This window comes from Amblyomma mixtum, chromosome 5 (assembly GCF_055824585.1).
Source record: "Amblyomma mixtum isolate Tamu chromosome 5, ASM5582458v1, whole genome shotgun sequence".
NCBI classification, from domain to species: domain Eukaryota; kingdom Metazoa; phylum Arthropoda; class Arachnida; order Ixodida; family Ixodidae; genus Amblyomma; species Amblyomma mixtum.
Window position 1 is genome coordinate 127,606,010 of NC_143016.1, and position 144,179 is coordinate 127,750,188.

The 144,179-nt window shown below is 47.9% G+C and overlaps 3 protein-coding genes and 1 non-coding gene across 5 annotated transcripts; all 4 read right to left on the bottom strand.

The window, feature by feature from the left end:
- Nucleotides 1-4,307: 4,307 nt before the first annotated feature.
- On the bottom strand, nucleotides 4,308-69,269 carry LOC149343663 (carbohydrate sulfotransferase 1-like). The gene is made up of 4 exons (XM_089545986.1): nucleotides 69,209-69,269; nucleotides 12,182-12,333; nucleotides 11,423-11,961; nucleotides 4,308-4,891 (listed from the first exon to the last, which is right to left on the bottom strand). The coding sequence occupies exons 2-4, from the start codon at nucleotides 12,324-12,326 to the stop codon at nucleotides 4,325-4,327; spliced, it is 1,251 nt and encodes a 416-aa protein (XP_089402112.1). The 5' UTR covers nucleotides 12,327-12,333; nucleotides 69,209-69,269; the 3' UTR covers nucleotides 4,308-4,324.
- On the bottom strand, nucleotides 8,407-8,477 carry TRNAS-GCU (transfer RNA serine (anticodon GCU)). The gene has a single exon. It is a non-coding gene; the product is annotated as a tRNA-Ser (tRNA).
- Nucleotides 25,664-39,846, bottom strand: LOC149343665 (carbohydrate sulfotransferase 5-like). Its single transcript, XM_089545987.1, has 3 exons — nucleotides 39,699-39,846; nucleotides 32,738-33,279; nucleotides 25,664-29,328 (listed from the first exon to the last, which is right to left on the bottom strand). Exons 1-3 carry the CDS (start codon nucleotides 39,790-39,792, stop codon nucleotides 28,753-28,755), a joined length of 1,212 nt encoding a protein of 403 aa, XP_089402113.1. The 5' UTR covers nucleotides 39,793-39,846; the 3' UTR covers nucleotides 25,664-28,752.
- A 21,875-nt stretch (nucleotides 69,270-91,144) lies between the features above and the next one.
- LOC149343666 (carbohydrate sulfotransferase 5-like) lies at nucleotides 91,145-108,541 on the bottom strand. Of its 2 annotated transcripts, XM_089545989.1 has the most exons (5): nucleotides 108,386-108,541; nucleotides 104,143-104,264; nucleotides 99,528-99,628; nucleotides 98,394-98,917; nucleotides 91,145-92,655 (listed from the first exon to the last, which is right to left on the bottom strand). In XM_089545989.1, exons 3-5 carry the CDS (start codon nucleotides 99,619-99,621, stop codon nucleotides 92,179-92,181), a joined length of 1,095 nt encoding a protein of 364 aa, XP_089402115.1. In that variant the 5' UTR covers nucleotides 99,622-99,628; nucleotides 104,143-104,264; nucleotides 108,386-108,541; the 3' UTR covers nucleotides 91,145-92,178. The 2 variants fall into 2 exon arrangements, with proteins under 2 accessions (XP_089402115.1, XP_089402116.1); XM_089545990.1 differs by lacking the exon at nucleotides 104,143-104,264.
- Nucleotides 108,542-144,179: the final 35,638 nt, after the last annotated feature.

Sequence of the window (144,179 nt, forward strand, 5' to 3'; positions counted from 1 at the left end):
ACGTCTTTTTGCGGCGCTATTTTGTACTTAACAGAATGAAGTACCAACTTTTCCAGCAGAAAGCTTCACTCGAGCATTAACCATGTGCTCCACTTTCTCTTCTGCGTTTCTTGATGATAACGCGCCGTGCAGAGGTCGTGGGTTCAAATCGCACTTGCAGGATGTGGCTGTTTTTCTCCTAGTTTCTAACCAGTTTTATTTCAGACAAACAATATTGATCAACATATCATTAGTCAACACCACAAATTTAAAAGAGAAACACACCCATTCATCTACACTTCCCTTTGTTTCGGTTGGCTTCTTTCAATCGCATATCATCGGCAGCTTATATTGGCAAATATATTTCCGTAGCTTAGAAGCCTCCGCCTGAGTTCCTGGATGATTCGATGGCCTGATCAGAGACACTAATGTCTCAAAGCTGAAATATAAGTCAACAAAAAACCTCAATGGTGTCTGAGCATGCGATGATCCGGATAGTTACTTTAAATGTGTGCAACAGTGGTTTCTTAATTGTGGTTTTTGATCTGTGACTCTGAGTCCCCTTTCACACTGGAAGAACTATTTTCGTTCCAGATGAATGGCATTAGTGTGTAATGATATTATTGAGCTGCTACGCTAATCAGTTTATTTCATCATGCTTGAATGACATTCCAAGTTAACTGACTTTGGTGAACGCAGTCGTATTCAGTTGGGGACTGAATGCTAAGCCTGCACTCAAGGTCAGTCTGGAAAACAAGCAGCTCACAATAATAATGTGCACTTCATTAGAAAAAGTTTTGTTTTAGAAGCCAGGATACTTTTCGTAGAAGCCAATCTGCGGCCTGTTTTTTTAGCTGTATTAATTTTTGTTTAAAAAACGGTAATGACACAGCAGCGCGGTCCGTGTAGGTGGATTGTGCGGGATCACGGACATCACTTCTCAGTGGTAATTGCAAAATAAAAAAATTACTAGTTACCTACTGTTAGGTAATTAAGTTCAAAATATTTTTATTTTAGGCCATAATATTATTTGGAAGCTCCGTTTTTCAAATTTACGAATCGATAATATTGTCACATAGTTGGGACTGCAGTCCGGCGAACAGGAAGACAGCGAGAATGGTTCCTAAATGATACTCTTTATTTGGGCTGACTTGCGCCCGCAAAGAACTTAATCACTCGGCGGCGGCGTAGCAACAAGCGTGCTCGGCGGTCGTCGAACAGAATGCCCGCTGCTCTCGACCGTGCTCTTTTTAAAGCTGATAGCGAACTTTCTAGATAAAGGTTGGAAAGTTACTAGAACACTCTGGAACAACATAGAGTCCGCTCCGCCTGGATACGATCAATCGAGATAAATCTAGGCGCGTCTTGCATCACAAACAAAGCGATAAAGCAGCGCGCTGGCAGCTTTGAAGAATGAACAAACAAACACTACAAACATTCGCGGCAATATGGTTCAGGTATCGAACGTCGAACTGACCACGCAAAACTGGCAGCTATCGGAACCTACGCGCAAGACGTGACGGAAATAGTGTAGCGCACTTGACGCCTGGATAACGCTTTAAACGTTAAAAAATGAAGTAGCATTCCGTAGCCGTCAGGTCGACGAGTTCATTTCATCTCTGGCCCGTAGGAGACAAATCGCCAACGGCAGGAGGAAAGCGAGGCTACGAGCGCAGAGCCGCAACACGAAAAACTGTTGCTTTTATGAAATAAATGACAACACTGACGCAGTGGTCGGCACCGAATCTCAGTGGCGGCAAACGTACCGAAGCGGCCAACTAGACAAAGCGGTAAGCGAAACTGGCAGCTCCTATTGCCTTATCACACCACCAATAAGAACGGAGTAGGCCCATGTAGTACATCCTTTGTCAGAAGTGGAGAGCCCTGGGGGTTGCGTTCTAAGCCCTGTAGTAGGGCTCCTGTAGCATTCGTGGGATTCCTACTGGTTGCAAAGGGCAGGATTTATTCGTTTACGAATAAAATTCGAATTCCTTTACCACGTTTATTTAAAAAAACTGCTATTAACTCCGAAACTTATCTGCTGCCCCCTTATTTTGTATCCAGAAGGCGCGACCACGACTGGAAAATACGTGAAATAAAATGCCGTACTAACGTGTTCAAACACTCTTTCTTTCCGCAGGCCATAAATGAATCGAATAAGCTGCCTCATAGCATTGTTCAATGCCAGTCCGAAGAAAAGTTCCGAGCACTGTTGTCGGAACTGTGATGTACACCCACGTTCATCTGCTGTTTTCCTGCTTTTCCTCTTCCTGTCCTTTCCCGACCAATTGACTGATGTGAATGCTCTGTTGACCCTCTTTTTCATCCTCTGCCATCCATTCTTTCCTACCCTGTAAAAAAAGTTGGCACATGCTGTACGATTGATTGTTTATGTATGTATTCCCCCCTGCAATTATGCCTTCATGGCGCTGCAGAAATATAAATAAATAAATAAATAAATAAATACTTGAAGGCAAGTTGGAACGCAATGGGTGCATTACGAACAAAACTGTGTGGCTCGAAAGCAGACCTTCTGGCTCTAAACGGTTGACAAAGAGTGCACGCGTCAGCACGAAAACGCAGCGTCAAATCCATTGAACTCTGACATGCCCCCAAGTTTAAAATAACTTATCAAAAATAATCAGACCAGCCATTCGGTTGAAATATTTAGTTTTCACTCTAGAAATGTAGAATGAGGGCCGATAGAGAGACAGCTCGAAGGCGGGCGGAACCATTTCCATCGCATGTCGCACGTGCGTGGGGATCCCGTCGCTCGAGCGCTCAATTCCACACTCGACATACATCTCGAACTACAGTAGCGGTTTGGGACATTTAAAAACTGTGCTCCGCTACGATATCGAATATCTTTCATACTGTAATACTATGTTTTACCCCAGAAAACAAAACAAAAGAGAACGAGTTGATAGGTAATTGTAGGTAATGAATTGTATATTAACTAGCTACGACCGCGGACATAACGTCCGCCGTAATGAAGCTGCACAGACTGCATTTTAGTACTGCTCACAGCTTCCTGAAGAAAAATTTCTATTGATGAAAGGAAAAAAAGCCAATATGTCTCAATTTGGTGTATAGGCGCTTTGTTCGGAATCTCTGGAGAACATGGGCAGCACGTTGCGAGTTCTGCATACGCTGCTTATGCAGAGCGGTTACTTTTTCTCCTAATTGAAAACATACGCAATGAGTTGTCCTTTTAAGCACACGCATTCATCTTTCAAATTCTATTTGTTTATATTTCCCGAATTCGTTTTGTGGCAGACTAACGATAACCAGGTACTGCTCTGTGGGTGTGAAACAGGAATATAGCTTGCCGATTATTGTTGAAATGACTGGAGTGCTTAGCAATATATAATTTGAATTAGTCACTTTTTTGCACGCATTTTTACGTTACCTATCTTACTTTTGGTCGCTAATTGCCATGCCTACTGTCCCCGAGTGTCATTATTTTTTATCATTTAGCATCGAGAGGCGAGAAATGGTATTTGAAGCACATAATACCCTTAGATTTCGAGGCAGTATATCTTGCGGTGCTCTAGGCAAATAATTTGATGGGTACAAGTGTTGTTAAGAAATCTGTATCGTTATTCCAATGCAGACGGCGCTACCATGCACTCGTTTGCAGATGAAAATTGTCATCTTTAGATATTTGTGTTGAAATTGATCGCGCGGCTGTGCGGACTGCATTTGAACGAACTTGAAGACTTGTACGGGAAAATGGTCTGCACTTTCACTGCTCCTCATAGTATATTCTTTATCGTCTAAAGGCGGCAATCGAATTCAATGGTCTCTTGTTTGATGTGCGACAGCGAGGAAGCTGTTCAGCTGAATTCTCCTCGCAGGTGTTTTCAAAGGTTGACTCCATAGCATGAACTTTTAACATTTCACAAGGCGTTTAGCACAGCCGTGGTAGCTATCTGCACTGGCAGGCTGAACATGACATTTACACTGTTATGCCCAAATGTACCGTTTGCGCAGACTTTTTGTCGAGGTGTTCTTGAGAACACAATATTTTAGTACATAAATGTTGTTTGCTTTACATTACACGCGCAATGACTGAAGCTGGCTTCTTTCTCATAGTGTCTTCAAAGCAGGTTGGTTTAGAAAAGCGTCTTCTTTGCAAGACATTGTTGGCATTGCGTTTGCTGTTAGATTCAATGTTTCCCCAAATAACGGTTACACCTGAAAAAGGATTTCGTAGTTTCTCACCACTACAAATGTACACAAAACATTCAAGTACACTAAAAAAAAACTTTTGGCGCGCAGAATACAACTACTGTCGAGCTGAGTATTTCAATGGCTCTTTACAAATAAACGAATTTATTTTCATTTAGCGTTGTGATCCTACGTCACGCTCTCTGCCGGCTTCTTCTGTAATGCGCTGTTCCGCAGACGTGGTATTGTTCGACAAGATTTCATATCCAAGCCGTAGTAAAACGTCGGCACACACCTTCTCTATCATTTCTATCTCGTCTCTTCGCAGTTTGCGTTTCCATCGGCTTGCCACCTGGCTTGTGTTCCTCCACGTTGAATGTGGGTTCCACATGTCCCATTCTTCAGAGGCCGTGTGTGATTTCAGGTACTCTGCAGTAGAAGGCGCAAGCTCCAGGTCGAGCAGACCGAATAGGCGCGACGTCTGCTTTACAGGGTCAGCAGCCAGGTCTTCGAAGCGTAGTTTGTGCACGCGGTATGGCCGCTCCCCACCTGACAGAATTTCAAAGGCGTCCAGATCTGAACGCATTTGGGCGCACAGAGCTTCTGCACTGACGCACTGTAGGTTTTTAATGCACCATCTGACACCTCGGCGGGAGGCGTAAATGGCCCGGGGATCCCGCACAAGATGGATGACTCGAACTGATTGTGCGATGTCCCGATTGCTCTCCAACCATTCCGCCATCTGTTGAATGAAAATGTCTCCGTCATTACCATCACACTCGACGTGAACCTAACTACGTCGACAGTACGTCAAACATGTCTAGTACTGACTTCCAGCACCCCGTGTTGAGCGCAAGTAACAGCCCTCCTGAACCTACATATTTTGCAACCACATTAGTCTCGTCACTGTTGAGTGCTAGATCTTTGTTACCTCATAATAAAATCCGCTACAATACCCGACCATTCGTTTTGTCTTCCTGTAGATTGCCCGGAACGTCTGCTTTCTTTTCTTGATTTCACCAAAGATAAATTTACTCTATGTTTCCTTACTGATTACATATTCTAGTCGTGTTACTTCTCCTTATCGAATTCCTTTTGATTGTGCCATTTGCTGCCAACTGCAAGCCTTTTCGCTAGCTTTCAAGCCCAGCGCAACTGCAAGACACAAGGCATTTTCTTCTTTAGGTACATTTACAAAATGCTATTAGCAGTCAGACATCATCGACCAAATGCACTCCTCTATGGTAACTAATCTACCTATTTACATACGAACTATGATTTCCTTTACAAATTCTAATCATAATTGTCCGTCATAAGCTGTTTTCGGTTTATGGACTGTTCGAAATTGCTCTTGGTATTCAGATATTTACATTTTGTCCAGCTATAGTGCTTCCTACACGTGCTTAAGACCACTATATTGTACTGAAGTTCTTGATTTCCGCTATTTTAAAGAGCAGAGTTATAGGAAATGGGATCTTGCTAAGAGTATTTCCAATAACTGTTATACTTAGCTTCTCCCATCGAGGCGTTATGTCTTAGGAAACCCAGCCAACTGCGTCTGTGTTCCCGTGAATACTTCAAAGACATGGGAAAGGAGGAAAGTGGAGAAAGGAGAGAAGAACAACGACGTGGAGTTACCACGCCGATAGCGAGTGGTCGTGTAGACGCACTGAACCAAAATAAACTAAGCAACCGCTGCTGCACGTGCAATTCGACGGTAGCGAGAAGGCTGCAATATTACTCGAAAATACAGGAAGTGCTAAGCATCTCTGCTTACCGCACATTTTTCAGCGAGAGCCGGTTTACTCCGCTCCGTGCTGCTTGATTTTGTTTTTGTTTTTTTTGCTTACACAGTGCATAACAGCTACAATGAACAAAGGTGAGTTAGGCTGTGCAAATTATCTGCAGCAAATACAAGCGCTTTTTTGCAACTTCATTGCAGTGCGGTGACAATGACTTTCACGATGTGAAGCGCGGCGGCGGGCGAGAGCTCGTTCGTGAGCAATATCTCTGGGACTGCATCTGGCGCTATCTCGAAGCGTAATCATATACTTTTCGTAGTCAGGAATTACGGAGGCTCCCACCGACTCCTTCGCATTTTCTTTATCTCAATCTGAGCGGCGGCTGTGGTGTCAGCCCGTCCTAAACATTCACAGTTCCCTCAAGTCTCGCCTCTATCATCGTCTTCTTCGTAGTTCTTTCCTATCTTGGCCATCTGCTTCTTAATACACTGCAGATTTTTTTTTTCCTTTCTTCGTTTCCCGCGATGTTTTCTTTTTTCTGCATGCTCATTAATTGGTGTCCTGTGATCCAAAGTCATAACGCCCGTTTTCACGCTTAATAAAAGAGTTCGTAGCCACTCTCGGCCAGTCAGTTTCATATCCCCACAACGCGTTCATCCCGAGGCCCACGCTACACCTTTCCTTCGTTCGATCTAACCTTAGGCCGCGCTATGGGACGAGAGTTGCACAAGCTGTGCTGTCGGATTACGCTGAAGATCTGTTCAAATGGGGGGGGGGGGGGGGGGGGGGGGGAAGAAGACGAGGGGAGCACATGACAACGATCAGCAACAAGTTTTGCCGGAGCGAACTATAGGATAATCTAATGCGAGTGAACACGGAGTACTTGGTTTTGTTGGGGCATATCCCTGCAAACACGAAGTGGGTCGGTATAACGTTTCATTATCGCGCGCGGCGTGTGTGTACACCCTAATGGGGAGGGAGCCGCATATGTCCTTCAACCGAGATACTCCCCAACACCGTTTGGGCCGTTTAAGTTTGGCTAATTTCTAAAGAACAGAAGGTTTTCGCACCTGTCTTAAGCAGAGTGGGCACCTGAAGATATCCATGAGAAAAGAAGTCACAGAGATTAAAAAGAATACAAAAAAAACTATGCGTGTAAACAATTCTTTGGCTTCCCGTTACAACCTACATGCCTGCATCAATGCTGCGTCTTCGCCACAAAAGGCCAGTAGCCAGTTTGGCAACACCAAGCACCCTCGAACATTCACACTACAGAAATCGTCCTTCCTGTGAGAACACTGCAGAAGATTATCCCATCCCGCTACTTCTACTTTAATGATGCAACTATGCAACAATACTCACACTGAGTTCATCTGCAAGCCTAATAATGATTTTTCTTCCACTACTCCTGCTTCTCAAACTTCGTCTTCCTTTACTTTACTACTGCTTCTTTTACAGCGGATCCTGTAATAACTTTTTACAAGCCATTTAGTAGAAGCAGTACGAGGGGTACACCGGCAGAAGTGTAATGAGTTACGCCTGACGCTCTAGGCAGTCACCACCGCCACGTACTTCAAAGCGCGACTGAGGTGCTCACTGACCATTAAGCCAGTTAACGCCTTTCCTTTCCTCAAAACCAAAGGCTCTAAGCCCTCCGTTGGTTTTGAGTCAAGGAAGGTCTCATAATTGCCTCAATTTGTAGGTGGTCACCACCGTCACCTCACGGCGCGATCGAAGTGTCTACTGGCCCAGAGCCAGCTATGCGGCTTTTGTTGCGAAAGCAACACTACGCTAGTCACCGAGCCATTTCGCGGAGCTCTCAAAAGGCCAAGCTCCGCATGCGCGAGGAGCGGGTGATGTCAAACAGCGCACAGCTGGCGCGCCGGAGCCGCCGCCCGCTCTCCATCGCCTCGCCGACAGTCTCCCTCTCTCTCTCCCGCTCTGATGCGCAGTAGCGATTGCGCATCGCCATCTGCGTGGTTTGTGTTGTGTATTAAAATTGGCAGTAGCTTAGCTCTGCTATGCCAGGATGTATGTAGCGTGAGGTGAGGGCAAGGCGTCCACATCTCGGTGGACTCCTAAACCAGAGGGAAGGCGCATAACTGCCCTCTTGGAACTGTGGACACCTCAACCATGATTTAAGCTAAGTGGCGATAGTGACAGGTGTGCACTGCGTGCGTTGGCATCGACAACGTTGTGCCAGAAAGGCGGCGCTGAAGCCATAGGCCGTCGGCGTTCGCTGTTTTCGTTGCCGTTGGCGTTGACCACGTTTTACACTCCGATCATTTTAAGGAAAGGAAGTGCGCATAATCGCTCCCTAGGTCACTGGACACCTGAATCGTGCTTGGTTTGGTTTGGTTTGGTTTATTGGGGTTCAACGTCCCAAAGCAACTCAGGCTATGAGGGACGCCGTAGTGGAGGGCTCCGGAAATTTCTACCACCTGGGGTTCTTTAGCGTGCACTGACATCGCACAGTACACGGGCCTCAAGAATTTCGCCTCCATCGAAATTCAGCCGCCGCGGCCGGGATCGAACCCGCGTCTTTCGGGCAGCAGCCGAGCGCCCTAACCACTGAGCCACCGCGGCGGGGGAATCGTGCTTATAGGTACGCGGGGTCATGAGAGAGAGATGTGAGCTGCAGGCATTGACAACGCTGTGCCAGAAAAGCGGCGCTGAGGCCATAAGCCATCGGCGTTCATTGTGTTCATTGGCGTTGGCGTTGTCGACGTTTTATGCTCCGATCATTTCAAGGAAAGGAAGTAAGGGTGTGCGAATATTCGAAATTTTCGAATATAATCCGAATATTAAATTTTTAGTATTCGTATTCGATTCGAAAACCAAGTATTCGTGTTGTTTCGATTATTCGACCCGACGCGAATATTCGTATCTAGCCGAATATTCTATTGCGAGCACCGGAGTTCATTTCGGTCCGCAAGTCCTATCGACAGAGATATAACAACATGGCGGCACCCAGAGCAATGTGTAACGTTGGGCCATGCAGTAGCTGACTGCGTTGGTGAGCTTCTTTGTGGCTATACCTGCGAAGCTGGTATAGTCAGCGCTGTGCACGAAGTACCTTGCAATACGTGGCAGTTCAGTGTCAAGTGAGAGGGCATTTTTTGTGGCTGGAAAAGTCGTTTCAGCTAGAAAGGAACTACTTCTGCCCGACCATATGGAGCAGCCGGTTTTCCTTCACGACAACATTTTATGTTTATCACAGCAACGCGTTTTTGTGCTTACGGCAAGCTAACCTTAATCAATGCTGTGTACTAGCCATCTTCTCTGATATTTCCACTCTTCTAAGAATAATGTTCGAGACTTCGATACTTTTTGTGCAGCCACACACACCTTTTGTGTTCATTTCATCACTGATAGTTGAACTCTGATGTTCTTGGGTGCTCAAATAGTGTTTTGTAGTGGTTAAATGCGTCTGTTCTTGATTATTCGATATTCGATTCGATATTCGGAACCAAGTATTCGTATTCGATTCGTATTCGGAAAACCTGATATTCGCACACCCCTAAAAGGAAGGCGAGTGCGCGCGTCGAGGCACGCCAGCTGCGCGTTGGGACGTCACTTGCTCTTTACGCATGCGCAGTATGGACGTGCAAGAGCACGTTAAACCGCGAGACTGAGGGCAATGTAGCTCACGCAACAATATATGCCTAAGCGCGGACGTTGCTTTCGCAATACTCCAGGTTTAACCACTGCTAAACCACAGCCAATTTTCCTTTCCTCAAACCGAACGGAGGGTTTATACTCTGAATAAGGCAACACTGTAACCTAGACTATGCGTTTCGTGCGAGCGGGCCCTGGAGTCCGTGAAGTGCACCGGGAACGCTCTTGAAACAAATACTGCGAGCGGAAGCAGGCAGAGCATGGACGTGAGCGTGTATACGAAAAAAAGGGCCTGTGAGAGGCTCAACCCAGCAGTTGCCTGTGAAACGTCAAAATGAGACTGGCACTCAGCCCTCTAGGTATATTATGCTAGTCAGCTTTCGCTCATTATTGCACAAAGCCTTAAGCTTAAATATAAAAAGTTTTATGTCACCTGATTCTGCAAGTTCGGGAGAAAATGGTGTTAACTGTTGTAATAATATTTGAAATAGAAACCTGGAACAACTTTATGAAGAACCCCTTCATAGCTTCACTTCAGTAGCACGCTAGCCACCTACCTGACCTCCTCAAATAAAGACATGGAATTAATGACGTACTTTCTGTGTTAGTGCTCTCGGGGCAAAATGATGTTAGTTTGCTGTGCTCTCGAGTAAAGTTCACAAAATTAACGAGTTAGCAATGTACCTAAGCAAGTAGGAAACGTCAGAACATGCGCATTCACACGGCAGGCTTGATTTGCGTCGTACGCCGTCTTTCACGTCGTTATGAGACGTGCTTAAAAGAATAAAAGTGTAAAAAATCCACATAATATTAATGCTAAGGCTCTGGTGCAGCTAGTTCTCTGTTGGTAACCGAAAATGACATGAATGTAAGGCACCAAAGAGAGTTTTGCTAGCTTTTCCTCATTTGATGACACCACTAGCTAAAGGATTATGCACTACCTTTGCGAAAAAAAAGGTGTTGTTCTCAGCATTCGAAATCTCTAGAAGCCGTAACTCTCGACGCCCATTCAAAGCTCAGGACTTCCGGGTAGTCCAGAGAGTCCCACTAAGCGCCCTAGAAGCCCGAGAAGCTTCGGCGAGAGCGGGTATCTGTTCTCGCTTCGGCGAGCGCGGCTTCGGCCGCTTATCTGTTTTTTTGAGCAGCGTCCGCTCCGGCGGACGCAGTTGTTGCTGCGACGCGCGTCTTTTCTTTCCTTATTCTTTTTCCTCTGCTCTTTTAACTCTCCTCTATCTGCACGTGGCAGCGGTGGTGGCTTGGCTCGAGCCAGTAGCAGGCCCGTGCAATTTCCTTTTCATCCTTCTCTCAGTCACAACAACAACAACTACTGCTGTGTATATTTTAAAATGACTGTACAAATTTCACATACCGAAAGGCTTGTAGCCTTTCCAATATTGCTTCGTAATTTTGGTCAGGGCTTAAAAATAGGCAAGTGTCGCATGTGCTCAAAATGTGGCCACCAAAAAGAAAATTATTCAGAAATGTTGCCCTTAATAAATGCGTCTCTTTGTGGTCTTCTGCTATGACGAGTGTAAGGCTGCCAAAAGTTGTATGCAACTTCGCGAGAAACGTCGATCTGTCTATACTGGGCCTAATACATCCGCGCGGACAATGCTATAGATTTGATTAGGGCGCGGCTTTCTGGAATGATAATTAAATGCGATTAAACTTCCGCATGATGACATGAGGAAAATTTTTGACCCACATTTTCCCTCCTAGGCTTTGCTCTACAGAAACCACGCATAGTTCACTTCCATTAACTTTTGTTTCTAATTTTCCACGCTCCACCGACTCCCAAATAAATTTTAGGACGGCCTACATGTTACAAAGCACCATTTTGTTTCTATGCATGACAAGTGCGTCATGGACACATGCATTATCAACTGCACATTGAAAATATGATCACTTCCAACCTGAGCGACATGGAGCCTGGTGAACTTGAAAACTTGCGTTCGCGATCGCAGGCACAAGGAGGCCACGGGACGAGGGCAGAAGCAAGAATTTCCCCCTTGACAAGCGTCGGCCAAAAATCTGTTGCGCTTGTATTCGTGCCGTCTCTCCAACCAAGTCATGTACAGCGGCACTTCCTCCATACGGCACCTGACCAACTGGTCAAGAAGTTGGAAGGCATCGGCTTGTCGACCCATGCGAAGGCGTCCGCTTTCCGAGAACAACTGCAGCGGCTCAAAGTGAAAGAAAGTGGTCGGCCCTGAAGACAGCAGCTCGCCGACGAACGTAGATCCAGACCTGTAGTTCGCTAAGACCAGTACTATTTTTACATCGGCCAATGGGACAATAGGGTTTCTGTCGAGCGCCGACTTGAAGCTTACTGGCAGATTCCCTTCGAGACATGCGTCAATTGGCTCGCTCTCAGACACACTGGGATCGTTGGGCAGTGAACCAACATTACCTTCGTCCTCCACATTGCTCATAGAGGATCTGTTACGAACACCTGCAGAAAGAAAGGGTGGAAACAAAATTACCACTTTTGTAGGCATGCACATCGATTGTGGGTATAATCTCACTGCGAGTAATCTTGACGTATTTTTTCACTACTCTATACCTGTGCAGGCTTAAAGTTGGCATTCAGCTCTAATAAGAAATGCCATTCGTCAAGGATCCCAGGCACGGAGTGTAGAAATGAGTTCGAATACACCGCATTCCCTATTTACCTTGTTGCTTTTGCCTTGAGTATGATCTTATGAGTTGATCTTTCCGGAGTGCTTGCGTGACTGAAAATTCATATTTGAAGACGACGTAGCAGAAGAAGGGGAGTGAAGAGATTGCCAGATAGAGGATGAGTTTTGGTGGTTTCATCAGAGCCCTGTAATAAACATCATAATGAATGTATTTATGACAAGCTTCAGTGTAAAAAAAAAAAAAATTCCACCTTGTTGAAATAAAAAAAACAAAGTCTTCCGGCTCCATTTCGATTTTTTATTTCTTTTTCGCGGCTGGTCGGCACAGGTGGCAGGAGTAGAGAAACCGCCTCTCATGCGGAAGCCAAAGGGCTCCTTTCGGCTAGTTGACCTTTCGTTATATGAGACATCTTCAGTAATGCAAAAATATGTGGTCACAGGGGAGAAAAAACACCCTTTCGAGTGTGTTTTGTCTTCCCGCAGTGTCTAGATATTTGGAATGACTCGAGCACAGAGAAAGCAAACGTAGCAGGGGACGGCAGAAAGCTAGGTGGGCGGATGAGATTAATAAGTTTGCGGGAACACGGTGGCCGCAACTGACAAAGGACAGGGTTAATTGGAGAGACATGGGAGAGGCCTTTGCCCTCAAGTGGGTGTAGTCAGGCTGATGATGATGATGATGAGCACAGAGCGCGCGCTACGATTGAAGATTTATCCGCCATTCTCAATCGGCTGGCTTAAATCCAAAGCTTGCTGTGCGGCCTGACCTGACGTCAGCAGCGGCTGGAGAGAAACTAACCAAGGCGACAGTTTGACCGATGACACAGCTGAAAAGGCTAGTGTCACTAGATTTTATCAGTAGAAGAACTGCAGATTGGGCTAGTTGGTGTAGATTCATAGTGATGGTTCAACAGCGCAAACACACACAGACCAAGAAGGAGAGAAGACACACACAGCGCTGAACTTACAACTGATTTTTTATTAGGAAGAAGCATGTCATTATATACACACACGAAAACAACACATGAAAAAACAGCGCACATGCGCAATGTCAACAATCTCATAGTACTAAAAAAGGTAAAAACCGCTTTAAAAGCACGTGTGTATCCACAGAACCACTATCCACTGTGTAGCATTTTCATTTCCCTTACAGATAATGTTACAGATGGCGCACTCACGCACCCTTTATCTTTCCTTTTAATGTGAAAGGCTTCAGCAATTTCCCTAGTGCGCTGGTCAGAATGACGAAACAACACATCAGTATCACCAAAAAACGGCGTGCATTTGCATGTGAAACAATGCTTTGCTAGGTTTGTTTCCTTGTTCTTTAAAGAATTAGCGTGCTCCATGAGCCGCACATTAATACAGCGGCCAGTCTGGCCGGTGTAGGTTAGGCCGCAGGACAAGGGGATCTGATAAACTACGCCAGTCTTACAGGGAACATATCTTGTCACATGATTGATGTTGCAAGCATCTCTTCTGCGCCCCTCATGCCTTCTTTGAACCGCCGCTCCCACTCTTTCTAGCTTGTTAGGAGCAGAAAACAGAACTTCTACCCCATGCTTGCTCCCCACTTTCTTAATCCGGTGCGACAGCGCGTGGATATACGGCATAACCACTATCTTTCTTCTTCCTTCTTCCGATCCCTTCTGCTGCCCAGACGTGTTTGCAGGCGATTTCAGTGCACGGAGGACTTTGCCTGCACTCGAGACGAGCACTGAATCCGGGAAACCAGCTTCCCTACATCTGCTTGCCTGGGCTAAGAGACTAGACATCATTTTATGACCACAAGATTTCTTCACTGCCATGCCTAAGCATCCCGTAAAAATACCACTTTTTACGATCTTAGAATGAAAGGACTTGTAATTTAAAAGGGGCTTAAAAGATTTTATCAGTTGGCCTTAGGAAGGTGAACCTAAAATCGTTAGACGCAAGAACGTTGTCAACTGGCGCTTGTCTGGCTTTCTCTTCAGTGAACTATCAGGCATTAAATGGAACTTAAAAAAACAGAAATTTTGTTAGTTTGCATTGGCCATACATATTGTGTGCGCGAACGTATGAAGACAAAGGTATAAATACGACACAAACGTAACTACTGTCCCCTAAATCGCGTGTTAAAATAACGAATACGAAGGAGTTGTTTACTGAAGGAATTAATTGGAGTATCATAAGGCTCAGTAAGGTTAGGAAGACTCCATTGGCGCATACTGTTGTTGAATGAAGGGTATATATACTGCTTTTGCAGTTTATCACGCAGTCGGTACTTACACGATTGACATTTCGCGAATAAGAGCGTAACGCCGAAATGTGGCCGATGTTTTTAAGAGAAAGTAACATCATTAATAACATAGAAGCATCGCCTCTATCCTTTGAAGCGTGATGAAGCGATCCTAATGGCGGAGGTGTCGTTACTGCCATGCGCAAATTTTTATGAGGTCTCTGACTGAGGTCCGTGAAATGGCATGCGAAAGTGTGTGGTTTAGGTATTGCTTCTTATAAGCGACCACTTTCGGTTTGGTGGTTTTTATCGTAGCCCAAGTAATTTAAACAATACGAAATTTAACGTGCTTTTTTAGCATTATACAGAACCTTAATGCTGTCTTTGTCTTAGGCTTCGATTTCAACATGCTATTATAAGAACGTTTGTTTGACAATCCCCCTGCAACTCTGCCTGTTCGCTTGAGTTTACTAGCCTGGCAAACACAAATGGTCTCTGCCAATTCGTAGACTTCGCAACAGGACATTACGGAGACACCGCTTCTTCACATCGCCACCTCTCTTCTAACCTTTCATGCATGGTCCGTTATCTATATTGCCACGGGCATCAGCGATTCCGACGGCGTCATTGCAACTCTTTCAGTTTTCTACCGATATCACTTTTCCCCCCTTCAGCATGCTGTGTTTTTCTTTGAGAGAAAGAAATTACTTGCCCTCTGCCCAGAATTCTGGATGGTTATTTTGTTGATTTTTTGTAGGCCAGTCGTTTACTTATCCCTGATGCCCTGTGGAAATTATCCAGAAAGAGGATACTTTCACATACACAACGTCACGTGCTATTCACTATTATTATTATTTATTGTTATTTACACGCATGCTATTTCACACACATACAATTTAAAATATTTTCGAGGTGTCGGCGGTGATCGAAACCGCTGCTCAGGAGAAATATTAAGAAGTTATTTAATATCAGGTCTTTTGTCAATCGCATATGTGGCAGAAAGGAAGTCAGTTAGTTATCGGGCATGTTACAGCAGCCTGATAGGACGTCAAATAGGGCAAAGAATAAAACATGCGAACCTTAGGTTTTACTTCAACCGAAGAAAAAAACTGGAGGGCAATCCAAATGAGATGCGGGAGTTTTCGCGGCAAGGATAAATATTTTTTTGCACAGTTGATAGCACAACAAGGTTTAGTCAGCTGTATTACTAACCGTCTTAGGAAGGCTAACGCTCTTAATAGCAATTATCAATTCGTATTTTCTGCTTTCAATCCTTTAGCCAACCCAAACTGGCCGACCTACAGTGCACAGTCTTTGTGAAAAGTTTAGGGCCCAGGGAATTCACTTCAAAACCACTCATTGCGGGGCTCTCATTCGATCCATGCAAGCCCTGACCATCTGAGGGCTGGGGAAGAGAGTTCCAGTGACCTTCAAGAGATTTAAAACGCTGTTGATGAGTAGCATGTCACACAGCATGGCGCAGAAACAAACACTGTGGGCTCCAAATGTTTGACAAATGCGGTACCTGCATCTTCCGAGTTCCGCAACCTACGATTGAGTGCGTAACTTTCTGTCCCATTTGAAGCAAACTTCTGCCTTTTCTTTCGATTTAATTGACTTTCCAATTTTAAAGGCTTGCGTGATTTGTGCATCCCGGTTCCTTGTAATATTCAAACATTGTGTAGAAAATGCTCATTTCCACTTGTAATGGAACGCGGCGAACGTTGTTACGGTCGATAAACCTGGTCGTCGCCACCTTGTCTCTAATTATAGACCTATTTTACTTACCCGTGTCAGGTGCGAAATATTACAGCGTAATATTTCCTCCCAAAAACTGCTGGCTTATAGGAGAACAATTCCCTTATGCGCGGTGGCTCAGTGGTTATGGTGCTCGGTTGCTGACCCGAAAGACGCGGGTTCGATCCCGACCGTGGCGGTTGAATTTCTTTGGAGGAGAAATTCTAGAGGCTCGTGTACTGTGCGATAACAGTGCACGTTAAAGAACCCCAGGTGGTCAAAATTTCCGGAGCCCTCCACTACGGCGTTTCTCATAGCCTTAGTCGCTTTGGGACGTTAAACCCCACAAACCAAACGGATACTAGAAACGGTTTATAACCGGTTTTTGTAGCGACAGCTACACTAGGCTAGTCAGCTTCGCATTTCGGGCGGTTGTCGCAGGCCAGTATTGCGCACGCGCCGTAATCATGGCACCCATGGAAGCCGGTTGCCATGGTTGTTAGGGACTGAACATGTTATGCTCGGCGCCTAACGTACCGTTCACTATATATATACTGGCGATAGCTGAGCTAAGCCATAGCATTTTTTTCCTTCCGTTACTAGGCGTCTAGAATTCTCTCACGAAAAATTCTTTTCATTGGACACTGGCATGCAAGCCGTCTCTCTTGTTTTAAATTTTAAGACAGATTTCAATATCATGGATCAATCCCCTGTTTTTTTTTCCAGCTTCAAACACTTGACCTGCACTCCTCTCTTCGTGCTGTTTTAGTAATACTTAACCGATTGCTTGCAGAAAGTTGCAGTGAACTGCTATGAATGTATTGTATTTTCTCTAACAGCTGGTGGGCTTCAGCGTCATTTTTTGTCCCTGCTCATTGGGATTGAGATAAATGCGTACGGCATTAAATGTATTTTAATTCCTGTAACAGGTGGTGTGTTTCAAGGTCCAGTTTTGTGTCCACTGCTCATTTTTATTTAGATAAACGGCATAGGCATGCGTATTAGCAACTCAGAGATAAGATTGTAAGATGAAGTTTGCGTACGATGCAGAAAAATACTGGCGGTTTAGCATTTTTCAACGGCGAAATATCGTGTGCAAGCACAGCTTTTTGCAGGTAGACATCACCGCCACGTACCTGAAAGCGCGATTGAAATGTACACTAACGCGGGGTGCCATTTATGCGCGTCTTCAACTTTTTCATCCTCAATGTCAATTAATCCAATGTGAGCCGGACGCCTATGCTCCGGTGCCGGATTTCTGACGCAATGTTGTCAACGCCAAGGCATGTTGCTCCAGTGCCGTGTTTGTGCTGCAGCTTTGTCCCTCCTATTGCATGCCGCGAAGATCTATCTGTCAGTACCGCTATATAGTTCAAGCCACGGATATTAGTTTGATAGTAGTGCTTGTTGATGAAGAAGGCGATGTCCAGTGCCCAGCGTGAGACTGTGTTGTAGTTTAACACGAGGCGAGATCGGCTACGGCAATAGAATAGAGCTCTCGCGCAGTTGTCAGTGAAGCTTATTTTTGCGCCGCCGTGGGTTCTAATTCCACTCTGGGATGTTTATTTTATTGATTCTTATTTATTCATTTCACTCAACACAAATTCACAAACATCGCAATATCTTCCGCTGGGTTTCCCATCCGAATAATGCTTTCGCACTTCTATATCCGCGCACGCGGATGGCGTTCAGCTTCCAGTCGGTATCTGTGCACGTGATTTCTCAGTGCGTGATTTTGCTTGTGTCAATTGAGCTCGCCTGGCTTCGTTGTCATCATCCTGGCTGACTTCTTCTCATCGCCAGTAATTTTAATGCTCCTCGCCAAGAGCGGATATACTCTCTATCTAGTGAACGTGGGCGTGTCATCCTCGACGCCCTCACCTGGACCAAATTTCTCCTGCTTAACAACGTATTAATGCCCCACGATGCAGCGCCACCCACACATGCCACCGTTTTCACTGCACCTGGGCTCGTGGTTGTGCCATCAAACGTTCACCTGGCAATCTCCAACCAGACTGCTGGGGGAATGATAACCATCCCATTGAGCTAGGCCTCGTTCCTCACACACCTTACCGCCTCCTTCGCCAATGCAGGGTGACGAAACGGGCAAAGTTTCCTGCTTTGTTAGCAAAGGACACGCTGGGTAGAGAAATCTCGTCCAAGGCCTAATCTTCGGCTCCTTCAACTTTGGGCTCAGCATCGCCAGGCAGAAGTTTGCGCCAGCCGACACCCGGAATCTATATAGGCTCAGTTGCGCCAGCGTCAGCTGTAGTCTGCAGCTGGACGTGAAGAAAGTCGCCTCTGGCGCTGACGCTGGTAGGTGTTGTGCTCTTGGTTAGGCTCAACCATCCCTACAGCCTCCATCTGGAGACCTTTGCGTGCAATGGAAGGCAGTGCACGCTTCCCTTACCCGCCTTCGAGGGCGTGCCTCGCGTCTGGAAACGTCCCAGTTGTCTCTGCGTTTAACATGATGCAGTTATTATTTCCAGCTATGATACGCAATAGCCAGTGGTCTCCAACCCGTACACAATTCCAGAGAATGCAGGCACTGCCTACAACTCATGTCATTTCTGGTATGGAGCTTCGGTATACTTTGGGTGAACTTCTCGCTGCTATAGCTCAAGAGAAACTGTAGACTGCCCTTGGTCCTAACGGCGTCGCCTACGAGGAGTTTAAAAGCGAAGGGGGAGCTACCCCCGAAGCTATTCTGTGCTCATTAATGGCCTCACTGTCAGCAGACGTCCTTGAGACATGGCTGTAAGCAGCTATAATCGCCATCCCAAAGCCCGGCAAACTTCATGACAACATATCCAATCGCCGCCGAGTTTCTCTCACATCTACTTCGAGGAAATTGTTGGAACGTACGTTAGCTACCCGTTTGCAATGGTGGCTAGACATACATAATTGACGTCAACAAGCACAAGTTGGCTTTCGCAAACACCTTGGTGTAGAGGGTAATGAGATGACCTAGACTTTATAATTCTGATTGGTGCCTGGCCGGCCCGTGTAATTACCGTTCTCCGCATGGATGTTCAAGAAGGATACGCCATACCAGTCTTGGTGCCCACATTGGGGTGCTACACTGGATTCACATACCCGCCGACATCTGCATATTTATTCACACGTTTTTTTTGCGTTTTGTCGATTCGCCATCCGCGCCACACCGTGGGTACCGCAAGGGTCAGCAGTAAACCAACTACTTTTCATGATTAGCATTCTACCCTTGTAGTGGCGCCTGGGTTACGCTGCTGACCTGCGCGCACTCATTTATGCGGAAGTCGATCCCGACCACGAGGTCTAATTTCGATGGACGCAAAATTCTAGAGGCCCGTGTACTGCGCGATGTCAGTGCGAGTTAAAGAACCCCATGTGGTTGAAATTTCCGGAGCCCGTTTTTGTTGTCGTTGTGACATCACGAACCCCTCCCTCCAACCCATTGCCACACTTCACATAACCCCTACTGCCACTTCGGAGGAGGCCGAAGAGGCCGCCATTGCCCTGGCCATCACCCGCACGGAGGCGCGATATATACTGTCAGATTCCAAAACTGCCATACTAAATTTTGCTCGCGGGAGAGTTCACGTCCCTGCATTTCGCATACTGGACTCCCTCGCCGCGCACCCGCCCCGCCATGTGGAGCTGATATGGGTGCCTGCCCACTCCGGGAATCCCGGAAACGAGGCCGCCAACGCTTTAGCCCGAGCTTCTCTCAACCGGGCACCGGCGGCCTCCGACCTGGGGTTCTCGCGGGAGCACATGCACTCATTCAGTGAAATGACGCAGGCCTACAAAGCCGAGCGTCGGCTCTACCCCCCACCTCATCCTTCCCTCGACAATTACCATCAGACACTTTGGAGGCGGCTCCAAACACGCACTTTGCCCTCCCCTTATATACGCTCGCGATATCACCCAGTCCACACGAACCCTTCCTGTACCCTCTGCCACCACCCCAAAGCCACCCTCGACCATATTCTTTTCCTCTGCCCGGCGGATCCACCCCCGCGGGGCCTGGAGCACCTTACCTCATGGGAGGCTTGGGAGACCCTACTGCGCTCCGAGGACCCGGCCAAGCAAGCCATCGCCACCGGCCGGGCTGCCAGTGTCATGAGCCTCCGGGACATGAACGTTTGAGTGCAGTGGGGCCGTGCGGGGGCCCAAGGACCGACGTGTCCAAAACTCCCTTGTTATAAATAAAGTTTTCATCATCATCATCATCATCGACTGAGAGAAGGATAAAAAGGAAAGCGCACGGGCCTGCCAGCTGGCTCGAGCCGAGTCACCACCACTGCCACGTGCAGATAGAGAGGAGTTAAAAGATCAGAGAAAAGAGAAAAACAAAAGAAAATACGCACGTCGCAGCAACAACCGCGTCCACCGAAGCGGACGCTGGCTGCAAAAACAGATAAGCGGCCGGCCGTAGCGGCGCTTCGTCACCACCTCCCTTCCAGAGCCCTTCACTAGGGCGTCTCTTATAGCCTGAGCCGCTTTGGAACGTTGAATACATACAGGAATTTTATTGCAAGATATATATACACAGTACGTAGCGTGTGCCCGCAGAAGCGCAAGCGCATGTGGGCGGGCCACGGCAGTCATAACAGCATGCGGTGAATACAAAACGCTGAAAGTGCACAATTTACAATCCATAAAGAAGAAGAAGAGGAAAGAAGAAGAAAAAAAAGCAATAACACAAAGCCGAAATATTACATATAGTTCAGTCAACAAATTTAGCGATTGATAATTATGTAAAGCAAAGAAAATCTGCAGTTAATAAATGGAACACAAATTTAAAAACAAGATAGAAATTACACAGCAACTCAGTATTTCCTTTCTTTGAAACTTTCAAACCACGCTTGCGGTCCAGATTTCACAGCCGTCAACGAATCACAACCAAACACCTTAGCATGTAGTTTATTAAAATGGTAGGGTATAAAGAACTGTCGTGTCCTTTTACCATAATGTGTGTAAACCCTGGGAACTTTATAACGCGCTATATGCCTAAGTGACTCTGGTTTTTTATCTGGCTGTTTAAACTGTGCTGAAAAGTAATTTCTCAGAACTACCACCTGCAAGTACAAGTCATGCAGAGGAATAACTCCTGCTGTAACCATTCTGGTGTTATGGTCGGACTTCTCGTGAGCAGTGCCATAGAATAAATTAGTGGAGATTCTGCACAGGCAACTATCTACCTTCTTAATCTTACAAGGTGCACAAGAACCATACACTGAAACGCCGTATCTAAGGATAGATTCTCCTAAAGAACTATACACAGTCTGACGCAAGTTTATAGGTGTAGTGTATTTTATACGATAAAGCTGGACAGAAAGAGCACGGAGTCGGTTTTATAAATAGTCAATTTGGGAAGACCAACATATGTTGGAATCAAGATATAGGCCAAGATATTTAACACTGCTCGAGTAGGGTAGTGGCGAACATTCGCAATTGGCACAGTTGCTACCATGCAGTAGAACCGACTGGGTAAGATCAACATTCTTGTGCGGATTTCTGAAACATATTAACACAGTTTTCTTTATGTTTATGTATATTTTATTTCCAGATAGCCAGTCTGCTATTTTATTGATATCGTACTGAAGTAATTTCAGTGCGAGTGGACTAGATTCATGGGATATCACTAAAGCTGTATCATCAGCATACTGAAATAATTTTGCATTTAATGTTAGGTTGGTTGGTTGATGGGGTTTAACGTCCCAAAGCGACTAAGGCTATTTATTTTATTTATGAATACTGTCAACCCTCATTTGAGGGTCATTACAGGGAGGGAAAGTGAAGAGACAAAGAAATGCACATATAACCATGAATGAACAAGCTTCCTTGAGCATACAATACAAGAGAGCGTTGAAACGCAACACAGTTCACACCACTGCAGAACCACCTGCTATAAAAAAAGCAATATTGGACAATCAGTTACGCGCCCATCTACAAGAATCCCATGCCTAGACGGAATCCCCAAGTGCATTCAAGAATGCCGCTACACCTGTAGACTCAGCAACGTGAGCGGGCAGTTTATTCCAGTGCTCAATAGCATCCGGAAAGAATGAGCAGCGAAAGACGTTAGTTCGTGTCAAGTATGGCCGAATTGCTTTGTGGTGGTTAAGGCGGGAGCTTAGTCTACCTGGAGGCTGCAGATATTTTTCTTTATTGATGTTAATTTCTCCGTGAATGATTTGAGAGACGCCGTAGTGGAGGGCTCCGGAAATTTCGACCACCTGGGGTTCTTTAACGTGCACTGACATCGCACAGTACACGGGCCTCTAGAATTTCTCCTCCAAAGAAATTCCAGCCGCCGCGGCCGGGATCGAACCCGCGTCTTTTGGGTCAGCAGCCGAGCACCATAGCCACTGAGCCACCGCGGCGGCATTTAATGTTAGGTTAACCATATCATTTACATAAATATTAAACAAAAAGGGTCTCAAAACAGAACCTTGTGGAACGCCGTACTGAATATCAGAAAAAGCAATAAATGATTCTTTAATTTTCACTACTTGCTTACGCTGCGACAGGTAACTTGCAAAAAATTGTTGATATGGACCACGGAATCCAATACTTTCCAACTTACTTAACAAAACAGAGTGCTCCACGGTATCCAATGCTTTCGATAAATCCAAAAACAATCCAAAAACACATTGATTAACATCCAAGTTACCATTGATAAAATCACAGCAATCTTCGAGAAGCTCAACCGCACCAATATTACGACGGAAACCATACTGTGTAGCACTCAAACAAGAATACTTCTCACAAAAACATGTCATATATTGGTGCACAATTTTTTCCATCAGGATGCTAATGACTGGTAGTATGGCAATTGGTCTGTAATTTGTTTGATCTGTCTTTTTTCCCGACTTGTAGATGGGTCGTGGTAATGAGATCTTCAAACCTGATGGTATTTCTCCTCTCTTGAAACACCCATTAAGTATATGTAAAAGTACATCTTTAAGTTTCGAGTAATTGTTTCGCAAATCACGCAGTCTAATCTTATCGTAGCCTGGTGGTTTGCTGTCTGGTAGCATCCTAATAAAGTTCCACAACTCATCTTGATCAACAGGCGGAAAAGCAGCAGAATTAATTGTTTTCTTGCCATGGTATTGAATGGTAGAAACGACAGTTTGTTTTTTAAGTTCCCTAATGAATGATACAAACGCATCATTAAAAGAATTTGCAATGGTCGAAGGATCTGCTTTCAGAAAAGTACAATGCAACTTCTCATCCAAATTATATTTCTTCTGTCTGCCTAATAATTCATTTAATAGACTCCCAGTTTTCCTCGTATTGCTGCTGCACCTAGAAAACTCAGCAGAAAAATATTGCTTCTTTGCTTGCCTCAGCATAGCAGTAAGCTTATTACGATGTGCCCTATACTGCTCTTTCAAGGCAAGATTCTCGACATCTTGTTTATAGTCATTCCATAGTTTGTCCTTCTCATGAGAAAGTTCAAGTATATCATTCGTTATCCATTTCTTCTCTGGATTTCTTAACTTGATTTTAACCTCCTTCGTGAAACTGGCATATAGCTCATCAAACTTAGCTACTAACGAGTTATAAGCATCAATGTGAGTTTGACTTAGCAGAGACCTCCAAACAAAAGTTTGAACGTGCTCGTCCAAGCACTTGTTATCAATTACTTTTATCGTTCTAACGGTTTGACCAGGCGTTTCCCTTTCTTGCGCCAGAACACATAGCACTGTGAAATAATGATCCGCCACCTTTCTTCGTATTACTGCAGCGTTAGCGACATTATTCGGGAGTCTGACTGCTATATGGTCGATGCACGACTGAGTAAGTCTGGTGCCCATGACCTCTTCCGTGGTAAAAGTAGAAATCATATTTTCTATTCCATATGAAGCTAGTAAATCTAAATAGCACTCAACACCGGGTTTCTTTATCTCAGAAATGTCAATATTAATGTCTTCAGCTATTATTACATTAATTCGATTGTGGTGAGTTAAAAATTCCGCAAGTTCAGAAAAAAATACTTCGAGTATTGAGTTCGGAGGGCGATAAGTTGCTAGCACAATAAATGTCTCGTCTTTGCAACTGCGTGAAAGAGCTACTTCTTCCGCCGCAGTAAAAGCACAAGCTACTCTTTCAATGTGCCAGCATTATTTAACAAGTCCTAATACGCCACCACCCCTACCAGAGTCACGGCAACGAGAGAAAGATTGAAATCCTGGAAGAATAAACGTATCAGACTCATAGTCGTTAACATTTGTTTCAGTCAAAAGTACAATATCTAGGTACCCAAGCAAATCAGACAAGTACATATTTAATAAATTCCAGTGCTTCTTGATGCTCCTTTTGTTGATATGGATAAGATCTAGTGCAGAATTGACTTGGGAGTTAAACTACTTCTGTGTGTATTCCAGTCTGTAAATGAGCCGACGTCCTCACTCATGGTCACTCAAGCTTATCAAAGTCACATACGCTCTCAATTCTTATAGCTCCAGAACCCTCGATCTTCCTCACAAAGATTTTGCCATTTTTCAGCCATACAAACTTTTACGACTTCTTCTTTGCTTCCTGTTTAGTTTGCCAAAACAACTTCTCTGTCTGGGCAGGTAGGTTCTCATTAATGTAAACATCTTCTTTCTAAAGTGCGTAGCGTTTCTTTATCCACTGTTCCTGAGCAGTATGTGAATGGAATTTCACTAGCACAGCTGGTATCTTTCCCTTTTGGGCAGGTAGTCGATGTCCAACCTCTATGTACTGAAGCGTAATCTCTGGAATCTCCATCCTACCTGCCAGTGACTTCAGTACAACGTCAAGGTCCTCATTTTGCTCTAGCTTGAGACCATGAATTTCTATATTGTTGCGCCTTGAGTAGGCTTCCAGGTTATTCAAGGCTGTGCTAAGATAACTCAGTGTGTCCGCCTGCCCCGCAAGAGATCCCGCCAACTCCTCTGATTTCCCCTTTAAGGCAGAAACCTCAGCAGAATACGAAGCCACAGACACCTTCATTTCTTCATATTTAGAGGCGAGCAGTTCCATCGAAGTCTCAATGCCCGTAATTACCTGCCCTTGCTTCTCAATGTGTTCAAGCACTGAATCACTCTTCGAGCTCTGTGTTTGTATAGCTTTGTCTAGCTTGTCAACTCTAGAACTAACCTTGGATAGTTTCTCATCTAGCGAACGGATAGCCTTCATGAGCTCATTCATAGTCGGTTGCTTTTCTTCATCTTCACTGTCTGTATCAGAATTTTCTGTATCCTTCTGATGTGTAGACCTCAACGACATGCATGTCCGGCACACCCAGATTGATCTGTTCAATGTTTTCAAGGATTTCTTTGCAATCCCAGAGCATTTCCCAGAGTGATAAGAGCTCTTGCATTCACTACACTTCAGACCGTTATCATCAGGCACAAGTTTTGAACAAACACCACAAAAACCAGTAGAATTAGGAGACATGATGAGGGGAAAAAAAGAGTACGCCAAAGTACGCTGATCGCAGTCCGACGAGGTGAACAGAATTCAAGCAACTGAGTGGTTGTAAAAACCGCTTACCTAGAATAAAGCATAGGCGTTAGCATCTCGTTCCGCTCCCCGTCGGACTGCGATCTGTCGAAGATCTGTGGCCGTTTAAGTAGCTTCTGTTCGTTGCCGCCCTCCTTGATATCTGTGGCACCACGTGACGATAAGATAGATGACGCCCGCTGTCTTGCTTCAGGTGACGCACACCGGCAGCTTTTGTGCTGGTTTTCCTAGAAGGGTCGCCAGGCAGCTGCGGTAACCATTCCGTCGCCGATGGTCAGCAGGCTAGAATAAAGCATAGGCGTTAGCATCTCGTTCCGCTCCCCGTCGGTCTGCGATCTGTCGAAGATCTGTGGCCGTTTAAGTAGCTTCTGTCAGTTGCCGCCCTCCTTGATATCTGTGGCACCACGTGACGATAAGATAGATGACGCCCGCTGTCTTGCTTCAGGTGACTCACACCGGCAGCTTTTGTGCTGGTTTTCCTTGAAGGGTCGCCAGGCAGCTGCGGTAACCATTCCGTCGTCGATGGTCAGCAGGCTAGAATAAAGCATAGGCGTTAGCATCTCGTTCCGCTCCCTGTCGGAAATCCAATAAACTATGACAAAAATTACCGAAGACACTTGGAAATTTTAAAGTGTGCTTGGCGAAACCGTTGTGGTCAACACATTGTCGCTTCCCCGAACCGCTTGGCGCGTGGCGGCCTTCCCACACGTGCGGTTTTTATTGTTTCGCGACAGCGGTCGCCTTTTTAAGGCGAAAGCCTTTAATGGCTCGTACTGTCGTGACCAAGACGTGTTAGCAAATTTGTCCGCGTTTCAGATTGGTCGAAATGGTCGTGACGTCACTGCGCGCGAATTTTGACGGGTGTCCACCGAAATATGGGAGACAGTTACTGCGCAATTTCCTTTCCTCAAATACAATTTTCGACTGGTGTCCAGTTAGATATGAGAGAAAGTTTCTGCGTAATTTCCTTTCCTCAAATACAATTCTCATTTCTTCATTACGTCCACTCTTTCTCTTTCTTCTTTCACTCCACTTCCTCCCTTCCTGTACGGTGAGGTTCAGGTGTCCACCGAGATGAGAAAGAATTACTGCGCCATTTCCTTTCCTCAAAAAGCGTTGCGTTCAAAGGGCAACGCATCGCGCCGAACGGGTGGTGGCGTTCCGTGGACTCCCTGGCAGCGCTACAACAGGCTGTCGCGTTCCACTTATAAAGGCAAATGAAGATTAAGCGTCATTAATTGGCAGTTAATTAAAGCACCAACAAAATGTGAAGTGAGCAATCGCGTAGCAGAATGCAGCACTGGCCTTTCACCACTTTAGCTGCTAAAGTTCCTCGTAATTTTTTTATTGTAGTGTTTTAGGGCGCAGCTCTTTGGTTCCCGTTTCGCGGCGTCGCCGTAGCCGGTGTCCGTTCGGCGTTCATTGTGTTAATTGGCGTTGGCGTTGACGTTTTACACTCCGATCATTTTAAGGAATGGAAGCGCGCATAACTGGCTCCCTGGGTCAGTGGACGCCTAAATCGCGCTGTTGTGTACCCGCCGCGGTGGCTCAGTGGTAAGGCGCTCGTCTACCGAGCCGGAGTACCCGGGTTCGAACCCGACCGCGGCGGCCGCGTTTCGATGGAGGCGAAACGCAAGAGGCGCCCGTGTGCTGTGCGATGTCAGTGCACGTTAAAGATCCCCAGGTGGTCGAAATTATTCCGGAGACCTCCACTACGGCACCTCTTTCTCTCCTTCTTCTTTCACTCCCACCTTCCTCCCTTCCCTTACGGCGCGGTTCAGGTGTCCGCCGAGATATGTCAGACAGTTACTGCGCCATTTCCTTTCCTCAAAAACCAATTTACCAATTTACCAATATCGCGCTGTTGTGTTGTTGTTGCGGCCGCAAGAGCTGTTACCTAGCAACCGTCGCGGTGGACACCCGAACCGCACCGTACAGAAAGGGAGGAAGAAGAAACACAAAGAGGGGGCATAGTGAAGAAAATTGCGCCGCTGCGTGGAGGAGAGGCCACAGTTCGCACGATTCCAGCGCAAGGACGGACACCGCGAGCATGGGCGGACACCGCGATCATGGACGGACACCGCAAGCGTGCGCCATTAAAGGCTTTCGCCTTAAAACCATTTATGCGGATGACACACTCCGGTCAGTCTATCCATCGCTTTCTATTCAAGCCACAATTTTACAGCTCTGTCTGACAGTGGCAGTCCAACGTTGATCTCTTGTAGATCTCCAACTGTCGCCCGAAAAGAAGACTCTGCTTCCCATCGTCAACGAGCGTGGCCGCCATGCCTTTATCAGAACCTCTATCGGCCCATCTTTCCGCGGAAACAGAATTACAGTTCTCACCTCATATGGAGGAGAAATTCTAGAGGCCCGTGTACTGTGCGATGAGTGCACGTTAAAGAACCCCAGGTGATCGAAATTTCCGGAGCCCTCCAATACGGCGTCCCTCATAGCCTGAGTTGCTTTGGGACGTTAAACCCCATAAACCAAACCAAACCAGTTCTCACCTTACTCCGAGCATTGACATGTATGAACCCGTCTCCATAAGCCCCCTGGCTTCGCGCACCACGCCAGAAGGCGCCCCAGATCTTGCATCTCATCCGTCAGATTTCTGAGATCAGCTGGTGCCAGGCACCGTCAACGTCCTTCTCATTCGTTGAGTGCTCTAGCCAAGACTGACATACCAAGCCCAATTTCTTTCAAAGGTTCATGTGGCTAACATTGGCAGGTCACTTCACTGCACTTCTTGCCGTCCCTAGTCTCGCTCATATGCGCGAATACCGGTCTGATCCAACAGGCCCTCCCATTGCGCCTTCTCTGCCGCTAGTATCCTTCACAGCTGCAGCGCGATTCATCACCTTAGGCGCTCCGATAAACACTCCTATCTGAACAAGGAACCAAATTTCAGTTCTTGTTTCGAATTACAGCCCCAGGGGTTTGAATCTCTCTGTGCGCGTGCACTCAAACACTGTTCTTAAAGCTTGCCTCTCGAACCACTCTTTCTCTGGCTATATGACTTTGCCCCCTTTTGAGAATGTTGTAATCCCGTAAAACCCAATATATCCAAAATAAGTTTAATGAACGATAGGAAATTCACTACTTCACTTGCTTCTCACTATACAATAGCATGTGTTTTCGACCTCGTTACGGAAGTTTTTTCTTAGTTTGTTTTCTTTTCTGCTTTAGAACTCCGGATCTGTTCTGAGGGGGCCGGGTTCTGGAGTTCAGCTTCTGCACCACCATGCACCAGGAACTTGTAACCAAGTGTCCGCATCACGTCACTACACGTTTCTTCAATCACAGCGACTGTGGTTCGCGACAGTTTTTTTTTCCACATACCAGGGACGTCACGAGTGTTTCTCTTTGTTGCATGTGCGTTTTTCATGTCTTGAGGTGTCGCCGTCGTGTGGTTCTTCAGGTATTCTTCCACGGAAGTCGTATAATCTAGATTGAAGCGCGCATACAGACGCTTTGTCTCGTTCACTGGGTCCAAAGCAAGGTCTTCGAAACGGAGTGTGTGTGTTCTATTAGGTGGTAGTAGGCGCGTGAGCTCGCCGAAGTCTTCAAGGTCCGCGCGCATAAGACTGCACAAGGCACTAGCTTTGTCGCACTCAGCATTTTGTTTGCACCATTTCAGACCTCTGCGAGAGTGGTAGACGCCCCGAGGGTCCCGAACGAGGTGGAGCACTCGAACTAAGCGCGCAATCTCCGGATTCCGCTGGAGCCAGGCTACCACCTGCACAGCAATGAACAGGTTCCTCTGTGAAACATATGATACTTAAACATTATTTGGAGGCTAAGGCCGGTGGGTCGGAAAAAGTCCTCCAAGTGATGCATTTCAAAACGTGCTAGCACCTGTTCCAGTCAGGCGTTATCAGTGCGTGCGACGTTCGCCTCTACGACGATTTTGATGTTCACTTTTTCTCCCAGTGTCAAGTTTTTACTATTTTGCCGGATTAGCTCGTGCTGTAACTCATGCGAACCCATAATCGGATTTACGTTGCGGTTGTGCCATGTTTACCCACTTCAGACAAGTCTGGCAACATGGCACTCGTGGAAACTAGTTACGCCGTGCCGCCTGAAGAAGCCTTTAACGAAAACGAATCTTCACGACTATATTTTACAGCAAAGCGAGTTGTGAAAGTGCGAAAAATAAAGCTTCTGGCAGTCGCTTTTCTGTAGTAAGCGTTACTTTCTGCGTACCTTTTAGTGCGCACAGCACCAAATACTAGGGGTGTGCGAATATTCGAAATTTTCGAATATATTTCGAATAGTATATTTTTAGTATTCGTATCCGATTCGAAATCTAAGTATTCGTGTTGTTCCGAATATTCGATCCGACGCGAATATTCGTACCCAGCCGAATATTCTATTCCGAGCACCGGCGTTCATTTCGGCCGGCAAGTCCTATCAAAAGAGACATAACCATATAGCGGCGCTCAGAGCAATGCGTAACGTTGGGCCATGCAGTAGCTGACTACGCTGATGAGCTTCTTTGTGGCTATGCCTGCGAAGCTGGTATAGTCAGAGCTCTGCACGAAATACCTCGCAATACGTGCCAGTTCAGTGCCAAGTGAGAGGGTATTTTTGTGGCTGGAGAAGTCGCTTCAGCTAGAAGGGAACTAGCTACTTCTGCCTGACCGTGTGGAGCAGCGAGTTTTCCTTCACGACAACCTTTTATGTTCATCTCAGCAACGCGCTTTTGTACTTATGCTGTGTACTAGCCATCTTCTCTGATATTTCCACTCTTCTATGAGTATTGTTCGAGACTTTGACACTTTTTGTGCAGCCACACACATCTTTTGTGTTCATTTCATCACTGATAGTTGAACTGTGATGTTCTTGGGTGCTCGAATAATGTTTTGTAGTGGTTAAATGCATCTGTCCTTGATTATTCGATATTCGATTCGATATTCGGAACCAAGTATTCGTATTCGATTCGTATTCGAAAAATTTGATATTCGCACACCCCTACCAAATACATAACGTACTTCTGCTATTTCTTCGATTATTCCAGCATTTTTTTTCGTTGAAGCGTGGCGACTGACATTTTACTGTGGAGACAGCAGCAGCTGCATTCTGAGCGCAGATAACCTCATACATGACGAGCAACTGCGTCAAATACGCAGTCACAGCCATGTCTGTTTCTGATCTCTGGCATTCTGCATTTTTATAATACATCTTTTAATTCCAAAAACTGAAAACTTGGCGCTTGCGTGCTTTTTAGCCCCTTTTACGATACTGCGGCTTAATATGGGGAAGGCCGGTCGCGAGTACTAACGAATGTATTGTCGCATCATGTATCGGGATTGCGAGTCCAAGAAAACAAAGCAAAAAGAAAGGCATGAGGAATCATTTCTAACTTTTGTAGTGGAGGTTTTGACGGCATAACGTCCGATCAGGTATTATTGTGATGAGGAGTACTGGTCACTGGCCAAGGTCAATAAATATTGAAATTTTTGACGTTTCGAGGGCACTACGGTTTCCTTGTTTACTATCTAGATAGTGACAAGGGAACCGTAGTGCTCCCGAAAGATCAAATATTTTCATCTTTTTTGACCTTGGCCAGTGACCAGAACTCGTCATTTCTACCTTCTACACTTGTTGAAACACGACTCTGTAGAAAAATAAATCCATACCGCTATAATATTCTGCTTAGACCTTGGGTGCCAATTTCATCATCCCCGAGCTTTTTTCAGACGCTTAGAATAAGACCAGTTCGGCTCGAGAACATGATACGAATATATTTTGATGTGTTCTGAGTTAGGATCTTTCAAATAAAGAGGAAATCATAAAATGTTCATTACGCAGTGAAGCTTAGAGCTTCCATCCTTGAAATATGTGCTTGCGTCTCCTTAAAAGTGCTTTATCGGCTGTTGAAGTATACGTGAATTCGCTTGCTTGTGTTCAAACTGCCATCGTACAAGGCGCTCGCACAAATTCCTACCTGTTCGGAGGCTCCTCAAGAGGAGGAAATAGATAAGCCTTTCATTATACCCGCTAAATACCAGAAGAAGCTTTAAAATTAGCCGTGAAAAAGCTGTATGCAAGTGAGACTGCATGCCGCGCTGCCGCGCCTGTGATTACTTCGTACAAATTTTCCTTATTAAGGTGTCTCAGTAACTTATACCGATTCTGAAATCGAAACTGCTCCGTTTTTGAATTTCCAGTCTTTGTGAGCGACTAAAGTAGCGGCACCACCCATGTTCGCTCTACGTTGTCGGCTCAAACCTGGTGAAAGCCGGTGCGCGGCGTATCTGAAACAAATTAAAAAGGACCGGAAATGCCCAGATGGGATAAAGTCATTATAGTTTACCGAGCCAGAGTGCTGTTCCTTGGCTACAGAAGAGTGAAGAAGACAAGAAGTTTCCGCCCTCCTTATTAAACACACAAGCACTTCGCCGTTTTTAATCACGTGGACAATGAAACAAGGCCTGTATTGTTAGATGAAAACAAAATGGTCCCCGCATGGGATGAACCTCCCTTTTTGCCCCCTATTTCTTTCCAACTGTCACACCAGTTTACTAAGACAAAGATCATGTTCTTTAGCTCACTATTTTCATTTTCGGTTGCGACCAAGCGACTTTGCGCTAAAAGGAGCTTTTTTACAGCTTTTGCCATCTAACTGCGCATTTATATGGTGCTGTATACGTTGCACTGTAAAATGATGGAGCTTTAATAACCGATAACTATCTATTATGTTTTGTAATTGATAACTTAAAACAGCGCTGAAGGACAAGACCAACGCAGAGGACAGGGTGCAAGCACTATTTCGCAAACGCCTCTGCAGGGAAAGTAATTAACCTTTTCATCCCTAAGTGTTACAGATTAATCAACGTCTTTGGCATTGTGTCACCACTCACCCGTGTGCACACCACGGTGAGTGAGCGTTTGTCGGGATTATGTGTCTTCGGGGATTATATGTGTAATGAATAGCCCCGTTCTTGCGCGATATTCATTTTCATGCTGACAAAAGCTGGTATGTCACAATTATTTGAACAAAAAGGTAATTGCCAATTAGGGCTTCTAGCTCGTGCAACTTGTCCAATCTTCCAGTGCTATGTTATATGTAAATTACCTCTCGAACTGCGCATATATCCCTAATTACCCTTTAGTAATAACTTGACCAGTAACATCATTCTCACCTGACTTATGTGCAGCCTGGTGAACTTGAACACTTGAGCCCTGGCCCGCAAGCAGACTGCCGACATGTGGCTCGGGGACGTGCACGAGGGCCCTTCGTTGCATATCTCGGCGAGGAAACGGTTGAACTTGTAATAAGGGTGACTCTCAAGCCACGCCGTGTACAAAGGAATGCTCTCCATGCGACACCGGAGCAGGTGCTCGATCAGCTCGAAAGCGTGGCGCTCCCTGCCGAAGCGGATGCGGCCGCTCACAGTGAACAACATGAGTGGCTCGAAGTGGAAGTACGTCCGTGGTCCTGAAGATAACAGTTCACCGAGAAAAGTCGAGCCAGCGCGGTAGTAGGTGACGATGAGCACGATTTTGACGTCGGCCAGGGGAACGATAGAGTAGTTCTTGAGGGTAGCTTGGAATGCAGCGGGGAGTTCCCCTTCGATGGTAGAGTCGATGGATGTGGCTTCCAAACCTTTGTTGGCAACGACATTGGTCCCGGTACTGGCCCCAGCGCCACCAGTGCTTCCAGGTCCACTTTGTTCGGCTTCTCCTCAAAATAGTAAGGAGAAAAAAAAAAGTCCGAAAAAATGCGCACTGCTCAAGCATTTGGTTCATACGACAATCAATATTTGCTATCGAGTAGACGGGTCTGCAATGAAGAGCGATTATCGCCTGTCTCCCTAATTCCTGAGACCATTCGGAAGCTATCGCAGCCATAAGCTAACAGCCATAATAATACGCGCTGGGCCATGGTGGTTGTGTAGTTCCTTGTTTTGTCTGCTTCACCATGTGCTATACAAGTAAGAGTTCACTTTTCCAACGAAAAAAAAAACACTTTTAGTGCAGGGTGTCTTAAGTTCCAGGCCTCCCGATTATGAAAAAAAAACGAATATACCACATAGCCTTTTTATATATATTTGGTCTCTATTCATTAGTTATACCAACGTTTTCAAAGCCCCTTTTGAATGTCGCCTTTTCTGGTTCGCTCATTCAGTTGTGCGTCACTATCGGCAACAGCTTTAGTAGAATGTTTGTAAAGAACAACCAAATTAATTTTCCGCTCACGGAAAACTTTTGTCCACCACGTGTAGCAAAAGAGCACCGGAATTATAAAAAAAATTCTACAACTACCATTCCGTAGTACAGTCTTCATTGTAAAATGCAGTGACATCCGAAGTGGCGGGAAGGATCTCAGCCAAGTCGTATTGCATTCCGATTTCCTTGTCATGACAGAAGTCACTTCCCACTTCCTTCCAGATTAGAAATATGAGTTTGCCTATTTGTCGCAGTGGGAGGGGATCCCTGATCACCATCGTGTAGGCAATTAAAAGCTAACTCCAGAGAGCATTCTTCTGTTTGCCTCTGAACGTGCTAGCTGTACGTGCCATGTTTTGCGAAGTGAACAACAATGTAGCCGTCGCAGGAGGTGTAACCGAAGACTCCCGAGTTACCCCGCTTAACGTCCCGAAATTCAATCTCTTCCCGAGTGTATCTTTTAGGCGCGGAGTGGATGATCTAGAGTATACAGCGTTGTGCACGTTTGCGCGAAGACTTTTAAACACTCTCCTGCCCCAAACACTTGCTCACGTGCGGTGTAATTACATACAGCGCTGGGATGTGGCGTTAAAGTTTGTGTCTTATTAAGTTTCAAAACGGTACGTACCTGGTAGAGACGCACATGATGCAAGCCAGTAATAGTCTGCGCCCAGATCGAGGAACCGACAACCGCCAACACAGGGCTTTTGCTGAAGGGCAGTATTGACGCCATCTGTCGTCTGCAGGGGAAAGCGCCTCGGCGCGAAAAGCGCGGACACCAGCGTTACCAGGTACGCAGGTCCTTTGATGGCGCCACCTCTGATGGCGCCACTCTTAGTGCGTAACCCGGTGCTGGCGGCATTCAGTTTGTCGATCTCAGCAGAGGATTATAGCAGTATCATCATCATCGTAATCTTTACTTGGCCTCCACACAGAAAAATGCCTCTCCCATATCTCCTAATTAACCCTATCATTTGCCAACAGCGGCCATCGTATTCCCGCAAACTTCTTAATCTCATCCGCCCACCTACCCTTCTGCCTTCCCCTGCTGCGCTTTCCTTCTCTCGGAATACACCATGTTAGCGTTAAAGCGGTTATATTACCTTCGCGCTACGTACCCTGCCCAAGCCAATTTATTTCATTTGGTTTCGACTAGGGTCTCATTAACACGCATTTGTTCCCTCACTCACTCTCCATCCGTTCGTCTAACGTTACCACTATCATTTTTCTTTCCATAACTGGCTGCGTTGTCCTTAACTTAAGCGGAACCCATTTCTTTAGCCTCCACGTTTCTGCCCCAAGGGTGAGTACCGGTAAGATACAGCTGCGGCACATTTTTTTTTTCTTGAGAAATAATGGTAAACTGCCATTCATGATCTGAGAGAACCTGCCATATGCACTCTTCCCCATTCTTATTCTTCTAGTCATTTCCCTCTCATGGCCCGGATCAGCGACCACTATCTGCACTAAGTAGATGTATTCCCTTATTACTCCAAGCACCTCGCTACCGATTGTGAACTGCTCTTTCCTTGCGAGACTGTTGAGCATTAGTTTGGTGTTCCGCCTGTTAATTTTTTGACCTACCATTCCACTCTGCCTGTCTAATTAATTCATCATGTTTTACAGATCATCTCCTGAGCGACTCAGCAAGGCAATGTCATCGCAGATTGCTTTGACGTTCTCCATTAACTATGATCCCCAATTTTTCCCAATCCAGGCCTCAGAATACCTCCTGTAAACAGCTGCTGACTAGCACTGGCGTTATCATGTCTCGCTGCCTGACACCCTTCCTTATTGGTATTTGATTGAAGACATTAATGAGGACTATGGTAGGTGTGCATTCGTTATAGATATCTTCCAATATTTTCACATTTCTTTTCTACACCCCGATTCCCCAGTGCCACAATGACTACTGAGGTTTCAGCTGAGTCGAATGCTTTATCGTAATCAATAAAGGTAGTACATAGGCGCTGGTTATATTCTGCGCATTTCTCTCTCAGTGTATTGGTAGTGTGAATATGGTCTATTGTCGATTATCCTTTGCGGATGCCTGCCTGACCACTTGGTTCATTAAAGACTAAGGCTGTGCTGGCTCTGTTAGCGATTACCTTAGTAAGGATATTGTAGACAACAAATTGTAAGCTCATTGGTGTGAAATGTTTCAATATCCTTAACATCTCCTTTCTTAGAAATACGCTTAAGCGTTCTTACGGTTGATGTCATAAGGCATTGAGTATACAAGGTGGCTAGTTCTTCTTGCACGATTTCCCGTTCATCTTTCAACAGATCCGCTCTCACGGGATCCTCACCAGCTGTTTTCCCCTTTGCATTGCCCCTAAGGCTTTAATACCTCTTTTTTACTAGCGGGATGTCACATTGCTGTGGGCTACTGCATGCTTCTCTTCGTAACGTTCTGATTACATTGGCTACTCTATAGATTTCTGCACATCTTCCGCTGCTTTAACTATCTTATCCACATTGCCGATGACATTACCACCTTCGTCTTTTAGCGCATACGTATGGTTTTTACCTATGCTTAGTTTCCTCTTCACCGCTTTTAGGCCACCTCCGTTCTGTTTGCAGGCGGGCAGTACAGCGCAATGCTGACGAAAGACGAAGACCAGAAAGATAGATATAAGGATGGATATGAAACATGATCGAGTTTGTTGCTCCTTTTTGCAGCGTTCGGAAAAGCTTTCGCTTAGTTACCATTCGGGGCATTCGAACATAGTGAAATGTGCATTACGGTCTCCTGTTTGGAGTGAGCAACATCTGAGACATATGTGCATGCCATTATCAGTTTCAAAGAGCAGGTCCAGAGGCTGAGATCAGCAAGTTTCCCAGATAATGCTGTAACACAATACTTGCTTGCAACAAAATCCTGAAAAGCTTAAATAATTTGGGAAGTTAGAACCACCGGGTCCTTATAGTAAGAAGAAAAGGAAGTATGCAGTAATACGCTAGATTCATCATTTGTACCACCGGCTGAAGCAAGTAGGCAATAGATACGGGGTGGAAGTATTCTTCTCCGCGCATAATAAGATAGGAAAAATTTGCTCTATTGTTGACAAGAGTGCCTGAGAACAGAAACAAAGAACAATAAAAATTATAATAAAATGTGCCAAGTGAAACATGAGTGGCAGTTTGCACCTTGTGCTCAGGGCGTGGTTTATGACATTTCTTTCACTTGCGGCAAGACTATATAAGGCAAACCTGGAAATGCTTCAATACGCAACTACGTCAGCACAGCACGTTTCAAAAGGGGCTGCTTCTTCTAAATTTGTTTTACATTACAGGGATTGTTGTCTTAACCATTGCCTGTCCTTGAGTAAAAATGCATGCACTCCTCCGTTTCATTAAACTAAAGTTTTCTTAAAGGTGAGTTAGCAAGAGCAATCTGCGAGGCATATTATATTCACAACAAAAGTGACACATGTATGAGCACTCCTTCCGTCCTTATCCATGACTGCGAAATTATGTATCTAGATTTCCATGCGTAATGCCTTCTGTATCATGTCTGGAATGCGCAATCGCTCCTGGTTTTAGATTGAGTGCATATTCTCCACGTCTTTTGAATAAACTTCAGTTGTTGGTAAGCGATCATCTGTACGGTCTTCTTTTCGTCTTTAATCAGTATTGCGCTGTACCACCTACAATTATGTACCAACTAGCTCAAATCTCAGTGTACATCCATTCTTTATTGCATTATAAAATGTCTCCACACTAAACTTCCTTATGTCGGCTACCTTACGCTTCTTTATTAACTTCGATAGCTTTGCCACTTCTATTCTGTCTGTAGGGCTAGACGCTTTCATGTTTTGGCGTTTCTTACTCAGATCTTTCCTTTTCTGAGATAGCTTGACGGCATCATGTTGAACCATCCTACCGCCTACTTCTACTGCGCACTAGGTAATGATAACTGTAAGTTTATTGTTTATTGATTGTTTGAACATTAATATCGTCTTCCTCAGTTAAAGCCGAATATCTGTTCTGCAGCGATATCCTGAACTCCTCTACTTTCCCTCTTACCACTAACTCGTTGATGGGCTTCCGCTTCACTAGATTCTTTCCTTCATTCTTCAAGTATAACCTGATTCGGAACCTTACCATTCCGTGCTCGTTAGAACGTACTTTTCTGACGACCTTCACATCCCGCTCGATGCCAGGGTGAGCGCATAGCATGAAGTCTATTTTAGTCTCACCATGGAAACTCTTCCACGACCACTTCGTGTTCTATCGTGTGCGGAAGAAGGTATTCATGATGCATAAATTATTTGTGTATGCAAACTCTACTAATAACTCCCCCCTGCTATTCCTAGAGCTTACGCTATAGTCGCAAACCACTCAGTCTCAGGCCATGGAAGCCTAGTGCGATTGGGAAATTTAATAAGGTATAAACGTTACCGCAATCCCCATGCTCTGCGCGGAGTTTAACCGCAAAATAGGCAGCGGTTGAGGCACAGAAGTTTTTAAAAATCTTTGTGATAAAGATGCGCTATAATCTATGTCCTCTACTTGCGTACTAGCGATAGTGTGGTCTGTCTGTTAGCTGTCAGGTAAATTCGCAGGATGTTTTTCGGTGTCAGTTGCTGCCTAACATTTGGCAGATATTTTAGTTTCCAGTTTTATGATAAAGCTTGCACGGATTTGGTTCGCTTCTGTTTTTTTGCTGTGAAGATTCATATAACTGTCTTCTGATAAGCAAGTATGTGATTCCGTTACAATAAGTTGTATGCGGCAACGAATAGAAAAAACATTTCGTTCATTTTTAAACATTTCGCATATGTTTGCGAGTGTACTTTTCGATGTTTCGCTCCCGCAAAGCCGGTGCAGTCCTTTGCATTAAGCGCGAGAAACACCTAGATCACACGACCGACACAAATAACGAATGCAAGAAAAACTGACAAATCCAGAGCCTGATATCGAGCGATCTCAAAAGTCCTCTAGTCTGGCAAACTTAAAATCGTACAAAGTGCTTTACACTGCGGTGAAGATCATAGTTTGCTTGCAAGAAGAGAGCAAACAATAGATCAAAGTGCCGAATTGTCGCCGAATAATGACATTTTCGTTAGGGTTCATAATTTGCACAGAGCACTAGAAAGACAGATAGTACATTCAGACTATTATTGAGAACGTTCCTCCTCATGAGCCTCAACATGGCGGCAGCTCCTGAAGCTACTGATTTTCACCACTCATTTTGGCGCCTCGCAAGCTGGAAAGCTTCCACTCTGCAGATCTCTAAGAGAGCGGTATTTATTGACGAGTTATTCTTTCGAAATACATTCATTATACGAGTTCCTCGCTGAAGGGCCCCAGCCAGTGAGCATAACGATGATAGAGAAACTACTCGGGAAGCGGTGGTGGAATGCCAGGTGTGAAATCTTAGAGTTTGAGCCACATGCTTTGTGCATATTGCTCACAGCTGATAGCAGTATGTCCCGAACAAAGATTTTTCCAAAAAATTGCACCCCTAGCGATATATTTCGCGCAGCCCCTTGATGCAAATTGCTGGCCTTTCCAGGCCCAGCTCCCTACAAATTAGGAGTTTTTTGTGTAAATGAAAATTCAGTCTATCACAAATTTATCCTGAAACTCAGTACAATAACTACTAAAGCGCGCTCCAAAGGCTGTATTTTGAAAAATAAAATGTTAACGGAAATGTCTTCATCAGTGGGTGGTTCCATTCTTTCCGAGGAGCTCCGTACTGGTATATGCGGCACATAGCGGTCAAACATAGAAGAAGTGCAGTTTTGTAAGGCTTACGACTTAAAACACGGCAAAAGCAAGACAAAGCACTCAAGGATTTGTTTAGATGGCTCTGCAAAACCTGTTCTTATATGTCGTGTTTTTTGATTTCGTAAAGCATTCTCAAATGGTGCGTTCTCTTATCGACCATTGCACGCCTAAACGTCTGCGACTCAGGTATGCGCTCACCTTTCATAGTCTTGTTGTATAGCACCCGCATACACGTCAGGTAAAGTAAGAGCAGCCACACCACGAAAATAGCACATCGTCTCCGCCTCACCATAGGATGTCTGAAAATCCATACATAAGTATGCTTAATAGCAGATATTGAACTTATTTTGCCTAACATTTTTTTTTCGTGCAAGAATTTTGCCGTATCTAGTTTCTTTATTTGTTTTCAAGTTGCGCGCGCGAAACAACAGGACTGTTGCACTATAAGAATGAAATTTCAATTTCATTCCATCGACTTCTAGTTGAGGCGTGTACTTTTGAAGGTTTTCCCACCGCAAGATTCGCGAAGGTAAGGGCGGAATAGAAGGGATGAAGCTGATTCCTATTTTAAAATGGCCTGGTTTATTTCTTGCCGATAAATTTTCCTATCCTCCTTTGCCATCTGAATACTTGGCAGTTGCCAGCCGGTGAAGTTGGAGCTTATAGCCAACATTAAATGGCGAGACTGAGCAATGCGAAAGAGCCGCGAAAATTTGTTGACAAAGGAAAGCCTGGGTAAAACAACCATAAAATAGGGGTCCGCCGGGCGAACTCTGTCGAAGTGGTCGTAGTATCACAACGTTGGGGCACCCAGCAAGGATCTACAATAAGAGGCGATGTTGTGTACATCGCTGACTACCTGTTTCCACTTTTTGTTATATACTATCTCTCAGAAGGTTTCTTAAGAAGACAAGAGTTTTCCAGACAGCCCAGTCAGAAGACAGTTCATGAATGTATGAAGCTAATAAGCACATGGCTCGAGAATAAAGCAATTGCAATCATTGTTACTTCTTGAGTGAAAACAATGTCCTCGTTACGAACCTCAAACCCGTTATATTTTGGGCTCGCTGTCAGCAACATGATGGATTATGAGAGGACGACGAATTTATTTTTTCAAGCATCACTGTTGCAGAGTTTTATGTCCTGCATTTGCTTCGAGTCATTTTTGTGCAGCAAAGATGCTCCAATCTTGTTGTCCTTATTGATAGTTTTTCCTAAAGGATTCTCCTTTTATTGATGAAATAAATCAAACAACATAAATACAGAAATATTCTCAGCGCAAATATTCTACAAGACTAGGTGAGAGGAGGTACTTGATGCGGATTCTTATTTAGACGCAGAGCTTTAAAATGTCGAACACCACCCATATCGCGTATCGTTTCAACATATTTTCTTGTGTTCTACTTTCTCTTAGCGCTTAAAAAGGCAATACGACGTCTAAGGTTGTTTGAAAACTCCGAAAGACTTGAGCTTTCTCTGAATAGTAGAAGTTGGGAAATAAGGTTCAGCTGCTAGATTCGGGCAGTGCTTTTCATCCGATAGCTCCCAACCTTCCCCATCAACAAGACCATCAAGCAAAATTTTTGAGCACGTAATCTAGCTGATTTCATGCATTCATGGAACAAAACCCCGCTTTAACAACTATTTATATCACATACAGGTGCTGTAATTCAATGATAATTTGTATTCAGCTAGTGGGTAGGTCACTCTTTATTATCTGCATGCCGATTATTTATCTTCCAGGTTACGGTACCTCCTTTTTGAGAGTTAATTTAACCCTCTAAAATAAAATTACCGCTTTTTGTATACTCACGACATTTATTACGGCTAACAAGTATCACACTACTAGAAGTAGTAGCACCGCCTTTGTACAGCTACAGGTTTAGGAAGCTGGCAGGGTATGTAACAATGTTGAGAGATTGGAAATTGTGAAGATATGTAATTTAAAATTATACATTCCAGGTTTACTACATACTAGTTAACTAGTTTACATACTAGTATATCGCATACTAGTTATTAATTATTAGATACAAGCGAAGGCTAAATAACCGTTGGTCGTCAGGAGTAACACACTGGATACCACGAGTAGGCAACCGTGCAAGGGGCGGCAGAAATTTAGGCGGTCTGAGGTGATACAAAAGTGGGTCAGGAAAAGGTGGCAGCAGATGCCAGAGGACAGGGCTCATTGGAGAGGTATGGGAGAGGCGTTTGTCCTGCAGTTGACTTAATCAGATGACGATGATGACTTAAAAATTCAAAAAAGTGTGAAAATTTTAGTGAACGAAAAGACACCACTCGTCCGAGCTACATAACTACGGCAACTCACACCTTCCGGTTTCAGCGCGTGACCTCTGATGATCGCAGAAGAGAGGATAACTACAACTCAAATAGTGAGCCCTAATGGAGCGGTCGGTATCTCCGAATAAGGTCCTCTCTGAGGAGCAAACCACAGGAAGGGGTTACCTAGGGATCCCTCCCTCTTCACAGCAAGCCGCGCAAAGTTCGCCTGTTGGAAACCCTGAAGAGCATAAATAAAGGTTTCAGCACTAAAATCTGCAACTCAAAAGCGTCGCAATACCTCGGATAACTCTGAGCTGATGACAGAACACTCCTTCTGTGTAGTCACTTCAGACAATTACATTCGTAGAAGCCACCGTCTCCTTCTCTTCCTTTTTTCAACCGAAATGCATGTAGGTCTATGCAGGAAATCTATGCAGCTTCGTGAATGCTCGAGGTTTAGCCGAGTAGGTGAGCCGGACGTCAAGGGAAGGCCCACGAGAGATGGGCTGGTATCCTTTCATGAGATTACTAACCATTTCAGACATGAGCGGAGGATTTACCCACCCCCGGACAAGCAATTGGTGAAGGCGCAGGAATGCGTCTGGCGACGATTGGAGACTAGATGTTTCTTCAACCCATACGTGTTGATCAAAATCTACCTGTATATTCAGCCGGAGTGCAAATGGTGTCAGGAATTGGCAACCTATGACCACATATTATGGAGCTGCAGCATAGTACCGCCACCGGCGGACATTATCCGTGATCCTTCCCTCGAGAAGTGGGAGGCCGCGTTGGCCAGCTCGGGGGGGCGCATGAGTGCGCGGAGCGAGTGGACGTGCAGCGCATCGTCTCCGCCAACTTTTGGCTGGAGCACGGAATTTCGGCCGGAACCCCGTCAACACAGCCGCGTCTGTCTTTGCGAAGTCGACAGCTACCTGTGGACACCACTCACACACAGGTGGGGCAACATTTACGCATTTTAGGGCCGATCCTCACTCGCGTTTCGTGACAACGGCGCTAGGCCTAACGCCTACGCCGAGGCTCAGCCGTGAGTGAGTCGCCCACCCGTGTAAAGATGGCTGCCCAAAAAGTACAACGCCGCTACGATCCGGACGCCATGGCCTGGTCCAAGGTTCCTTCAACTCCAACGCCTGAGAGCCCGGATTCTGCGCCCATCGAGAACCCGAGGCTCTTCAAACTAGTCCAACGCCACTCCTGCAAGCGGAACGCGGCCTCCAAGAAAACGGACGCCACATCGGCAAGCCACTCAACACGGCACAACGCTGCTGCGCGCGCTGCAGCGCTTCACGGAGGAGCCCAGTCTAAGACCGGACCCTCTTGGAAACCAAAGCCACTTCCGCGTTTTATCCAGAAGACATCGTCATCGTCCTGAAGCCCCGGGTGACCGTCGCTCTCAGGGATGTATACCAACATGGCGAGCTGGGAGCAGCGTTAGCGGCCTATCTGGACGCCAAGGCCGCAGCATCCCTCAGCCTGCTCCCCACATGGGAGCAAAACCTGATCGTCGCAGGCGCCAGAGAGCCGCACGTCACAGACAAGCTTTTGCAGGATTTTCAACTAACATCACCGAAGGGCCAGCTCTCCATGTACGGCCAGTTGAAACTGACTGGAGACGTGTGCCTCGGCGTCATCACCGTGGCCAAGCACGAGGCCAGTGAGTCCCTCCAAAACAAGATCCAGTGGCGTGCTGGAGCGCTTGCCGATATCCCCAAGCTTGGCAAAACAGACGTCGCGGCGCTCACCTTCGTGGGAAAAGTGGTGCCGCGATATGTGCATCATAACTCCGAGGTGACCCTTGTGCGTGCGTACAAGAAAACCATTCCGGCCTGCGTGCAGTGCGGCGCTGTGGGCCACCGAGCAGACACCTGCCCCTGCCCGGATGAAAAGTGTGGCCTGTGTGGCCAAACGGCGCCGACCGTCGACTGAGTCAAAGCGCCGCATGAATGTACTCTGCCCTGTACAGTCTGTGGGAATCCCACGCTACCAACTCCCGCGACTGCACGGGAAAATTCCGGCAGCTCAAGGTGCATGGCCCCAAGGCTAATGCCCAGAGCTGCCAAAAAACCAGCAACCTGGCAAGCAGCCAAGTCATTCCAAATCAGGTGCCGGTGGCGGAACGCCGCGTGGTGCTCACGGCACCGACCAGAAGACATTGTAACCTTCTTCACCGTCGGTGAAGCCAGCGCCCGGAAGAAGACGCCGCCTCCACCGCCCAGCGGCAGAGACACTGGCCACTTCCCGGCCCTCAAACCAATTGGCGCCGCCGGCGCCCGGGCATCAGCGCCTCAACACGACAAACAGGTGAGCAGCTGGGCTGAGATCGCCTCCTCTTCCTCCCATCCGTCACCCTCACCCTCCCCCGTAACCGACTCCGCACTCGACGCGGAATACGAAAAACGGATAGACGTGCTGCGGGCACAGAATGAGCTTTTGCTCAACAAAGTTCCAAATTTATAGTCAAAATTTGCGTCCGCCGCACCGAGCCCGCAGAAACCGGACGCAATGGAGAGCGACGCGGAGATCTCGCCTGCCCTCGTGACAGCCATCTCTGCGATGGAGGAGCACTTAACGTCTAAATTGCGATATATGATCGAGGCCGCCATGGACCAGATCTTGACAAACGTCAAATCTACCGTCCCCGCGGTGGTCTAAAAACACATTTCGGACAACCCCCGCCTCCTCCGTCGGACAGGACTCATTAGGGACTTATCCCGCCCTTCAAAATTCAACTGTCTGATTACTGATTCGGCCAATGAGGACAGCTGCCCCGCTTCTTCCGTCATCACCCCCTTGATGGCGCAAGTAGATAGACGGCTTTGGGGCAGTCAATCCCTCCTCCTCCTCCCCCCCCCCCCAAGAATTTTAAATCATGGCGAGACACCTTAATCAAAGGAGTTCCGCTATCTCCAATTCGGCCATGTCAACTTCAATAACACAGTGGAACTGTAGAGGCTTTAAGGACCGCACTAAGCGGGCCAATTTCCGCCTCTACCTTGAAACTTTCGAGTCATTACCAGCCGTGGTTGCCCTCCAAAAGCCAGGCTTGGCCGCCACAATTTCAAATTACACGACATTCCAACAGGATCCCGCGTCTTGTCTTCTCGTTCACAAAGACTACACAGCCAACTTAATGGATCTCGACCTCCAACTAGAGTATTCTTATGTAATGGTGACCCTCCTACCAGTCCGCCACAGGGACCCACCGTTGCATATACTCAACGTGTACTGCTCTCCCAAACTTCAGCGATTGACTTTTGCGGACCTCTTTAGCCGCGCGCTAAGAGTAGCGGGCCGCGATCCCCTGCTGATTGTGGGCGACTTTAGCGATCCCAGTCAGCTGTGGGGGTATCGCAAGGAGGAGTCGCGCGTGCTTAAGCTGGCGGAGCTTGCGTCCACGTTGGGCGTTCACCCTCCACACGGACCCTGTCCACACAACCCGGCTAGGAAATTCCGTGACACGGGATACGTGTCCGGACTTAACTTTCACTCGCAACATACTACACGCAGACTGGCTCAACACCGAGGAGACCCTCGGTAGCGACCACTTCATCCTTAACACTACACTAAGCCCACGCCCCCTCAAGCGTCCCAGAACACAAGCCCGTATCCCAGATTTGACGAAATTCAGGCAAAATTTTCACTCACTTGATAACACACCCATTTCCTCGCAAGGCTGCCCAGCATGGTCCCAACAGCTGCTGACACACCTTTTCTCGCATGAAACTCAGATCCAGCTCTCAGACGCGGTCACGAACGTGGATAACCACCTTCTACACCTCTGGGAAGCCCGTCGCAGCCTCATCCGCCATTGGCGACGCCAGAAACATAACAGAAAGTTTAAAGCTCGAATTGCCGAGCTTACCCAAAAAGCGGCAGAGTACGCGGCCCAACTCGCCGACTCCAACTAGGTGGATAGATGCAACACGGCCGCGCGAAAAATGTCCAGCCGCAACACATGGCGTCTCTTTCGAGGCCTACTCGACCGAACCCAAACACGAACCGAATACACAAAAACATTTGCAGCGAGCCATGCACGCTTTCCCTGGCAACACAACTCAACTGGCACAGAAACTTCGGGACCAGTATCTGTGTACAGCCCAAGACCACCGTGGATCTGCATACTCTTATGCAGGCAAGGACAACACGGAGCTGGATCAACCTTTCCAGCTCCATGATCTGCAGCGGCTCTTGCCAAAATGAAACGGGGCACTGCGCCAGGAAGGGATAAGGTCACCGTCAAGCTTTCGACGAACCTGCCCGACTTGGCATACCAGTCCCTCCTCGACTACATCAATGCAATTTGGCACGGGGACACCCCCGGCCAATTGACTGGAAAACGGCTCTGGTCAAAATTATTCCTAAATCAGGCAAACCAATTGACACAGATAACCTTCGCCCCATCTCTCTCACCTCTTGTGTGGGCAAACTAATGGAGACGATGGTGCGGGATAGGTTATCTGCATATCTTGAACACAAACATGTTTTTGCGAGCACCATGTTCGGATTCCGCCCACACAGATCCGCACAGGATGTCCTCCTGCAACTTAATCGAGAAATCCTTGACCCCCTCGAATGTCCCCATAATGACAGGGTAGTACTCGCCTTGGATCTTAAACAGGCATTTGACAATGTAACACACGAGATCATACTCAGTAACCTAAGCCAGACCGACTGTGGCCTCAACACATTCCGATACATAAGCCAATTTTTAATGGATCGTCAATCCTATATCCGAATACAAGGTACAGAGCATGGTCCCTACCTACTCAGCACGCGGGGAACCCCCCAGGGGGCGGTACTTTCCCCGCTTCTCTTCAATCTGGCTATGATGCACCTGCCGGCACAGCTGGAGGGTGTTGCCGGCGTGCAGCACGCCCTGTACACCGATGACATCACCCTGTGGGCCACGCAGGGTAGCACAGGGGACATTGAAACCAGCCTGCAAACAGCGGCGACGATAGTAGACCGCTACGCCCGTCGCTGCGGTCTTGAATGTTGCCCTCAAAAACCGGAATTTGTGCACCTCCGCCCCTCACAGAAGTGCACAACTAAAATCTCTCTTTCTCTTGAGAGTGGTCCCATACGCGAAAGTGACGAGATACGGCTACTAGGACTCTACATCCACAAACACAGACGGCCAGACACTACATTGGCCAAACTCCGTAAGGTGGGGGACCAGGTGGGCCGCATGGTCCGCCGGTTTTCAAACAAAGCCGGGGGTTACGAAGTAAGGATGCCTTGCGGCTGGCAAACGCCTTTGTAACCAGTCGAATTCTCTCTTCGACTCCTTATCTCCACCTACGAAAACAAGAGGAGGATGCGCTTGAGGTCATCCTTCGAAAAATTATTAAGCGTGCCCTGGACCTCCCCATCACTACTTCAAACAACCGGCTTATGGCTCTAGGAGTGTGAATACTTTGCGGGAACTTCGGGAGGCGCACCTTACAAACCAGTACACGCGCTTGTCGCTAACGGAGTCGGGTCGCCGCCTTCTTGCTCGACTCCATATCCAACGCACCCCTCCAATAGAAGACAGGTTTCGCATCCCAGAACTGTGGAGACGTGCCCCCCATGTGCAGCCTCTTCCAGCAAACATGTCATACGAAGACCATAATGGTCGGCGCCTGGCACGAGCGGAAGCGCTAGCCCGACATTATGGCAACAAAACAGGCGTATACTACGCGCACGCCTCCGGTCCTCACCACGGGGGATGGTGCACGGTCGCGGTGGTTTGCAACAGCAACACAGTTAACAGCCTTACGTTCCGAGCCAGCAGTGTAACAAAAGCAGAAGAGGTCGCGATTACTCTCGCGGCCTCGCATTCCGATTCAAAATACATAATCCCGACTCGCGAGGGGCCTGTCGGAACATCGAACAAGGCTGCACTCCCTTCCTAGCCTATCGAGTCTACCAAAATTGCATACGGGATACGGACCCCGCACACCGGTACCTTATATGGGCCCCTGCTCATCAGGGGTTGGCAGGAAACGAGGCAGCAGACGCAGCCGCCCGCGCGCTGTTTCACCGGGCTGTTTTCTCCTCCCCATCCGATCAGGAACCCGATTTTAATCCGATCTATACATTCAAAGATATTACAAAATATTATCAAAACTGGCATCGCCTTTACCCTAGCCCATGTAAAGGCCTGAAGAAGGCGGATGAGCGGCTCCTTCCACGCCTTCTCACCAATACACTGCTCTGCCCGGAAGCGCTAAAACATTTTGACCACTCCTTTAGCGGCAGCTGCCCACACTGTAGTGCAGTGTTTTCTGACACCTGTCACATGGTGTGGGCCTGCCTCTCCAACCCCGCTATTCCCCCCATCCCCAACTCAACCCGGGAGGACTGGGAGGCGACGGCTGCCACGACTTACAGGCCCAACAAGCCTTAGTCGGGCGCGCCGGGGCGGCGGTCACCGCCACTGGGGTCCCATACTAGGGACCTCCACCTAGTGTTTGTAAGGATCGGTTCCTTACGGGCTGATCCAAACATACCTCCTGTTCATTCTTAATAAATGTTTTCACCACCACCATCAGCTCAGACCCGGTCGTCCAGACCAGGGCCGTGGAGTCGGCCACCCAGGTCGCCGTAAGCCTTGGGCTGATGGCCATCTAACACGGAATCGTCCACACGTGCTCTGTGACGAAAACAAAGTTTTTCCATCCATCCATATGCAGTTTCGTCCTTTGAAACAAAATATGAAACAAAAATTGGGAGGACGCTTAAGCTTCGCCTTTAAGCGTGGAACGCGATAGCGTATTGCAGCGCAGCCAGAGAGTCCACGGAACGCCATCGCCCGTTCGGCGCGACGCCCAAAATTTCATTAAAACATATTTTCATCTTGCCCGTTGGACAAATCGCTTCGAGTCTCTAGGAGGCCTGTCAAAGCCCGCACACCGCCCGAAGAGATCACGAACGGGCTGCAGTGACAACGCTCCCTAAAGTGGTCATTGTGCGTCTCCGTTGTGATAGTGATTTTAAAGGAAAGGCGCAGCAACTGTCTCACATACCCGTGAACACCTCAAACACGCCGTGAGGGAAGGAAGGTAGCTTGGAGTGAAAGAGGAACAAAAGCTTCGCCTTTAGGAGTGGTGGTGGTGGTGAAAAACATTTATAGTGCAATAAATTTTTACAGAGAGGTGATTGGGGTAGGCTCTATTGGCCATTTCCCCTAACAATACTAGGTGGAGCCCCTATTCCGGGGCCCCATTGGCAAGCAACGGCGCCCGCGGCCGGTGAACCAAAGCCTTTTGGGTCTTTAGGTCCTGACAGCCGAGCATGGCCGCCTTCCAGTCCTCTCAGGAAGGCAACAAAGCGAGCACTGGACCTCGCGGTGGCTACCTCCAACGCCAAACTGAAGGCGTTGGGAGTGGTAAACTCCTATCAGGAGTTGCGGGAGGCCCACCTCGTGAACCAATATACGCGGCTATCGCAGACGGTTCCTGGGCGCCGCCTGCTAAACCGCTTACACATCCAAACACACATGCATACCAGAGGGGACGGAGAACATCCCGGTGCTGTGGCGCCACATGCTCTGGGTCGCTCCGCTCCCGCGTAACATGGACATGGCTTCACATGAAGGCAGACGACAAGCGCGGAATCGCACGCCTGAGAGGCAATATGGATATAAAGAGGGCGTCTACTACGTGGAAATCACAGGGCCTTCCTCCGCGGGATTCTTCACGGCTGCCGTAGTCCACCGGGGAATGAATGTCGATGGGCTATCTTTTCGGGCCCCAAGTTCAACACGAGCGGAGGAAGTCGCAATAGCTCTCGCTGCCGCCGATCCAAAATCGAAAACGGTTATCACAGACTCTCGCCGGGCCTGTGAACATTATCTTGCAGGCGAAATATCACCTCTTGCCTCGCAAATTCTAAGATGGTGGTGGTGAAAAACATTTATAATGCAATAAATATTTACAGAGAGGTGATTGGGGTAGGGCCTATTGGCCCTTTCCCTAACAATACTAGGTGGAGGCCCTATTCCGGGGCCCCATTGGCAAGCAACGCCGCCCGCGTCCGGTCAACCAAGGCCTTTTGGGTCTTTAGGTCCAGACAGCCGAGCAGGGCCGCCTCCCAGTCCTCTCTGGTGGGGTTGGGGTTGGGGGGGATAGATGGGTTTGACTGACACGCCCAAACCATGTGGAAGGTGTCAGCCACCTCCCCACAAAACTGGCACACGCCATCAAAGGATTTATTGAAATGTTTAAGCACCGCCGGGCACAGTACAGTGTTAGTAAGAATTTTGATGAGGAGGAGCTCGTCAGCGCGATCCAGACCCTTACAAGGGGCCGGGTAGCGCCGGTGCTCCTCCTTGTAGTAATTGGTGATTTATTTGAATGTAATGGCCAGATTGTCTGATTGGGAGAACCCTTCCAAGGACAGGGAGATAGCACGGGGAGAGAGTGCGCGGGCGGCCTGATCGGCCTGTTCGTATCCGTGGAGTCCCCGGTGACCGCGGGCCCAAATCAGGTTGCGTGGAGTTGGATCTTCAGATCGACAGCTATATTCCAGTATGCGCCAGGCAAGCGGGGGAGCCCAGCCCAACTCGTAGTTCCGACAGGCCCCTCGCGAGTCGGTGGTGGTGGTGGTGGTGAAAACATTTATTTCGAATGAACTGGAGGTATGTTTGGATCAGCCCGTAAGGGACCGATCCTTACAAACACTAGGTGGAGGTCCCTAGTATGGGACCCCAGTGGCGGTTGCCGCCGCCCGGGCGCGCCCGACTAAGGCTTGTTGGGCCTGTAAGTCGTGGCAGCCGAGCAGGGTCGCCTCCCAGTCCTCCCGGGTTGGGTTGGGGATGGGGGGAATAGCGGGGTTGGAGGGGCAGGCCCACACCATGTGATAGGTGTCAGAAGACACTGCACTACAGTGTGGGCAGCTGCCGCTAAAGGAGGGGTCAAAATGTTTTAGCGCTGCCGGGCACAGCAAAGTATTGGTGAGAAGGCGGATAAGGAGCCGCTCATCCGCCTTCTTCAGGCCTTTACATGGGCTAGGGTAAAGGCGATGACAATTTTGATAATATGTTGTAATATCTTTGAATGTATAGACCGGATTAAAATCGGGTTCCTGATCGGATGGGGAGGAGAAAACAGCCCGGTGAGAGAGCGCGCGGGCGGCTGCGTCTGCTGCCTCGTTTCCTGCCAACCCCTGATGAGCAGGGGCCCATATGAGGTAACGGTGTGCGGGGTCCGTATCCCGTATGCAATTTTGATATATTCGATAGGCTAGGAAGGGAGTGCAGCCTTGTTCGACGTTCCGACAGGCCCCTCGCGAGTCGGTGATTATGTATTTTGAATTGGAATGTGAGGCCGCGAGTGCAATCGCGACCTCTTCTGCTTGTGTTGCACTGCGAGCTCTAAAAGTTAGGCCGTTAACTGTGTTGCTGTTGTGAACTACCGCGGCCGTGTACCATCCCCCATGGTGAGGGCCGGAGGCGTCCACGTAGTATACACCTGTTTTGTTGCCATAATATCGGGCTAGCGCTTCCGCTCGTGCCAGGCGCCGACCATTATGGTCTTCATGTGACATGTTTGCTGGAAGAGGCCGCACGTGGAGGGCACGTCTCCACAGTTCCGGGATGCGAAACCTGTCTTCCATTGGAGGGGTGTGTTGGATATGGAGTCGAGCAAGAAGGCGGCGACCCGACTCCGTTAGCGACAAGCGCGTGTACTGGTTTGTAAGGTGCGCCTCCCGGAGCTCCCGGAAAGTATTCACCACCCCAAGAGCCATAAGCCGGCTGTTTGAAGTAGTGATAGGGAGGTCAAGGGCACGTTTAACAATTTTGCGAAGGATGACCTCAAGGGCGTCCTCCTCTTGTTTCCGTAGGTGGAGATAAGGAGTCGAATAGAGAATTCGACTAGTTACGAAGGCGTTTGCCAGCCGCAAGGCATCCTTACTTCGTAACCCACCGCGTTTGTTGGAAACCCGGCGGACCATGCGGCCCACCTGGTCCCCCACCTTACGGAGTTTGGCCAATGTAGTGTCTGACCGCCTGTGTTTGTGGATGTAGAGTCCGAGTACCCGTATCTCATCACTTTCGCGTATGGGACCACTCTCAAGAGAGAGAGATATTTTAGTTGTGCACTTCTCTGAGGGGCGGAGGTGCACAAATTCCGATTTTTGAGGGGAACATTGAAGACCGCAGCGGCGGGCGTAGCGGTCTACTATCGTCGCCGCTGTTTGCAGGCTGGTTTCAATGTCTCCTGTGCTGCCCTGCGTGGCCCACAGAGTGATGTCATCAGCGTACAGGGCGTGCTGCACGCCGGCGACACCACTCAGCTGGGCCGGCAGGTGCATCATGGCCAGATTGAAGAGCAGCGGGGAAAGTACCGCGCCTTGAGGGGTTCCCCGCGTGCCGAGTAGGTAAGGACCATGGTCTCTATCTTGAATTCGAATGTAGGATTGACGATCCATTAAAAATTGGCTTATGTATTGGAATGTGTTGAGGCCACAGTCGGTGTGACTTAGGTTAGTGAGTATGATCTCATGTGTTACATTGTCAAATGCCCCTTTAAGATCCAAGGCGAGTACTACCCGGTCATTATGGGGGCATTCGAGGGGGTCAAGGACTTCCCGATTGAGTTGCAGGAGGACATCCTGTGCGGATCTGTGTGGGCGGAATCCGAACATGGTGCTCGCAAAGACTTGTTTGTGTTCAAGATATGTAGATAACCGATCCCGCACCATCGTCTCCATTAGTTTGCCCACGCATGAGGTGAGAGAGATGGGGCGGAGGTTATCTGTGTCAATTGGTTTGCCAGCTTTAGGAATAAATGTGACCAAAGCCGTTTTCCATTCGATTGGCAGGGGGGTGTCCCCGCGCCAAATCGCATTTACGTATTCCAGGAGGGACTGGTATGCCATGTCGGGAAGGTTCGTCAAAAGCTTGACGGTGACCTTATCCCGTCCTGGCGCAGTGCCCCGTTTCATTTTGGCGAGAGCCGCCCGCAGATCATGGAGCTGGAAAGGTTGATCCAGCTCCGTGTTCTCTCTGCCTGCATAAGAGTACGCAGATCCACGGGGGTCTTGGGCTGTACACAGATACTGGTCCCGAAGTGATGATGTGTTTCGACTTGGGAGTAGTGAGAGCAAGAGCAATGGCAATCTCCTCCGCGTGTGTTGCGCTGTAGGCTTTGAAAGTGAGCCCGTTGACTGTGTTTGTGTTGTGTACGACTGCGGCCGTGTACCACACCCCGTGGTGTGGGCCGGCAACGTCCACGTAATACACATGTTATTGGTTACCATAGTATCGCGCCAACGCTTTCGCGCGCGCCTGGCGACGACCGCTATGGTCTTCTCTGGACATGTTGCGGGGAAGGGGTCGTACACGGAGGGCGCGTCTCCAGGGTTCTGGCACTCTCTCCCTTTCCTCAATATGGTAGTCATGTTTGATGTGCAGCCGGTCCAAGAGGCGGCGACCGGACGTGGTCTGTGCAAGACGCGTGTATTGGTTGACTAAGTGGGCTTCTCGAAGCTCCCGGAATGTGTTTACCACACCCAAGGCCAGAAGTCGCTGGTTGGACGTGGTGACCGGGAGGTCGAGAGCCCGCTTGATGACTTTCCGGTGGATGACCTCCAGTTGGTCATCATCATGTTTGCGCAGGTGCAAGTAGGGGGTTGAGTAGAGGATTCTAGTCGTTACGAAAGCATGGGCATGCCGCAGTGCATCCTTGCTTCGTAATCCGCCCCGCTTGTTGGAGACCCGGCGGACCATGCGGCCCACCTGGTCTCCCACCGTGCGAAGTTTGGCTAGGGTGGTGTGGACTCTGCGTTGGTGGTGTATGAAGAGACCAAGGACGCGGATCTCCTTGGACTCCCGGATCGGTCCCGAGGGGAGACTGATGCAAAGCGGTGTTGTGTCCCGAGGGGAGGGACGTATGTGCACAAATTCTGATTTAGATGGGGCGCACTGGAGTCCGCAGTAGGCCGCGTAGTCGTCGACTAGGGTCGCCGCTGCTTGCAGGCAGGATTCCATGTGTCCCAGGTTACCTTGCGTGACCCAGATTGTAATGTCATCCGCATAAAGAGCGTGATGTATCCCGGGCAAAGAGGACAATTTGGAGAGAAGATGAAGCATTGCCAAATTGAAGAGGAGGGGAGACAGGACCGCGCCTTGAGGTGTTCCCCTCGAGCCGATGGTGTATGGCCCGTGTTCCGCATCTTGTATGCGTATGTAGGCCTGACGGTCTGTAAGAAATTGTTTTATGTAGTTGAATGTTTTGTGGCCACAGTTGGTGTTACTGAGGTGGTCCAGGATTACTTCGTGTTTGACGTTGTCGAATGCGCCTTTAAGATCCAAGGCCAGGACCACCTTGTCGTTGTGGGGACATTCGACAGGATCTAAGATGTCGTGGTGAAGCTGCAGAAGTATATCCTGTGCAGACTTGTGAGGGCGAAAACCGAAAATGGTGTCCGCGAAAGTGTGCTGTGTTTCGAGAAAATCGGAGAGTCTGTCGCGCACCATCGTCTCCATCAGCTTGCCGACACAAGACGTGAGGGAGATGGGGTGAAGGTTCTCCACATCAATAGGTTTGCCGGACTTCAGAATAAAGGTCACGAGAGCCGATTTCCAATCGAGAGGGAGAGCAGTCTCTCCGTCCCAAATGCTATTGATGTATTTGTGGAGCGCGGCGTAGGCTGCGTCGGGAAGGTTGGCCAAGTGCTTGACCGTAACCTTGTCGCGCCCGGGTGCAGTGCTCCGCTTCATTTTGCTCAAGGCCGCCCGGAGGTCGTGGAGCTGGAACGGCTTGTCCAGCTCCGTGTTCTCTTCGCCTGCATACGAGTACGCCGCCTGCCGGGGGTCCTTAGTGGTGCACAGGTAGCGATCCCTGAGCGTGTGCGCTAGTTGTTTTGTCGTTCCTGTAAAGTTGTGCAAGGCCCTATGTAATTGGCGTTGGGTTTCCGTGCGTGTTTGTATTGGATCGATGAGAGCGCGGAACAGGCGCCACGCGTTGCGGCCACACATCTGGCGAGCAGCCGCGTTACACCGGTCCACCCAGTTAGTGTCGGCTAGCTGAGTAGCATATTCCGCTGCCTGTCGTGAGAGTTCGAGGATGCGGTTCTTAAGGCGTCTGTTATGTTTCTGTTTCTTCCATCGCTTCGTGAGGCTGCGACGGGCCTCCCAAAGGTGGAGAAGGTGGTTGTCCACGTCTGTTTGTGTTTCTGTGAGCTGTATCTGCTGTTCGTGTTGTGTGAGTGTAGACGTGAGCGATCTGGACCAGGCGTCGTATCCCGACTGGAGGGGGTCTACAATAGGTAGAGAGGTGCGGAAAGTCGTCCAGTCAGGGATACGAGCTTGTTTTAGTGGGCGTTTCAGGGGACGCATGTAAATGGTTGTGTTGATTATACAGTGATCACTACCTAGAGTGTCCTCTGTACTCAGCCAGTCGGCATGTCGTATGTTGCGAAGTAAATGTGAGGTCCGGGCAAGTATCTCGTTGAATGGAATTGCCGACACGTGTTGGGTTGGCGGGGTCAGTGTGCAGGGTGAGTCCAAGTGTGGAAAGAAGTTCCGCAAGCTTCCTCCCACGCCTGTCCTCCTGGGGGTATCCCCATAGCCTGCTCGGGGCGTTGAAATCGCCGACGTTAGGAGGGGATCCCTACCCGCCACCTGCATAGCTTGAGTGAAAATTTCATTGAACGTGACGTTCTTAAGTTTCGGTGGGCAGTAAATATTTAGAATGTGTACAGGTGGGTCAGACCGCTTTAGGGGCAGCACTGAAACCATCGTGTATGGGAAAGACGGTGTTGTGGGAAGTGTGACCTCCTGCGCAGTGTATCGCTTGTGAACAAGTATACATGTCTGCGGGTTGTGTTGAAATGTAGTGTAGTTTGTTAGTTTGGCACCGGCGCCGGGTTCCTAAAGGGCAACCACGGCGACGAGGAACTCAAGGTTCTCTAGATAGAGGCGGAGATGAGTCCGCTTCTTGTGGTCCTTGAGACCTCGGCAGATCCACTGCGTTAGTGTAAGCGGCTGAGTTGTTCTTGCTAGCGACTTAGGGTTGGGGGCCATGGTCGGAGGCGGAGGGTGGGGTCACGTTGTTAAGACTCCCCAGCCCGCTAGTGCCCGGCGCAGACGTGCAGGAGTCTTCCGAAAAGTCAAACTCATCGGGAATAGCTCTATTGAATTTTGAGGGGCGGTTAGCGTCCCTGATGGGTCCTACGCGTTTAAGGACGCGCGGATTATATTTTATCCATTTTTGGATAATGTGCGTTACGGCTTGTGTCACCTGTGCGATGACACTCTCCACCTGACGCGCGATGGTGTCATGGATAATTTTGGGGAGGTCAGCCAATTGTGTTTCAGTTGCGGTCACCCGGGTCTCCAGGGCCGCGGCGCGACTCTCCACAGGAAGAGGGATCTCCCTGTCTGTTATGTTTTCTGCCTCGTCGCTCGACGCGGGCGGAGTATGGAATTGGGATTTGAGCGAGTTAAGCTCGCTGGCTAGTTTTTCGTTTTGAGCTCGCAAGAGGGCGAGCTCGCGCTTGAGTTCCTGTGTCTCGGCGGTGCTGGTGGGGGAGGAGGGAGGAGGGGAAGGAGAGAAGGCGACCCTCGCCCAGCTGCCTACCTTGGGTTGGTTGCAGGCGGCGCCGCCAGATGAAGCGCTGAGAGCTGGGAACTCTGCTGCTCCGGGTGGTGGCGTTACTGTTGCTGTCTTGCCAGGGGGAGGCATCACGCCACGCCGTGGCGTCTTCTGGTTGTTTCGCTGCCGCCCTCCCCGTGTAGCGCCGGCATTGGCTCCCTTGGGTGGCGTCCTGGGCCCTGGTTGCGGCAACTTGATGAATTTCGCGGTGCATTCGCGGGAGCTGGTGAGGTGCGGGCCCCCGCAGATTAAACAGATAGGATTGCAGACGTGGGGGGCCATCCCCTTAGTACCAAGCCCCACGTTTTGGCCACAAAGTCCGCATCTTTCCTTGACCGGGGTGGGACAGTTGTCCACCCGGTGCCCCAGTGTGCCGCAACGGTAGCACGCTGGCACTCTTTTTTTGTACTCCTTGACGGGAGTCAGTTCTGCGTTATAGTGAACGTAACGCGGAACAGTGCGTCCCTCGAAAGTCAGCACAGCTACGTTTGATTGTCCCAGCTTGCGCACATGAACTAGTTCACCACCGCGCCACTGCACATTATGTTTTAGTGACTCACTGGTTTCTAAGTTGTGAACAGATATCACACCGCGACACACATCACCGGTGAGCTTGAGGTGGCCGTGAAATGCGAGCGATCCTCTGCTGGTGTTAAGTTGAATGTCCGTGAGGAGCTTTTTAACCACTTCTGGGTTCTGCGTGCCACAGACGATGATATTTTGTTCCCAATTTGGTGAAATGGTGATGGTGTTCATGTGCTCCCTACCGATTAGTTGCGAAATGGCAGCGCCGAGCTCACTTTGCTGGAAGGCCGTCTTGAGGGAGACCGTACTGCGTGGCTGCAGCACGACCACGTAGTCGTCAGGGTCCATCCTGACCGTTGGCTTGGGAGTCCACTTCGAGACTGGTGAAGAAGTCTTCTGTGGAGGTGTAGAAGACGGAGCGCGAGCGTCTCCCGTTGTTGAATTGTTGAGAGGAGTCTTGGGTGTTGCCGCTCCTCGTGCGTTCTGCCGGCGCCGGCGCCGGCTCTCAACGACTTGGAAAAGGGCAGCTTGCTGCGCCGAAATGGTGGATGGGCCGTCCTCTGGCTGGCTTACAGGGACAAATGACCACGACAGAGTCGTGGGGTCGTATCCGCGTTGTTCAGGTAGAGCCATGTTGAGAGGTTGGCCGGCAGGCGTCTCCGCAGCCAGCGGCGGAGGAGCCGGAGCCGTTAGGCTTAGCTCGACCGCTACGTGGTGATGCGGAGGGTTGCTCGAAATGGCCGAAAATTCAGCGTACCTGGGTGTGATCGGGTTCTCCAGGATCCTTCTGACTTCACGGTTGCAGTCGCACAGGTTTGATAGGCGTTACATCAGGTTGCCGCGGTTCCAGCCGAGAAATCGACGGAGCCGATGCAACACGCGTCCGATCACTCCGCGCTCAAACGCGGCGTCCCCAATTCTAAGACGCGCTCTCGCCGATCCAACTCGAACAAAAGTGATCTGGGCTCCTGGCCACCAGGGTCTACGAGGCAATGAGGCCGCTGATGCGGCCGCCCGAGCGCTCACACACCGGGCTCCTCATCCTAGCTCTCCTGGCTCAGAAGCTCATAAACCGCTTCTGCGGTTCCGCAAAATCCTAATTCATTAATGCGACAGCCACCGTCTCTACCCGGCACCTGCCAAAGGGCTGAGTAAGGCGGAGGAGCGAACTCTGCGGCGCCTGCAGACAGGAACCCTTCTCTGTCCTGCCATAGCAAAACACTTCGATCAGAACACAGATGGGCGCCGCCCGCACTGTGGAGAGATCTGCGACATCTTTCACATGGTGTAGGCATGTACTCATATTCCTCACCTTCCCCCTTCCCCCACCCGAGAGGCATGGGAGACTGCCCTCCTCAACTGCTCCACGCTGGAGTCCCAAAGGGCTCTGGTCAAGCGGGGGGCGCGAGACGGGGCCTCGTAGTGCGGTGTCCCGGACTAAGGATACCGACCGTGCAGCAGGGTTTGTTAACCCACAAGCTCTCTTTGAATATTAAAGTTTTTCAGCATACCACCACCACCAGTCCTCCCTGGTGGGGTTGGGGGGGGATAGATGGGTTTGATTGACACGCCCAAGCCACGTGGAAGGTGTCAGCCACCTCCCCACAGAACTGGCACGTGCCATCAAAGGATGCGTTGAAATGTTTACCGCCGGGCACAGTACAGTGTTAGTAAGAATTGTGATGAGGAGGAGCTCGTCAGCGCGATCCAGTCTCTTACAAGGGGCCGGGTAGCGCCGGTGCTATGCGACAGCGTACTGCAGCGCTGCCAGGGAGTCCACGGAACGCTACCGCCCGTTCAGCGCGACGCCTCTCCCGTTGAAAACAGCTTTGAACGCAACCTATTTATGAGGAAAGGAAACGGCTCAGTAATTGTCTCGCATCTCGGTGGACTCCCGAACCCCGCCGTAAGGAAAGGTAGGTAGGTGGAAGTGAAAGAAGAGAGAGAGCGTGAGAAAGATAAAGATGTGCCGTATTGAAGGAAATAATAAATTGGCGGGGGCTTAGCTTTGGTTAAATCTGGTAGGTCGCGAAAGCAGGTGTTTTATACTGCATATGCAGCGCCTCTAGTGATTAGAGCGCGGTGCGCCGTGGCAAGCGGCCGCCGTTACCCGACGAGCCGAGTTGGTAGCCCTAGGTAGCCCGTCTCTCACTCCTGGTATGACGTCACGCTAAACGTCACTAGCACCTGTACGTAATTTCCTTTCCTCTAATTCATTTTAAGGCGAAAGCCTTTAATGGCTCATGCTCGCGGTGTCCGTCCATGCTCGCGGTGTCTCTCCATGCTCGCGGCGTCCGTTCATGTTCGCGGTGTCCGTCCATGCTCGGGGTGTCCGTCCTTGCGCTGCAATCTTGCCAACTGTGGCCTCTACTCCGCGCAGCGGCGCATCCTCCTGCGCAATTTCCTTTCCTCTAATTCATTTTTGTCACTACAGGCCCTCTTTGTGTTTCTTCTTTCACTCCCACTTCCTCCCTTCCTCTGCAAACGGATGACGGGTGTCCACCGAGAGCTGCGAGACAGTTACTTAATTTCCTTTCCTCAAATAGAAATTTCATTTTCTTCACTACGGCTCGTCTTCGTCTTTCTTCTTTCACTCCCACTGCCTCTCTTCTTTTACGGTGCGGTTCAAGTTTCCACCGCGACGGTTTCTACGTCAGAGGTCATTATAAAGGTCAAACGTGGCTACCGGCCGCGCTACTCGAAAGGCCGTTAGTGAGCGTAGTATTTCTTTCGCAATAAAATTCGGTTTGGGGAAAGGATGTTGCAGTAACTCTTCACACACCTCCTGGACATCCCCAGCCTCGATTATGGGTCGCCGGTTCGAATCTCTGCCGCAAGCTCCATCCTTGAGAGATGTGAGATCCATGTTTTGGCGAAGTTTCTGACCGTCTGACGCGAGTCGCAGAGAACCATGGTGCACGTCGGATCCGTGAGGGCGAGTGCCACCGCCGCTTCCTCCGCCTCTTCGGCGCGTTCGCACGCTACACTTGACGTTATGCGCGTTTTGCCACACGAATCGAAGATCGCAACCGCGAATCGCGAGCGTTGTGCTTATTCCGCGCATCAACGAACCTTGTCCCCGTATCGTCTCCGTGGCTGTGTAGGAGAGCTCTGGCCCTGGCCACTCTTCTTCTCCGGTTGTGTTCCGGGTGGACGTTTCGTGGAATGGGCTCGACACTTAGCGTTTGTCTGAGCGCGTCCGGAATGGCGACTTTCTGGCCTTGTTGTGCGTGGTAACGGATGCCGAGACTTTCCATGATCTGGCGGCCTGCTGTCGTTCCCGTTAATCTTTCTAGTTGTGAAGTGCGCTGCGCGTCGGCGATTTCGCTAAGCGTGTTGTGAAGTCCGAGCTGGAGCAAGCGTTGCGTGCTGGTGGACTGGGGTAGACCCAGTGCTGTCCTGTACACCCTGCGAATGAGGACATTGATCTTGGTTTCTTCTCCCTTGTACCAGTTGTCGAATGCCGCAACGTAGCGCAATATGGCTAATGACGAAAGAGTGTATGAGTCGTGTGAGACTCTCCTGCCTCATTCCGCTTCTTCTGCTAGTGACCCCCTTGAGGATTCGCATGACGTTAGCTGTCTTGTGCTTTAATTTAGTGATAGTTTCGCCGTTGACGCCGTTGGCCTCGATTATCATGCCGAGGATCCTAATTGTGTGTACTATCGGGATGGTTGCTCCGCTTCTCGTTAACGGCCTAACTTTCAGAGCCCGCAGTGCAACACAAGCAGAAGAGGTCGCGATTGCTCTCGCGGCCTCACATTCCAATTCAAAATACATAATCACCGACTCGCGAGGGGCCTGTCGGAACGTCGAACAAGGCTGCACTCCCTTCCTAGCCTATCGAATATACCAAAATTGCATACGGGATACGGACCCCGCACACCGTTACCTCATATGGGCCCCTGCTCATCAGGGGTTGGCAGGAAACGAGGCAGCAGACGCAGCCGCCCGCGCGCTCTCTCACCGGGCTGTTTTCTCCTCCCCATCCGATCAGGAACCCGATTTTAATCCGGTCTATACATTCAAAGATATTACAACATATTATCAAAATGTCATCGCCTTTACCCTAGCCCATGTAAAGGCCTGAAGAAGGCGGATGAGCGGCTCCTTCTACGCCTTCTCACCAATACTTTGCTGTGCCCGGCAGCGCTAAAACATTTTGACCCCTCCTTTAGCGGCAGCTGCCCACACTATAGTGCAGTGTCTTCTGACACCTATCACATGGTGTGGGCCTGCCCCCCCAACCCCGCTATTCCCCCCATCCCCAACCCAACCCGGGAGGACTGGGAGGCGACCCTGCTCGGCTGCCACGACTTACAGGCCCAACAAGCCTTAGTCGGGCGCGCCCGGGCGGCGGCAACCGCCACTGGGGTCCCATACTAGGGACCTCCACCTAGTGTTTGTAAGGATCGGTCCCTTACGGGCTGATCCAAACATGCCTCCTGTTCATTCATAATAAATGTTTTCACCACCACCACCACCGCTTCTCGTGCGTAGTCTGATCTCTTCGTACTCGCGTTTTGTCGTTGCCGCATTGCGACCACTCCCGGGTAGTCTGCCCCTCTGCGTGGAGCGGTAGCGTAGGAGCTCCGACTTTTTCGGCGAACATCGTAAACCCATACCCTATAGGTATTCCTCTATTGCCTCGATTGTTAGTTGCAGCGTCGTTTCGATGTGACCGTCGCTGCAAACGGTTGGCATGATCAAATGTTTCCGACGCGCGGTGTCGGTAACTACAAGTACGACGCTGACAGCTTTTCGACCGAACGAGCTGTATACGCTGATGCGTGAAGGACTGTGTGAGGGATACTGAAAAGAATGCCACAGAACTAGTCGCGCTCATATGCTCAGCCACAACATATCGCATTAACAGCTGTCGCTGAATATCGCGTTGACACGTGCTGACCGTCATGTCATTTGTTTTTTTTTAACCTTAACACCAGAGTAAGAGATATGCGGGTTCTGAGGCATCACACGAGACCGTGGAGTGCTAGCCTTTGGTCTCAAGGATGCAGATGAGCAGTGGAAGTAGAGAAAAAGAAAGGAATTTTAATGAGGAAAAGGTAGTGAGGTCGGCCCCAGTGGTGACATAGCCCTGGCCTGCTACTCCACACAGGGGAAAGGGAAGGGGAGGAAAAGGAAAGTGCGAATGAATGTTGGTGATGGCAAAATACAATGAGTTTCACGGGTTATGTCTACACACACGCACACACAACACTGGCTGGCACTCGCATCGCGGTTAGTAGACGCACATAAACTGGTGTCTAGGAATTCAAACGGCCGGGGCACTGACGCGTGCTTTTGGTCATAACACTGGGGCGCGAGTTTGTGAAATCTACTGGTTGAAGCAGCAGTGTGACCACATTGTACGGTGATCGCTTTCCCTCTCCCATCTGTATGCTTAGAAACCTGCAGAGCATCTCGGTATCCGCATTGCTGTACCGACGAAAGCTTGCGCGTCCTGGTAGTCAATACACTAGATCAGTTAAAACCTTGTAGACTTATCCAACCTACGACTGGGAAGCCTTTTATTTACTAATGCTTCTGAGATTTTTCGCTGACGGCCAACGCCGCCGACGACGACGCCGGCTTTTCTGCGACACAGCGCCCTTAACGCTATCGCGTCAAAATGATAGGTGTGACGTTAGGAGATAGGAAGAGGGCAGCGTGGATCATGGAACAGACGCGGGTTAATAACATCCTAATCGAAATCAAAGGGAAGAAATTGGCAGTGGCTTAGCTCTGTTATGCGAGGATATACGTAGCATGAGGTGAGGGCGAGGTGTCTACATCTAGGTGGACACCTGAATCCGAGAGAAGGCCCATAACTGCCCTCTTGGAACTGCCCTCTTGCTTAACGAGACAGTTCTTGCACGTCTAGAAACCCTTCGTCACGGCTCCACCTTCTTCGCCCCACTCAGATGGCGCGAAACTCGACGTTGTACGCATGTCGCTACGTGCCGGCGTCCAGTCTATAAAGTGCCATAGTTTTTCACACACGTCGCACACATACCCAAACGGATTGTTCAAAAAGTCGGCCTAAAAGGCCCGAGTCGCACTGGCACTTTCACTGAGTTTCACCATATAGTCACTCGATCGGCGAGTTTTGACATCGTCTTGAGGCTGCTGCTGAGAGGCCCCGGCCCACCGCTCAGCATCCTGGCGACGCCGCTTTGCTAGGCATTCCTCTCGTTGTTCTGGCGTCTTCGCTGCGCGCTCGGCCTTAGCCAGTTCGCTCTTCCTCTGGATAACCGCTAACTGCCAGGTAACCGCTTCGGGATTCGGCGAATTCAACTCCCGCCGCGGTGGCTTAGTGGTTACTGCGCTCGGCTGCTAGACCGAAAGACGCGGGTTCGATCCTGGCCGCGGCGGTCGAATTTCGATGCAGGCGAAATTCAAGAGGCCCGTGTACTGTGCGATGTCACTGCATGTTAAAGAAACCCAGGTGGTCGAAATTTCCGGAGCCCTTCACTACGGCGTCCCCATAGGCTGAGTAGCTTTGGGACGTTAAATCCCAATAAACCAAACCAAACCGAATTCAACTTTTCCGTTAGCAGCAGCTTTGCTTTCTTTCTCCATGGCTGTAGCCTGGCCGTCACCCCTCATCATCCGCTCCGTGTCGGCTCCGGCGCACCAGCTGAGCAGCTGTGACGTCACTCGTTCCTCGCGCATGCGCAGCTTGGCTCATCCAGGCTCTCGCGAAATTGCTCATCCACGGCCAGGATAGCTCACGCTACAAAATTCGAGCTGTTCCTAAAATGGAACTGTAGACTTTAGGCTTCTCGAAAATTTTAGATACCGATCATGTGGAAGTGTTTAACATCACAATGCGGACGTGAGGCTGAATAGCACTTCAGACCTTTATTGGTCGTCAGTACGGGCAGTGCTAGTCATCGAAATTCCGCTTAGCCGAACTAATCGCACCTCTACATTGAAGCAGTATGTAAGTAAAGTACCGGTATATGCGTTGCCATTTCTCAGAAACTGCTGGGACTATCATGGAGCGCGGAGTGCTGATTTCAGGGGAATTGAACATCATCATAATCGTCATCCTGACTATGCCCGAAACATCAACTGATTTTCCTTTTTTCTTTTTTCGAGAGCGCTCCTTTTCTGCTACCACAGCCTGAGGCAATAACTGCCCGTAAGCTGCCGCAAGCTAGTGCGAATACCGATGGCGATTTCACATTGCTACGCAACATGGGCAGCTTTGGCGATATGGCCTCATGGTCAATCTCATTATTTGCCGCCGCGGTGCTCCAATCCTACTCGTCGGGAGTTCAGCCTAAACGTCGTTTACAAAAAAAAATTCACATACGTTTATGTCCTCCAGAGCCAACAAGTCTGGACATGCAGAATCAAAACTCTCAGACCAGAAGACTTCTAGGGTAGGAATAAACAAGATGCAGTGCGTGTATGTAGTTCCAGTCCGTGAGAAAGGCTGATGGAGAAACCTTGCCGGAATACAAGTTGTTTCGCATGCAACATGTTAAATTTTTAAGGCGTGCGTTGGCGCCAAGGGTATGGATGGACGGATGGATGGACGGACGGATGTACGGACAATCCATCTACACCCTCTAGAAACTATCCCCCCCCTCCCCCCCGATGGTGCAACTTCGGGCTCCGAGCGGTAATGCGGGTAAAAAGCATATCCCATCTTCAAGCCTGCGCGCGCAAACTACCGACTTTAAGCGCTGACGAGCCGCTTATATGCATCTTCTATCTGAGCGTCCTCATTTGTTCGAAACGATAGGAAGATATGAAAGAAAGGAAAACAGAAAGAAAAAAAAGGAAGGAAGGAAGGAAGGAAGGAAGGAAGGAAGGAAGGAAGGAAGGAAGGAAGGAAGGAAGGAAGGAAGGAAGGAAGGAAGGAAGGAAGGAAGGAAGGAAGGAAGGAAGGAAGGAAGGAAGGAAGGAAGGAAGGAAGGAAGGAAGGAAGGAAGGAAGGAAGGAAGGAAAACTTCCATTGTCTAAGGCCCTCGCACACAATCCTCCGGGTCACCGCTAGGTTAAAAATGCATCTTCCACCTCCGCCAGCTCCCCACGTCACCTTCAAGAAGGCCTCCACCCTCCCGAAGCTTCCTCCTGCACAGAAGCTACGGCTACATCCAATTCGAAGACGAAATTAAAGGCGCAATGAAAAGCGTGAAAACGAAATCTAAGCAGAACCGATCCTGCTAACGCAGATTTGTCGAATAACATCGCATTTTTTTGCGGATACTATTTGAAAGAAATTTTTTGGAATGTCCAGATAAACACTGATTCATATTCTCCTTTGCCATCGTGTTCTGCTTTAAGTTCGCCGCTCTTTCCAGGCAATTTTTGCATTAGTTTGTTGAGAATGGGGATAAAAGCATTCGATTCAGTGGTACATCAACAGCCAGGCATCAATTGCGTAACCAGAACATTGAATGGGCATACTTCATTGTGGTAGAAAATGTTTATGGGTACTGCATAGCGTATTTGCAGTCTTGCAAAGGAAAGGTTATCAAATACTAATCATAACATGTTTCACGCAGGGTGGCATAATCTCTCCAATATTCCGTCGCATATTTACAGAACGTATTCAGGTTGTTTAATTAGAAGTTTTGTGGCCAAAATTCTCAATTAAGTTCTCAGTTACCTCCAATTTCTTCGTTACAGCGCCCTGCGAAACAATTTAGGGAAATTATTTCAGTGCGGAAAGAGTTACAACTTCATGTGGTCATGATAGTTCACAATTGCAGACAAATTGTGATCGCCGCCCAACAATACCATCTCCAGCCTTTCACGGCAGCGGCAAAGTGCCGATCGCAACTGAGCCTTTCTTGTTATGGCACCTCTGGGCGAAGCTACTGGTACGTGCTGTATAACGCCGTCAGTGAACTTGTTTCAGCAGTAGCTTTTCCAAATGGCGCCTATCCGACTGCCGTTTCTTCTATGGCCTGCCATTCTAATTTTGTCATGTAAATACCTCCTTCAAAGACGAAAAATACTGACTCATTTTATTAAATTTTCACAGGCTCTTTAGGGGTGAGACATGTGAACATTCACATTACCGGCAAATCCAAAGTGCACATGTTCACACATTGCCTGCAAGGAATGGTCCCTACTGCTGTCGCAATGCCATTCCAGTGGTGACATTGCGGGCATTGCGCTGCATTACAGAATTGTGTTCTCTGTTCAGAAATTGTATGTCTATCCTTCCTGACACTTTTTAGGTAGAATGAAAAGAAAGAACGGATAATTTCACGGATAAGGAGGAATATTGATACGAGTACTGGTCTACTGAATGCTCGGAATGTGACCTACGAAGAGTACCGGGTTATGACAATTTTTTTCGTCATTGAGATGCTTATCGGAGCTCTTTCTCTCCGGTGCCTCAGCGAAGCCCGTCCGGAGCCGGTTCCGTACTTCGCGCTAACTTTGCTATCGTCAGGTGGGGCAAGGGCTCCATAACAGACGCCGGGAAATACCTCGAAAACTGATCACGTGATCATCCAGTGCACATCGCCCGTGCCTCGTGGATTTCGGAAAGTTCGCCAAACAAGCTAAAAAAAACTTCCGCCTAATTCCTCAAAACGATTGGGATGAAAACTTCTTACAATGACTGGATTGCGCTGCCGACTGCGCGCCGCAGTAGCAACAGTCGCCGCAGTTTTGATACAGCTGCCAGCGGCGACTTAGATCGTAATTGGTTATCAGGAAAGGAAAGGCGCCACAACTGTCTAACTCTGCTCCTGGGGGGGGGGGGGGGGGGGAGTGAAAGAAGGGAGACACGTGGGACATCAAATGTGTAAGGAGGCAGTGTGGATGCCGCACGTGGATTCTTGTGAATGTTTGAGGTATGCGGGTGCCCAAGCGTTCTAGGAAACAATGCTAACAAGCATAAGTCGTTCGTCTTAGACATGAACCTGGAGTACGACAGCGAGAGACATCTATAAGACGCCTGACAGAGAATAAAATAACCAGAAATTCTAGAATAGAATGGTGAAAACACCCGCTTGCGATGGGCATCAAGTTTTCTTAAAGGCAGAACCATTTCAGCGCATCAGCATAACACAAAATCATTTATTCCCCGTTACATTTTACTAGAGTCGCCGCGTTGGCTAGTTGGTCAAGGCGCTCGGCTGCTGACACGAAATACGCGCGTTTGATTCCGGCCACGTGGTCGCATATCGATTGAAACGAAATGCTAGAGGCCCGTGTACTGAGCGACGTCAGCGCATATGAAAGAACCCCAGGTGGTCTTAATTTCCGGAGCCCTGCGCTACGATGTCCTTCATAGCTTGAGTCGCTTTGGGACGTTAAACCTCAATAAACCAAACCAAACATTTATTTGTAGCAGCATCTTTCTAAACGTAATCTTTATCTCATGCCAGCGTGTACATGCATTTCCTTTTAAAAATTTAAGAAAAAGTAAATCAGAATTAAATAGCGAATATATCCGCTATTCAGTTTTCTTTTTCTTTAGGATCTTTACCGCTGCTACAAACCCGCCTTTCCTTGCTTGTTTCAATAGCGTGCAGCAAAGACTCTTCGAATAGTTGCATCTTGAGTGGAGAACTCCAGATTAGCTGGCAGCAGCTGGAGTTCTTCAACATGCGCTGCCATCGCGCAGCACATGCGCGGTTTTGAATTTTGCTGCCATCGCAATGCTGCCGCAGCAGTCGGGATCTCACCCGCGACCTTTATATCAGCAGCCGAAAGCCACAGCCATTTAGCCATGGTTGCGGGTCTAATTTGTATGTGCTATCTTACATGACGAATGCCTCCGAAAATAAATGTAGCACAACCTGGTTGAGTCACTGCATCCATGTTTCACATATTCATGCTATGAAACAATGAAAGGAAGCCTATTCTCACTCGGTGCCTTATGAGCGAGAAGAGTGCTAACAATTCGATTAAAACTGTATCCAAACATGTGAAAGGGGGTTGACTATAATAAACTCAAGATTTCACATTTGTCTGCTGAAAGTACATTAAAAAAGCGCCAATCACGCTTCTTCTTGGACAAGAGATTTCGTTTTGTTCTGTTGTCCCGTAGACAGGGTGTCATTTTCGCACTAACTAGCGCAGACACCTTTCCTTGGCTAAATGTACGCGGCAGCACATCTCAATTTGTCTAAAAAGAGAGAAAAATGGATGCGTGTAGCATTAAACGTGAGTTGAGCCGAGTCCCGCACTGGTCCGGGACGGTTCCCTTGAATCGTTCGTGTTCGCGTCCAGTTACAAGATGGCGAAATAAAAATGGGTTCAGGACCGGTTTCAGATTCAGGTTTGGTTTCAGTTCGGCGTCCCATTTTTATTATGAATTTTCTTTCCCATCTCACAAGTATGCCCATGGCAGTCGTAGCTATTCCCAGCCCTGCTAGTTACGCGTCCAAGGTTACTTGACAAAGAACTCAGCTATAGATGTTGTTTTATTTACGTATAGACAGCTTATCCTAAATCCTCTGTGTGCGCGCCGGGTACTTTGGGAACGACTGTAAACCTAAGCAGAAAAGAGCTGCTGTTTCTAAGGTTCCATGCGCACGGTAATGATTGTAATCAATGGGTTGGATCGACAAGTTAATCATGCTACGGTTGCTTCAGTTAATTTGGTCAGTTCTTCATGTTCGTTGTTTCTTTGTGCTTTCATACAACTGCTGCCTATATAAGCCAATTGAAGGCAGTAAACAACGTAGTTTTGTGTTTGCGTCCGTCTTGTCCTAGTTGCTATTGCACTGCATTCCTCAGCAGAACACATGTAAAGCAATTCCTCAATTCTAACGTACTTATGTGACCGGTGTTGCGCAGTTGTAGCAGGCAAGTGCTTTCTATTCGAACTCTATCTCGGTTACCATTTGCTGTCCAACTCAATCGATACTTATAAAACTCTATCTTGAGCAGAAAATCTCTACCTGTCGTGAAACCCAGCGTGATCGTAATAATGAAGAGAGTAGTTACTCATTAGCCTGCACCTGACAACAGTGATGCAGCTATGAAGAAAGCGTCTGCTGCTTTGTCAGCAGTTTCGAAGTTCAAGGAGAACTCGTGCTGGCCCACCAATCGAACTTCGGACCATCGCCTGTCTTGGGCATTTGATCCGCGACTAAACTAACTAGAACGCCAAGGAGTTGGCGAGGCGATGCCAAATTCATCCATTCATGAGCTGAATTCCACCTTTGCGGATTTGCCTAAATACATAGCAATGACCCGCGCCAAAGTAGAAATGTCGGCTGGCACATTATATAGTAATAATCATAATGAACAACTCCGTGAACGAAAATTGCAATGCATAATCGCACACTTAACGAGCATCTGCTCACTCACGTTGTGTGAGAAAAATCCGAGACTTGGAATGAACTGTAGACGGCGCCGGAGCTCAATGCCTTGTGACGAGCTACTTTGAAGCAGAGCACTTGCGAGAGGTCTTTCTCGCAGTGTGCTGACAATGCTCAGCGGTATGAAAAGGTCGTGACATTTTTTTCTTAACAACCTCTGTCTGCGCATCAGAATGGGTTTCGTCAAAATGCCACGCCGACGCATACTAACTGTGATCTTCGGCTTTATATTTTATATTGTCATGATCTATATTCTTCTTTGCTTTTTGTTTGAACATGTACGCCGTCAACGCGCAGCTGTTATATGGTCTGAAGAGCTAGGTGCACGATTCGAAGTATTCATACTTGTTTCTTGGCAGCGCTTTGAAAATTGTATCGAAATTGCAAGCAAGCGGCTAACATGATTAGTGGTGTTTTTTTTTTTTTGAAGAAATAATCCTCCATCGAAGTGCAGAGAAGTGAATTTATGATGCAGTTAGTGCAGCAACTGCATTAGCGATCTTCTTCTTGTAAAACAGGGTGTCTAACCACTAACTTTAGGGCTTCATTCCGGTTCCGATTACAACCATCCGTTCGCCTCTGACATCCACTCCAGTTAGAACTACATCGATCCGGTTCAGATGGGTTGGGGTCAAAAATAAGATTTCGAGCGCATAGTGGAGCACGGATGCATTCCGTTTATGCCTTGTTTTTATGTCCGGAGTTACCTGCGTATGCGACATGAAAGAGAAGAAATATTATTTGTAAGAAACATTTTTAATTCGGCCATCAAGAATTGCCGTTCGCAGCACAAAAGCTTCGAATAAGTGACTGGCAATGAAAGTAGTAACTCAAGCCAGAAAAGTATGTCTGCTCTGTTATGGTTTTTCAATCATTTAAATATTGGCAGCAGTTCTTGCTTACTCCTCAGTTTATTTGTCTCTCTCGAGACAGATGAAGAATTTCAAAAGCACATGGGTCACAATGACACTTCTAAAAGCTAATATTAATAGCGCACAATGGGGATTTACGCTTCAAAGACAAACACTCGCGATACCCTCAAAAAGGGCAATGATTTTTTTTTTCAAAGAACGAATAACCCATATTTTTGTCCCCCAAGAAGAAAAACATTAAAGATACAATGACTAGTTTGGTTTGGTTAATTAGGCTTTAACGTCCCGAAGCAACTCAGGCTATGAGGGACGCCGTAGTGAAAGGCTCCGGAAATTTCGACCACCTGGGGTTCTATAGCGTGCGCTGACATCGCACAGTACAGGGGCCTCGAAAATTTCGCCTCCATCGAAATTCAGCCGCCGCGGCCGGGATCGAACCCGAGTCTTTCGGGCCAGCAGCCGAGCACCGTAACCACTGAGCCACCGCGGCGGGGACGATGACTAGTGTCCTACCAACAGTTCTATCCGTATATGGTGATGGCGATAGTTCCAGAAAAAGATTGTAATGATTCAAACATGCATAAAATTGTTTTAGACAGTTTCAGCATCCTAAGAAAGGAATGCAAATTTCTAGAACCGAAGAATAATCAACGCAAATTCACTCGTTTTATCGCTCGACGGTAATTAAATTCGAAGCTGATAACTCATGCATGTGGTGAAGAATTAAGCACTTTTGGAGTCTCTGCCATGCGTATATTAGATTTCACACTTAGGGGAGAGGTTTTCTGGCGTGATTAATTGAACCTGTACGGAATATTCACAAATATATTATGATTACGGTGGAACAGCGAACACTAATTTTAGAGACCCAGCAGTTCTTAGCCTGCAGTAATTGTTTTCTAGTATTTAGTAATAGCGCAGCCAGGCAACACACTAGAGGCGTGAAAATTCGAGCTTTCTTCGAATGAAAAAGGAAAGCGAGGATGGACAGAAAAGCTTGCCGCCCTGTACGTGGAGAGCCTCGTGGCCTCAGGTTTACAGAGAACAAAAATTAAGGGTACCGTCATATGAATCCATAAGCGAGGAAATATTACATTTGAGAAAAATGAAATTGCTCGTAGACCCGCCGTAGGGAAGAGTGAGGAAAAGTGCGATTGCAGCAGTTAGGTGCTCTCGCACCTCGGTCTTTGGTTTTGGTCTCTATTAGAGGTGAGTTGAAGAAGGCAGTGCGATAGCCGTGTGTCTGTTTATTTGATTCCTCAGGCGTCTCACAATGAGCCATTATATGCGGGTGTATAATGGAACATCACGCACGGATGGAAGTTGATGAAGACGACGTCATCGATAGAAAAGTGCGAGAGACTGGGACTAGCAACGACAACAACGACTGGCAGTCAGGTATGCGGAATGTTCAGCTGCGGAGATTGCGTAGTGGTTTAACACCGTGGCAAGCGAAGATCTATTCACGCTGCAGGCTTGAAACTGCCTCGCGGCTCATCTTGCCATAGAGGGTTTGATAGGCCGCTTTTTCTCGGAAGAAAAGCGGCCCACGCGATGCGCTCTGGAAAGATTCTGCAGTAAACCTAATTTTTTTTCAGAAAAGTCATTTACGAGACGTTCAGACTCTTCCCATATTTCCGACTTCTCTGGATCCGCTATGCCGTAAAATAGAACATTGGACCGCCTAGAGCGATTTTCAAGGCCATCAATTTTTTCTTGTACAACTGCAAGACCCTTGTCACTGTTTACCACGGACTCATCAGATGGTGCGGTTGCAAATTTCTGCTCTAAATCATCAACTCGCCTTGTCAGTTTTTCTAAATCAATTTTAAGTCTGCGTGAATCTGAAATATTTTGTTGACAGATTCTTGAAGGGCTGCATTGCTGGCTTCAAGTCGTAAGATAGAACCGGCCATATGGTTAAGCTTTTCCTCTTGAGCCTTAGTCATGGGTCCCGCGTTTGACTCGACATGGCCTCGTAAATCTTGCAGACAACATAAATATGATAGACAAGCGTGGAAACTTTTCAAAACATAAGGTGGCCACGATACAGCTAAAAGAGACATGACCGTCATACTTGCTATTTCAGGCTATTCTCTATAAATGTACAATGCATTGTAAATAAAACAGCCGAACCTGAAGCGCTCCTATAGGGCCTTGTCCTACACGTGCATTGCTGATGAGGACATGATGCAAGATAGTAACGAGATCATTCCTCTGTCATGCATTATAATGAAATATAAGAGCTGTTTGCGAGGGGAGTCGCAACTGTCGCTAAGGAGAGCAGAAACGTCACAATTGTACCAGCTATTCCTAAAAACGAGTCTCCTGCGTAGATTAGATTTTTGCCGTAATTTCGTTGTAGTCGGTGTTCTATACCTCCCACCCATGGCAGATCTTGGGTTCCTCTAGCGACTCTGCGATTATGCGTAGCGTTTCCGGTAGGAGCACGTAAATTTTCATTTAGCCGGGGTTTTGAATTTGATATCGATTGGGAAACATGACAGCGACGGGTAGGAATGTTAGGCACTCCGTTCTTGTTATTAACATTGCATTTTCATGTGATCTAACCCAGGTCTTAACTGCCAGGTGAAATATCACTGCTACTCCAAGCCACATTCTTGATTTCTCATTTAAAATTTTCACTATGACACGCACCTCTTGATATCACAACTGTGCTCTGATCGCAGTTTGGTATTTCGCACATTTTCTTTACGGGTTCTGGCAGAAGCAAGTGCGACATTATTGTTAGATTTCAACAGGGAAGATTAGGATATGGCATCCTAGACTGCTTATAAATGAATTGGATTTTTTTATTGATAATGAAAATCAGAATTTTTTTCTGATGTAAATTGAAGCAAATTTGTCGTCATTGTGTTTCGCTAAAAGTTTCTAAGGTAAATATAAATGAAAACAAACAAAAACCCTGCGCTACGAGAAAGATAATTCATATGAAACCAAAGCTTAAGGCGCTGAAGTCTGCTCGAAGATTTGGTTATTTTAGGAAAGCTACGCTAGGCTAGCAGAAGCGCATTTCGTGGTGCCTGCCAAAGACCACTATTGAGCATGTGCTGTTACCATGACAACCAGTACTATGGCAACCATGGCGCCGCTGCGCTGCACTGCGCATGCTCAGAGTCGTGCCGTGCAGCTGGGATACGAGAAGCGGAATAAGGAAGAAGGAGAGCGGCCATGGTCGTCACGGCAGCAGTACAGGCTGCGTGAAATTGAGTATTCCGATCCAGAAGTCGTCGCATGGTGCAAGGCTGGCCGACAGCGTGAAAACTAGGCAAGAAAGGCTAAGCGGGCGGCCCAGACGCCCGAAGAACGAGAAGAACGTCTCGCGAAGAGACGCCGCCAAGCTGCTGAACGACCGCGACGACGTGTCGCTACCGAAATGTCAGCAGACAAAGATACTTTCGCAACGTGTATCCTAGCCTACCTGAGCTAATCCACTGCCATTTTTAACTCAATAACAACCGCGCTGAAAATTGAGAACCCCCTTTCGATCAGCATCGTTGGCGTTGGCCACTCGGCTAAAGCCGCAGCCTCCCATCGCACGTGCTGAACTGCCAGACTCTCGCGCTATGCACCTGAAGCACTAGTTTGCGCACCTGCGCACAGAGGGTGCCACGTATCCATGGAGCACACCAGCAAACACAATTTGTACCCTGCAAAGGCAACATGTCTACTCTCTCCCCCTGTCCTGTGGCAACTACTATGTTGGTCAAACTAGTCGTTGTCTTAACGACAGGCTGAGCGAACACTGTAATAATGCAAGAAATGCTGCTCGCAACATCGGGATTTATTGCTGCGATTGTGCTTGTCATCCGCAGGTCGAGAAGCGTGAACTTGTAGCATAATACAAAGATACGGTCCCAAGAGAGATCATTGAGGTTTCAGCGATTGCGAAGCTAGGTCCGGCATGCGTTAGCACTCCATCCATCGCCATATCAAAAAATAAATCGAGGTTCTTGTATCATCGTAGATTTTGTTGTCTTGTTTTCCCGTGTTTTATCGATGTGGCTGCTTGCACTTAAAAAGAGGCGCTCTTAATAAAACTTTCAGTTGTTAGTCAGTGCTGTGCCTCATCCCATCTTCCCTCGTGTTTGTGCTAGTGCGCTGCTTGTACATAGAACAGTTTGATTTTTTGAGGCATGAATACAGAACCTGCGTTATGCATGCCAGTTGCGAAGCGGAAGCAAAGCAAACCATGAAGATTTAAACGGTCGATAATGCAAATACGCTACCGTCTCATGATATGGACTGTACGACCCTATAATTTAAAGAAAGTATTGGAGAAGTCATCGCATCAAAACCGTGCCGATGTCTAGTGCCGCGACATTCACTGACCGGTGTTTGAGAGGTCACGTGACCTGTGATGTCATCACAGCCTGCTCAGCATGGCAGGTGGCATTGAAATTGATGATTGGTCAAGAGCGGACAAGCAACCTTGTGGCATCACCACCGAGTTGTGAACAACCTAGCTTTTAGACAGCTTAAGGGAAATAAATAGCGCACAAGAGAAGACAGGACAAGCGAGGAGACACAGACAAGCGCTAACTTTCAACAGACGGTTTATTGCAAAATCGGGAGCATATATACACATGTCCAGATAGGCAACAAAGAACAGGATCGAAGATAACATCAACAAGACACACACCCCCTCGACAGCCATCTGCTGTCTCGTCTCTTTAGACAGCTACCTAGATGCAGAATCAACACTAAAAATTAGAAAAAAAATTGATATATGCAAACATTGGCACAGCCGCAGCGTAGCGAACGCCTGCTTCTGCAGCTAGCATTCCGAACATGGCGGTTTATTAACTGACACTTGCAAAGCAACTGCCGTAAAAACGCACAGAAGTTGAAAAAATACTGCAAAATATGTGAACTGTCATGCTTGCGCATAAAACTCTTACGATGATTTGAGTGTCGTCATGGTTTTTTGCCTGAAGTTTTTTCCGTCGAAATAAATAGCACACTTGTCAAACTGATCAAGGCTTATGTACAAAAGTAGTAAGACTCTAACTGCCTTGACACCACGCACTACTCCTTGACACACAATTAACTTCTGGAGTGCCACAAGCCTCATTTTTAGGGCTGATTTTATTCCTTATTTATTTATTTTTATTTATTTAAAATACACCTCAAATGATCAAGGTATGAGGCATTACATGAGGGATAGAGTGATTACATCAAAGAAAACAAAAGAAATAGATCATATATGACAGGAGTGTAATATTTTTTGCAATTGAAGTTTTGAAATATTGCGGATTGGAGTGGAGCATGGCGTCAGCTGGAAGATCCCTCCCATCTTTTGTGGTCTGTATGAAAAATATACAAGAGGCGCAGTGGTATGGGCAGACGGCGGGTAAATACTTTTGGCGTGGCTGATACGTCCCGAGGTCCGGTGGGAAGGCAGGATGACGGTGTTGATGGCTGTGGATGATAAAATTAATGTACATTTAGGCAACGTCTAGAAATTTTACGTCGAATAACGAGAGCGGGCAAGTTAGCTGAAACTTTAGGTTAGATACACTAGTTCAATAGCTGCACTTAGCGTAGATAAGCCAGGCTGACCATTCTGCATCGATTCGAGAGTGATAATAAGAAATTATTGATGAGAATCTCAAATAGCGCATGCGAGCTCTAATTCTGGTCTGACAAAGGTTCAATACGCCATAAATTTTACAGAGGGGGAGGTGAGTTTTAAGCCACGGTGTGACTGGGTGACGGTAGGAGCGCTTTCGATGGAAGGATATGAAGGATGCTTTGTTAGTGTTTATAGTCCTTAACCATTCTTTAGACCAGGATTCAATAAGACTTAGATCATTCTGCAATGCGGTCATGTCGGAGTGCTGCGGACGGGGCGATAAATTACTCAGTCATCTGCGAACAAGCGAAAGCTAGAAGATATGGTATTCGATAAATCATTTACATAAATCGGGAAGAGTAAGGAGCCAAGAGCAGCACCTTGAGGAACTCTGGAGATCACACAGGACATTTGAGATGACCGCTTGTTTGCATAAACGAATTGTTGTCTGTCGGTAAGAAATGAACGAATCCAATTCATAACAGAGGAGTTAAAAGGTTTAAGCAAGAAAGTTTTGAAAAACGACGTGTGTGAGGAACCTTATCAAATACTTTTTCGAAGTCAATGAATGTTGCGTCTACAGGAATGTTATTGTCATCGGAAGCACTTAAATCATTAACAGATGATGTTGGTTGGCTTTCGCAAGATAGTCCTTTAAGAAAACCATGTTCGCTAAGATGGAAGAAATTGATCGCTGTTGCTGTTAAGAATTAAATTGTGCAAGAGCAGATTATATGTTCCATTAACTTGAAAATCGCACTGCTCAGCGAGATAGGACGAAAATTTTGACATGAAGTGATACCCTTTTTAATAATCTTACCCACTTTGCAATCGACCGCCACCACTCCAGATGAAAGCGACTGCTGAAATATGTGAGATAAGAGGACACTCGTGACATTCTGAGTGTTTTTTTAAATTTTATAAAAAATTCTACCAATTCCAGCGGGTGACGTGGGCTTCAGCGACTCGATGAGCTTCATTACGCCGTGCGGGTGGAAAGTGATGTCAACCATGGTAGGGGCTCGGGGTAACTAATTTCATGTACGCCGTCATCCGGTTCATTAGGGAATAGAGTAGAGAAAGTGCAGTTCAACAATTCGGCAGCTTCACCCTCCGGAACTGGGCAGTTGTTTGCGCCAAACAAGTATAAAGGTTTCGAAAGCTTCGAGTCAATAACATTCCAAAACTTTTTCGTGTTGCAACACAGCATTGTAGGCAAAGTGGATGAGTAGATATACACATTTTGTTTCCGCGGATAGTGGTTAAAAATTTTTATTCAGGTGCTAAATACTTAGCCCAGGCGTCGGCGTGATTGGTGAGTTTAGCCATTCTAAACACACGCTTCTTTTTATTACTAAGGTGCTGCCGAGATGAGTTGAACCATGGAGAAGCAGAGCGTTGAGTTACTTCAATTGTAAAACGTACATTTCGATGAGTAGCTGAATTTTGTTTTTAAAGAGCGACAAGTTTAATTCGACCGAATGGTTCGACGAATCCTTAAGGAACCAAGACGTCAAGTTCATTGTTATTCCTCCTGTAGTCGCCTTTTTCATAGCACGTTAACGTCTTTTTTATGTTTTCTCAGAGCGAAAGTTCGGACTGAAACGTTGCATGCGATATTACGTGGTCACTGAGGCCGGGAAGGTGCACAAGAGATGAAACGTCATCGGGATGGGAAGTTAACAGGAGGTCGAGATAATAATCCCCCCCCACACACACACACACGCACGTGTGTGTGGGGAGGGGGGGGGGGGCGATACCAAGTTCTTTGAAATCAAAGGTCATGCAGGTGTTAGCAAAGTTCCTGAGAGTGTTATCTTTGGATACTGTATGAGCGAGGTTGTATCAAGTTATAGACGGGAAGTTAAAGTCGCCAAAAAGTCTGATCGGATCATTCGGGTGAACAGAAGATATGCAACGTAGGGAGTGGTGAAAATTTTCTACAAAATGAGAATCAGTGTCTTGTAGGCGATAACATACACAAACAACTACCTGTGGGTAGGAGCACTTGCATGATAAAAATAAAATTTCTAAAGGAGAGGTAATGCCTGTAGCAGAGCACTGCTTGGGACGTTTGGTACTAGCGAGGACACCACCCACACGGCAGCAGCGCAGAGGCATAGATTATCCACGAAAGTGGACAGCGACAGATGAGCAGCGGACGGTGGTTTCTTGAGGTTGAAGGCACGGTACCTGGGTAGCCGGGCGCCATGAAGGGAAGACGGCAACCGAAGCAGATCGATGGTCTGTATGCAGAACATAGGAGCCATGTGAGTACGATGCATCGAAGCGTTGTCGAGCCCACCTAGGTGAATCATGCTGTCATAGTCACACACTGTTATATAAAGACAAAACGTTTCGGAGATGGCGTTGTTTACACATCGTTTAAACTTCTAGCTGACCGAATTAACTGAAATTCAAATTGTATATTTGCCAGCCTGTGAATTGAAGTTACAGATGAGTGACTGCTGGAAAAAAAACTGTCCTTGAACAGCTTGATAGGCCTACAATCACTTATTTCTGCAGAGAGGGTGCACCACATATGCGTACATGTGCATGCATATTGACGTCATGTATACTAATGTAGCAGCATACATATACAAGGAGTTTTACCAAAGATGTTCTGCAATTTTTCAAAATGGTCTTTTCGAATTAGAAGGGTGGTCTTCTATACCTCTATCAGCGCTGCAGGGCATCTAAGTACAGCTAGGAAGTGCTAAATATTGTATACTGGTTAACTAATAAACATTACCTGAATTTTTAGCTATTACTGCCAGTCTCCCTGTTTTCAAGACGCGTAGGATTTGATAAGAGGTAATGCCTGTCCTCGTATGCCGTAATAATTTAATTTCTCCGGCGAAATGTTAAAACCAACTAAATCATAATGCATAGAGAAGCCTGTGGAAATGCCAACGACTATTGCTTGCTATTGCTATATATACTATTTTTGTTCTGGCAATGTTAACTCAGCGGATTTGTTTTCATGGCATCAGAAATGCTATCGAGTTACCATGTTATAATTTCAATAAACTTTATCACCCTTGAATGCAAAACATTGAATGCAAAAATTCAGAAAAAAAAATGGCATGGAGGATACGGGCCTGTAATTTTAGATCATTACGACCTCCTTTGTGATACCAAAAGGTAACGTTTGCAGACTGCAGTGCCACTGAAAAAATGGCTCATTCCAAAAACCTTTAAATATATAGGCGAGTATGGGGACAACAACGTCAATTGCATCTTTAATTGGGCATACTTGAAAACCATCAATGCCCTTGCTTTGGCTGCTGTTTAAGGGTTTTATAGCTGGCACAAATTCATCCAGTGTGACGGGCTGAAGGCATATTGTGTGGTCGTTATGAGTGCAGACATATTTACCAGCGTAAGAGGGCGTATCACGAGTAGCACCCATATTTGTGAAAAAAAAAGTCGTTAAATGTGTCAGCTAGCGAAGTACGTGGTATCTATTTGCCATTAATTGGTAATGTCGATAATGTCCATATCTTCTTGAGAAAGGGTGGCCGTTGATGGAACAGATTAACTCTATCGCGTCATACCCTTAATTAAAGCCGAAGCTTATCTGCCCGTGAAACGTTTTATTTTGTTGAACTCCATTCACAACGGAATGTTCGAAGGTTTTCGAATAAGTTCATTCAGTATGTTAGGATTCGTGTTCGGCCTAAAGTCCTTCACAATTTCCGGATGACGTGCGCCTGAATATATATATATAGGTGTCGCTAGGTGCAGCCATTGCTGGCACAATAATCACGAGGCCAACCCCACCAGTAGCTTACGACAACCTCGACTCTTAATGTGCACAAAATTCAGCTTTCTTTACTGTGCATGTGTTGTTAGCTGGTTATTACCTCCCTTTAATATGCACCGTTGTCACAAAATTCGGCGCATTTTAGGAACAAAGAAAAACCGCCGCGCGCACGGCGTCTCGCCGGCGCGAGCCCAACGGGAGAGAGGGAAAGCCCCGCCGAGCGCGTGCCTCTCTCTCCACCGCCACGGCGTTCGCCGAAGGAATGAGTCATCCACGCCGAATTCTCTGGAACAGACGAGTTGCTTCTGCAGCTGACGGGGGGAAAGGGCGTAGCCTTGCGTGCACTAAGACACGTCCCCTTCGCCCGTCGGCGACGGCGCCACTCAAGAACACGCTCGAAACTTCGAGATGCGACCCCCGACCTCTGACCAATGGGGACGCGCGGCCAGTGAGAAGAGGGAAGGGAGACAGCACTGCAAATGCTGCGTGTATGTGCGCGCCTACTCTGGCGCGTAGAACAAACAGACGTGGAAGCGAGCCTATAAAAGAAGGCGTTGACCGCTAACAGTCAGTCCGGACCGCCGTTTAAGCTTCATCGAAGCGCGCCCGTTCGACTCCCGGGAAAACACCACTCGGCCAGCATCGGAACAACGAGGCAACGTTCGCCAGTCTGCGGGACGGCATCGTCATGGAACTCTGGTCGTCGGACTGCCGCAGTGCCCGGTGAACAAATTATGTTTTGCTTGTTTACCTCTCTCTCCTGTTTTAGTGCACTTTAGGTGTAATATTTCCTTCGAATTGTATTCTCTCTCGAGTTTAACTTTGCACGAGTTGCATTGTGTTGCTAATCACTTTGTCTTTGTACTAGTGTTTGTGAAACCCTCTGTATCGTCTCAATTGCTGTATAAACTTTGTTTTGTTTGTGAACCTTTGGCTCCGACCCATTCTCTGGCTTGCGACCGGCGAAAGCTGGGCACCGAACGCCCAAAAACCTCTTGTCACTTGGTAGCTGGGCTCCGCTGAGTTTGCCACGCTGAGTCGAGGGCATCTCCTTCGAGTCCGAGACCGCTACCCCCACACGCTCTAAGGGTGTCTGGGAGCTTCCCACGTAAAAGTGCGCGAAGTCTGGGTGACAACCGTGCAGTGTGCCAGCATAGTACTGCAATTAGTTTTATTGTCAAATCGAATGCCACCTATGAAATCAAATGAAATTTTTGAAAGTTGGCGCTCAGATTTCGCAGGGCATTTCTTAGGTGCTCTCTTTTCTTAGTTAACAATTAAGTTAATCATGTATGTACGATCAATATTCTAGCATTCTTTCATCTTGAGGCACCATGAACTCGTACTCCAACGCTTCCAAAATTTCATGGCACAATTGGCACAATTTCATGGCAATTGTGCTCCATGGCAGCTTGTTTTTTTTTTCAGCGCTCATAGGTGTGAGCGCGTTCCCTCTGCTTGACGTGCCGCGACACAGATGTCGTGCACTTCAAACCGAGGCGTCTGTAGACGCGCACCGTCTCTTTGACGGGATCAGCAATAAGGTCTTCAAAACGTATCCTCTGTGTTAGGTTTCAGTCGGCACTCGAGGCCACAGAAGGCTTCTAGTCGACGACCATCTGCTCGCACGGGGCACTGGCCTTGTTGCACTCTCCTCATTTTCCGTTCAGCACATCTGAAGTTGGCGTGAGTACTACACGGCTCGCGTATCTCGACCAAGATGGCCACAACCTGTGCTGTGGCGTAACATTCACCTCATTACTCGAAATATGCGCAATATTTGTCAGGAAAGGAAATTACAGTGGTCAGAATGCGCCTTGGCGATGCAATTTCTACGCGCTAGAACCTTTCCATTCGAGCCGACTTTGTCCAGCATGACGAGCGCTGTAGAAAATGAGCTTAAATAATGACGCGCGAAGTACAACCAAAGTGCACTGTTTTTCTGCAGACAATCGTACATGTACAATTTTGATAAAGTGCATCAAATAGATATTGCGCACGTTCTACGCACACCGCGTGTAGTACCCTAGAATTTCCTTGATTTACGACATCCTAAAATGGGATGAAGCTATTTCCTTCCTTCACAGGGCGCAAACTGTTTTCTACCGACAGCTACACTACGGTAGCCGCTTCGCGAGGTCAGCGTGGCTGCGCGCTCAGCATATTCACATTCATTCACTTTATTCCACATCTCTCGGTACAGAAAAAATGTGAGGGCAAGGACTAAAAGCTGCTAGTTAAGCAGCTTGACTAAGGCCCTTGCCCCCTTTGATGGCAGCGTACAGTGGTTTAAAATCACACACAAAAAGCTACACACAATGTTTAGATTATTTTCTGCAGAAGTTCTTGCACTACAGCACAAAATATGGTCAAATAATATTTTATGCGCGTACACCACAAAGCATTATACCTAGTCAGCACACACGCACACATATACATAAAAAAACTCTATTCACTATACACAAAAATTTATACAACATGTACATACTTCACAAATGAAATCTGAAACAGACAAATGTATTTATACAGAAATTTTTCTTTAATTACAATATGGAATGCCAATCCTTAATCTATTGCTTCATACTGTTAGATTCTTAAAATATTTAACGAGTGCGGGTCTTGACGCTGTTCTTATGTCAAAGTCTGTGTCTTGAAGTGTGTTTAATAATACTGACAAGCGATGTTCTAATCTACTAAAACCTTCATTTTGCGCGAAAAGGGGACTAGCCAAATGTTTCTGTGGCTTATGTTGTAGGGAACTTCCAAAGATTGTCTGAGATTGCACAGCGAGGGAAAGCATGTATTGCATTTTGTCAACGAGATTTTATACTTCATACTTAAGTTTAAATTGTATAGATGTACTGCAGGGAGTATATTATATGTTGAGAAAAGCTCCGTTGTGTGCCCCTCATACGATAAGCCTGCAATGTGACAGATTGCTTTTTTTGCATTAAAAATAGCCGGTGTACGTTCTCCTTTGATGTCGTTGCCGAAACAAGGCTACAGTAATTGATGTGTGGGGTAAATAAGGCATTATATAACAATAGCTTAATCTTAGATGGGACAATATAACGAAGTCTGCACAGAACACCACTGGCCATTGCCAAGTTGCGAAGCACATTTGTTACATGTGCATCCCAATTTAAATATTCATTAAATACTACACCTAAGGTTTTCACCTCATGTACAGTATCTATTTTTTCATGCCCTATTTTTAAACAAATACACTAATCAAGAATTTTTTGCACAGGTCGAAATAGGACAGCCTTGGTTTTTTTCGTATTTATTTCTAATGAATTTGCTTTGCCCCATTCTAACAGTTTACTAAATGTAATATTACCTAAAAACAACAATTCACTAACGTCCTCTGACTGAATAAAGCGCTTTGTATGTCTTTCCTTTTCTGTCGTCCTTGTCCTTTTGAGCGCTTTCACTGTCAAGATGAATAAAAAAACTTGTGTCATCGGCATAGCCTACAAAGCATGCCTGGTCGCTTATTCTTACTACGTCATTTATATAGATTGTAAAAAGAAGTGGTCCTAATATACTACGTTGGGGCACTCCACAAGATATATTGCGTAGAGCTGACGGCTCCTCTTTTATTGAAACGCTTTGTTGTCTCGCGGACAGATATGATTGTAAAAGGGCAAGAGGTATTCCACGGAATCCGTAATGTTCAAGCTTAGGAAATATGGTTGTGTAGTTAATTCTGCCAAATGGCTTGGAAAAATCTACAAAGGCGCCTAGAGGTAATTTTCGCTCTTCGAAACCTTTAATAATAAATTCTTTTTTTGTGAGAAGGGCCATTTCTGTTGACATACCCTGTCGGAAGCCAAACTGCTGGGTGGATATTATAGAATGCTTTTCACAGAACGATACAGCTCTTTGGAAAATTACTTTTTCCAATCCTCTTGATATGACAGGCAGTACAGAAATAGGCCTATAATTTGAAAACTCATTTTTCTCTCCCGACTTGAACAAAACAGTGACTCTGGCTAGCTGCATTTTTTGTGGGAAAACACCAGTAGCCGAACAGGTACTCAAAATATGTGTGAGAGCAGGTACTAGGAGCTCGAGCACAGACTTTATGGGGCGGCTAAGAAGGCGACCAATATCACACGCTTTGCTATTCTTCCAACACATAAAAATAGAAAAAACTTCATCTGGAGTAACTGGATAAAAAAAAAACAGTTTGGGCATTCGGTAAACCCAAGCAGGACGATGCTTTATCATCATTGTTACTGTTCGCTAAGGTCGTAAAGTATTCATTAAACTTATTTGCTAGCTCTCTTCCTTTCAAACTTTGAATATTGACACTAATTTCGAGGTCTCCACTTTCGTGCGTATTGCGATTTAGAAGTTTATTTAATTCACATCGCCGCCGCGGTGGCTCAGTGGCTATGGTGCTTGGCTGCTGACCCGAAAGACGCGGGTTCGATCCCGGCCGCGGCGGCTGGAATTTCTTTGGAGGAGAAATTCTAGAGGCCCGTGTACTGTGCGATGTCAGTGCACGTTAAAGAACCCCAGGTGGTCGAAATTTCCGGAGCCCTTCACTACGGCGTCTCTCATAGCCTCAGTCGCTTTGGGACGTTAAACCCCATAAACTAACTAAACTAACTAATTTAATTCACGCCAAAGAGCGTCCCCCTGAGCGGCAACGCGACCAAAAAGATTTTCAAATTAAGTGTGTTTAGAGTTGCGTAACACCTTTGTTACACTGTTTCTGTATTTCTTAAATGATATGAAGTCTTTGGGGTCTTTTGTTTTCAAGAACTGAAAACACATCGCATTTTTTTTACTTATCATTCTGATACATTCGTCAGTGAGCCATGGTTTCTGATATTTTTTGCGCTTTTTGATAGATTTGTACCTAAAACAATCTGTGTAAGCACGTTTAAGCAAACCCAAGAAAATGTCGTAGGCATCATCAGCAGTAGTTCACTCAACCGCAGATGTAAAGTCAATTTCCTCAGCTGCAGTTCGGAAACGTTCAAGCGTTTTTTCATTAATTTCTTGAACTAAAAATGATTCACAAGGCTTCTCGAAGTTTTTACATAGCTCACCGGGCTTACAAAGCATAAAAATAGGCAAATGATCACCCAGAGCTGCGGTTATAACGCCGGCTTTGATAGAGCCTTCCGGGTTATTTGTGATGAACATGTCAAGAAGACTTTCAGAGTGACAAGTGATGCGTGTAGGCTCTGTTAATACGGTTGAACAATGAAACGTGTCCAGAAGCAGACACGTATGTTACGAGTTTAGAGTAGGCTGAAGCATGTTAATGTTGCAGTCACCACCGATGGTAACGTGCAGTTTATTCAAACACGGAAATTCAGGAGCCTTTCTCAGTAAGCAAAAAATTTATCAGTACTCTCATCTGGTGGCCTACAAATAGCGTCAAATATAGACTGTTTGCATTGCAGCGTCAGAGTCTCGTAATCAGGAGTAATAGCTATGAAGTCGGGGAGCACTACGCATGGCACCTGTTCTGATGTCAACTGCATTACTCCTCCACCATGCCTGTAGATTTGTTTAAGTAGAAACTCCTGTAACCTGGTAGACAAAGCACTTCTTCTTGCGTTTTATACCACGTTTCGGTTATCATTATGATATGAAACTTGAACCTAAATTCATCTTAAAATGTTGTTACTTCATCGTATTTATTCCTTGCAGACTGCGCATTAAAATGTAAAGGGCAAGGTGCGCACTGTCTTTCGGGCAAGCGACATTTTTTGGTGTGTTCGTCAGCACGGGGAAAGAAGATGCACTGAGTAGCGAAAGAGGTGCTTAGGCAATCTTTTCTATATCAGCTTCGCATGAAATCCGGATGACACGAGATGTCTCCGTTTTCCGCGCGAAAACTTTGCCGCCTTTTGCCCATGCAAAACGCCAGCTCATTGCCTTCCTTTTTGTGATAGTCTTTCCTAGCAGAAACTTAAGCTGAGGACGAAGGTGTTCATTCACAAACACCGATGCCTTGGTTGAAAATCCTAGTTCTTCGGTGTTTAGTTTCCTGCTACGTGTCTTGTCAATCACTTCAGTGGCACCACAGCTCCGCCAGCTGTGCGCATGTGCGCAGTGACGTCAGACCCCGCAGCTGGTGTGCGCCGCGCGCCTCGGCGCTGCGCCGACGGTGGAGCCGACGCCTCCCGCTTCGTCAGTTGTGCGCATGCGCGGAGTGACGTCAGAGCACGCAGCTGGTGTGCGCGCCATGCGCCTACATTAGGCTAGCATTTCGAGCCTTCAGTGTGGCGGCGCCATGGCCACCATGGCGGTGCCGTAGCTGGTCACGTGGTTGGTCACATGGTGCGGAGCTGCTGCCGGTGGTGCGGCGCGGCTGCGAAACCGAGTGGGAGAAGAGTGGAGAGGAAGAGAGGGGGGAGAGGGTCAGTCCACGTCCAGGGACGAAGATCAAGAAGGAACGCCCAGCGAAACGGAGCAGCGCAATACTGACTTTGCAATTCGACTGAGCGAGTTCCACTCGGCCAGCTATAGCTATCGCGACACTCCAGGTTTAGCCAGAGCTAAACCAGAGCCAATTTTTCTGTCAGGTTGGGCGTACTTTTCTGTACTAACCTTCTGGCATACTCAAGAAGGGCGAAGCAAAAAACGAAAAAGCTCAAAACAGGAGACTCCCTGCGAAACTCCTAGGGCGGTACAAGCCAATATCTGCATGGTTTCTGCAGGGCTGGATAACATGGTTGGTAGCGACGTTCGTAAGCAGATGCAGCGCTAGTGTCTTGCTGTTTAACCCGACACAAAATATTATCGCTCTTCGGAACAATCAAATGGAGACAAAAACTACGAACGCAAGACGAAGCTGACAAACCGGCGGCTACGCTAAGCGCGGTGCAGCTGCTCGTTGCACTGTGGTTAACGTCACAGCCATGCTTGGTTAGCCTTATAGCCAAACGTTATATCCATACTTGCATAGTGCACTTGTTACTGCCACATAAAATTAATGATATAGTTAACGAATACAAACTAATTGTGAGACATGGGATCGCCAATGCATGCACGATTTATCATGGTACACTATGCAACAAACTACAAGAGAATCCATGAAGCCATTTTTATGCTATGCTTTCTCTAAGTACGGCTTCATGTAAAAAAAAAAACAATTTTGGAAAAAACTAGCATTTTCACGGAAATTTTCGCTAGTTTCTAGCTGGGTACAAAAATATTTTTTGCGGGTAACTTATGAGCTGTTTTCGGCGAAATGTATTTGCGAGGCAATTTCTATTATCTCATCGATCACAAATCTGTTTTTTTACCTCATTTTTTTTTCAAGAGTTCGCTATTGCATCCCGTGTATCCTTTTATGCGTACGCTTGGATAAGATGAACAATCTGTCCACATATCTAAGTAGCAATGTATTAATGTCTGCTACGCGATGCCTCGCATTCAATCTATGCAATAGTTCCAATAGTTTCTTCAGATGTCCGGACACGTTACGAAGGACACGATATGGATGCCAAGTGGCAGGACGGCAACGTGAGACACATCAGGTTCGTGCCTTGATGGACGGCTGTGGTGTACCAGATCCCACATTCATGCGGACAGGTATACGTCGGGCAGACTGGCCACTGCTGGCACACAAGGCTGGAGGAGTGTAAAAATGACTTTGATTGCCCCTCCCGATTGCACATGACCGATCATATTCAACACTGCAAAAGATGCCCGGCACGGTTCGAAGCGACGTTCGTCATGCCTAGGCGTCGGGGCCAAAAGACTAGGCATATGGCATAGATATCGCATATATGGATCCCTAACCTTGCAAACAGGATGCGCGCCCGCCATACGTTCAGTGTGTTTTTCTTTTATGTTCACCAGCGTGCCCCAAAAGCTCTAGCGCCGGGCACTCTGTATGTTTATTGCTTGTGTCTATTGAACCCTTCAGTTTACAGCGCTCCCGCTGAGTTTGCCTTCGCCTGTGTCGCTAAGAAACAAGGTGATTTTTTCGCGCATATTCGCGTTCCTCATCTGAAGGATATTAGCGACGATGGCGGTGCCCGGCAAGCTCGCCGCAGCAGTAGAGTTTTACTCTACTCTAGAGAAAACGACCCTTGATATTCCATTGTTATATCAAGATTCGTTTCTGCTCAACACATCTGCGAGCTGGCGTGGCAGGAGACAGCATCTTGAGGGAGGTAAGCACAGACGAACACGAACAACGGTGTTCGTGGCTCTTGATAGAGCCTGCGTTGTCTACTAAAATGCCTTCAACAGATGCGACTGTATAGAAATCTGATATGCCTTTAGTTCTGTTTTTTTTTTTTTTTCACTTCGAGATGCCGGAGAGCTGACGTCTCATTCGCGCTAACGCAATTTCACCGAGCGCCAATGTATTATATTCCAGCACTGTAATGCAGCTGTCGTCAACGATGCAGCCTCTACAGGTTCTGAGGAAATGGTGGCAACATTGTTAGCGTACCATTCTAGCGAAGCGCAGCTGCGACAGTGGCAAAAAACAGACGTATCACCGGCATTTTTAGCGGAAAGAAGGTTTTGAACAGCGCAGAACATTGTCGAGCCAAGCTCCTGGAAGACTACTCCAGACGACAACAAATAATTATAGAGACATTCGCCTGTGCACGCAAGTCGCTCGTAGACACAACTTACAAATACGGATGTCTACTTTTAGAGAAACATCACAGGCACCTTTATTGAGCGCAAAACAAATTATTGAGCAGCTGAGGTATATCAGCGGATTGCTGAGCGTCCTCCTGAGGACGTAAAACGGCTTTGGCTCGGTATGCCAATATTCCATTGTTCAACTGTCCTAAATGAACTAAAAACGAGACGAGGTGGGGGCATGAGCGCTGCATATTTCGCCCTGTCGGGGGGGGGGGGGGGGGGGGGGTATTAAGGGGTTCTTTGATAATCAATTCCGTGCAACGTATAAACAGATTGCTACGTCCTGGCGCTTTGAAAAATGGTCGCTTCACCATTCTCCAACTGCGCGAAGTAACGCTGCTGTGCATCGTCCAGCGTTTCTGCCCTCCTAATGACATGATTTCTGACACCGCAATTCGCCGTAAAGCTCGCCAGTCGGCCTCCGACTCCAACTGTCCAAAGACGATAAATAACTATAGCTTAAACAGTAGCCAAGTCAAAGACGAAATCTCGTCTTCCCGGCATTCCTGCTGTGGATGGAGTAATCTGTAAGAAACTCGCACAAAAGGTTTCACCAGCTTTCCTTCTGGCTAACATTTAGAAACTATACGCCATGAACAGCGCTCAGTTGCAAGGCTCTCCACTCGGCCAGAGCTCTGGGAGCGAGAGTTATTTCACGCTGTCCCCTGCTGTTTTCTCCCGTCTGTCGAATGATTGCCTCGAGCGGAAGGACTGTGCGTCAGGCGCCATCTCGTATGTCTTGCAAATCGACGAAGTAGACCTTAAGCCCGTAAATTGCGCGCCAAGTCCGAGTCGATTGAGGAACTCTAGGAGGAAGGTGCACAGTAATTGAAATATCGGAAACACTGGCATCTATACATGAGATTTCGGTATGTTACCACTATTCCTCAATAGAAGGTACTCACTGTCTAAGCTCCACGGGTAAATGCACGAATATGAAATGCGTTCTGTACCTGCCCTAATCTCCTTACAGCCAAGATATTGATCTGCATCACGCAATCCAGACTGCCTGAGCACCAGTGACGCCACTTGCCGTGAAATAAAATTTGCGTCGTGCCCTCCGTAGTTTTATCAATCCATCAATTTTATTTCGCTTAAGAAAAATAGAAAGCAAGAAGCAGTCTGCAATGCCATTGTACGCTAGATTAAATAAACTATTCAACTACATGGCCCCAACTAGATGAACTTCATAACCCGGAACCATGACAGCGAAGCTTTATTCTGTTCGCTTTGTGTAGTCGTGCGGGACTCAATGCAAGATGGACGCCCTTTTTGGAATGGCGCGTCTCAGAAATTTTTATCCACATTTTTTAAAGGCACAACGTATTTCATAGCGCAGTTTACATTTTGGTCTTGTCGAGTAATTATTGTTCTCCTCCCCAAGGCACGGAAAAGCTGGAACTTTAGTGGAAATAAGCATTTTCAAGAGTTTTTAGTGAGAAAAATATTACAGCGAACGGCTCGTTGAAGCAAGAGATCCACCATCCTCCATAAAATCCACTTGGATACAGATAAGAAAATGATTTTACAATCAGGCAAATGCAGAAATACACATAGAGAAATAAAAAAAAAATTAAAAATTTGTTTTTTGAGAAAATGAAATGACGCAGTTACTGTCTCACTTATCTCGGTGGACTCCTTAACCGCGTCGTAAGGGAAGGGATAAAGGAGGGAGCGAAAGAAGAAAGGAAGAAAAAGGCATGGCATTGGCAGACTTAAAAAAAATTTCGGCCATCTGGGGATCTTTAACGTGTATGGACATCGCACAGCACACGGGCGCCTTTTGCGTTTCGCCTCCACCGATACGCGGCCGCCGCTGCCGGGTTCGAACCGGGGTACTCCGGGTCAGTAGACGAGCGCTTTAACCACATAGCCGCCGCGGCGAGCACATATGAGCATTTTTGAAACCTTGAGGTTTGAAACTACAGTAATATTAATTACAAAATGCATACTCAAACGTCAGAGACCTAACTCTGCTTGCTGCGCTTCGCAGAAGTAATAAGAAGAATGAATGGTGTATTTTAAAGCGTTCTTCTTCCTCTCCTTTTTATTGGTTTCCCGACTGACGCAGGCTCTACATTAATGCATGAGCGGTGAAAAAAGTGCTTGTCGACGCTCAGCCATGAAGTCATAGGCGACCGCTGCGAACACAAAAGGGTAAAATAAATGCAATACAAAAAAGCAATACAAAAAATTGAGCTTGCCGCATGATAGCATTGGATGCTTCTGCGCCACTAAACCCAACACAACACAAAAAAGTCCCAACGCAGCCAAAAGGGGTGTTCATAATGTGTGATCGCTACACACAAAAATTAAGCAGGCAGTGTGAAGATTTTTCCGCTGGTGATCACAGAGTTGTTACTGCGTGGATTAGAAGTTTTTTTTTTTTTCTGACTAGGCAGAATGTTATCGTTCTCTTCCAATTGTGAGCTGAAACCTATCTAACGGCTACTACGCCGGAGTGCCTGGTTTCGAACCCGGCTGCTGCGGCCGTGTTTCGATGGAGGCGAAATGCAAAAAGGCCTTAATGTGCTATTGAAGTGGATGTAAGTTTAAGATCCCTAGGAGGTCGAAATTATTCCGGAGGCCTCCTCGATTATCCCCATTTTTTTTTCTTTCACTCCTACCTTCCATCCTATGGTGCGGTTGGGATCTCCACTGAGAAGGAGGATATTAACTATCGCATCTCCTATGGTTTATGGTTTACTGGGGTTTAACGTCTCAAAGCAACTCAGGCTATGAGGGACGCCGTAGTGAAGGGCTCCGAAAATTTCGACCGCCTGGGGTTCTTTAACGTGCACTGACATCGCACAGTACACGGGCCTCTATAATTTCGCCTCCATCGAAATTCGGCCGACGCGGCCGGGATCGAACCCGCGTCTTTCGGGTCAGCAGCCGAACGCCGTAACCACTGAACCACCGCGGCGGGGTCATATGGCATCTCTTCTTTTCAAAACAGTCAATTTTTGAGCGGGCGAGAGAATGTGTGAACTGCACTGTAGAACAATAAAAAAATTGACTAAAATAGCAGTTAAAATACACAGAGCCTATATATTCATTGAAAAATAAGATTTATAGCAATACTTAGAGGAGATAGTGAATAAATGAATGAATGTCCATTAAGAACAAACAAAGCAAGCATGATAAAGTAAACAAACATTGCAGTGCTGCTCCTTCCGAAAGGGCGCACTTTCCCAAGGCGCCGCACAGCTAACGTTACAATTGAGGAATTCAATGCCTTCATGAGTGCTTATAAGCTTTGCAGGCGTTTTTGGTCTTTCTTCATTATGTACACAGCAAGGAAAGTCAGCACAAGGATATACAGGCTTTCATCTGCGCGCTGCCTTCTACTTGACTATCGCTACAGTGCGCTTACAACGTGATGTGAGCACCAGCTCAGAACACTGAAACACAAAAGCTTATATTGGAGTACGAGTTGCTAGATGGCACAAGCAAGAAAGCAAGCTATCTGGGGTCATATACATAAGGAGTTTAAATCTGTGAGAACCCCATAAGAAGATAGTACTGTCAGATCCAGTAGAAAAATACAACAGAGACGGTCCCAATATACATGACACATTTTTGCCTTCATGTTTTAAGACATATTTTTGTAGTATTGCGAATCTATCTGTTGTTGCGACAGAACTGGCTTTGTCGTTACGACATCAGAATGCAAGATACTTCAGTAAATTGTGTTGTTTGTACAAGAATTTGGTTATCAGGTCCGAAATGCTACAGCAAAATCCGAAAGATGTGCCGTTAATAATGCCGCACCGACGTCTCTGTTTAAGAATATTTAACGGCAAAAGCACACGCAGTGCAAGGCTAATCGTCGTGGGTTTGTACTGGTAGGTTTAATTCTATTCAAAACGATGCATCCTCTCGCTATGGATGGAATCGGCTGTTAGTTTGTTGGACTCGGCCAACAACCCGAAAACATCGAATACAAAAAGGACGTTCTATGAGGACAAAATCGCAATGTCTGACAGTTCTTCGACATTGCACTCGCGAACACACATATTTCCTAACCAAAAAAAGTTTATAAATTATTTAGGATGTCCTCATCTCTCTTCTCACATTCAATTTTATCACTCCAGCTGTTCTTCTTCGACGATAGGTACCATAAACTGGTAGCCGAGTCCTTCCAAAACGTCATAGCACGCATCTTCAATACTAGACAGCGTGGCTTTGGATATTCTCCTCTTCCAGCGATCCGGGGCGTCCCTGGGGCCCTTTCTGGTCGCCAGGTACTGAGACACGGAGCTCGTGTAGTCCAAACTAAGGCGCCTGTACAGGTTCACCGTCTCGTTCAACGGATTTGCGACGAGGTCTTCGAAACGAAGCCTCTGCACGCTATTATCAGGCAGCTGACGCGCCAATTCTTTGAAAGCGCTCACGTCAGAGCGCATCTGCTCACACAGGGCACTCGCCTTATCGCACTCTGCGCTACTCGTGCACCATTTGTGACGCCTGCGTGAGTAGTAAACGGCGCGCGGGTCCCGTACGAGGTGAATCACCCGAACAGAGTTAGCCAAGTCCGGGTTCCGCTTCAACCAGTTTGAAACCTGCGTATGCAAAAGGAAAGTGCGACAGCACTAGTGTTTAGTATGATTGCATTCTAGTTTAGTTTAGTTTATGGGGTTTAACGTCCCAAAGCGACTGAGGCTATGAGAGACGCCGTAGTGGAGGGCTCCGGAAATTTCGACCACCTGGGGTTCTTTAACGTGCACTGACATCGCACAGTACACGGGCCACTGGAATTTCTCCTCCAAAGAAATTCAACCGCCGCGGCATGGATCGAACCCGTATCTTATGGGTCAGCAGCCGAGCGCCATAACCACTGAGCCACCGCGGCGTCTGATTGCATTCTGTTACACCTTCAAACACTGTTGAAAGATTGGAGCATGCAATGCAGCCTGGTGGGAAGGGCGAAGCCTTCGAGTTGTTTGTGCAAAACTCACAAATCAATAGAAAACTATAGGCCCACAACACCCGAAAACATTTACAGCAAGATGAGGTGGCCAGCACGCGACTGGGGCGGAACATCTAAAGCTGATGACAACTGATCGTACCCGTCCATTCGCCACCCCTCTTGACGCCTTGCTGCGCTACCAATGAGTGTAAATGCGTATCCAAAATTAATTGGTGGTGTCTAACAACCCGAACTTACGCAGGTGCCATCAAGCCACCATTCGCACGAAGCCACAGCTCTGACTGCTGCTCGCTATTTCCTAAGCTACCTCAACTGCATACAGTGCCTGAGCCACAGCGCGAATGGGACGCGCCAACTGCTGAAAGCGCTGCTACGCTGGCACTCCCACCTTTTCGTCTTCAATACTCGGTGGTAGTCTGGTTCACTGAAACAGAGGCTATTTTTATATATCAGTGAGGTCGGTCATGAAACGTCCCCCTTTCATCCGCCGCCGCGGTGGCTCAGTGGCTATGGTGTTCGGTTGCTGGCCCGAAAGACGCGGGTTCGATCCCGGCCGCGGCGGCTAGAATTTCTTTGGAGGAGAAATTCTAGAGGCCCGTGTACTGTGCGATGTCAGTGCACGTTAAAGAGCCCCAGGTGGTCGAAATTTCCGGAGCCCTCCACTACGGCGTCTCTCATAGCCTTAGTCGCTTTGGGACGTTAAACCCCATAAACCAAACCAAACCAAACCCTTTTCATCCCATGAAAAGGAATTCACGATGTGTTCTCTGTTGCCAGCTTGAACTCCCCTCTCCCCCGCTTCCTCCCCGCCCAACCTACAGGACGTGTATTTTACACACATTTGAAATTTCAAATTTCAAAAATTTTATTTTCAATGACTCGTTGGGGGTCATGAGGCAAAAAAGCTGCCATTGGCAGCTTGAGGGTGCCTGATGCCCGTACAAGGCACCAGCATGTAACCAACAAAAAATTCTGAACACATGTACAGTTGCACTTTCGCACAAATTGACTGATCGAAATACATTCGAAACACGTCAAAACACGGCAAGAAAGCATCCAGTAGGAAAAATTAAAAGGCAATGAAAATACAGTAAATACCATTAGCTGCACAAAAACTGGGATGAGAAAAAATTTCACGCGTCTCTTTTCTATTGCATGTGCTTAAGTCGAAATTTTCAGACAGGAATTTGTTAAGCAAGCATGGCCACTTGTGCGTGAGCGACCCTAGCATATAATTTGAACGTCTACGTGGTATCAGCCACGTCTCAGATCCACGGGTGCGACAATCACTTTTCTGTTTCTGCAAATCCGAAAGGAATCTTATGAGGCTCTTCAACGTTTCATCGGAAAATAAGTATGAGTACAGTAGACGGAACTTGTAAATTTTTTCGACGCTTATTATTTTATATCATGTGAACAATGGCGCAGATGAATGCAAATATGACACATTTGCAATGCAACGAAGTGCTTTCTTTTGAATAAGGAGCAGTGGTTTGAAGAAGGAGCGGTGGCACGTACTATATATCTCATGATGTAGCAGCCCACGACTCCCATGGGACGAGAGCTGTCACTACGAATAATTTCGTCGCTGTACAAACTGTCAGGTCATTTTCAGGAACTCCGAAGCTTCGAAGATCGCGTTTCCAGAACATCGTCAGGCGAAGTCGACCACACCAAGGGTCTCCTGTCAAACTTATCTGCGTGCCACCTGCACTCTTCCCTTATGCAATTGATACGGTTAGCACCAGCGACATGCCGAAGCTACACATAAATACGACGTCGGGACCACGCCGACCTGCTCTCAGCGAGAAACCACTTTTAGACGCACTTTACCCTTACTGCCAAGTGCGGTCTCTTTCTCCGACAAGCCCTGTATCAACAATGACTCGCAAGGACTCCGCAGCTACACAATAGCGCCCGCCAAGCCGCGGCCACGGAAGCATCGAAACCCACTACTTTGCTCGAGGACATCGCAGCACTAGTTTCATCCCTCATCGTACGCTCCCTACGACTGCCTTAACTTCACGGTCGAGATATAACTATGCACGTGGCCTCCAGCAGCTGTACCTACGCCCATCATCTGTCAAGTCGCCTCTGCCTTCACCCTGTCCTGCCAGCGCTGAAAACATAATTAAAGACAGAAACTCTATTGTCAATTGTTCCCAACGAGGCTGCGCCACCTCCATGGTTCGTTTAGGCTACAGTAGCCACGGCAGCGACGGTGCGCTCGGCTGCGCAATTTTGTCATCAACAAACGCGCCCGGTGAGTTCTGTGCTAACACATCGGCCTTCATTGAGGTGTAACCGGCGTCGCCAGCCTGATAGCTCCAAGAAGGGAGCAAGACACCCAATTCAGTTTTTCCGCTTTCACAAGAAACTTTGAAGTACCCTGGGCCGAGAGCATGCAAGCTTACACTGAAGCTGTTTGAAGAAATATTCGCGCGATCCTAACGTAGGCATATGCGTATGTTATTTTCTACAAACTACGAAGACTGATTTTTTTTTAGCGCGGCCTCCAGAGCCACGATCCCTCCTCGGTTTGCCACACTGCACTGGACCTGGAGCAGGACCTTCACTAATCTTTAACAACTGGCTACGGAAGGAACGTAGCCTAATCTAAACTCCCATATCTACACAGGTGCATCTATTCCTATAATTGCACGTAGTGAGGCAAGGAGGAGACCCTCTAACGCCAACCCACGCACAAGGATTTAGAACTTAATAAGATAACCTTCAAGCCCTAACACGCTATAGGAGCATACCGCCCAATACTGCCAGGGAAAGCTGACCTCTCCGTCAGCTCCGTGCGTCTTCACTGTGTGCACTGCCATAAATTATTTTCTAAGCGTCCCCACAAGCACGATTGCCGTATATGTGATGCCGAGTAGCCAACAAAGAAGATGAAGGTGCCTTTAGCCAAGAAGAGTTGGTGCAGGTTTTATTTCTTGGATACAATAAAACGAAAGATATGCGTGCATGGTTTCCGCTGACAGCCAATTTGCACAAAAGCGTACTTCGTAACCAAATCGCCCGATAGCTTATCTTCGATTAGTACTTATCGCAGAAGCATTAAGAGATCGCCAAAACGTAAATTGAATCACTGACGAGGATGCCAGCGTATCTTAAAGGAGCTAAACTGAACAGCGCTACGTACACAGGAACAAAACCAAGTAATAGCGCATTCGCTGCTTTTCAACGTTTTTGAAAAAAAAACAAAAAACACGCGTATCACGCTTCTGAAAGCTTGATAAAAATGTGACAACAAAAATCCCATGTGCCAACAAAAAAAATTGCTGAGGCTTAGCTAAGGTTAAGCCTAGTCAGATGCGAAGCATATTGGTGTCTAGGCTTGGTAATACATGGCTTTCCTTGGTTGAATACTTGGTCATTTTAATACAACCACTAGAAGCCTTCGTCGTGGGGGAAGACAACGGCATGGCTACAGCGGAACGCCGACTAACCCCGAGACGCGCGTTGGGTAAGCGCCTGGATTGCCACAGAAGCCGCGTCTGCCTGCCCGGTGGAGCGAGCGTTTCACCTACGCCGAGTGTGAACGCGCGTTCGAAATGCGCGGGAATGCCGCTCGAGGACATTCCGGCGTCTGTGCGATGGCATCGTTCTCCCTCTCCCAGCGCGTGACGGCGATCTGTCGTGACGTCATGTGTCACGTGGTATGTCACATGGTGTGACGTCACTGTACCACGTGGTTTGCACGGCGTGCAACCACAGCGACGGCGCGAGGTGGACCCCCGTCTTTCTCTGTCGTGACGTCATGTGTCACGTGGTATGTCACGTGGTGTGACATCACTGCACCGCGTGGTCTGCACGGCGTGCAACCACAGCGACGGGGCGAGGTGGACCCCCGTCTTTCTCTGTCGTGACGTCATGTGTCACGTGGTATGTCACGTGGTGTGACGTCACTGTACCACGTGGTCTGCACGGCCTGCAACCACAGCGACGGCGCGAGGTGGACCCCCGTCTTCCTCTGTCGTGACGTCATGTGTCACGTGGTACGTCACGTGGTGTGACGTCACTGTACCACGTGGTGTGCACGGCGCGTAACCACGGCGAAGGGCTGTAGTGTACCTTAGTAATATGCTTCGCATAAAATAGCCTGAAACCTAAATCCCTTCTCCAAAAAAAAAAGGTGCCGCAGTAAACATGACTGCATCCAAGACAAATGCTGTTATAAGTTAAAAAACTGAACATCGAGATGACAAATGTTAGGCGATGAAACAATCCTGTTTCATGCCACATTGTGCTTCCTTCGTATTGTTCGAACGGTGTGTAGCTTTCTTTGGTTGCAGTGCAATAGAGTTTCCTACATACTTTATTTCATTTGTTTTATTTTGCTGCACTGTTTTTTTAGCGCTATTCTCGTCAAGCGCAGCTATTTTTGCTTTCAAGGGCAGCTATTTTTAAGGCTACAAAATGCGGCGTCTGACAGCATCTGAGTTTACTACGTTGTTGTTTTTTATAGAAGCGTTTTGGCATCGATTCGGTCAACCGCAGCGTATAAGAGGCGCTTGAAATTGTCTTTTTTCAGGTGGAGCCTTTAGTAGAACTTTAGAGCGCTTTCGCCCCGTCCGCGTGACGAACACTCAGTGAGCGACCGCCGCAACAGCTAGCAAGTGAAGTTCACCAAATGCTGCCGCAAGTGCATGTGCTACGTGCGTCAGCGCTACGTGAGTCGTGGCGCGTCTCTCATGTGCGCATCAACAATTGAACGCTAGCTACCACGCCAGAAATGATAGCTTGTCTCGGGCACTAACTAGAAGAATAACTTCGCCTCCATCCAGAACTTCGTTAATGTCACCGCTAACACAAGAAAAACACACGACTGCATGAAGTTCCATAGCTGCACGCGCATGAAGCTAAGCGAGAGCTTCAACGACAACAGAATACCGGCATGCAAGCCCATGATGCCGCTAGGGTCTCACAAAGACGTCGAGCTCTTAAGTCTGCGACCATGCAGCAGAAGCGAGCAACGCAAGAGACAGCCTACTTACGATTCACCTTTGCATGTTTTTTCTGTGACAGACTGTGAATGATACTGCACTTTTCACTGGCAGCTGTACGCTTCCCCGCTTTTTCCGTCACTAACAGCATAGTAAGGCGAGGCTACATAGGTATCTCTGATATGCGTAGAATCTCTCATGGCCGCCTGAGAAACTTCGTGCATTAAGTTTGGAAGCTAGCGAAGGTGTTGCTGCCTGTCTTGGCCCAGTCTCCATTAAGCTGCTCACTACTGTCATGTCAAACCGACTGGCTCGCACGGATATCTTAATCTCCTTTACACAAATCACGTCACGACAAGACAAAAACAAAATGCCACAAAACATCAGCATAACTCACGCCAAGTGACCTCACCTGACTGACGTAAAGCCTGGCGAACTTGAAGACCCGTGTGCTCGACCGTGAGCACACCGCTGACATGTGGCTTGGAGACGTGCACGCCTGGCCACCTTGGCATAGTTTTGACATGAAGCGGTTACGCTTGTGAAAATCGGTACCCTCTAGCCACACGGTGTATAAAGGCACGTTCTCCATCCGACACGCAATCAGTTCTTCGATGAGCTGGAATGCGTGATGCTCTCTCCCTTGGCGAATGCGACCATTCACGGTGAACATCCCCAGTGGCTCGAAGTGTAAAAATGTTCTGTCGTCGGACGACAGCAGCTCGTTCAGTAGAGCCGCCCCCGCTCGGTAGTACGTGAGTACAAACACTATCTTCACGTCTCTGAAGGGAACCACTGAATAGTTCTTCAGTACGGCTTGAAAAGTGTCCGGCAGCTGTCCTTCAACCGTAGAGTCCAAGAAATCACCTTGGCTAATACTTTCGGAAGGTTGGCTCAACGGCATTACTGTTTGGATTTCTTCAGGGCTGGTCCACTCTAAGGAATAAAAAGAAAATAGTAATAAAATAAATAGAAGGAATATGTTCGCTGGTGATCTTTAAGACTAGGTGCGTGGGTTTTTGGCAGGTGTCGTTGTGAAGCTGCAAACCAAACATTACTAAATCTATGCTGCATGCAGGCTGGCACACATATTGTCTTTAATGGGTGAAAAACCTCAAACGCATTCATAATTTTCTCCAAGCCAAGATAGAATCCGCAGCAGTTTCTTAATGCAGGCGCAAAAACGCCCGACCTCGTCTTTCACCACGCAGGCGCATGGGAGTACCTCCAACTAGCGTTACTGTATATATTAATTGTACCTCCAGCTGTCTCATAATACCGGCTTTTTGTGCTTATGTGTTCTTTCTCCTAAAGTAAAATATATGTTAAAATACATTTCTTTGGGCGGGCACTAGCTCAATTGCATAAAAAAGGAATATTGTGGTCCCTGACTCTGGTCCGTTATATGACTAAAAATTCAATTTGTTCTATGACTGCTATATGGCATTTTTGAAATATGCCTCACCCTGACAAAACCGTGCTCCATCAAACACTCGACTTTATTCCAGAAATATTTTTCCGTATTACCAAGAAGGTGCGTACTCACCTCTTCTGACTGTTTTAAAAAGTCTGCACATTGAAGCCGCATAGAAGAGCATCAGGCCCAAAGCTAGGAGCAACAAATTTCTCTGCCACATCATATTTGCTCTGTAAGAAAGGAGCATACCGATGACGAAACAAACGGCACACAGCGGGGTCACGGGCAGGAACACATAACAAATGCTCAGAAAATCGTTTATTGGATAGTATAGCTGCTGTACTGAATCCAAGTGACATCGCAGTGGGGTCAGTTTAGGCGCACTTCGCTTTAGAGCCGATAACTTTGTTTAAACATCTCGCAGAAATATTAGGACAACAGATGAATATTATGTGGAACAGTCGTTAACCTAAAACTAAATAGCTGCCTCTATGAAGGCAAGATGAAACTCAGAAAAGTATGCACCTTACACAGAAATAAGCAAAAGCCAAACATCCCGCCATTGCCAGCGGAGGGACTATTGCACCCCGGTACAGTTGCAATAAAATTAAACCTCACTACATCTGTCATGGCTCTTTTGAAATATTAGGGACAGGATAGCTCCTAAATACTCTCCGCGCTCCTGCTCTCTGGAATATTCTCGAAAACCGGTGCCCAAGGTTTGTCGTTTCAGTGAATGATTTTCCAGGTAAATTTTCGCAGTTCCGCGCACTTTCCGCGGTCAGAATACCACTTTCACAGAAACTTTCGTGCGTCCCCACCAGTCGCCTCCTCATATAATGCGCAGAGCTGCCTGCAAGCGTGCGTTACTTTCCTCTATTTCTGTGTGTATTCCTAACGAGAAAAAAAAACGACTCTAAGCATATTTGTGACGGAACAGCGCAAAACACCGGGACAAGAGACAAGCGCTGACTTACAACTGGTTTTTATTTCGAAGAAACACTGCTTCTTATACCTTCTTCCCCCTCAAAAAAACACAACAAATGCGTCACAACCATATCGTTCAAGCGTCCAAAAAACACAAGATAAATAATCACAGAGATTTATAATCACATTTTTAACATTTCAAATTCTTTCTTAGTCAAAGCAACAGACGGCGTGCTGACACAATCGTCGCGCAGACTCGCTATCGAAGCTGCCTCGATTATTTCCCTGACTAACTGGTCTTTGTGATTAGCCAAAGCTTTGCATTTCTGGAAAACAGGTGCACAACTTGTTGAAGGGCAAGCATATGACAATGTCAGAGAGAGATGTGCGCATCACTCGAGTAGGCATATGTTACAGTAATTACCTAGTATAAGATTCTTTCCCTGATACAGGCCCTTAGCTCATCTGCGCCATCTGATCTTGGTGTAACTTCTCGAGCTGGAGTTGGCTCCGGTGTTCTTAATGTAACCTAAAGCGGTTTGAAAAAGACAGACGAAGCATATAAAGTGTTTATGGGCGAGTACGTACTATGTTATCGTTGTTTAGTGGACAGACGACAGCTAAGTGTGCTTTTCCTGATCACGAAGGGAATAGCTGGCAGCAAAGAGGAATACAAAGTATTAATGACGGGGTGGCGGTTACCGTAACTAGGCTTATTGAGAAGTACAACTTCAAGGTTCTACAGGCCTAGACACCTACATCCAGTCATGATAACCAAATAATGGAAAGGGTTTACGTATACGAGGAATCGGCAGTGACCAGAGTAACGACGCAGTACAGTTCCCTTAAGGACCATGAATGGCAACGTAGGCAAGAAGCAGGCAGGTGACCAGATTGTGGGCGACGTAACATAGGCTCTGAGAATAGCAGGGGCGAATAACCAGTAGATTTCGCAGAAAGGAATTTTTTACGGACCATGAATACCTTCTTCCGCAAACTGGGAAACAAGAACTGGACTTTGGAGAGCCTGAATCACGAGAATAAATATGAAATACAATTCGCATTCTACGCGCATCCGGGCCTCGCGTAGTTATGGAGGTGCTGTGTAAAGTGAATTATATAAATAATTCGAGAGTGTAGCTGAAATCAGCCTTTATTTCAAAAGAGAACGTTGGGAACTATCAAGGAAGAACCACATAAAGCAGCTATGGCAACCGGTTAACTGGAGGAATTCAAAATCTCGCCTCAGAACCCCTATTCTGCCTTAAAAGAGGACGACGATATTAGTGTTGAAGCAATAAATGACGAAATAAATATAAACAAGGTACTAACCAATCGAGACAAGCTGCAACGCTTACTTTGCCGGAATATACAGTAAAGGACTCAATTTTCGTAAGGATCTTCCCGAAGAAAACACACCATCTTTTCTAGAACGGTTGCCTTGACTTCTCGTACTTCAGCGCTGACAGGCAATCGTTTAAGTGGTAATCTTCCCGACTTGTCGCCCTAACTTGCCCTAGCTGCAGTCCTTTTTTTTTTCTTTTTGCCGGCGTATTAATGTCAAGCCGCTTTTGCTTCGGCTATATGTCTAGAGCCCAACGATGAGCCTAACAGCTCTCGTCTTTTGTCGGCTTTTATGAACAAGTTTCTGTGCTCATCAACTGAGCCAGTGGAGTTTAATAACGGAATAGCCCGGAGGAGCTGCGCGTGCGCAGCCGGCTGGGAGGTATTGTTCGAAGTTAGCAAGTTTGCGCTATGCTAAAAGTCTGTAATGTATATTAGTAAGGTGTATGTATGTCCTTGGTTGGACAGCCTTTGTCAAAAGTTTATAGCCCAGGGGGTTTGCTTCTAAGCACTATTGTGGCGCTCCTGTAGCACTAATGGAAGACCTGCACATCAGAGGGAGCAGGACCAAAAATCTTCTTACCTTCAGGAGATTTGGGACGCTGAGGACGCATTACGAGCAAAGCAATGTGGCCCAGAGGCAAACCCTCTGGGCTCTAAACTTTTTACAAAGGCTGTACGTCCGGCAAGGCTGCGGCCGCGAAACTTGGCAGGCGTTTGAATAGCTTCCAGAAACATCTTCGAGAGATAAAAGCTACGAGTTTTTTTTTTTTTTGTCTAATGCAGAGTTCCTGGTAAGGTGGGCTTCGCGAGACTATGAAAATTGAAATTGAAAATTGAATTGAAAATTCAATTATTTAATCTGCAACAAAAAGGAAATGTTGCGATGAGGGCAGGTAAAAAGGTGAAACAACAGCTTGAGCAGTCCTGACCTACCAGCATACACAGCAGCGCAGCAGCATGCGTCGAAGGCGGTACACGTCAAAACCAAACCAATGGAAGAAAAAAAACAGCCTATACAAACAAGATACGCGATTTCTGCGAAGAAATCGCAGAAATTTCATTATTTGTTTCCATAAAAATATTGTTTAAAACCATCGGCAATGAATACTTCAACATCTGTTTCCCGTAGTTAGTCCCGCATTCGGTGACATTCCATGGTTCCAAATAACGTACGCTATGGGACCACGTAGCTTGAGTCACACCTTCGTATCGCCAGAAAGCTTTCAGTCCATAAAGGGCCTGCTACATATGCTACATATATACAGTGCGCGCGACCAACAAGTCATTTATAGTACATACATATTGCCACGCGCCTAACGCGCCGCGCGGCCCCCGCGCTGAGTCGAAGACGACGACGAAGCGGCGGTGGGCTCTCGTGGCGCGCTGTTCTGTTCTGTGTCGTGGAAGCTGGCTCCATAATTAAAAGAAGGCTCCCGGTCTTGGGTTCTTCCCGACGTCTACCTTCACGGCTCCTCTGGTCGTGACACTGGTGGAGGTGCGGCCGATGCTCCCTACTCCTGAGGACGACTCGACGCGTCCGCCTCTTGTGACCACCCCTGTCCATCGTGCCAGCCGGAGGATCCGCGGCCTGTCCCCCGAGGCCCTTCCTATAGTCAGCGCGCCTTCAACTACCACTCCACTCATGGCGACGCCACTGCCCGCCCTGCCTACGACTGTCCCTGCAGCCAGCCCCACCTATCTCACCGTTCAGACTCCACGCACGCCTAAGCCCTTTCACGGCGACCTGTTTGAAGATGCCGAAGACTGGTTGGCTCACTACGAACGAGTCGCGACCTTTAACTGCTGGGACGACGCTACAAAGCTGCGTAACGTTTACTTCAGCCTTGAAGACTCTGCACGAACGTGGTTCGAAAACCATGAGACTACTTTCTCTATGTGGCCGGACTTTCGACGTCAGCTCCTGAGTACGTACGCCAACAGCGACCGCCGGGAGAGCGGAGAACGTGCACTGTCCTCTCGAATTCAGCTTCCCAATGAGGGTGTTGCCATGTACGTCGAGGATGTGAAGCGTCTTTGCCATTGCGCCGATCCGGCCATGCCTGAAGAAAAAAAGCTGCGGCACCTGATGCGCGGCGTAAAAGAACAGCTCTTTTCCGGCCTCGTGCGGAACCCGCCCAACACCGTCGCGGAGTTCCTGGCCGCCGCCGTGCACATGGAGGGGAATAATGCCACGGGGGGGAATAATGCCACGCGCCTAACGCGCCGCGCGGCCCCCGCGCTGAGTCGAAGACGACGACGAAGCGGCGGTGGGCTCTCGTGGGGCGCTGTTCTCTTCTGTGTCGTGGAAGCTGGCTCCATAATTAAACGAAGGATCCCGGTCTTGGGTTCTTCCCGACGTCTACCTTCACGGCTCCTCTGGTCGTAACAATATGAAAACCTTTCCAACGCACTTGTCTCCGACCCATGTTGGCGTGCACAACGACGTTTGAACAAAAATTTCAATACTCACGGGCAGAGTTTCCAAGCTGCTCGCCGCGACCGCCTCGCCGGAGCTTAGCCGATGCGGGGTGCGTCTAGCGGCCGCCACTGCCCTCTGCGGCGTCACACACTGCGCCACACGGCAGGCCGTTCCTACGGGATCGAGCGACTGCGTCACTATATTGCAGGGCTTCTTGCATCCATGCCATAGATTTTGTCAATTGTAACTGTAGGAAAAGCTGGCGGCACTAGACTTCATCCCCGATGGAGAGGCGCAGAAATGCCGCGAAGGCGAGGTTTCTTACTTGACTTGGCTATTGTTCGACGTAAGACGTGGATTTAACCTTAAAGATACGACTCTTCCGAACCAAACCTCGAAAATATGTTGTGAAAATTTCCTTAACATCAAACTTTCACTTGCGTTAAATGTATTGAAGAAGAGATAAACGCAGTATCGAATTAACTTAAACTGCGCGTAGAGGAGAATATCGCGGCGCAACTACCAGTTTCGAGGTACAATCCACGCTTTCGGCCTATCATCAACCAAGGCAGACACGAAACATCGCTTCCCAGGATTCCCTTGTTGGGTGAAGTGCTCTTTAAGAAACTCGCCTATACCGTGGCGCCAGCTTTCCCCCCAGGAACTTTTTAGAATCTTTATGATGTAGGCCACTTCCAACGCTGGCCAAAATCATTGCTGCTCATCGAGCTTTTTGTTATCGCTATTGGCACCTCTTTCGTGAGAGTCGTCGCTGAATGAGACTGCATCCACCTCCATTAGATTTTCCTGCACCCGGCATCAGGAAAAACACCTGTTTGTTGTATTCAGCTCTAAATAAGCAAGGTTAAAATTTCGCTTTATTTTATGATATCCGCAAGCTTCAATAGCACATCGACACCAGCGGCTCAGTAGCCTGAGGTTGTCCCGGCAAGGCCAAGTCTTGATCAATGCGCAAGCATTCTCATAAACTACAGCTGGTGCGGAGCTTTCCGATATGTGGGCTGCTGTGAAGCTTATTACTAAAGAAAGCCCCCAGCAGTCTACTTCATGGCATTTAAATCTTTCCTCCAAGGCCTTCAAGACGCTTTTCTCTTGCAACCCAAGCCCCCCCGCCCCCCCCCCCCCCCGTCCTCTTAAAACAAATTTTCCGCTTCAATTCACATGATAAACTTTTACATTGCCTGAGACAACAGATCTAACAAGAGATAACGACAAGAGATCCGCCTGATTTACTATTGGTGAAGGTCTTTTTGAAGCCATTCTTTTCTCTAATGCGGGCGTAACGAGTAGGCTATGCACGCTTGCGGGGGAGCTCAGGCTCACTAGGCGCCTCCATTTCCTTAACTCTAAACTATTACTCAATTCTCCACCCTCTCCGCCACGTTTTCAAGCTGCTTTCCTATCTCATCTTTGCTAAGCGTTGCTCCTGATACTGATTCCTCACATGTCTGTTCGTCTGTGGAACAAGCTGCTCTGACGACAGAACAGAACATCCACTTGATGTATACTTGCGTCAGACCTTACAGAAACCCGATACTGCTCATCCAGTCAGCTACATCCTCTCCCGCTGACGACAAGCGAAATTTTTTAAAAGTAGCCTCAGTGCTGTCAGCCTTCAAGCTTTCCAAAGCCTGTTTTCCTTCTTGGAGGCGGTGTGCCTGTGCGACAGGTATCGATAGCTCCACCCTTCATTGATGTCCTTCATAGTTACTTGATACGTATCTCTCCATGTTTGTCTTTCCATCCATCTGCGGATTTATCTCTGCGTCTCCCCGAAGCAAGCAGGTTTCGATGAAAAAGGTACTCTAATTTAGTCTGTCCTCGCAAAAAAAAAAAAAAACTAATGGAAAGCAGCGTGCAAAAAGTACCACCATCCACCCTTGCCAAACTCCTCGCCCAAAAATTTACCATAATTATCCATGTTTGCATCCCCCTCTACTTTTCGTCAGTGCAAAGTGGCTAACAGGAACCCTCATCTAGTTAACTTCTCCGCCTTCCCTGCTGCTGTCTCTCTCACTTAATGCATGGTCCATGTAACCATCTGTGCAAAAACGAAGTGGTTAGTTGTAGCTGCGAGTAAATGCCTTTCGCCTCCAAAAGCAGAAACAAGCTCCGTTCTCGGCTTCCTCAAGATAATGGATGTGCCTAATTTACTCGTAATCCTAGGCATACTTTAATGTCACAAGAGAATAGAAAGTAAGGTATTCTAATTCTTCGAAGAAGCTGCCACAGTGTTTCTAAATGAACTCTGTGCCTTGTAGCGTGATAGAGAGAAATAGTCTGCTCTCAGCGCAGCGCACAGTGATCCATCGTCGAGTCATTGAAGCTATAATCTGCGGCGGCAACTGCTTACGAACACCGCCTAGCGGACTGCTGCAGCAACATAGGTTTGTTTCAGTGCTTTTAAGGCGGAAGCCTTTAATGCCTCACTGTTGTAAGCAGGAGTTGTCGACAGAAATGTCACGCTTTTCAATTGGCCGAAATGGTCATGACGTCAGAGAGCGCGAATTGCAAACAAGGCCAATTGTACTTTGGCTAGTAACCATAAAACCAATTAAAGGGATGATATAGTGATGCTCCAAGTAAGTGGAACTGAGTTTAGTTTATGACTTAATTAACCAATTAGCGTAATAAACCGTTCTAGTCAGACCAGAAAAATAAATAAAACCGAGTAGAAAATTGGTCTAGTTGGGAAATCGAACCAGGGACTCCAGAGTGCGAGACGAGCACGCTAACCACTTCACCATGCCAGCCCGATGGTTCGGAATGAACAAAGGCGCGTCTAGTGACTGCGGTGTCTTCGTTCACTCCCATCTTCCTCCCTTCCCTTATGGCGAGGTTCAAGTGTCCACCGATATATGCGAGACAGATACATTTCCTTTCATTAGAAAACAATTTACTGACGAGCAAGGCGTAGAGCCGAACGGGCGATGGCGTTCTGTGGACTACCTGGCAGCGTTGCAAGACGCTGTCGCGTTCCGCTCATATAGGCGAAGCTTAACATCTTAACCACGCATCAGTGACACAAGCAGCAACACCGCGCTTAAGGCTTTCGTTTCACCGCAGTTTAGTTCAACAAAGTGCGCCCTTGAATTTTAGCACAACTATTTCGTGAAGCCAGATTTTGCGGCAAATTTAGACCCAGCGCTCATGCATACTGGTTGTGCTCAAAAGAACGCTAGAAAATAGGGCAATATATAGGCTCTTTGGCAGCACGCACACGCTTAACGACGATAACGGAACTCTAATTTGACATTTTCTCGAGTCCTTCAAAAACCATGTCACCACAGACTTCCTTGGAGCTTATCCGCATGTGTGCGGCTTACCCATTCTGCTTGCTGGGGCTTTTAATACAACGACGCGCATGATTATTCAGCGTGGCGAAAGGTCGCTCTATTCGCCTACGAAAGCTTGCTATCTGCGGCAGCAGAGTTCAAGATTCGCGAGGCATTCACTCTCCTCTCAGCGACAGAATGCGTGGGCTGCAGGAATCCTTTTTCGCTTCCTATGTCGGCGAACACTTGTGGTCTTCAGTGCTTCTAACAGAATGTCACGTGTACAGAGAAAGGGATCACTACGCTAGCTTGTGTCACAGCAAAAGAATCGTCGCATTCTCGAGTCTTCTCTCCTTGCGTACTCCTCTCGGGTGCTATTGTTCTGTTTACTATAATTTGTAGGCAGCTCTAAGACTAGCAAACGTGGCTTATCCGAGCCTTTGGCAAATTGCTCGTTTTTTGAGTCTTTTTGCTCATTCAAAGAAGCTTCACTAAGGCTGAAGAAATTTTATGCCACTTAGCAAGTTGCGGAATGTTCCCGTGAGAACAGTACGACCACTTTCCGCCAATCAGTTATATCATGATTCATGAATATTTTTCCTTCTTTTATGAGGTTAATGATTCTTTCCGCAGCTGCATTCATTAACTGATAACAAGCGAGCAGTATATATCAAACCTCTCTATACCCGGAACGTTCCCGAAACCTTGTGAACCTACAGTATTTTCTTGGCCTGTAACACATCTCATTTGAAAACGAAAGGCTCATCGATTGATCTAAAGTTAGTAAAGCTTTCAATTCTTCCTGATTTAGAAAATCTCGAAGCATGTATTCTACTTCTCTTTATGGCGTACCTCAGTTCGCGTCGTTTTGATATATTTTACAAGAAAACCAAACGCAAACTTTGTAACTTTGCAGGCACAACTACGACTGACGCTTCGGCGCTGTGCCTGGCCACTTAATTCGAAACTACAAATGAAAAGAAAACTTGCTAACATACCTGCTCCCAGTTTAGTGCATGCGACTTCAGATTTCTTTCCACGGCTTTCATGAAAGGCGAGTCAGTCCACGTGCTAATCCCAAAGAAGATCAGAACCACCGTCACGCATTTAGCGGTGCTGTGCTTCTGCTATAACCCGGCAGTCGGCGTCGACTGCGATCCTTGACTCATTGACAGAGCAGTGCAGCTCGCAGCTGCTTTCTTTAACAGCGGTAGCAACGCTATCCATTTCAGAAATGGAGCTTCGCGACAGGTGGCGTTGCTTCGGCATGCACTTTCAGAGAACACATTGCAAAATAACTACATGACACTGGTTTTCGAAAAGCCGCGCGTGATAATTCAAAGCCGCTAAGAAAATACGCGCTGCAACGTCAAGAACAGACGCAAACACGATGTTTGAGACAGTGAGCGATTCTGCTCATACCACATATTGCTAGCTCATAAGCGACTCCCCTCTTTACACAATACAAGATTCTTGTTAGGGGTTAGGCTTTCACTGAACATTGCTGTGGATTCAGATCGGGCTGGTAGCGAACAAGAGTCAAGATGCGGACAAAAAAATGACGGACGATTTAGCGTGGCTAAGCCGGCTGCAGACAATGATCAGCGGAATCGCTGAGTGCGGGCGTAAGTGCTAACGCTCTAAACAAAAAAAAAAATGCTTCCGGCTGGTGGTCGTAACCATGAATTGCGCTTCATCATCATCATCATTAAAATCAGTCTGACTACGCCCACTGCAGGGCAAATGCGTCTCCCGTGTCTCTACAACTAACCTTGTTCTTTGCCAGTGGCGGTCACCCTATCCCCGCAAACATCTTAATCTCATCTGCCCACCTAACTTTCTGCCTCCCCCTGCTACGTTTGCCTTCTCTTTAAAGCTACTCTGCTACGCTTAAAGACCAGCGGTGATCTTGCCTTCGCATTACATGACCTGCACCATTTCTTCCTCTGGATTTCGACGAGGATATCTTTAACCCGAGTTTGTTCTCTCACCCACTCTGCCCGCTTCCTGTCTCTCTAACGTTACATTTATTATTTTTCTTACAATATGTCGCGGTGTTGTCCTTAACTTAACCTGAACCCTTTTCGTTACCCTCCGCGTTTCTGCTCCATAGGTAAGTACTGGTAAGATACAGCTGTTTTATACTTTTCTCTTCAGGGATATTGGTAAACCCATTCATGATCTGAGAGAACCTGCCATATGCGCTCTACCTCCTTCTTATCCTTCTAGTTATTTCGTTATTTCCCTGTTTTGATCCGGAACCGTAGCTGCCGAAGCAGACGTATTCTCTGACCTCTCCCAGCACCTCGCTACCAATGGCGAACTGCTGCTCTCTTACGAGGCTGCTGAACATTAGTTTGGTTTTCTGCATGTTAATTTTAAGACCTACCGTTCTACTCTGCATGTCCAACTTATCGATCATGCTTTGAAGCTCGTGTCCTGAGTGCAAGGCAAAGCCATCAGTGAACGGCAAATTACTTAGGCATTCTCCATTAACTCTTGTCCCAAATTGTTCTCAATTCAGGCCTCGGAAAACCTCCTGTAAACAGGCGGTGAATAGCACCGGCTAGATCGTGTCTCCCTGCCTGACAGCCTTTCTTATTGGAATTTTATTGCTGACTTTATGAAGGACTATGGTAGTTGCTCAATCGTTATAAATATCGCTCATTATTTTCGCACAACTCTTCTACACCCTTATTACGTAAAGCCTGCATGAATGCTGAGGTTTCCATTGAGTGAAATGCTTTCTCGTAATCAATGAGCGCTATACAGGGTGTTTTACGAAACTTGAACCAAGGATTTAAAAAAAGCGGTAAACCGCATCCCGCTGAAACCAACGATAACATGTTTGGCATCGTGCGGCATTCCTCAGAATATTTTTTTTATATTCCGCTGAACTAGTTAATTAACTAACATGAATTATGCAAATTTTCAAATATTCATTTTACTGCCAAGAGCGTTACGTTAGGTTGTAGAGCACGTTTAGAAACAACCGATCTAGTTTATTCTAGCATCCTATCTCCTACGGGGTCCTTTTTTCCGGCATCCCACGTGACTGCGGTCATGCATTACCATATCGTAGCGCTCGCAGCGGCGTTTCGATCAAACGGAGCGTGCTCGCTGACCGTGGCGAAGTGAACGGCCGCCGCTCTTATCAGCGGCTGACGCTCTGTCAGCCGCTGCAATTAGTTAATTGCATAATTCATTAGTTAATTAACTAGTTAAGCGGAATATAAAAAATATTCTGAGGAGCGCCACATTATGGCAAACATGTTATCGTTGGTTTCAGCGGGCTGCGGTTTACCTCCTTTTTAAAACTTTGGTTTAAGTTGCGTGAAACACCCTGTATATAAGGCTTGGGTATATTCTGTGCATTTCTCTGCCACCTGATTGATGGTGTGACAATGTCGAGACTTCTTTATGAAGGCCAGCCTAATCATTTGGTTGATTGAAGTCTAAGGATGTCCTGATTTCTTTGGGGTTACCTTAGTAAATACCTTGGAAAAAAACAGCCAGTAAGCTGTTCGGTCTGTAATTTTTCAAAGTCTTGACGTCTTCTTTCTTATGATTTAAGATAATGCTAGCGTTCGTCAAAGCTTCTGGTACGCGGGAGGTCATAAGGCGTTGCGTATAGAAGGTGGTTAGTTTTTCTAGTGTGCTTTAGAAGTAGGTGCGGCTTGGATGCCCACAGATACAATGCAACTTGCGATGGATTATGTGGCTTAGTTTAAGACAAGTGCTAGCGCAAGAGGAGGGGAGGACCCACTGCCTGTGAGAAGTAGCACTACGAACAGAGCGGGTGTTATAAAGTTCGTTCCAGGTGAAATACTTATTCTTCGCCGCGTCAATAGACACATTTATCATACCGTGTGCCCTGTTACCATTACCGTAGTACCGGGAGCCCGCCCACCGCCAGTGCGCACACCCTGATTGGATCCGATGCGGGAGACGACCGCGCTTCTGCCGGGTACCTGGCTCCACCTGGCACCCTCAAGTCGATCCGCGCATGCGCACTGACGGCGCGCGGGCAGACCGTACTCCAGTAACAGCAATAGGAACATGGTATGCCAAAGGTGTCTAATAAGAACGTCCTCCTGACGGTGCTTCTTCAGAACATAGTCATTAATGTTCTCTGTTAATACGATCGCAAGTCCTCTTCGACAGTCCTTTCTGTAGATACTTCTGCATAGGAGGTCACTGAGAGACTCAAAAGGTATAGCTGTGGTGCCCCGACATTACAGGGGCGATGAAGTTGGTGCAATAGTGGCAACGAAAGCAAACAGAATTTTATGCTATGAAGAACAAATATAGATGCATGTTGAGAAAAAGAACTTGACGTTTCTTCCAATAGGAAACGTCTTTCACTAAGAGCTTCAGGAGCATTCTGATGTATTGTCGCATGCTTTGCTCCACGAAACTTTCACTGACCTCTCAATGAGATTGAGCAAGGCATTCTCAGGTGCATCCAGACTACGCATTTGCCGCAGGCGAACAGTGGACTGGCCGCTATAGAAAGTCGGCATTGTTTTGCGCTGTACTTCCCTTATCTTAGAATATACTTTGCTGGCCTTGAGGCCTGCATTTGTTAGCATGAAGCACTTTGCTGATTCTACTGTGCTGAAGTGATCCTTCTGAGTCGATGTGGTAATTAAACAGCAATCATGGCAGTACAAATGCGTTTACTTTCGCAGCAAGGTGCATGTTGCTGCAACAGTTGGCGCTCGCAGCTCGAGAACGAGGTGAGCAGTGTGTTGGCGGCGCCTTCTTACGCAAAGATTTTACTTAGTCGGTGCCTCCAAACGGCAAACGTCCTGCTAGCGTGGGAACGCTTCCAGTCATATAATGTCGAGGTAACATAAAGTTCACGAAACTAATTCCGCAATAAGCCAAGCGTGCTAGGAGAAAACGTTCCTTGAGTCTTCGGGGATCCTTTACGCAATTTTTTCTACGTCCACTTCCTCTACCCGAACACATATGAATGGCGACGACGGCAAAAGCAAGAATACTGCATATTTGTAGGTAAAAAGCTTGTCTCGGTTATTCCAGCCCACCGTCAATGAAGCACGTCGGCCTTCATTTCCTCCGCCTTGCTTCGACCACAGAGTGCGGCGTGCAATAATGAGCGCACTGAAGCAGCACACACCATTTGCGCTGCTTGTGGACGTGTGGACGTTGTGCGTGTTCCCCTTTCAAACCAGCCCAGAATCAACAAATTTCTGTTAACATATCAACTCGTCGCAGCCGCCTCGCTGTACAGCATTTGCTAAAATCCCCCGATTTTTCAGTAAAAGTTTTACTTATACTATGGGGATGCAACACAGAGAGGAGTTCACTCAAAAGAAGAAGGCATACATGTCCGACTGAGCTATAAACATCTTCCCAGTGTAAATCAGTCTCTGCTGCTGATAAAATGCGAAAACACAGTAGAAAGCGAGGACAGAGTGGCTGCGAAGCGAAACTTGTCATGGTTGCCGTCAAATCAAGTAAACACGCCCCATTCTCCAACGTTGCCGCCCAGTAAGCTCCTTGTGGGTGAGAAAAAAGCACGCAAGATGCTGCATTTACGGCACTGATGGCTTCTAACGCGTGTCTCGTGCAGCTTTAGCTTCTATAATTTGTTGAGCATGGAGTATAGTAACCTTTTAAAGACTCACAGGGACGCACAATTACTTATGTTCTGGCAATGCGATATCATTTGTAGCTGCTGATACTTTTACCGGAAGTGACGTTACTTCCAGCCAATGGGAATTATCGTCTCTGGTGATGTCTCTTTCCTCCAGCTAATGGGCGAGTTTTATGACCGACGACACATTTTTTTTTCTCCGATCAGGCTTTCAATGCTATGGTGTGAAGAAAAAAAGCCTTCCGGTAACTTGACTCACAACGCGATGTTCCTCATTGTTCTGATAAGTCGCTTCCAATCTTATTGTTGTGGTGGATTTTCTGTTAAAAGAACTACATCTAAGGTAGTCTTGATGTAAAATAAAATTGTTGAGATTTTAGAACCTTCTGTTTCTTGTTTCAAAGACAAATATATTTTTTTCGGAAAATTGGATAGAAGTGCATATATTTTAAACTAAGTGCATATATTCTATACTCAATTAAAGGAATTGTTATCCTCTGCAATTTTTTTCTTCTAGTCAAGCTTTTGACGCAGAAGATGATTCCGGTAGGCAGCCTACAGCCGAACAGATGACATGTCATACATGAAATAGTATTTATTTAAATGTGTGCTCTATATAATTGAGCTCCACATTACCGCTTCTGATTTCTGCAGAATGTACGCTAGCGGCGGCTCATTATATACATATATATTGGGGGCCCGACACCGTTCTTCGCACCATGTTTACGGCCATCCCCCTGTTCTAGATGCTGACGTGCTGGATGCCTTCCAGTGCGTGCCCATCCTCGGATTATTACCAGCCTTCAACTACCGCCTTCACCCTGAGTGGAGCTAAAAACTGGAACCCGCCTTGGCTAGAACCCCCTCCAGTCGCCGCGAACTCGAATCCAGCCCGAATACAGCACTTCGCCTGGCAGCGTACGGCATCGCCAACGTCAACAGTCACAAGACCGGATCGTGCACTACTTAAGCCAAGCAGCTGCGCCAGCCACTTGGGGCCCGACACCGTTCGTCGCACCATGTTTACGGCCATCCTCGTGTTCCAGGTTGGTTACTTAAACCCTTGTAAAGAATACCGAAGTAGCCACCGCTTCCTTGTCGCGGTGTCGTGCCCCAATTTTGTCGACTGGCGTGGAGTTATGCGTCTTAGTTGTGACATGCTGGCGCTTGGAATGCTGTCGAGATTATTGCTCTTGCTATCAGGCGATGTAGAACTTAACCCAGGCCCTCCCAAGAAGGATGATAAAGCTATCCTGGACGCTCTGCAGCGCCTTGAGGAACAACACGCAGCCTTCAGTACTGAGCTGAAACAGCTACGTACTACCCAAATCACCCATGAAAAGTTAATATCCTCACTAACAAACCGCGTGCTTGCGCTGGGAACATCCCAACAGAACTTGAGCACACACACCAGCCTGAACGAAACAGGCGAACTTAAACATGAAATAGCAGTCTTAAAGGCCGCAAGTATTGATACCAGTAATCGAATGCCACGAAACAATTTGCTCTTCCTAAGCCTCGAAGACACTGAAAATGAATACTGGGCAGAATCTGACACAAATGTCTTGTCATTCTGTTCGAATGAACTTCACATCGAGATAGACCCAACCAGCATCGAGTGTGCCCACCGTTTAGGAAAATTTAATGCTGAAAAAAACGTCCTATCATTATTAAATTAGCACACTTTAAAACTAAAGACACCATCCTAGCTTGCGGTCCCAAACTGAAAGATACAAGTTACGCCATTAGAGAAGAATTCGCTTTTGCAACACGTCTCGCTCGCTCTAAATTGATACAATTTATTCGGCCCAAAAAATGCGCATTCAAGCTTAACGTACACAAGCTTCATGTAGGGCAACAATGCTATGTGTATGACCCTGTGTCTGAAAGCGTAATTGAGTCTGCAAGACAGCCAGCTGGTCGTGCACAAGCCGAGCAGCTCTCTGGCAAACCATCACAAAGCACCGATTGACACCCCGCAAAACATGCTACACCACTAATTCGCCCCGACCCTTCACGTTGCAAGCATCTCAATGTCGTCTTCACTAACATACGGAGCATTTTACCAAAACGAGATAAACTGCACAGCCTTATCGACGACACTGGTGCTGACATTGTCCTACTAACAGAAATGTGGCTACACGAAGGCGTGAAAGATACTGAAGTCCTCCCTTCAAACGCGAACTACGTTCTTTATCGTCGTGATCGGAGCGGACGGAGGGGCGGAGGAGTGCTTATCGCCATCCGAAACGCCCTATCATCATCATTCATCTGTCACGACACCAAACTAGAACTAACCTGGGTATGCGTGCACAACTTCGGATTGAAAGAAATATTGGGCATTTGCTACAGGCCACCAGACAGCGATTCATCCTTCTGTGACTCCCTTCATGACGCATTAACGGCGATTAAAAACACATATTTGAATTCGAACATCTTTCTGTTCGGTGATTTTAACTATCCACATATAAACTGGGCTTCCCTCTCTGTATCTAGCCATTCACCTTCCAAAGAATCGAAACAATTTCTTGACTTAACACTGGACTTCAATCTGCATCAAGCCATCACACGCCCCACAAGAGGTACTCACACTCTTCACCTGTTACTGACATCTTGCCCAGACAATATTCACAGTGTAACCCTGCTTCCGGGCCTCAGCGATCACATGTTTCTGCACATTTGCACGTCATTACATTCAAATAGGCGATCACCTACGAAAAAATTAATCACCGACTATAGGCGAGGTAACTTTGATTTCATAAATAAGGAACTTTCATTCTTTTTCACCGACTCCCTAGGTTCTTATCTAACCAACACAGTTCACGAAAACTGGGAAAGTTACAAGTCAGCAATGCTGCGACTAAAAAATAAGTACATCCCAACCATTGCCGTCAAATCGGATTCCAACAATATTTGGTTTAACAAAAACTTGAAGCACCTTCTTAGTAGGAAAAAACGGCTTTATCGTTCCGCTAAACTAAGCCAAAAACAAGAAGCGTGGGAAAGATACCACGCCTGCGCGACTAAATATTTAAATGAATTGAGTGCTGCGAAAGATAAATTTTTCTCTGTTGACTTGCTATCCATTCTCAGAACAAATCCCACCAAATTCTGGCGTATCCTCTCCCCTAAACATAAATCTAATCGGTTCGATCTTGTAGGACCTGATGGCGAATCAGCTGACACTAATCAATGCGCAAAACTTTTAAATGACTACTTCTCATCTGCGTTTTCGCCTGTCAGCAATTCTACACCCACAGTTTTGCAAACCCATAGTCAAAAAGAAATGCCGGAAATTCAAATTAGCTCCGAGGGAATCTCCAAGTTAATCAGTTCACTCAAGCTCTCATCATCTGCACGATGTGACCAAATAAACAGTAAACTACTTAAAAACACTGTATCGTTATCAAGCCAGATACTACACCTAATATTTACCCAATCTTTAGACACCGGAATCATTCCTGACGATTGCAAGATAGCCCAAATTGTTCCCATTTTCAAAACAGGTGATCGCGCATGCCAAGCTAACAATCGCCCAATATCCCTTACTAGCATATCTTCTAAACTTCTTGAGCACATTATATCATCAAGCTTAATGTCCCACCTTGATTCAATTATGTCTTTTATCCTCATCAGCATGGCTTCAGGAAAGCATTTTCATGCGAAACCCAGCTGGCAGATTTCACCCAAGACATCCTTAAGGCTATAGACGATAACCTCCAAATAGATGCAATCTTCTTAGACTTCTCGAAGGCATTTGATCGCGTACCTCCTAATCATCTGCTTGCGAAACTTTCGCTCCTAGGAATTCCTGCCAATCTGATATGCTGGCTCGAACATTTTCTAAAAGGACGCTCGCAGTTCACATCCGCCAAAAACATCCAGTCACCCTTAACAGATGTAACATCTGGTGTCCCTCAAAAGGCCGGGTTATCACCATTACTCTTCTTAATATACATCAACGACCTGCCCTCTAATATACAATGCAAATTGCGACTATTTGCGGTTGATTGTGTCATCTATAATGCAGTAAGTAGCCCAACCGATAACATAACTATGCAACAGGACCTTGACGTTATTGCATCGTGGTGTGAAAAATGGCAGATGCCTTTAAATCTTATTAAGTGCAAATCGTTGTCCTTCACTCAAAAACACCTTGACGAATCACACTTACAGCATTTCATCAGTCCCTATAACCATTGCAAATTCTTATAAATATCTAGGTGTACATCTCACTTCAACACATTCTTGGGTCACCCACATTAGAACCATTTGCTCCGACACTTCACGCACACTTGGCTACCTGAGAAGAAATCTAAAATCTGCATCCCCTAACATAAAACAACTCGCGTATGAAACTTTTGTGCGGCCAAAATTAGAGTATGCATCATCCATCTGGCACCCATGGCAATCGTTTCTCACCATCGAACTGCAATCAATCGAAAATCGTGCAGCTCGGTTCATCACTTCATGTTATTCAAGAGAAGCCAGTCTCACCGCCCTCAAGCAGTCCCTCCGTCTCTCAGCACTAGAATCACGCCGCGTCGTTTCCCGCCTATGCTTACTTCATACATTTTAACATAACACAGGATCACGGCACGCTCTGCTAACCGCCCCACTACGAACGTCCTCCCGGCTCAGTCACGGTAACCCGATAGCAAGCATCAGTGGCCACACGTCTGCTTACAACAACTCATTTTTTCCCAGCGCAATAGCTCTCTGGAATTCACTACCTAACGACATCGATGCATGCACTGATCACAAAACATTCCGCGAGAAAATAAAAATTCACCTCACATAGATCTTGATCACTTCTACGCTATTTGTAGCGAGTATTGTTTGATATTTAATGAATGATGTATCACCTCCTGGGGAACCCTCATATGACTACAACACCTTTTATGTTTGTTTGTATGCCGCCGCGGTGGCTCAGTGGTTATGGTGCTCGGCTGCTGACCCGAAAGACGCGGGTTCGATCCCGGCCGCGGTGGTTGAATTTCTTTGGAGGAGAAATTCTAGAGGCCCGTGTACTGTGCGATGTCAGTGCACGTTAAAGAACCCCAGGTGGTCGAAATTTCCGGAGCCCTCCACTACGGCGTCTCTCATAGCCTTAGTCGGTTTGGGACGTTAAACCCCATAAACCAAACCAAACCATGTTTGTTTGTATGTTTGTTCTTTTTATTGTTATGCATGTTCCCATCATCGCCGTTGTAAACCAATATGTCCCGCCCCCCTTATGTAATGCCTTCGGGCCTTTAAGGGAACAATAAATGAAATGAAATATATAAAAATTGCGTAATATCTTCAAAACAGACCTAACATCACTCATTCTGACGCCATTTCATTTATTCTTTTCATAATTGTCATCCACAATAAGTTGAAACCTTACAGCCCGCGTACATTCCACCATGTTATGACCAGCGTGTCACTGAGGAGCAATTCCTCGGCAGCCGACTCATTTTAAAGGCCATAGGTCTTTTACGATGGCTCAATGTTTCCCCAGCGTCAGAAATGAAGGAACCAGTTTGGCAATATTTGTTCTTTAACAGGTAGAATGCGCCTGGGAAACCAGCCGTTTTTCTTGCAGCTGTAACATCTTGCAACATTTCGATACATATTGACTCTTGCGGCTGTGCGGAACGCAGCTTCCTGGAAAACGTAAGTTCAATGTTCTTTTTTTGAAGAATTCTGCAGCAAATATTGCTAAGGAGTAAATAGGGACTGCCACGAAATATTACAAGACACATGCGGAGGTTCTCGACCGGCAGCCATTTTTGATGTTGTTGTTGTTGTTGCCTTAGTGGCATGGCACATACCCACGGCGGGGGTTGTCCAGGTGAGCAGGGCCAAGAGAAGAAGGTAAACTGGTGCCCAGCTAATCGTTGGGCTTCGAGTAGTAAGCCAGAGGTTAATTAAAGAGAAAAAAAAATTAAAAACGGGGGCCAGGATCCGAGCCTTGTTCCTGTTCTCTGCAGTGTGCACTTGCTGGCACAATTTTTCTTCACCTTTCCTGCGGCCCGCCACCTTCGCCTCTAGCCATTCAGCATCATCATGTCTTCTCCACCTGACGATGTCTACACCAAGTAAAGTGCCGTTCCTGAGACGAGAATGAGTCTGAAATGACCAGTGGCGCTCCTGGAAGAGTTCGATCCTTTCTCCAGATATGCAGCCTCATGATGGCACCGCCGCGCAATGTGCTGGTACCGCAGGGAGCTCCTCGTACTCGAGGATAGCCGTCAGTTATTCTATTGGACGCCGCCTCGGGGGAAACTGGCGCGTAGTCGGCAAGCCCACGCGCTTTTCTGCCGCAGGAGTCCTCGTCTCACTTTGTACATTGCGTTCTGGTCCGAAGGACATGGGATGTTATTACAGTAGCAAAAAGTGACTGTCTAATGGCCACCCTAGATAATGACTCAGACTCGGTCTGCTCAGCGTGAGTGCTCCTCAACTGAACGTCCTGTATAAATTTCCATTGCTTCCTCCCCCCTTCTCCTGGTGGAAAGTTGTAATGCCGGAACGCGAAGGCGGCCCTCTGCACGGAAGGCGAAGACTAACGGCGAAGAATCGCGCAGTGCAGATAGCAGGCAGTATGGCCGCCGGTCATAGACTTTCCCGTGTGTCCCGTCTTTTAAGTGATAGTGCCCATTTGCCCTGTAACAATGTTGGCTTCCCACTATGAGGGGATCTTCTAAATACCGCAAGAACCAAAGTTGTAATAGGACAGTTACCGGTTCACCCGTGCAGGTTTTAACGCAAGATATTTAGGGCTCCTGTTGTGCAGAAAATCTGGCGTCGTCGGCGTCGTCGCCAGCGTAGAACAGGGTGGGGTGGCCCACTTGTCCATCCTGTCCGCCCGGGGTAGCCGCACTGTGGCCTACACGGGGTAGGAGATTCTGGTAAGCCTCGCGCAACCCGGAGAAGCAACATAGGTCGGCCACCTTGGTCACGTGACCTCGTTACGCTATAAAAACAGGCCCACCGGATTGTGAGCAAACTGACCACCGGGGATGGTGGTCAGTTTGCTCATAGCAAGATGATAGCATGATGTTGCTTGGGGAGAGCAACTGCGTCGCACAGGCCCCACTGAAGGCAGCATCTTCCATCACCGGGGGCAGTGGCTCATGATTTAACCGTTGCGCCGCCGCGGTGGCTCAGTGGTTATGGTGCTCGGCTGCTGACCTGAAAGACGCGGGTTCGATCCCGGCCGCGGCGGTTGAATTTCTTTACAGGAGAAATTCTAGAGGCCTGTGTACTGTGCGATGTGAGTGCACGTTAAAGAACCCCAGGTGGTAGAAATTTCCGGAGCCCTCCACAACGGCGTCTCTCATAGCCTTAGTCACTTTGGGACGTTAAACCCCATAAACCAAACCAACCAAACCTAACCGTTGCACCATTCGCAAGGAGTAGTATGATGACTCCGACGAACCTAGGAATTTAAAGTTGAGGACGACAAATTCAGCATATATGGGCATCAACTCTTTAACGCTGTCGAGTCATACTGTAGCGATCCGTGCGGCCGACAGTGAAAAGATGCCGAAGAGGAAGAAGAGTGGCCAGCATGCGCTGGAGAACGCTGGCTCGCGCAGAGTAGAACGCTCTGGACCTCGGCCTCGGCCTGGCGCTGCCGCCGCTGCTGTACCGCCATGTCTTCTCCGGAGGAGGAGGAGGAAAAACATTTATTAAGCAACCCTTAAAAGGAAGCCAGTGAGTGTGGGGATAAGGATAAGGGGGTTGCAGGAACAGGTGGGCCCTCGCGGTCGCGCTAGGTGATCAGGAGCCCATAGGCCCTGGCGACCTCTGTGGCCCAGGTCACCATCCGGAGCTGAACCTCCGGCTGTGAGCTGTGCAGCACGGCCTCCCATCTCTCCTGGCCGTCGAGTCTCAGAAAAGGGGGAGTTGGAGTATTAGGGCAAGCCCTAAGTATGTGATGAACATCCGCCTTAGGGTGTTGGCATAATTTGCAGGACGGATGATAGTCCCCTGGGTGCATGAGGTAATACAGGTAAGGGTTCGGAAAAGTGTCTGTCTGAATTCGTCGCCAAACAACTTCCTCGGCCTTATTTAGCGATTTATGGGGAGGGGAGTAAACTAGTCGGGAACCCCGGTAGTGAAGCGTGACTTCATGGTACGTCATCATGCGTTCCATAGTACTGCGGAACGAGGGGAGGCCGTCCACCGCCCGGTCGACGAGTCCTCGGGCGTGATTGTGTGCAGCCGTATTCCCCGGGTGTCCGCAATGCGCAGGAACCCTGATGAGTGTGATGAGCCGACTCGGTGGTACAACACTGTTCAGAACACGATGTGCTGGCGTGTGAACCCGTGTTTGGCGAAATTTCGTATGGCTGATTTAGAATCCGATATTATGTATTTGGCATTTGTTTGAGTAATGGCCAGGGCTATAGCTGCTTCTTCAGCCTCGACGGGATGTTGAACGCGATTGAGAGTAAGAGCTGAGCAAGGATTATGATCGCGGTTAAGTACCGTGATTGCCTAGGCTGAGCTGGTAGAATATTCTGCAGCATCTACGTATGTGACTGCTGGATCCCTAGCGTAGTGTTTATGTAGGGCTGTTGCCCGAGCTGTGCGACGATCTTTGTCATGTTCAGGATGAGTGTTTCTAGGCAGAGGTGGAATATAAAGATTTTTTGCAAGGTCTAGAGAAATGTTATGCTGATCCGAAGTTTGGTTGTCGAGGGTGATTTTGAGTCTGATCAGAAGATTCTGCCCGGTAGGTGTTCGAGATAGGCGATAGTATTGCCCCGTGAGGTGGGCTTCAATTAGTTCTGCCAGGGTGTTATGCACGCCTAGTTAGAGGAATTTGCTGGTGGGGGTTGAATTCGGGAGGTGAAGGGCAGCCTTATATATACCCCTGATCATTCTATCTATCTGCTCCTCCTCTGTCCGAGTGAAATACAGATAGGTGAGAGTATAAATGAGTTTGCTGATACAGAAGGCTTGCACGAGACGTCGCGTGTCTGCCTCCCTCATGCCTCGGTGTTTATTATTAATTCTACGAATGATCGCAGTCGTATTCTGGACAGTGTGGCGGAGTGATTTAATGGTGGTCGTGTTGAAACCGTCATTCGTGATGAGCATACCTAAAACCCTAACGACGGGTTTAATTGGAATTGGAATGTCTTCAAGTTTGATGACAATTTGTGGCGGATCAGGGTCCGGGTATCGGGGTCTGATTAGAAGGAGTTCTGATTTAGCAGGGGAACATGACAGGCCTATACTTTGTGCATATTTTTGGACCGCGTCTGTTGCATTTTGTAATGTTTCCTCTATTGCACCGCAGTTTCGTGCGCTCGTCCAGACGGTGATATCATCCGCATAGATGGAGTGATAGAGGTGGGGGATTTTAGACAAGATTTGAGCAAGAGAGATGAGCGTGATGTTGAACAAAAATGGTGAGAGAACTGCACCTTGCGGCGTGCCACGGCTGCCTAGTGAGAAGGTGGGAGATGTGACTGATCCGATTTGGAACTCCGCGGTCCTGCCCGTAAGGAAAGCTGTCACATATGCATAGGTACGCTCTCCCACGTGCAGGGAGCTCAAAGCTTGTAAAATGGCCGAATGTTGCGCATTATCGAATGCTTTGGTTAAGTCTAAAGCAAGAAGTGCTTTGGTGAGATGAGGAATCGAAGGATCAAGTATGTCTTCCTTGATCTGTAGCATGACATCCTGTGTTGAAAGGTGGGATCTGAAACCAAACATGGTATGGGGGTCGCTGTTGTTCTCTTCCATGTGTCGGATGAGACGGTTTAGGACAACATGCTCCATGTGCTTGCCCGCACATGAAGTTAGAGATATGGGCCGAATATTTTGCAGGTCTAACGGTTTGCCTGGTTTAGGTATAAAAGTAATTCTGGCATGTTTCCACTGTTCTGGGAGCGTGCCAGCTTCCCAATGCTGATTCATGAATTCTTTGAAGGCCGCGACGGTTTTGCCATCCAGATTTCTCAGAGCCTTATTGGTGACTTGATCTGCACCTGGTGCTGAAGTTGTCCTGAGCTGCTGTAAAGCTGCCCAAACCTCTGCCTCGGCTATGGGGGCATCGAGTTGAGAGTTACAAGATCCCCCACATTGTACAGGGGTTAGCTGAGGGGTGTCTGGGAAGTATTTATGTCTAAGTATTTGAATAATGTCCTGACCTTGTTTTTGTGCGGAATGAACTAAGCGTATAATGGCTTTGGAGGTCTCTGATCTAGGTGAGCTGGGGTCTAATAGAAATCTGAGGAAATGCCATGTGTTGTTAAATTTGAGATTTCCGTCTAGTCTATTACAGATCTGAGACCATTGCTGAGTGGTTAGCCAGGCAGCGTGTTCCGTAATTTGCTCTAGAATTTTGGCCAAGGTACGTTTAAGTTTGCGGTTATGTTTTTGCCGCAACCATCGCTTTTCCACCCCTTGATAGGCTTGCCACAGATGTTGTAGTCGGCTATCTACTTGATTCGACTCCTGAGTAGTTGCTGCTTCCTTGGTAGAAGCTTCAATTTCTTTGTTTAATTAGGTAACCCAGGAGGAGTAGTCCCCTATTTTCTGAGTGGCAGTGGACTCTCCTTTTCCTGAAAAGGTCCCAGTCCACTATGCGTTTAATCTTGACTGGCAGGGTGAGGTGTTTTGCGTAACACGTGAGTGAAAGAATAAAGTGATCACTTCCGAGGTTTTGGCCTGCATTTGCCCAGGTCACATGCTTTAGATGTTTCCAAGGGTTAGGTCTGGGCAGGTATTTGTGCTTACGCTGTTGCCTATTCTAGTTGCCTGATTGGGATCTGTATAGAGAGTCATGTGATTTTGATGGATGAATTCCCAGAGATGTTTCCCTTTGGGTTGAATATATTTATATCCCCACTCCGTGTGCGAGGCGTTAAAATCCCCGACAACAATTAGTGGTGAGTGCGCTGCGACACAAAGGGCTTTTCGTAAGGCCCTGAGAAGCTGTGGATGTTTATCCTTCGGGTTGCTGTAGATATTCAGGACAAAGTATGTAGGTTGACCTGATTTGCGGGGGAGGATTTCAATGTACTGGCAGTCATGGAGCACGTCTGTCATGTCATGAATGATGTAGGTGATGTTGCGATGCACGAATGTAGTGACACATTGGTGTGATGCATCAGAGGGGTGTATAGCTTGATAGCCTGGTAACTTATACGTGTTGTTAGGTTCCTGGATTGCTATAATGTCTGGGATTTGAGAGGCTTGCTGAATATGAAGAAGAAGATTAGCTTTTTTCTTTTTTAGGCCTCTGCAGTTCCATTGCCAAATATGGAGGGAAGGAATTTGACGGGGGGTTGGCGTTGAAAAGGTAGCCATCTCTATGCTGGTTGGGAGGAAGGGTTAAACGGGGGGCTGCTAAGTTTCTTGACAATATTGTCACCGACAAACGGGTGAAGAAAGAGCCCAGGTTCTAATTAGACGAGGTGGGCGTGCCAGCCAGCAGGCAGCTCGAGCGAGGAAGAAGACGATCTTCGATCACCTCGAATGCCCAAGGCTTGGCAAGTCCCTGCTTAAACAGTTCGGCCGCGGTACGGCGCCACTGAGTGGTCGGACGGTGGCATTGCTCCCCCTCTCTGAAGGGCACCGACTCGGTGCCGCAGCAATGGGCAGCACAAAGAGAAGGGACGCTGCATGTGTCCGGCGGCATGTGTAGGCATGCCTGAAGCGCTAGCGGGCGTGGTATGGCTTCATCCGTGCGACATGGACAACTTCGGAGGTCGGCCGTCTGGAGGAGCGAACTGTTCCTTGGTGAAAGACTTCATAGTTCACCTCACTTACTTGGCGGAGTACCTCGTAGGGGCCGAAATATCGGCGCAGAAGCTTTTCGGAGCGTCGACGCATGCGGATTGGGCTCCAAACTCAGACTTGTTCGCCGGGCTGGTAACTAACAGCTCTGTGGCGGAGGTTATAGCGGCGAGCGTCGTGGGTTTGCTGGTGCCGGATGCGCTGTCGAGCGAGTTGGCGGGCGGCCTCGGCGTGACGAACGAAGTAGTCAGCACCCACAACAGTAGTACTAGTTGGAAACAACATTGCGTCCAGCATGGTGGTGGCTTCGCGACCATGCACTAAACGAAATGGAGTGAAACGCGTCGTTTCTTGCAGTGCAGTGTTATAGGCGAAAGTGACGTAAGGGAGTATGGCATCCCAGTTCCGGTGGTCTGCGTCAACATACATGGAGATCATGTCGGCGATCGTCTTGTTGAGCTGTTCGGTGAGTCCGTTCGTTTGAGGGTGGTAAGCGGTTGTTTTTCGGTGACTCGTGCCGCTAAGGCGCATAACCTCCTGTGTGAGGGCCGAGGTGAACGCCGTTCCCCTGTCAGTTATAACAACGAGGGAGGCACCATGACGAAGCACAATGTTTTGAACGAAAAAGTTCGCAATTTCGTCAGCGGTACCACGGGGAAGAGCTTTAGTTTCACAGTACTGGCTGAGGTAGTCGGTGGCCACCACAATGTAGCGGTTACCCAGCGAGGACTGCGGAAAGGGGCCGAGTAAGTCCATGCCGGCTTGGTGGAAGGGGACTTGTGGCGGATCAATGGGCTGTAGTAGTCCGGCTGGCTTAGTCGGTGGCGTCTTGCGACGTTGGCACTCGCGGCAAGTTCGAACGTAACGCTGTACAACTGCCGCAACCCTGGGCCAGTAGTACTTTTGGCGTATCCGCGCCAAAGTGCGAGAAAAACCCAGGTGACCAGAAGATGGGTCATCATGGCACGCCTGCAGGACTTCTTCGCGCAAAGCCGCAGGTACGATGAGCAGATAGACAGCTTCCGTCGGGCGGTGGTTTTTCTTATACAGAACGCCATCGCGCAAACAGAATGACGACAGACCACGTGAGAAGAGTCGCGGGGGCGACTCTGCGCTTCCTTCAAGATACTCAATGAGAGGGCGGAGTTCACTGTCGTCTCTTTGGTGTTTAGTGAGGACGGACGTGGAGATGGCGCCGAGAAACACAGAATCGTCGTCGGGATCAGCTCGGTTGTCCTCGACAGGGGCACGAGACAGACAGTCGGCATCACTGTGCTTCCTACCGGACTTATAAACGATGGTGACATCGAACTCTTGAAGGCGAAGGCTCCAGCGTGCAAGCCGCCCCGAGGGATCTTTCAGGTTCGCTAGCCAATAAAGCGAATGGTGATCACTGACAACTCGAAACGGGCGGCCGTATAAATATGGGCGAAATTTGGTCACTGCCCACACAATTGCCAGGCTTTCTTTTTCAGTAGTGGAATAGTTCGCCTCCGAGCGTGACAAGGTGCCGCTTGCGTATGCGATTACGCGTTTGAGACCATCCTGCCACTGCACAAGGACCGCACCGAGGCCGATGTTGCTGGCGTCTGTGTGCAGTTCAGTGTCGGCTGACTCGTCGAAGTGGCCAAGGATGGGCGTACTTTGCAGACGACTGCGGAGGTCTTCGAAGGCCTGTTGTTGCTCCTGGCCCCAGAAGAACGGTTCGGCATCTTTCGTGAGGCGGATGAGGGGCTCAGCAATCTGGGAGAAGTTCCGCACAAAACGCCGATAATAGGCGGAGAGGCCCAGAAAGCGACGCACACTTCGCTTATCGGTTGGCATGGGAAAAGCAGCGACGGCGGCTGTCTTATCGGGATCAGGGCTTGCTCCCTTAGCGCTCACGATGTGGCCCAGAAACTTCAACTCTTGGAAAGCGAAGTGACACTTTTCGGGCTTGAGGGAAAGACCGGCAGAACGAATTGCGGCGAACACGGCGCGCAGGCGCCTCAGGTGCTCTTCGAACGTAGCGGAGAAGATGACAACGTCATCCAGGTAGACGAGGCAGGACTGCCATTTTAGGTCGGCAAGCACGGTGTCCATCATTCTGTGGAAGGTGGCAGGAGCCGAGTACAGTGCGAAAGGGAGCGCCCGGAATTCGTACAGGCCATCCGGTGTAATAAAGGCGGTCTTTTCTCGGTCACGCTCGTCCACCTCGATCTGCCAATAGCCACTACGTAAATCTAGTGACGAGAAATACGTGGCGTGGCGTAGCCTGTCCTGGGAGTCATCAATCCGCGGCAGAGGATAAATGTCCTTTTTGGTGACTTTGTTTAGACGCCTGTAATCAACACAGAACCGTAGGGTGCCATCCTTCTTCGCCACAAGAACAACAGGCGATGCCCACGGGCTCGTCGACGGCTGTATCACGTCGTCCTGGAGCATTTCTTGAACTTGTCGGCGAATAGCGTCACGTTCCTTCGAAGAGACCCGATAAGGCGGCTGGTATAACGGTCCCTGGTTTGCGTCAACAATAATGCGATGCTTTGTGAGCGGAGTCTGCATAACTTTAGAGGTCGAGGCAAAACAGTCGCGGAAAGAGTCGATAATGCTCTCGAGGCAGCGTTTCTGATGAGACGGGAGGTTCGGGTTGACGTCGGTCTTTATGGGAGTGGTTGGTGCCTCCGCTGATGCCGGGATTTCGGACAACGCGTGCTGTCCCGCGAATTCACAAAGTTCTTCGAAATACGCAATAGTTGTTTTGCCAGGCAAACACTGAGGTTCAGAACCAAAATTGGTCACCAGAAGTTCGGTTCGCCCACTGTTTAATTCAATAATTCCGCGAGCAACACAGACTTGCCGACCAAGGAGCAGCGAGATGTTGGTTTCAGCGATGCCACGAGTGCTGGGGCTGTTATCGCACTCTACGGTAACAAACATGCTGGCTCTTGACGGGATTACTACCTGGTCGGCACAGACGCATAGCTTAGCCCTGCGTGGCTCGGTATCGTCGTCGACAGGGCCTTGGGTGGAAAACGACACGATGAGCTCCTGTAGATTGATAACGGCACCGTACTCTTGAAGAAAATCCAAACCGAGTATGAGGTCCTTGGAGCACTCGGGTAACACAGCAAAGCAACCAGGGAAAGTAACTCCGCGGATCTGGATTCGCGAAGGGCAGACACCAATCGGAGTTACGACGTGGCCACCAGCTGTCCGGATCTGCGGCCCAGACCAAGGGGTCAGTACCTTCCTCAGGGCCGTGGCTAACCGATTGCTCATTACAGAAAAATCGGCGCCGGTATCCACCAGTGCAGTAACGTCGTGGTTGTCAGCGGATACCGGAATTTCGGCAGAAACAAGTCGGTCGCAGCGCGTCGTTGAGGTCGTCGGGTCAGGTCGTCGTCGGTCGGAGCGTCGCGGCGAATCTTCGAATGGAGGCTCTTGACACGGTCCAGTAGCGGCGGCCCTACCCCCGGAGGACGCCGTCTTCAGTTTTCCCGACGAGGGGACGCACCTCTGAACTGGCCAGAGGTCGATGTGCGGCCGGGCGAAGAGAACCGCCTTGGGGATGGCGATCTGGACTGGCGCCGCTGCGGGGTCGAGGACTGCATGTTATCAGCCAGGTACAGCTCGATATCACGTGGTCTTTCACCGTAGCGCGGTCGAGGTGCGTCAGGTGAAAACCCTCTAAACCCATTCTGCGGTAGGGGCAGTGGCGGAGGATGTGGCCGGGCTCCCCGCAGTGGTAACAGAGCGGCCGATTGTTTGGCGTACGCCACACGTGCGCTTTGCTCATGCGGGGCCTGCACTCCTGAGGCACAGATGGTACTGCTGCGCTCGGGTACTGCAGAGATGGCACTGGCATGGGAACGACGGGAGCGCATGGGAGCGCGACACTGGCCTGTGGAGCTTCCAAGCGAAGTTTCGCCAATTCCTCGCGCACAACGCTTCTTACAAGCTCCCGAAGCTCCTCGGCGGGCAGCGACGTGGGCGTGTACTGGGAAGCGGCTGCTACAGTAGCCTCACGTCCGTAGTGCGCGCCCCGTTCCTGCAGAGCGCGCTCGATACTCGTTGCCTCCCTTGTGAAGTCGGCCATTGTTCTTGGCGGGTCACGGACAAGTCCAGCAAATAGCTATTCTTTTACGCCGCGCATTAAGTGGCGCACCTTCTTCGCCTCTGGCATAGCAGGGTCGGCCCGATTGAACAGACGCGTCATGTCCTCGACGAACATCGCGACGCTCTCGTTGGATTGCTGCGACCTCGAGTGCAGAGCGATTTCAGCCTTTTCTTTTCTTTCGCTGGTGGTAAACGTCGCTAGGAGTTCTCGACGAAACACTTCCCAGGTGGTAAAGGAGGCTTCGTGATTTTCAAACCATGTTTTGGCTGAGTCCTGCAGCGCAATGTAGACATTGCGCAATTTGCGCTCGCCGTCCCATTCGTTGAAGCCCGCCACTCGGTCAAAGCTGGCCATCCAGTCTTCTACGTCCTCGAACCTGTCCCCGTGGAACGGCGGCGGCGACCGAGGTGCGTGAAGGACGAATGGCGGGGCATTCCCGGAATGCTGAGTCGTCTGGCTAGCCACGGTTGAGGTCATTGCTCTTACCGCTCTTAACGGCGCTGTCAGTTGGCTGAACTCCGGTTGTAGGCCTCGCAGACGGCGGCTCGCTTTGTAGACGGGTGTTGTGTCCACGCGTGGAGAACAGGTGTCGAGAGTGTCCTCGCAATCCGAGTACATAGGACGTACCCAGCACCTCCACCAAATATGTCACCGAGAAACGGGTGAAGAAATAGCCCAGGTTCTAATTAGACGAGGTGGGCGTGCCAGCCAGCAGGCAGCTCGAGCGAGGAAGAAGACGATCTTCGATCACCTCGAATGCCCAAGGCTTGGCAAGTCCCTGCTTAAACAGTTCGGCCGCGCTACGGCGCCACTGAGTGGTCGGACGGTGGCAATATCATCAAGTACTTGCTCCAGGTGAGTAAATCTTTCAGCGATCTGAGTCAAGCCCAACTCGACTTTTTGTTCAGTGTTGTTGGCTTTTTCCTCGATCTCCCGAAGTTGTTGGATTGTTACTATTTGCGTTCCCTCATCAACCAGGGGACGTTTTTTACGAGGAGCGAGGTCTGACTGGTGAAAAGAGGTTTGCTCCAATTGTTGAGGCTTATCTGTAGGCAGCCTTCGAATAAACGTGGCCACGGTCGCCTCCTGGTCGACCGCCACAATCTCTTAAGGCGAAGCTTACCTGCCCCTCCAGGTTTTAAGGTTGAGGTTATTGCAGGCTACTGATGGGGTTAACCTTTAGGATTCTCCCGGCAGTTGTTTCACCATAGCGCACTTAAATAATAAATATCGTCCACAAATTAGGCACATACCTCTCACCTGGCTGCTATACATAGCTCTAAACATTAGCAGCTATAAGGGTCAATAGACAACTGCTGCTGTCACATCTGGAGACCAAACTCGAGTCTTGGAGGAACTTTAAATGAAGGCGTGAAGCATCCTTGCTTCATGACTGTTTTCCACGCAGGTAGACAATACCATAACGGGAACTGTGAGGGGATGTTGTGTTTTTGGGATAAGCGAACAGCTCTCACCTTTCCGCATTATATACTGCTGTGTATATATTATATGCTTTCCATGAAAAGCCTATACTCATTATCATCATCAGCCTGACTACGCCCACTGTAGGGCAAAGGCTTTTCCAATGTCTCTCCAATCAACCCTGTCCTTTGCCAGCTGCGCCCACGGTGTCCCCGTAAACTTCTTAGTCTCATCTGCCCACCTAACTTTCAGCCACCCCCTGCCACACTTGCCTTCTCTTGAAATTCACTCCGATACCCTTAAGGCCAGTGGTTATCTGGTCTGTGAATTGCATATGCACTGCCCAAGCCTATTTCTTTCTCTTGATTTCGATAAGGATGCCATTAACCCACCTGTGTTCCCTCACCAAATCTGCCTGCTTCCGGTCTCTTAAAGTTACGCCTATCATTTCTTGTTTTCATAGCTCGCTGCTTGTCCTTAACTTAAGCAGAATCCTTTTGGCAAGCCTCCACGTCTCTGCCCCATACGTGAACACTGGTAAAATACATGTGTTGTATACTTTTCTCTGGGGAGATATTGGCCATTCATGATCTGACAGATCCTGCCATATGCGCTCCACCCCGTTCTAATTCTTCTAGATAATATACTACATCACAGCGCACATCACAAGCGGAACATAGCAGACACGATGCCAAGCGTACAGACCAGGCAGTATCCAAAGAAGGGATCTGAAAAGCCGCTGTGTTAGCTCCCCTGTATTTATCCACAGAAGCATCAGTGAAAGTTGGCAGGCATACTCTTTCTAAATGTTCGAGTACGAGCGAACGCATTGCCGCCGAAGGAGAACTGCACTTAGCGCGCATGTTAGGAATAAAGACTGTACAATCGAGGCTCGGAAATGTCTAGAGTTGTTTCAACCGCTTCCTTTGTTTTCGAACATCAGGGCCTAGTGAACTAAGAGTATTAAGTGCCAAGTAGGCTCGAGACTCAGGTCACTTTCGGGGCAGCTGCAGAAGAGTTCGGCCAGCTACCGTCTCTCCGAAGCGACCAAGTGGCATTTTTCCAAATCTCTTCGAATTTTTGTCTAAGGTTTGTTAATACATTTTTCTCACAAAAGCTGCTCCGATCGGTATTGTCGGAAATCAAGATATAGCAGTGCACATTTTATGTCATCATATTAATCACCTTTTTATAATATACCACTCTGTGAGAAGCGCCCTGCAGTTTCAGTATCCAGTCAATCTCATCGACGGCACCTGCATAAGGAGTCGCACCCTTGTGTCGAACCACGCTCCTTGTCATTCGCTCAAAACGCTCGGCTGTTTTCAGTTTTACGCTGCGCATGCAGTTAGAGCAAAGTTGTTGGTGCGCACATGCGAGCCTGTTTTTAATTTTTCTTGAGTCCTGCGTGACGCCCGCGCATTGTTTCTTGCACTTTGATCGATAGGGGCAGGCGCGAAGCCGTCGCGAAAACAAAGGAGTCAACGGCGTCAGGAGGCCATTTCAACCACTACCGCCTGACAATACACGAACTACTGTTGGATAAATGCTGAGAGCGGTTGAAAGCCTGCTGCGCTGTGACGCAGATCCCACCCGAGGCTTAGACTTATGCGCTGCACGTATACAAAAAGGCGAGGCTGCGTTGCTTGTTCCGGCAGCTGAAAAACTCAACAACCTCCATTCCTTCTAGAAACGTCAAACACGGTTGTGTCGAAGTCGAAAAGAATTTATCTTGAAATCGATTTTTAAATTATAGAAATAGATAAGCACATCCAAAACCTTCAAGCAAGAGTACATTGCACCCGCGGTAATAACATGCTTCTTGCAGCGTCGTCTCGCCTTCTGTAGTGAGGTGCCACCTGCCGTATGGGGGAAAAGTAACATCGGGGCCATCGGGGGCAAAAGTAACAGACCCCCCTTCCAAGTTCCTACCCGTGCCTGTCTGCGTAGGGGCGGCACCTAAGAAAGTATTTCAGGTTTCGAAACGCGCCCACTCCGCGGTCTCGACACTGGAGTTTGTCAGGTGCCGCCAATACGCAGAGTGACACGGGTCGGAACTTGGAAAGGGGGGGGGGGTCGGTTACTTTTGCCCCTGGTGGTACATACCATAGGGGTTCTTGCTGTTACCTACAGGGAAAGCTGGCACACCGTCTATGAGAGTTTGCATGGAGCTCAATCAAGGCCGCTTCAGCCACCATGGGCGCTCAAAGTATCATGGGCCGGTGAGCTACCGATTGCAGAACTACAACATTTGGCCAAAAAATAATGCAAAAATAAACTCTGTTCGATAATTAAGAGTGCCTTAACATTCAATATCCTGCCTAATGATTGCAACAATAAGCAGAAAAGCATGTAGTATATTGCCGCAAATCTTTGTAGCGCTTGTTTGTTGTGTTTATTTGTTCATGATTCAAGGATGCCGGTACGCCGCTTTATCGCTTCCTTTGTGACGCAAGACGCGCCTAGAATTATCTCGATTGATCGCATCCGGACGGAGCCGATTCTAGTTTGCGCCAGAATGTTCTAGTAACTTCTAAAGCTTTATCTCGAAGGTTCGCTATCAGCTTTAAAAATAGCACGGCCGACAGCGGCGGTCATTCTGTTCGACGACCGCCGAGCCCGCTTGGTGCTACGCCCAGTGATTCAGTTCTTTGCGGGCGCAAGTCAGCCCGAATAGCGTTTCGTTTCGAAGACGTTCTCGCTGTTTTCCTGTTCGCCGGACTGCAGTCACCACTACGTGACGTCTAGTGGAGGTGCTGACCTGCTATCCAGCTATGCCCCTCACGATGGAACCTATAGTGCACAGCCAACGCCCGTCGTGCTTCGCCAGCCCCGTGAGCCACCGACTTTTCGTGGAGAACCACACGAAGATGGGGAAGACTGGCTGGACATGTACGACCTTGTAGCAGCGCTGAACGCCTGGGACGACAGCGCTAAGCTTCGGAACGTTTATTTTGCCTTGGACGGCTCCGCCAGAACGTGGTTTGAAAACAACGAATCCTCCCTCACGACCTGGGCGATCTTCAAGAAGCAACTACTGGCTACGTTCACTAGCGTCGTACGCAAGGAAAGAGCGGAGGTCCTGCTGCAGTCGCGATTTCAACGCCCAAACGAGACCATGACTGCGTATGTGGAAGACATGAAACGCCTTTTCAAGCGCGCCAACCCTGACATGAATGAAGAAAAGAAACTCTCCTTCCTGAGGCGTGAAGGAGCAACTCTTCACTGGACTGATCCCGGATCCTCCAAAAACCGTCGCCGAGTTTGTAGCTGAAGCTTCAACAATCGAAAAGACCCTTGACGCCCGTACCCGTCACTACAACAGACCACTTGAAGTGCTGTCGGCAAGCCCCCCAGAAGATACCCCTGCAAGTGGACATAACCTTCGTGATCTAATACGCGAAATTGTTCGCGAAGAACTTCGCTGACTGCTGCCATCCCCAACACAGCCGACGCAAGAGACTCAGGTGGCGTCGCTCACGGACACCATCCGCGAAGTGCATCATGCACTTGGATCCCCGTCATCAACCACACCAAAGGAAGCTACAGCCGTGAGCTACGCTGCAGCACTACGCAGTCACCCGCCTCGACGAGACCCCCCAAGCCCTTTTTGACGCGCACCACCTCTACAAGAACGACGGCCCCAAACTCCCGTGCGCCCACATTACGAGCGACGCGACGGCTTTCGGAAATGCGACGAGTGGCGAACTCCCGACAACCGCCAACTGTGTTTCCATTGTGGCCACGCCGGTCACATTCTTCGCCACTGTCCGTACAGACGCATCGGCCTGCGAGGTTTCGCCATCGACGCCCTACGACCGCTCCCCGGGCAGCGACCACGGGAAATTGACGACTACCTACGTAGAGGGGAGCACATGCCTTCAAGCCGTTTTTCCCGCTCCCCGTCGCCGTCCACCGCACGATTTGCATCACCGGACCGAAGCTACGCCGCGGCTGTCCGAGGGAGGTCCCCTAGCCCCTGTAGGGGAAACTAAACAAAGCAACCTGTGGAGGTTAGGTTGCTTGCCGAGAAAACGACGAAGATCCTCCAGCGACCAGGCCGTATGAAGACGCCGCACCTACTATGCCGACGATGCATACAAAAACCTCGACCACGACGCGAACCGCCTTCAAAACTGTGCCGCCATCAAGAAAAGCTCCGACCACACGCCCCACCCACGATTCACATACCCGACGAAGCCGTAACCCGACGCCGAGGACGATGTGTAACTCCAGAGCCAGGACACCCGACTTAGAAGTGGTTATCGACGGCCGGAAAGTAACCGCTCTAGTCGACACAGGAGCCGATTATTCGGTGATGAGCGGACCATTCGCTGCGCAACTGAGGAAAGTAACGACCGCTTGGTACGGCCCACAAATTCGCACCGCAGGGGGCCACCTCATTACGCCATCAGGACGATGCACAGCGCGAGTGACTCTCAAGGGACATACCTATCCCGCGACCTTCGTACTGCTACGGCAATGTTCCCGCGAGGTGACCTTGGGCATGGATTTCCTCAATGAGCATCAAGCGATCATCGACCTGCGATCCAAAGTGATCACACTTTCCACGGACGAGGCCATCCCGTCGACGAGAACTACGGAACATCACGTTGCGCTTAGTGTCCTGGAGGAACAAGTGAGTGTCCCACCCCGCTCAAGCGTCATCGTCACCGTAGGCGCCACGGAAGCGACTAACACTGAAGCTATTATCGAGGGGAACATGCAGTTGCTTCTCGACCGAGGAATCGGCACCGCAAGAGGCATCGCACATTACCGCAAAGGACAAGCCGAAGTACTGCTGACTAACTTCAGCGAAGAATACCGGCGCGTTAACAGAGGAACGACGATTGCATTCCTCGACGAAATATCCAACGTACGAGACTGCTTCGCGCTCTCCGACCCATCCGTAGAAGATTCGCCGGACCAAGAGAACTCGCCCACTTTCGACATAAACCCAGCCCTGCCCCGGAACCGACAAGACCAGATCCGCAATCTCCTTCGAAGCTACAGCGAGTGCTTCTCGTCATCGCCGAAGGTCCGACAAACGCCGATTGCCAAGCATCGCATTATAACCGACCAGCACGCCCGACCTCTCCGCCACAGCCCCTACCGAGTGTCGCCGCGAGAACGGCAAGCCATCCAGGACCAAGTGGAAGAAATGCTGCGCGACGACGTTATCCAGCCTTCAAAGAGCCCCTGGGCGGCACCTGTTGTTCTAGTGAGAAAGAAAGACGGCGCTCTTTGATTCTGCGTTGATTACCGGCGCTTGAACAACATCAAAAAGAAGGCCGTCTACCCCCACCCTCGCATCGGCTACCACTGGACCGGCTTTGCAACGCCAGATATTTCTCATCGATGGAACTCAAGAGCGGCTACTGGCAAATTGAGCTCGATGAAAGAGATCGCGAGAAGACCGCATTCATCACTCCAGATGGCCTTTTCGAGTTCAAGGTGATGCCATTTGGTCTCTGTTCCGCACCAGCGACATTTCAACGAGTAATGGATACTGTGCTCGCAGGCCTGAAGTGGCCGATTTGTCTGGTATATTCAGATGACGTCGTTGTCTTCGCCTCGAGCTTCGAGGAGCACCTGAAAAGGCTTCGAACAGTACTAGACGCAATCAAATCGTCCGGGCTAACCTTGAAAGCAGAGAAGTGCCACTTTGCCTATGAAGAGCTGCTGTTTCTAGGCCACATTACTAGCAAGGAGGGAGTACGCCCAGACCCGCAGAAAACAGCTGCTATAGCAATGTTTCCGCCACCGGCCGATAAGAAAGCTGTGCGCAGAGTCCTCGGACTGTGCGCGTATTACCGACGTTTCGTCAAAAACTTTTCGCGCATCGCCGAGCCACTGACCCACCTGACAAAGGCAGATGTGCCATTTAAATGGGAAGCGCCGCAAATAGAAGCCTTCAAGGAACTTCTGCGCCGTTTACAGACCCCACCGATCCTTGCGCACTTTGATGAAAACGCCGAGACTGAAATTCATACCGACGCAAGTAGTGTGGGCCTAGGCGCTATCCTCGTTAAGAAAATTGACGGAGTGGAGAAGGTCATCGCGTACACTAGCCGTTCCCTGTCCAAAGCCGAAGCTAATTATTCGACAACTGAGAAGGAGTGCCTTGCCATCATCTGGGCTACGTCGAAATTCCGCCCCTACCTGTACGGACGACCGTTCAAGGTGGTCAGCGATCAGCACGCACTGTGCTGGCTCACCAGTTTGAAGGACCCCTCCGGCCGCCTCGCTCGATGGAGCTACGGCTCCAGGAGTTTGATGTAACCGTCGTTTACAAGTCCGGACGCAAGCACTCTGACGCCGACTGCCTGTCACGAGCCCCTGTAGATGCACCGCCGCCGGACGACGACGAGGACGCCTTCCTGGGACCCATCAGCTCCAGCTCTTTTGTACAACAGCAACGCGCGGACCCCGACATAAAATGCCTCATCGAATACTTGAAAGGCAAGGTTTCTCCACCCCCCCCCCCCCCCCCCGCCTCGTTCAAGCGAGGATTGTCTTCGTTCTGTTTACAGAACGATGTCCTCGTGAAGAAGAACTTTGCAGCGAACAAGACAGCCTACCTCCTTGTTGTACCTGTAAGTCTGCGCGGAGAAGTTCTTCAGGCCTCACACGACGAGCCGACAGCTGGACATTTCGGGTTTTCTCGCACCCTCCGCCGCATTCAAGACAAGTATTACTGGCCCCGACTGTCTGCCGATGTCGCACATTATGTGAAAACCTGCCGAGATTGTCAGCGACGAAAGATCCCTCCAACCCGACCAGCAGGATTTCTGAACCCCATTGAAACCCCCTCAAGGCCCTTTAAGCATATCGGCTTGGACTTGCTTGGCCCATTCCCGAAATCAACATCTGGAAATAAGTGGATCATTATAGCGACTGACTACCTGACCCGCTACGCCGAGGCAAAAGCCTTACCGAACGGCACAGCAGCAGAAGTCGCCAAATTTTTCGTGGAGAACGTTCTTCTGCGACACGGCGCCCCCGATGTGCTCATCACTGACAGAGGAGCAGCATTCACGGCGGAACTGACACTAGCCATCCTCCATTACAGCCAAACCAGCCACCGGAGAACAACTGCATACCACCCGCAGACCAACGACTGACCGAGCGCCTCAACAAAACCATCGCCGTTATGCTCGCCATGTATGTCGATGCCGAACACAAGACCTGGGACGTCATCTTGCCTTACGTACTCTTCACCTACAACACTGCAGTGCAGGAGACCACCCAGATGACGCCTTTTAGGCTCGTCCATTGCAGAGAGGCCACGACCACGCTGGACGCCATGCTGTTGAACGTTACCGAGGAAGATAACGTCGACGTCGCCGCCTACCTACAACGCGCAGAAGTCCGAAGACTTGCCCGATTAAGGATCAAAGACCATCAGCGGACCGACGCCACACGCTACAACCTACGAAGACGCAACGCGGAATACAAGCCAGGAGACCGAGTCTGGGTTTGGACGCCCATTCGCCGCCGAGTATTGAGCGAAAAGCTTTTGCGACGCTGTTTCGGCCCGTACAAGGTTCTTCGTCGGCTAGGTGAATTTGACTACGAAGTCGTACCTGACCAAATGACTGCATCCCAGCGAAGCCGCGTACGACCCGAAGTAGTCCATGTCGTACGCCTAAAGCCCTATCATGCACGCTAAAGGACGCCGTGTTTCCACATTCGGTGTTTATTTTTGCACAATCCGTTTTTCATTGTTGATAGCCATGTTCTACAGCATCGAGTCGATGCTTCTTTGAGAGGGGAGTAATGCCGCGAATCTTTGTAGCGTTTGTTTGTTGTGTTTATTTGTTGATGCTTCAAGGCTGCCGGCACGCCGCTTTATCGCTTCCTTTGTGACGCAAGACGCGCCTAGAGTTATCTCGATTGATCGCATCCGGACGGAGCCGATTCTAGTTTGCGCTAGAATGTTCTAGTAACTTCTAAAGCTTTATCTCGAAGGTTCGCTATCAGCTTTAAAAAGAGCACGGCCGACAGCGGCGGTCATTCTGTTCGACAACCGCCGAGCCCGCTTCGTGCTGCGCCCAGTGATTCAGTTCTTTGCGGGCGCAAGTCAGCCCTAATAAAAGAGTTTCGTTTCGAAGACGTTCTCGCTGTTTTCCTGTTCGCCGGACTGCAGTCACCACTACTTGACAATATGCAAAGTTTGCCCAAAATAAACGATGGCTATCTCTCCTATTGGCCGAGTAGTGAACACTACAAACATAATATTTGGTGCATAACAGGCGCCTTTTTAGAAGTAAATATGTTTTTTTTTTAATTTTGTTGCTTGAAATATTTAAGAAATTTTTTAATGGCGTTTCGGAAAAGAAAAGCCTTTTATTGGCGTCGAGTGCTGTTGTGGTTTCGCTACTATGGCTTTTACACACTGCGTTCGCGCCAAAGTCGTATGAGCAAACACGAACAGCGTTTTCGGAATGAAACGTCGTAATAGGGACACTCTGTGTTCCCAAAAAAATACGACTGTACCGCACCAAGTAGCTCACCGGCCCATGATGCTTTGGGCGTCCATGGTGGCTGAAGTTCAGCGCCGCCAGCTTTGCTTCTAGGTAATAGTAAGAAACTCTATGGCACATACTGACGGAATCAAGGTGCTCGAACAGCAGCTAAAGCCGCTATTCCCCACAGCCCCTAAGCCTAATTTAAATGTGGGGCCATCTCCTCTTTTCATGCCTCGTGAGAAGGAATTCAGTCGGCAGATGGCCTATAAATTGGTGTGACTTGCCCTTTTCGTGCGTGAGTTCGTTTGCTCTGAGAGGCACAGTCACGTACAAGTGCCAGCGAAACCGGAAGCGGCTGTTTGGTGGGAGCGGTTGGTGTGTTTGTTTATCGGATCAGAGCGCATTAGCTGGGCTGTTAACGATGAGGGAGCAAGCTTCCTCCGAACAGTGCGGCACGAGTCAGATAACTCATGAGCCGGCACTCTAGCGTGGCCTGGAACCCACTAACCCAAGTGGGTAGTGGGGACACCTAGGCTGTGTTGAGTGAGAGTTTATGGAATATGTTGCTGGTAAGTACCTGGTCAAAGCAAGCACAAAATATGTTCTTAATGTTTGTTGCTGCCGCATGAAAGTGTGGCATAGTATGACGGAGCCTCAGGCCGGTGCCTTGAAGCGAAGAAAGATAGAAGAAAAGGCAGCCAATTTAACCAGGGAACGCCCGGTTGCGCATTGTATGCGTAGAGAACGGGATAGAGGGAGCGAAAGAGAAAGCGAAGATGAATTAAAGATTAGTTCTGATCACATATTGAGGAAGGATACACAAAGTCAACAAGGGAGGGAGAAGGTTCAGGGAGCTCAATTAATGGCGATAGCTATGTGGCCCTACCGTAAGTCCTGTGAGGTGAAACGGTCACAGCGCACGAACACGCCGCCACCTTCTTTATCAATGCATATCTGGAAAATCGACAGATTGACTAGTTTCTTGTCCTTAGCCAACATGATTTCTAATGAATTTTGTTTGAGCGATAAGCAGTTACGAGCTAGGTTTTTCTATCCTTTGCTTGGTTTCTGTGACGATTGGCTTCGTTGAAATGCGTGTTGTAATGAGCCCCTCGTTTCCCGTACTCTTGTTATCTCACGTGGAGAATAGGTGTTTTTACAGGCAGCGCTGTTTATGAGATTGCTTTCGCCACGGATCAGGAGTATCTCTATTCCACTGCGAGGGTGAGGAGTGCAAATAGGTGAGGAGGATGATCGCAGCGCCCGCACACTCTGCTCTTCCTGACGGAAGAGGTTCAAAGAAAGCAGAATTGAACTCTATATAGATGGTGGCAAGTGGTGACTAGGTTCGCTAGGTTGGTGGCTAGTTTCTCGTTTAAAATCTCTTTGCTCATCGGACGTCACACCACCTGTTTACCCCTCCGTTCTCCGAGACCCTGCTCCTGGGGCTCTTCTCCTTCAAATGGTTCACCTCATAAGTAGTACAATTCCAAATTATTCACGCTGATTACTCTCTTTCCTTTAATTTCTCTTCCCCAAGCTTTGCACAGAGGAGGGCCCCGTGCTCCTTTATTGAGCATAGGCGGTTTCGTCGTGGCGTGACTATGACTGCGTCCTTGACTGCGTGACTGTGCCTGTGTCTTGACTGTGTGACTGTGACTGTGTCCTTGACTGTGTGACTGTGACTTCGGTTTTGTCTTGTTTTGTTCTGATTATGTTTTTATTTTTCGAAATTCTTTTTTGTGGCCGGCACAAAGTGCAGTGTTAGACTGTTACTGTGCCATGACTTTGCAGTGACTTCGGTTTTCTCTGTTTTTTATGCGAAGCATACTACTTTAGCTACCACTTCAGCCCTTCACCGTGGTTATGCGCCTCCAAATCACGTGATACATGACGTCACACCACGTGACACGATGATGCCATGCCACACCACGTGACACGATGACGTCACGGGAGTGGAGAAACGGGGGCCCACCTCGCGCCGTCGCTGTGGTTGTGCGCCTCCAAATCACGTGATACATGACGTCACACCACGTGACAGGATGACGTCACGGCAGTGGAGAAACGGGGGCCCACCTCGCGCCATCGCTGTGGTTGTGCGCCTCCAAATCACGTGATACATGACGTCACACCACGTGACACGATGACGTCACGACAGTGGAGAAACGGGGGCCCACCTCGCGCTGTCGCTGTGGTTGTGCGCCTCCAAATTACGCGACACGATTATGCTTCGCATTCTCCAGGCTTAACCAAGTTAAGCCTCAGCCATTTTTTGTTATTAGTATATATTCCGCGGAGTGCACGTTGTGCTTTTGTTGTCTGCCTGCGACTAACTTTTACTGTGGTGAGCCTTTAGTTTTCTCTTCTTTTGAGTTTCTTTTACTGCTCCATTGTTTAGTTAAATTTTTTTCTTCTTTAGAACATTTAGATCTTTTTCATTTATTTTGAATTGGCGTTAAGCCTGGCAAAGCTTTGCTGGTCCAGGCATCCTCTCTCTTTCTTTTATGTTTTTTTTATCTTTTCTCAGAGGACCAATAAAAGGGATAAAAGGGGCAAGTGACGTGTTGTTGGGCGTTGGAGCGTCACGCGCAGAGCCCACGCCTTCCGCCTCACAGACTAGACAAGCTGGTCTCCACGCGGCGTGATCGAGAGGATTATCGTCAGCTTCGCACATGTGCGGCACGTGCGCGCTTTCTGGGCACAAATGTCAAGCGATGTCGAAAAAAAGGAACTACAACGCCCCGACATCAAGCCCAGCTTCCGCTCTGTTGAGCGCATTATGGGGCACGGCGTAAAAATTTGCACAATTTTTGCTGAACAAGTTAAAAGCAGCTGCAAGCTGTCGGCAGCGCAAGATGGCTGACATAACACCGCCAGTCAGCGAAAATAATTAGACTCGCCCTAATAAGCAAACGATAGGCTGGTGGACCTCGCGCTGAAATCTCGCCATTTCGACATTGCCCTGTAAGGTACTCTTACCTACATAACGAAAAAATTTCACATATTGACGGGCCAGTTGCTGCCAGTGTGTGTGCAGGTAACTTTAGTAACATAGGATCCCTTTCCCTCTAAAGAACCTTGAGCAAATGAGAAATCGCACTTCAGTTTGGCTCTAATAGCGCTAATCAAATATCCCTACATTCATTTTATTTGGGCCCCAAAGAGAGGTTCAGTGAGCTGAATTTGCATGGTACATTTCCTTTGTCCTACTCGCATGGCTACAACCTAGCGTCGCTGCCCGCAACAGGCTGCATTCGATCTCATTACGCGAAACAGTGCAAATCCGAAGGTGAAGGATAGAGGTGGGCTAATTCAATACTGCTTTCAATGAGTCATCGGTGTAGCCACATTCCAATGTTTAAAAAAATTTTGCCTTGCTGCTTGAATCATGACAAGCGGATTTTTTGCACTTGAATCTAACCAGCTCGCGGGGTTCCTTTCGCATTTTTTTCCTTGTGTGAACGTTGTTACCACCAACTGTGTAAGCAGAACCAGTTGATGCCTATTTTAATGCATTGGACGATAAACCCGCTGCATAAATTCTGCTTACAAGCACGACTCAGAGCAAGTGTTTTGGTGTATGCCTGCGTTTTTCGACAAGTATTGGCATAATTTCGCTTCTGCACCACCTCTAGAATAAAAATCGCACAAGAATTGAGCAGTACCGTCTCATTGTCGAAATATGTTGAAAGTGAAACTTCTTGCAAGTGCTGATTGCATTTCGTAACAATAAGATGCGGCCAGTACGCGCTTCACGTTTAAGTCCGACACATGAAACTACATGTAGCTTTTAGCGCCAAGACTAAAAAACTCCAGCATCTCGGCCTGATTGTCATAAGTCTGAAGATAATAATTATTAAGCACATGTGAAAGCAATACATTATACAGCAACAGCACTTCATACGAATAGCAGCTACCCGCCAACTCAATTTTTCAGTTCGAGCATTGTCCTCAAACATTAAATCCTTTATCGATTAAGAAGTGCTGCTTGCGGGACCCTTAATTTGCACAGCGAATCAGAACGTGTCTCTTTTTTTTCTTCCAGAGTTTCCACTTTTTCATCATTTTTTCACTTGCCTATCTGCACGCAGCGCAAAATAGTGGAGACGCTATAGTGCCAGTCTACCATACCACGCTTTTTTCTTTTTATTTTTCGAAACCCGCGTAACACTGCTGATGCTTGACTCCTTCAAAAAAAAAAAATCGACCTCGTAACGGGTTTCTTTGCTTGCCGTTCCGAAAAATATAGCGGGGATAAATTACTCTCACTCTGAACACTGGACGTTGCGCCTAGTTAGCAGCACCGCTGACGGATAGCCAGCAAATTATTAATCCAGCGCTAAGGAACGAGGACATTTTGTTGAGTGTTTGCATGTTTTTTCGTGTCATGGTTTCTTCGCGCTAGATTAACCCGTTGTCATCAATGACCCAACTAACCTTGACCAAAACGCTAATTCAACGCATAGCACTTGCACATACACCTATAGAAGGTGTCAAGTGGTCCCGCCCAGAGACGTGACGGTGAACAAACGTCTCACAGTTTACACTAAGACGTTTTAGCATTGCTTTCGGTGCCTTCATTGCCATTCCGCATTATACTTCCCCCGAAGCGCTTGGAGGAAAGCGGGGACGTCATCAAGCCTGTTCGGTTTTAATGCCAAGTGTGCATTGCCCGAACAAAACAGCTGCTCGCGGCGCATCGAGTTTTAATGCCACGCCTTATAGCGCCTGGCGTAGTCGACTATACATGACGGTGGCAGATGGTAAAAAAAAGGGATTAATTTATCGAACCTAATAAAGGCGTTAGAGTTGTCTCACATTTGCGATTTTCGTATCATTCGTGGCGTTTGTGCCCTTCAATAGGGTGGCGGGGGCAAACAGCGCTTGCACCCCCCCCCCCCCCCCCCTCGAAAATTTGATAGTCAGAAGCTGTATCGAGCTGCCTGCCTTCACCCATTCCCTACCCAACACCCGATCCATAAAGAACAGCGTCGCTTTTGACGGATAGTGAGGACTATTCCATAGGGGCCACCTGGTCGACACTGCCACTGGGGCACCAGACTCAGGACTCCAGCCGGCTGATTACACGCTTACTGCGACAGCTGGTAAGAGTACCTTTTCCTAGGAGCCGAGGGAAGTGACCCCACTTACAACCCTATATAGTTCCTCTATCCAGCTTCTATAAACCGCACGAAGGCACCCTATTTTTTGGCGTATTTTTGGCGTCATCTATGAGTATAGACGAATTAGTACTTGCGCCGTTGGCGACTGTGCGCATAGAGGTCACTACGCAATGGTGCAGTGAACTGCTCATTCAGCATCGTAAATAGCGCAGTTTAGCGCAGCCGTACAGCTAGTACGACCAGTCGTAGTTAGTACAGCTAATTATGACCAGGTATCATAGTTAGCGTATTTAACGTATGTCGGTGCTA

Bases quoted from the DNA above. Each gene is read 5' to 3' on its own strand.
- LOC149343666 (XM_089545990.1), bottom strand. From the start codon at position 99,621: ATGATGTGGCAGAGAAATTTGTTGCTCCTAGCTTTGGGCCTGATGCTC. The intron at 98,918-99,527 runs GTGAGTACGCAC...TTTATTCCTTAG, and splicing joins TTTTAAAACAGTCAGAAGAG to AGTGGACCAGCCCTGAAGAA. The intron at 92,656-98,393 runs GTGAGGTCACTT...TTGCATACGCAG, and splicing joins CCAGGCTTTACGTCAGTCAG to GTTTCAAACTGGTTGAAGCG.
- LOC149343663 (XM_089545986.1), bottom strand. From the start codon at position 12,326: ATGAAACCACCAAAACTCATCCTCTATCTGGCAATCTCTTCACTCCCC. The intron at 11,962-12,181 runs GTAAATAGGGAA...TTCTTTCTGCAG, and splicing joins CTCAAGGCAAAAGCAACAAG to GTGTTCGTAACAGATCCTCT. The intron at 4,892-11,422 runs GTTGGAAGTGAT...TTCATTCAACAG, and splicing joins CCAGGCTCCATGTCGCTCAG to ATGGCGGAATGGTTGGAGAG.
- LOC149343665 (XM_089545987.1), bottom strand. From the start codon at position 39,792: ATGGTGAGGCGGAGACGATGTGCTATTTTCGTGGTGTGGCTGCTCTTA. The intron at 33,280-39,698 runs GTGAGCGCATAC...TACTATTTTGAG, and splicing joins ATACAACAAGACTATGAAAG to GAGAAGCCGAACAAAGTGGA. The intron at 29,329-32,737 runs GTGAGAATGATG...ATTGCTGTGCAG, and splicing joins CCAGGCTGCACATAAGTCAG to GTGGTAGCCTGGCTCCAGCG.